At 51.9% G+C, this 141,976-nt stretch overlaps 3 protein-coding genes across 9 annotated transcripts; 1 reads left to right on the top strand and 2 right to left on the bottom strand.

Moving 5' to 3' along the window:
• Window positions 1-23,591: 23,591 nt before the first annotated feature.
• LOC125415218 (maestro heat-like repeat family member 5) lies at window positions 23,592-106,016 on the top strand. 5 transcript variants are annotated; one of them, XM_048457414.3, is made up of 30 exons: window positions 23,592-24,080; window positions 43,863-44,044; window positions 44,937-45,082; window positions 46,037-46,165; window positions 63,204-63,363; window positions 64,531-64,583; window positions 70,614-70,721; window positions 71,010-71,126; window positions 72,304-72,423; window positions 73,298-73,444; window positions 73,908-74,030; window positions 74,664-74,743; window positions 76,055-76,190; window positions 78,127-78,222; window positions 79,307-79,411; window positions 80,763-80,898; window positions 81,159-81,331; window positions 83,640-83,789; window positions 84,481-84,635; window positions 92,615-92,774; window positions 93,760-93,941; window positions 100,186-100,323; window positions 100,755-100,869; window positions 101,630-101,773; window positions 102,874-103,050; window positions 103,558-103,713; window positions 104,191-104,313; window positions 104,448-104,550; window positions 104,703-104,777; window positions 105,024-106,016. In XM_048457414.3, the coding sequence occupies exons 2-30, from the start codon at window positions 43,963-43,965 to the stop codon at window positions 105,122-105,124; spliced, it is 3,690 nt and encodes a 1,229-aa protein (XP_048313371.3). In that variant the 5' UTR covers window positions 23,592-24,080; window positions 43,863-43,962; the 3' UTR covers window positions 105,125-106,016. The 5 variants fall into 5 exon arrangements, with proteins under 5 accessions (XP_048313371.3, XP_048313372.3, XP_048313370.3 ...); XM_048457415.3 differs by lacking the exon at window positions 23,592-24,080 and adding an exon at window positions 24,818-24,901; XM_048457413.3 differs by lacking the exon at window positions 23,592-24,080 and adding an exon at window positions 32,720-33,159 and having other exon boundaries at window positions 104,194-104,313.
• On the bottom strand, window positions 24,075-28,034 carry C19H8orf90 (chromosome 19 C8orf90 homolog). The gene is made up of 2 exons (XM_085678892.2): window positions 27,887-28,034; window positions 24,075-24,786 (listed from the first exon to the last, which is right to left on the bottom strand). Exons 1-2 carry the CDS (start codon window positions 28,032-28,034, stop codon window positions 24,326-24,328), a joined length of 609 nt encoding a protein of 202 aa, XP_085535018.2. The 3' UTR covers window positions 24,075-24,325.
• Window positions 106,017-106,920: 904 nt separating the features above from the next.
• Ptp4a3 (protein tyrosine phosphatase 4A3) lies at window positions 106,921-139,752 on the bottom strand. 3 transcript variants are annotated; one of them, XM_085678891.2, is made up of 6 exons: window positions 139,666-139,752; window positions 112,463-113,361; window positions 110,274-110,366; window positions 108,680-108,810; window positions 108,045-108,119; window positions 106,921-107,359 (listed from the first exon to the last, which is right to left on the bottom strand). In XM_085678891.2, the coding sequence occupies exons 2-6, from the start codon at window positions 112,565-112,567 to the stop codon at window positions 107,242-107,244; spliced, it is 522 nt and encodes a 173-aa protein (XP_085535017.1). In that variant the 5' UTR covers window positions 112,568-113,361; window positions 139,666-139,752; the 3' UTR covers window positions 106,921-107,241. The 3 variants fall into 3 exon arrangements, with proteins under 3 accessions (XP_085535017.1, XP_048313374.2, XP_048313375.2); XM_048457417.3 differs by lacking the exon at window positions 139,666-139,752 and adding an exon at window positions 115,856-115,941; XM_048457418.3 differs by lacking the exon at window positions 139,666-139,752 and adding an exon at window positions 115,206-115,646.
• Window positions 139,753-141,976: the final 2,224 nt, after the last annotated feature.

The raw sequence follows: 141,976 nt of genomic DNA, 5'->3' as shown, positions 1-141,976 counted from the left end.
GAGGACGTGGAGTGGAAGGATGCCTTGTTAGCCGTGCTCTTTGCCTCCCGCCGTCCATTTGTTCTGAGTAATTGTGTGCAAGGTTGGCCTGGAGCAAAGCAAACACATGAAGCAATTCTGTGTCCTGATCAAAATGAGATGAGGTTAAGTAGGAGACCAAGTCCATGGGAAATTCAACTCGGCAACCCACTTAGTCCACTTTGGCATTGAGAAGGAATGGGTATGGAAACAGAGACAGAGGGAGTCCAGCCCGAGTGGGCAGAACAGGACTCCAATTCCAGGGGAGCAGGAGGCTGCAGTGGGGAAGGACTGTGTTAAGACAGAAGGGGTGCAGGGTGGATGCTGTTCAGTATCCCCATGGACTGGATGTGCCTAGCACACGGAGAGGACATAGATGCCATACATATGTATGCATTGCACACCAACTGCATGTGGACTTGCTCAGACCCTGGCAGAGACTAGCGGTCCCCAGAGTTCCCAGCATCAGCTGTGCAATTTCCCAGTTCAGAGTGCTTGACCTCACCCTTGCTCTCCCTTGCTCACCAGTGGAGACATTCCTGGTCAGGTACGTCCTGTTCCAGGCCATGCGCCCCATTTCCCTCCCACTGATTCATCTGGCTCATCTTGCTGACCACGGTGTTCCCCCACAGAACGTAGCACTAAGCCATACAGATTTTGTTATAAGACAGTTGACCTCCATAGAGAGCCAGGAAGGATGGGATGCCCATGGGATACCCAGCTTCATGACACTACTCAATGCCTGAACAAAGGACAGAGACACCATAGAGCATACACACACACCCTCACACTGAATAACAGAAGCCCGTGGGTACCAGGAACTAGGTCTTGCCTATTCAGATGAGCCAAGATGAGATGAGAGAAGGCATAATGAAGCAACCACAGGCACCCACAGAAAAAGGTGACTTCTTCATGGCATCCCTGGTTCTATGACCTGTGTTTTATGACTAGGGCTGCAAGAACCAGAAGAGACCAGCAGTCAGCTGAGGACCCAAACAAGGAGGCTTCCCAGGGAATCACACCCCAGCCTGACCTCAGAAAGGCGTGTAGGACATGTAGCATAGGAAGTGAAGGTGGGATCTGTCCCCGACTTGCCTGAACTCAGCCCAGGAAGAAATGGAGCCTGGACGGTTCTGCCTCCAATCTCAACTGCATCTACTAGGAGAAAAGAGGCCGGGGGAGGGGGATATTTGGCTCCTTCCTCGGCCTATTCCTCTGAGGATGGCCTGCAGGGTTCTTCCTAAGGCCCAGGAAGATTTAAATTTTTCCACACTGACCCTTGCTTTTCACCATATACAGTTCCAGTAGAAAGGAATCCCAAGGTTAAGGATGCACCCACCACATGGCCATACGTAGGCCTCTGCCCTTGCTTGGTGTGATGGTTAATTTGGGACTTGACTGAACTGAGAAGAGTCAGGAGGTTAGGAAGCTCACCTCTGACGTATCCGTGAGTACTTAAGAAGGCTCCGGTTTAATCTGTTGATGGGCAGAAGTATGAATGGACCATTTAGGGTGGTGATAGAATTGTATATGGCAGACCCTGACTGGAGAATGAGTCACCGGGGCACATCTTTAAAGAGTATTACTTGACCCTGGACAATTCCTCCTGTTTCTTCTCTTCTCTCTGCCTGCTGCAAGCTGGCAGCCTTTACCACTGTCATATTCTCCTTGTTGTGGTCCAGAAGTGACAGAGCCGAAAAGTCACAAACTGAAACCATTAGCTACATTAACTGAACCCTTCCTCCCTTAATCTGTTATGGTCCCGACAGAGCTGCAGACGTGCCAGGAAAAGGAGAGTGTGGACTTTCCCCACTCTGTTCCTTTGGAGACTCAGTGTGGTCCGCTCCTACAGACTCCAAAGGATGTAGAGCAGGATACACGGTCCTGCTGATCATCACATGAAACAATCCCTTAGAGAGTCACATCGGACTGGGGGATACTGCCAGGGTAAGGAGTTAGAGCCAGAATCTGCAGACTTTGCTTCAGGGCACTATGAGGGAGGGAGGGCCAGACTCCCCACACTCCCACCCTCCTCCCCTTACTCTCTACCTCATCCCTCATCCCCCTGCATCCCCAGTGGGGCCTCTGTTTAGGAAGAGAGGACAGAACCTTATCATTGTTAACTCAGCAGCTGTATTTAGCTCTGAAATCCTGCCTGCAGGTCCCACGCCAACCTGAGCCAGGTGGCACGTAGCTGCAAATGCATCTGCTGCCCCTGGGAACACTCAGTGTGACACTCGGATGCTAAGTGAGCTCCTGGCTGCCTCCTTCAAATGTCACTTACTGAAGAGGATGGTGGAGCCCTCACCCACCACCATTCTCACCGTTCCCTAACCTGGGGCACAGGAGGCAGCAGAACTTGCCCCAGTTCTCCCAGAACATTGCGATGGAGACGTTCAGTCGAGGCCACTGAGATCCCAAAGGGCAGATAGCTGAATCTGCCTCCCCTCTTCATTTTCTGAGGCTCAGCAGTATCCCAGAATTGGGATCCCTATTGTTCATTGTTCCCAAGTCAAGTGACTCTGCAAAGCAGAGCTCCTGCCTCTCCGTGTCCCTACCTGTAGCATCCGGCATGAGAAAGAAGCAAATGCTGACTGCCCACACCGGTATGAGGACTGGCAATGCAGCATTGCGTAACTCTCTGCCAACGATTGGTTGAAGTTGGGTCAGAACAGGCTCTGAAGCCCCAGATGATTCACAGGGTCCCACAAGAAAGAGTCCGACTATAAGGCCCATTTCTTGGTTCTTTCCTGCTCACCTATCCTCAGGAGCATATGGTCCCACGGTGGGCCACTGACACCGCATAACACAAGATGGAGCAGAAGGCCTGTCCCAAAGCTGTAAACTCCTAGAAGGCATTTTTGGCACCTAAAATCCCATATCTTGCATGAAGACACTTCACACCCTTTCATGGGTCATGGTATCATCCAAGGACCAAAAAGTAACCATCAACAGAGCTTGCTTGAACTTCTAGACTTCAATACAGGGGGGCAAATGTCTGTTATTGGAACTCTCAGTCTGTAGCATTTTGTCAAAAAATGCCAGATGGACCAAGATACCAACTTGTAACACACTTTCCTTGAGATTTGTGACATGATGTCCCTAGGGTTGGGTATGTTTGTTCCTGCACCCTGACCTCATCTTGCTGACTGATACACCTGTAACTCAGGCTGGGTATAGAGCAGCAGCCAATAACAACCCAGCTAGGAGTCTAGGGGAGAGACAGGTCCACTTGGGACTTCTACTGGGGTTTCACTTTTCCCATTTTTTAGAGGGGCCTCATCCATGGCACAGAGCCACATTTGAAGGACCAGACACTGCAGCCCAACTTCATCCATGCCCCAAAGCCACTCAATCCATAAGGATTCCACAACCCTTTCACTTCCACGCAGTGGAAAAGGCTTTCCTGGGCTCCGAGACCGGCATCCAGCCCACTAGTCACTGTCAAACAAATGTTGGTTGCTCCAGGCCCTGTCCCAGATGAATACATGGGCCTCCAAAGACTAGAAGGTCTCAACAAAAACCATGGTGAGTCCTAGCCTGAAAACCCTATCCACCCACAGATGTCATAAACCCAGGGTTTTACATTTCATACCTATTACATAGATGACTGAGGTTGAAAGGAGGGAGCCCTGTCTCCATTTAACCACCTCATGGCTTTGTAGATTTGAGTGACAGGTCAAAGTAATGGTCTTCCTCGGGGAGACAGAGAGGAGGGCACAGCTGGGGCCAGAGGCAGGACACAGAACACTTTGGAAGGCCAGGCAAACCCCTCGCCTCCCTCTGCTTAAAGCAGCTATCTCAATGCAAGTCCAGCCCCACTGACATCTGTCTGCTTAGTCTGTAGGTGAAGACACTGTCTATGAGCAAAACCTTTTCTTTGCCCACATACAAAAAAGCAGACAGGGTAGGGGATGAGAAATGGGTTGCGCTCTGGAGTCTGTGTTAGATGTCTGTCCTGTGTAACAAACACGTAAACACAAACCCCAGGCCTTCAAACATCTACACGTAGGCTAGTCTTCAGTGTTCCCTGCAATGGCAGCAGCTAGGCGGTAAAGATGTAAGGGCTTCAAATTCAAGACCAGTCTGGGCTACATAGTAAGATCCTGTATAGATGGATGAATAAAGAGATAGATAGGTAGGTAGATAGATAGATCTCTGTTTGTGAATCTCAGGTTCCTTCAGATAGATAGATAGATAGATAGATAGATAGATAGATAGATAGATAGATAGATAGATCTCTGTTTGTGAATCTCAGGTTCCTTCAGAGGCCTATATAGCCTGACTGACCCTTAACTCAGTCACACATGCCAAAGCCTGGTTGTTGTGTGTCAGCTTCCAACACCCCTTAGGCTGTGGAAAGAATTTGGGACCGAGGCTGCAGGACCTCAATTTGCTGTTGTGTGATCCAGGGCTCCTGTTGGCAGCCCTGCCTCACACAGTAGAATTATGGGCAGTTTTATGTTATGAGGACCTTGTTCTGGGCTCCCCTCAGCTCCCCAGTCCTTGTGACCTCCATCATGAGACACACTGAGTGTGGTAAGGAAGACGGACAGACTTCATTCCAAGGTAAAGTGGAACATTCTCAAGGGTGAGAGTGAGCAGTGGCCAAAAGGACCGCTCAGAGAGAAAGACTCTCACAGACAGAGTGGGCAGTCCCAGAAGGACCCCTGGGCCAGTTTATGTGTTTACAAAGGTTTTACACTATTTTCTCCAAGTCTCTAGGCTTTAAGGCAGCTGCTGGAGAGACACATTTTCCCACCCATGTGATTGACAGGCCCATTTGGATTAACTCTGAAGGGAGGGGGCAATGGTCTTTATCAGAAAGCCTCTGCTGGATGGCAATCTTAGCATCTTTAGGACAGTTTAAAATATCCTGTCTCCGCACAAGGCCAGAGATTCAACTCAGATCCTAGTAATCAACATTCTGCAGCTCCTGGTTTTAGATGTCGCAGATTGTGAGAGAGGGGTTTGTCCTCAATGACCTTCAGGCCTGCTGATGTCCACAAAAGCCCGACTCTGACAGCTCCACAGGTTAAGCTCAGCCACCAATCCAATAATGTCAATGAAAGAGATGTGGGATGTTAAAAAGTCACGGAGTCTGATGCTGGTCAGATGCTGGGGAGCAGAATGAAGGAGTCCAGGGAACACAAGCCTGTCTTCAAGGTGCTGACATGAGGTTTAGGTTTAAAGAAAGGAAGGACTGGAGAGGTGGGTGAGACTAGAGGTCTGAGCAATTAAGCAGTCCGGGCCAAAGTATGGTCCTTCATCACTGAGTTCTGATTCTACAGGATGATTGGAAGATCTTCTTGTTTGAGGGACCAGTTGGTTCCTACTAGATGATCTACCCAAGGAGGAACCTCTCCATCATCAATAAATGGCCCCATCCTACAACTCTGATGTTCTGGAATCCGGAACATAGAAGGTCACCCAACACAAGTACAGCACCTACGGCCATTAGTGTACCTGGTCCACAGGGGAGAGAAGACTTTAGTAACACAAGGCACAGGCAAACCTGCATAGGAAGGTCCCCCGTATACAGAAACACATGACCATCTTGTTAGGCCCAAGAGTTAGGATTCAGAGCTTGGGTCTCTGGTCTCCCCTAGGCTCCCACAGCACAGTGAGCTGTGTGGAAAGGCAGCTTCAGAGGTCTGTGGCCATGGGCTTGGGTTCCTAGTTTGCTTTCTCTGTTTCTGTGATAAAAATCATGACCAAAAGCAACCTGATGAGAAAAGGCTTTATTTAGTTTTTACTTATTTCATCTTACATGTTACAGTCCATCTTGGAGGGAAGCCATGGCAGGAACTCAGCAAGTCAGAAAGAAATTTAGAGACAGGAACTGGAGCGGAGACCGCATAAGTACTGGCTTGCTCCCATGGCTTGCTCAGCTCCCTCTCTTAAAAGATCCAGGCCCACCTGTCCAGGGATGGTATTGCCCACAGCGGGGTTGGTCGGTCCTATCACATCAATCAGCAATCAAGAAAATGTCCTACGGATGTGCCCACAAGCTAATCTGATGAAGGAGTTACTCAATGGAGAGTCCCTCTTCCCAGGTGTATCTAGATTTGTGTCAAGGTGATGATAATTAACTGTGATGGGTTAATTCTGTGTAACCTAACATTGACCCTTTCCCTCCTGTCTCTCAGATAGAATTCTGCCACATGCTTCCAGGGGTAGGTGAGGTTGGGTGTGGCATGAGTATGGCTGGGTGCTAATCAAAGCATCGCCTTCTGTTCAGGGCTGGACCAAAGGGCACAGCGGGCGTGCAGCCATCCTGTAGACACAAGTGCCACAGTGGCGCTGCCACCTAGAAAGAAAAGACCTGGCGGGGAAGGAAGCCCATGCCCAGTGCCTTCCACCCACAGAAGAGTCAGCCTTCCCACTCCCAACTCCTGTAGCTTTGAAAAGGAAAGACAGCACACAGCCCAAGACTTTGAGGGATTTCCACACAGTGTGCTCTGTGGGCTAAGAGGCTTGGGATTCCACAGACCCTGGGGCAGAGGGGCCAAGGGATGTGGTTGCCCCTGAGCAGGTCAGCTTGGCTGCATTCCTCAGATCCAGTCATCCAGCACTGACACTGGGTGCCAAGGAAGGTACCCTTGGCTGGGCAGAAAAGCTCCCGCACAGGCTGGGGCCAGGAGACAAGCACTTCCTGCCTGATCCTCATTTCTCTCCCTTTCATGGCAGATTTCCGCCTCAATTGCAGTAATTACTCTCTACTCAGCCTCATTCTTCCCTTCATTCAAGAAGGGGAAAAGCACACCAGAGTCTCTTTGGAGGAGGGAACTCTTTGAGACAGTGCATCTGTTCCCTTCACGGGGGCGGCGGGGTGGGGGCAGCGCCTCGGAGTTCCACTCTTCTGTCCTTGTCCCCTCTCCATGTGGCTTCTAGTCGACCATCCAGGCATCCTTAGAACCCCCTCCCAGGGCTATGCAATCCAAAGTTGGCATGGTGTGGCAGTTGCAGGCTGGCAGGTGAGACGGGGCATCTCTTCAGTCCGAAGACGAAGAGATTAGGGTCAGATAAGCCACAAAGCACCCTCACCCAGCTCTGAGGCACCAGAATTGACCATGGGTGTTGGGAACTAAAGCCTGAGAGCTGCATTCATCGCTCAGACAACCTGGGGTTGCACAGCAAGGCAGATCAGATCATCCGTTCACAAGTCTGGCCAACATTTACCAGGCACTTAGGTATGCTGCATGGGGAGCAAACTGGGGACACTGTGTCCCCAAGACTCCCAAGGCATGTACAGTCCAGCGGGGAAAGAAAACAGAACTCACAGCCACACCCCCCAGGAAGAGATGGCATCACAGAGCAGGGTGCTAAAGGACCCAGGCACACAGCTAGTAGAAGATCTCCGGGGTAGATGGCATTTAAACAGGCCGGCACAGGCCAACCAAGGTAGCCCCTGAAGGCATCGCACGCCTCACCTCCCACAGAGACCCAGACCTCTGAACGCGCTGCTAAATCCCAGAGCACTTATTATGATTGATTAATCTGCCAGGAGACTTCCGGGATCTTAGTGTGGTGTTTGGAATCTATTTAGCTGGACCACAGAAACCCCCAGCACCAGGCAAAAGAAGATCACGAGCACTGGGCTTCGCAGGCCCTGGCTGCCACTCCCCTCTGTAGGCTCCATGGCCCTCATTTGGAGCAAGCGTCCACTGCATCAAAGAAGGCACCACTGTGGGCCGGGGGTGTCATAATGGACCCCTGTACATATGTGGTTAGAATGCAAGAGGGACGGTCAAGGTAATAAATTGTTTTTAACTTAGAAAAAAAATTAGTTTCCCATCAGCTCCCACACGCCTGCGTGAATCCTATCTGCTTATGTAAATAATGCTAACAATGATAACATTAATTAGCAGAATAAGACTCGTGCTCACCCGGCTGCAGATAGCAGGTAGTTGGGGAGAGGATTAATTTCTGTTTTAATTAGAAATGTATGTTTTTGGCAGCTTGGCCTCCAGCACCAAACAGTGTCTCATGTCCTGGGACAAACCCTGCCTCCTTCCAAATGTGGTGACTTCCTAAAGGACACTGGGGGACATTTGCTTCCAAATAGCATCCCTTTCCAGCATAGAGCTGGCTAATGACAAAGGAAGGGACGGGATAAAGACAGTCCAGTCCAAGGGGCCACAAGGCCTGTGCAGGGCCAGCTCCTCGACAGGCCCACCTACTCTGTTTCATCTGCAGCAATTGTCCCAGGTTGTTCGGAGGGCTGAGGCTCAGCCAGCCCTGTGATGCCATGATGGCAGAGCTGCAAGGATGTGGAAGGGTAGCAACCGTGGGAGGGGCATTTGCTTCTGATGCACCCAAGGCAGGAAGGAGCCATGACGCCAAGACTGCAGAGAACCCCTATCCAAAAGGGTAGAGGGCCACACCTGCTCTACTGTGCTCCTTGTGCTGTGCTCACATAAAGAAGGGATCAAGACTCCTACACACTGTGTGTCTGCAGCACTGCACTGGCATAAGTGCTGGACTGTGACTTTGTATTGGTATGACAGGAATGGCGGCGGGCCTGGAGTTCCTGGGTGCCTGGGAGGGGTGGGGTTTGTTTCTGTTTGATACTGAATACAGAAGGCTAAAGGGCACTACCCAATGGACAGTGATGGTCAGGGAGAGAATGGCTCTCCCCTGCCCACCTCCTAAGGGAAGGTGGAGCAAGCAGGTCCCCATACTTAGAGAGGGGAACTGCAAACTAAACTGTGTGTCTCGGATTCCCACGCTGAACCCCAAAGAGCTGTCTCCCCGGGCTGAAGCTGGACTTTGAAACTAACCTTTAAGGTGGGGGCAGAGACAGCGTGAGGCTATTGTCCCGTCTGTGACATTTGCCACACAACCTGGCAAACCACACTGGGATGGGAATCTTCCATTCACAGACCAAAGAAAACTAAGGTGCCATGTGACAGGAAGTAGATCCCACCGTGGGCTTGCCACTCCACCCCAAAGCATAACAGAGGCAGGCTGGCCAGCAAGACAGAGGCTGACCTTGGAATACGACTGGTTGCCAAGATCTAGGTGTCCACGGGAACACCCATGCTCAGTCGGCCCTGGAGCTTGCTACTGTCCCTCTGAAGCAATGTGTGTCCACCTGTGCTGGGGACCATGGAGCCAATGAGAAGCACTTCAGTGAGTTCCTGGGCCTAGTCAGACCCTTTGTTCGTTGTCCCCCACAAGGTGGGTAGCCAGGGACAAGACTTCCTGGGTCTACTGATTGATACACTTATCCCCTCAAGTATTCACGTAGGCGTGTGCACCCATGTTTGTGTGGTATGTGTACACGTGTCTGAGTGAGTGTGTGAGGTGAGTCTGTGTGTTTGTGTTGGTGTGTGTTCGTTTTATGCATGTGTCACTGTGGGGGGGGGCATCTTCATGAGTTGCTGTCCATGTGGTAGGTGTAAACTTTCGGTCCAGACTGCCTAAGGGCACACCTCTCTCTCCACTCCACCCAGAATTCGATGACTTTGGTCAGGTCTCACAGTCCTTGACCCTCTCCTTCCTGTACAGAGCACAAGTCAGGGTACCTAAAACTGGGTGACTGATCAAGACAACTCTTATCTGCGCCTGCCTGGCTGCTGGGCAGTCAACCCATTGGAGATCCACAGCCTCGTTGCCCAAGGCTCTCTCACATACTCTTCCCTTAGACAAAGGGATAGCCTTGACCACTTCTGCTGGGCATCATCCCAGACTAGCCACCTCGGCAAGTTGCCGTCTGCTAGCTCTCCCTGATGACCCCTCTCAACTCTTGCAAACTTCACGTGAACCTCAACACCTACCTGGAACCAGAACACACCCAGTATTCCCAGAGAGCTACATCCCACCCTGATCTAACACCTTCCATAGCTCCTCAGCACCCCAGATGTGTGAAAGAGCTTCCTTCAGAGAGGAAGCCTGGCACTGGTAGGGAGTAACCGGCCCCCCACATTGGTCTGTGAGAGGCAGTGCTACGCTTGATTAGCAGCGTATGACACCCTTACGAACCAGTCCGACAAAACCCCAAATTCTCAGCTGTAAGCTGAGGCCCTCGTGCATCTCCATGGGCAACCACTCACTCAGTGACCATCCATGGACTGCCTACCCTGCACCAGGTGCCAGGGTGTGAGGCAAGCAAGAAGCCTTTCCTAAGAATCTGGCATGGGGTAGGGAATGTCTGTGGATTTGGGGACTGGGCTATGATGGATCCATGAGCCACGGGCAAAGAAGCTTAGGCCTGGCCAAGGAACTGAGACCTGCACGGCCCCTCCCTGAGGTTCCTGGGCACACCCCACCCAGAGAAACACAGTGACTGAGCTATAACCTAGATACACTGCCTTGCCGCTCCTGGCCTCAGTTTCCCCATTTGTGAAATGCACTTTGGTGCCTCTGTGTCACCGATACCCTACTGCAGTGTTGTGGAGTGTGCTGGACTCCTCTAGGCCCATAGCTGCTCTGAGTAGGGAGGTCAGGCCCCTCACCTACACTACCTCCAATGACTCCTAAACCCCCAAAGTTTCCCAAATCCAACCTCCAGTTCTCAAGTGACCTCCAGAGTCCGAGAAAGCCCTCAGGAGCTGTCTAAGAGGGAGTCACCCAAGTTTCTGAGGGCAGCATAGACCTAGGACAACAGATGAGCACCACAGCTGAGGACAAGGAATCTGGGGGTGCCTAGGGGTGTCTGGATGCCACCAATTTCCTCTCACGGAGCTTCAAGACGCCAAGGAAGGGGATGATGCCCTCTGTCCCCACCTCACTCTAGAGGAGGAAGCCAAGCTTGAGGAGGAAAGCCTTACTCTGGCTTGCTATTTCTCCCACCTCAAGGCTGCTCCCAGCAGCAGGCAAGAACACTGGCCCTCCAAGTGAGTGACTGAGTGGAAGCCCCTCCTACAGCCCTCTCAACCAATCAGGTTCTAGAAGGTGGCTGATAGATACCACAGCATAGAATTCAGGACTAATGAGAAAAAGGACTTCCCAGTCCCTAGAAGGGGCCCTAGAAGCGGGAAGGGGTGAATGATTAGAGCCTAATATGGGCCCCAGACTCTTCTCAGGTCACACAGACATTGATCATCCCAGCCCTGAACCCCTAGACTAACCAAGACGCTGGCCTCACACCATTAGGCCTGCGGGTCAAAAGATGAACCCCCTGGCTCCCTGGGTCTCCCAACAGGAGAGTCTGACCACAATAAAAAGCCCATCCCTGGAAACTATCATATGACAGGCCCTTCCGTCTCCAGAGCTTCTGTCCCCATGGCCTTCTCTCATAGAACCCTGTGTTGATGTGGGGCCTATTAGTCTCCCACTTAACAGATGAGGAAACTGAGTTGCTGAGAGACTGGTTTGTTGGAGTGAGTGAAGAAGCTGTCTGAGTTTCCTGGCTCCATGTCTGGTCACCTGTGCTGGGGGTGGACAGGGATAGAGGGGAGCAAAGAAGGGGAAGGGGAGAGCCTCACTGGTCTCTGTCCCAAGCAGCCCAAGATGTGACAGATATCCAGACTGAGGAGCTGGGCAACCACATGTGTGAGCCAGTTAGGCTAAAAAGGGTCTTTGGGGGTCCCACTGCTGCAGTTCTTCTATTTCCCCCATGAATCAATTGAGTCCCTAAGATGGACTCAGCATAGCCCTCAGGACTTAATGAGCCAGGCCAAGTACAGGTGAGAACTCAGTCCCAGCAAGGGAACCAATGAACAAACGAATGTCTGCTCCCCACCTTGACTTCAGGCAGTCCAGTCCTGGTCTGCCTCACCTTCTGTGGGACCTGGTGAATTCTTGATCTCACTCCTCAGATTTCCTTACCTAAAGAAGGGAGCACACACCTGCCAGGTAAATCCTTTGGGATGCCCTAGGGACAGAGGTGGAGCAGCTGGCACGGGTTTGGGCCTCCCAGACTCAGGCCCTGCCCTTCTCCCCACCTTCTGAGTCAGTGACAGCAGTAACCAGGCCCAGAGCGCTCAGGCTGGCAGCTTGAGAGCTCCAGCGAACAGCCCAGCCCCTCCTGCTGCTGGCTGCCTGCCGCCCCCTTGAGGCAGCATCTGTTCCCGGCAGGGGTGAAGCTAGCACCCAGCTGCTATTTTTGTGCATGTTGGGAGTCTGAGAGCTTTGTCTAGACAGCTTCAGGCACACAGGGAGAACCCTGCCCTGCCCTTCCCTGCCCTACCCTGCCCTGCTGTATCCCATCCTAGCAGGAAAGGAAGGAGCCCTCAAAGTCAGATTTAGCTCCAGAGCCATTCTGAATCCCCGGGCAGTAAGAAGGAAACAAGGTTACAAGCTTGCCCTCTGTGGGTCACAGGAAGAGCTGGGACAAGAACCCAGCAAGCACCAGGTTCTCTCATGCTACCCCCAGCTACAACCTTCCTACCCAGCCAGCCAGTCCTCCCTCCACCACCATGCAGCGGTGAGAAAGCAGGCCACATGATAATGGTCAGGCTGCCAGTCCCAGATGGGTGGCGCTCAACATGATGCTCTGCAGAGGCCTGAGCTGCAAGAAAGGGGGTCAGTCACTCACTACGTGGCCCTGGAAGAATCAGGCCTTTCAGAGCCTCGGATTCCCCTGCAACACAGAGGGAGACCTCTTTCTTAGGGTCCTCAGGAAAACTGTCGCTCCCAGTAGGCACTGGTATACAGCCAGCACTCTACATACACCCAGGCCCAGAGGAAACTTTCTAGAATTATGGCAATCAAGCCCCAGCACCACGGGCAGGGTTGCTATGGGTGTGATGTCTCTTGAACACAGTGTTACCCGGCTCCAGTCCATCACTTTAGGTCCATCATTCTCACGGAAGTGGCAGAGTCGTGGAAGAGGCCGTGTGTAAGACATTCCCCCGCCCTCCCAGGAAAAGACCATCACTACTTGTGCTTGTCACTCAAACAAGGATACAAGAGCTCTCTGAGGACTTCTGCCCTCATGGGGTGAAGCAGAGTGTCCTTGTGCTTCAGAAAGCTAGAGACAGAGCTGGAATGTGTCTACCTACTTGGTTTGAGCCAATAGGGGAGGGCCCCAGGCTGTGGAATGGCTGGGACCTGCCTTGAGACAGAAAACTGCCCACAGATCTAGGCTCAAGGTCAAGATTTTGTAAAATAGATTTTTTCCCACGCATCTTTAAAAGCGGCCGTAAGTAAAATGGACTGCTTTTGTTTTGTTGGATGTTTGCAGGTCTGTGTGCTGAGGGTGTGCTGCCTGCCTGAGGCACCACTCCTGGCCATCACTTTGATCTCTCTCCTGCCTCGAGAACTTCACTTGCCCTTGCTCCTTCTCAGGCCAGGGGGCAGGCGGCACCCAGCGTGGACACGGAGGAGGGCAGGTGCAGAGGGGCCCGGGGCATGTGCACAGAACCTGCCAAGATAGCGGGGCTGGCACTCAGACTGTGCTGTGGGTGCACACGCCAGAGAGAAACGGCTCACAAGGGCCCTGGAAGGCATAGTGTGAGTGTCACATGCCAGAACTAACCAGACCTTGGGGCGGGAAGACTTTGGCGGTGCTGTTCCCATAGACACTATGTAGGAGGGGCAGCTGTTCCCAGGGTTTAAAGATAGAATGATGCGGTACCGTGTCTGCTCTGGGACCCGAAAGCCACCAGGAACCTTCAGGTGAAGACAGGAGAGGGTATCCCTGGCAGAGGGGACAGTAAAATTGAAACTCCTGAAGTAGGAAAGGGTGAGATGGACGGAGATCTCCCCAACTCTCCATGGAAAAGTAGGAAGGTCGTGGAAGATGGAGTGAGCCCTTTCCAGCCATTGCATGACCCCCAGGTTCTTCAGGAATCTTCAGGCTGACAGAATCTAATATCAGCATACTAGAAGACTGGCCAAGGAAGCCACCATTTGCTCGTGACCTCATCCAACAAATACCAAACACTCCCTCAGAAGGAGACCCCTGAAGGAAGGAGACACATGGACATTAAGGAGGCTAGAGGAAGAATTCGGAAACTCAGATGATGGCACCGGTAGCTTCCTCCTCTGAACCGTGGGAGCCTCTGAAGGTTCATGGGTAAAGAAGAACCATAGCAACTTCACCATGCAGCAGCATCTTTGGGCTGTGAAGTCAGAAGGCTTGCTGACACGCCAGCACCATAGGGGACATGGTCTGCCATGGCCTGCTGGCTCTGTTGCCTCAGGGGAACAAGCTCAGGGAAACCCTTGGGATTCAGCTGAGCCCCTGCTCAGAAAGGTGTCATTTTTTTTGAAAAATGTGAAAAGGGAGACTTGTTAAAGAGTCAATTGCACCAATTAAAGCGGCTTTTCTTTGGGCGAAAACTCATAAATATGACACTAAAATATGCAATTTGCATAATGTTTCCATTAATTTGATATTTTCATTATTGCCACAAAATAAAAATGACAGATCCCAACAGTAGAGACCTTCTGCCAGCACCCAGCTGGGTAGAGTCCCTGCAGTGACCGTCTACCAGCACCCACCAGGCTCAGAGCCTGCAGCCATCACCTGCAAGCACCAGGCCAGACAAGGTCCCTGCAGTAAGGCCATCCCCCCAGGAGACTGGGTGACAGATATTTCCATGCTTCTCCCTGGCAGGTAACCCTCTAGGTAAGGCAGCAACCCATTGGGCTACCAATCACGGCTGCCGGTTAGACTAACAGCAGCTGATTGGTCCAGGCTGTGAGCACACCACCCAATGGGACCAGTCAGGGACCTTCCCTGGGAGCCTTTTAACCTGGACCTCAGAAGCTTTCAGTTTTTCTCAAAGGGCTGCAATGGGTAGCTTTTCTCCCTTCCCTGCCAGAACACAGCAGGGAGCTGGAAGCTTTCCCAAAGCAGAGATTGGGCTCAGTGCAGGGCTCCAACCCTCCACAGACCCCCTCCACAGTGCTTCCCCAACACTTGTACAGCCTCCAGGGGTTCACTGAGCACCTGAATATCCATCCTGCTGTCCATCTTGGGAGGCTGGAATAAGACAGTCTACTGGTTCCAGCAGTCATCCTAAACAAGACACTCCATCTCCCAGAACCAGTATGATCTGTAAAGAGAAGAGAACAGAATCTTCCTGCAGAAGATTGGGGAGGTCAGAAGCAGGCTTGTCAAATCTGGCTTGGTTGTGCAGACCTCTAATTCTGGCTGTTTAGGATGCTGGGACAAGAGGATCACATGTTCAAGACCAGCCTGTGCATTTCGTGAGAGCCTGTTTTCAAAGGTAAAAGAGAGGATGGGGCTATAACTAAAAAGGGCGGACACCCAGGACTCTTGGAAGAACTGGATGTCAATAGTAACTCCCTCTCCTTCCCAGCATCCCCATGACACCTCCAGGGCATTAAAGGGACCTGCACTGAATAAAAGGTGGGAGACTGTGGGTTGAGAGGAGGGGGCATCAATACATCAATACATCTCACATAGTGGCTTAAAGGACACCCACTGGGGATGTCAGCCCACCCCAATCATCTTCCCTAAGACCCACATTATCATTCCAGAGACTGTAGGTCTTCCCTGAATGCCACACCTACCGTGTTTACCTGAATGAGAGGCACTAGCAGAGGGCACCGAGGCCTTGGTACATATCTGATGTGACCAAAGTTCTGCTCCACTGAGGTCAGAGCTCAGACCATGACCAGCAACTGGACTATAACTGTAACCAAGACTGAGGTTCAGACAGTGCCCAAGATCAGCTCTCAACCTATGGCTGACATCATGGCTCAGCCTAAGGTCAGGGTCAGGGCTCAACAGGATGCTGGCATCAAGCCTCAAGCCTGTAAGCATGGATTAGGGCTCAGTGCATGGTCAAGATCAGGTTTAACATGCATCCAAGATGAGGGCTCAGCCAGTAGTAACAAGAGAAAGCCACCTCCCCACAACCCCAACACTCAGCTCCAGGGTCTGTGTTTGGGTCCATCTGAGGAGACCCAAATGAACTGACTATCATGCCTAATGACCAACCATACTGCTGTCTGGTTCTCTCTCTCCCTTCCCACTCCCAGCCCAGCCAGTCAGCAGGAGAAGGTGTAATTAAAAATCAGGTTGGTTAACACGAGCACAACGTACATAATATTTAAAACATCCGAGCGCCTTTAACTCGCTACCAACGTGCGCTCGCTCATTAAGCAGGCATTTTTTTTTTTTACGGCAGCAACCCTGCAAATAGCTCTTTATTAAAATGCTCAAAACACCATCTGGTCCTTCACTGAGACTCCAAAGCTGGTGGAGGTAGACCAGCGTGCTTGGAGACACAGAGATTCCTGACTTTATCTGCTCCTGACCCCAACCCGCGTTCTGGGTTCTCATCTGCCACGTCGTCACCCTGCCACCCACCTCATCCTCACAGCCTCCTGCTTTACAGGGTGACGCAAGGCTAGGCAGGGAGATGTTTGCCCCAGTCAGTAGTGGGAAGAGGATGTGCAGATCTGAGCCAGGGTGCTTCTGACTTTCATCCGGGCTCTCTCCAGAAGTACATGAGGTAGCAAAGAGGAAGCGAAGAATTGGAAGCCTCACCAGTCTACGCAGCCAGAAGGGAAGATGGCACTGTTTGCTCAGAATGTCCACCACCATCACCGTGGCTTGGTGATGTGGCTTAGAAGCCCACAGGTCAGTCAGAAGGCCAAGCAGGCACATGCGGAAGTAATTTTGCAAACTGTACAATGAACACAGGGGCTCCAGATAAGGTCAAAGGGGCTCTGGAGCTGTCCCTGGAAATGGGGCCATAACTGGTGGGATGTGGGAGGGTCTTGGGTCTGGCCACAGTTGCTGACCTTCTGGTGCTAGACCTCAGCAGTGGGAGGAACAGGTATGGTGACTCTGGAGAGGGAATGACGAGAAGGAGAAAGAGACCTGACAGGACCCAAGGGCTCATAAGGCTAGAGCGAGCCTCAAAGCGATGTGTCCCACCTGTCGGATGTTCAGCAGCCTGCCAGCTCTGTACCTCTGAGTGAGATGTTGGTCAAGACTAAAATCCAGGGATCCCAGGCCACATCCTTCTGGGCTGGTTCTTTATATGAAGACCGGTCCAGTCCTCTACCCTCTGCCTCAGTCTCTCCTCAACATGAAATTCACAGAGCTACAGTGACCGAGTGTGAGACTGCATGGGGAATCCAGAGCCACAAAAGCCTTCCTGTTACTGACATGGAAAATAGCTTTCATGGGAGTCCAGAAACACACGCTCACATGCACTTATCACACTGACTTCTGTGCACTCATGTGTACACAAGCAAGAACATGTGTTTACGCACAGGTACACACATGCACACACGCAGGTTAATGATATGGCACAGTATATGCACATCAGCAAAGACACTTGCATACATACAGGCGCACATGTGTCACAGACACACATGGAGCAGCATTATCCATACACATGGGTGCAGAGTGCTTGGGTTCCATGTCTGTGTTATACTTATATCCTGTGCTTCCCCATGTATATGGCTTCATTCAGCGGTGAGTTACATCAGGCATGACACTCTGGTTAAAAATTAACAGCCAAAATTTCAGTTTTAAAAAGTGATTTAAGACATGTTCCAAAGAAACAAAAGTATAGAGAGGTCTTAAAAAGGACAGCGTGCAGAAACACCCACACACCTATTTTCTGGGTCCTTCGAGGGGTACTGATTTCAAATTCCACAGGATAACAACACATGTAAACCCAGCCCTATGCCCCTGTGCACCACTCCACTGTCCCTACCGATCACTTAGAAAGCCTAGGGCCCTGGTCACCCAGCTCTCGAAGCCCAAAGACAGAGTCGAACTTGGCTAGAGGAGGGGGATCTGGGACCACGGGCTGGCAAGCGCAGGCCCTCTTTCCCTGCACTAGTCCCCAGCAATAAGTGGAAAGTGTCAACTTATTCCCAGCTGTTGTTGCCAAAAAAAGAAAAGAAAAAAAAAAAGCCCTCGGGGTTTCAAGGAAACTCACAACAACTTTAGAAAATGTGAGAACAAGATGGATGTTCTGTTTCTCTGCACATTCAGCCAAAGCCAGGAGCCTGCGTTTGTCACATGCATTTTTGGAAACCCCTGGAAGTGGACCGGGTCAGGGGACCTCCTTCAGGTCTGCCATTGTTTCTCCTCAGGCCAAGCTGCCTCCCTGAAAGGAGATGTCTTTCATTTCTCTTTATTCCCAGGAATAATGATTCTTGACAAGAACGACTCCCACTAGCAATTAGCAATGATTAATGGAGAAGTCCACTACAGCCCCGAGGAAGCTCAACAGGAGGGGTGGGCAGTGCTGGCATATTCATGGCCTTGGCACAGGTGCTGAGCCCCAGCAGGGGCGGTGTGGAGACTCCCAGACTCTGGCCAGTGTTCTGGGATTGGGACTGGACAAAGGGCAATAGTGGAGTGGCAGACTGGGTATCAGAGGCCGCCATGGCTCCTCCGCTCACTTACACACACACACACACACACACACACACACACACACACACACTGAACATGCAGACAGATCCAAGCTCTGAATGTCTGGGAAGTCTTTCAGTCTTTGAGATACATCAGGCAGAGTCCTTCTAATCTACACAATGGTCATTTTACTTCCCAGGGAGAACAGGATTGAGACCCATTTGCCCATGGACTTTGGACCCCAGAGTTGGTACCAGACATTCTTCTTGTTCTTGTTGTGGGTCTCTGATTTCACAACTGGGACAATCGGAGCCACCATGAGGCCTAGGGCTGGGGAGTTATTTGGCATCCAATCTCCACTGTTACTCTGGGTAACATCCCTGTCTCCTGGGGCCCACAACTGCACACACCTGAACTCCAAATGCCTGGTAACCCACGCAGATCCCCGCTCCTAGCAGCTGTGAGGCACCTCATCTGCCCCACCCTCCTGAGCTTCTTGTTCCTCTACCCAAAGCACAGAGAGAAGGGACACAGGGTTGTCAGCTCCTTCTCTTAATTGAATTTTAGGGCTCATTAGTGCTCAGTAATTAGGGGGCCAGGGAGCACTCACCACCCCAGTGACAGCCCAACTATTTGGGCTTGAATTTAGTCTCAGCAGACTGCCAGGAACAGCCCTGAAGAGAAGACCGCTAGAGAGAGACTAGTGTTTGCCAGTCCATTTCCCTGATGAGAAGCTCAGGGCCTGCCTGCTGGGAGGAGGATTCGAGGACAGTTATCCTGGGGCCTCTCAGTACTCAGCCACCTGTGCAGCCCTCCCTCACGGGGCTCAGCTCCTCGGCATATCCTTGAAGGCCTTCAAAGCCAAGCCTCAGCTGCTCCCCCAGCCTTTGCCTCCCCACCCCCATCCCGATCGTGGTAATGACCTCAACAGGTCATTTGGGCATCAGGACGGACACCACCCCTGAGCCAAGGATCCTTGCCTTCAGGTAGCCGCTGCTGGCTCCAGATCCCTCCTCCACCTGCCTTGCCAGCCCACTAGCACTACCAACAGATACCCTTCAATCTCCCACTTATCCCCCAAACCTGGTTTCGGAGGAACATCCTGGGGTCCTGTTCTGAGTGGTTACATACTGCCTGCTCACACGCCCATGTCCATATTTACAGGTGAGGAAACTGAGGCACAGAGAAAGAAAGTCATAAAAAAAAAAACTTCCCAAATAAACCTAGGTGTGTGGTGGGAGCAAAATCCGCTGCTTGTAGGAGTTGGGTTATCACACAGAGTCACAACCCGGAAGGACCCAAGCCGTTTTCATAAGTCCTGTAGCCAGAGTGCCCTCGCTCCATAGGCCATGCTACCAGGACACAGCCTCACATCTCAGAGGTTTAGTTCCTATCCTCACGACAGGACCCTAATCCCAGTTAGCCCCAGGACTTGAACTATGGAAAACCTAGGCATAGTTGCCATCAATCACCAAGACAGACAAGAAAGGGGTTTCCATGTGCTCACTCTGACCATGACACTTTGGCTCACAAGTGGCAAGGGCGTGGTGCCTGCATTTCAGTGGCTATCAGGGGTCGCCTACTGACCCCACATGCTCATAACCCAGGGGGAACAACCACACCCAGAAATGCCAGCAGACTTAAATAGGCCACTCAGCAGCCTGTTGAGGTGACCACATGGAGCCCACCTGACCGTTCACACTAGATCTGCCCACCATCAGTCTCAACCTTGGCCTTGAGGTCTTTATCCAGGCATTAGTGTCTGCCCCTACCCCGCTCCCCTTGCCCTCCTGCCTCCCCTGCCTTGGCTGAACACAGGCTTTACCTACAGGGGAGGGACGTAAACTAGATCCTCACAGCGACTCAATTACGCCTCCATCGGAAAGTCTAACACAATCAATTCAGGGAGCCGGCCGACATCATAACACAGTAATTAGGAACAACTTCCAACCCAGGGCTTCCTTTGAAGATTGTAATTGCAATTAATTAAACATCCTCACGGCTCCTCAGAATCTGCTCCTGAGGAAACCTGGGGAGGTGGGTCCCATTTCTATTCCTAGCAGCCTGGGAATCAAAGCATGAATCAGTCTCCTTTTAATATAGCAAGGCATGGAGTCACCTAGAGCCGCTGTGAGGTGGACAAGACCCGGACGGCTTCTTGATTCTGCTTGTGTACTCTGGACTCCTCCCTCCCTCCCTATTCTGCCATTCCCAGAATGGGAAGGGCCCCAGGATGCCCTGCCTTGGCTCTGAAAGGTGATTATCCCAGATCATAGGGCTGCTCAAGGCACCTGCTGTGTGCAGCCACACGCAGCGGTCGGATCCCCCATTAGGTGGATGCATCCTGAGGTTAAGACAGATAAACCGTAGGCAACTAAGATTCCCACAAGGGTGGGGGGCCCTGGGAAACACTGCTACACTTGGGGCAGAGGACTGACTAGCTCTTAAGATAGGAGAACATACAAGGAACAGCTTAGAAACGCCAGTGTGGGTGTTCCCTCAGCACCCTAGCTCCTTGTAAGGGGGAAGTGAAATGCCACCATTTAAGGCCAAGCTCTGTGACCCTAGAAGAGACACTTCCCCAACTTCTGAAGATAATTTTAAGGCTTGTTTGATTTGGGGAGGTGTTTGATTGCTTGCTTGCTTGCTTGCTCGTTTGCTTGCTGGAGACAGGGTATCACTATGCAGTTCTGCCTGGCCTGGAGCTCACTATGTAAACCAGGCTAACCTTGTACTCACAGATTTCAGCCACCTCTGTCTTAAAAAGCACTGGAGTTTAAGGCATGTGCACTATACCTGACCTTGTTTGAGGCCTTATAATGGTTAGCTTTGCCAACTTGGCATAGCCTAGAACCACTCGGGCTGAAAGAGACAGATTGCCTACATTGGATTGCCCTGTGGCTTGTCTGCTATGTGGGAGGGTTGCCTGAATTTAATTCACTGATGTGGGAAGATCCAGCCTGCTGTAGGCAGCTCCACTCCCTAGGCAGGGGACCTGACTATATAAGAGCGGAGGACGGAGCTGAGCACAAGCAAGCAGTCTTTCTGCCCTTGGCTGTGGCTAAGATGTGACTGGTTATTTCAAGTTCCCGCCTTGACTCCCCCACAATGATGGACTGCAACCCAGAACTGTTCATTGAATAAATCCTTTCTCCCCTAAGTTGCTTTCTGTCAGAATGTCACCACAGCAGCAGAGATGAAACTAGGACATGTCTTATATATTTATGATGCAGACGTCAGGAGACTTGGAAGGCAGACAGCTGGAGGCAGCATCGGTGCTAGAGAGGAGGGGCCAAGAGTCCCAGGAGATGAAGCCCAAGGAAAGTCACACCAGTGACCATAGCAAAAACAGGACTGTGGGTGCTGCGCCTGGCAGCTGACAGCATTGTGAGTGTTCCCTGTGTAATGAGGACCACAGGGGAAGCAGAGGCCAGGAAGGACTGCCCAGGATTTCCTACATCCGTCTGAGAGCTCCTCGAGGCTGAAGCTACTTTCACAGCCTCAACACCACCTAGCACACATAGGTGAGTGGCCAGGCTTTCCACAAACTGCAGAGACCCCAGTCCGTAGCTCTTTAAGACAGCATGCTCCCTGGGGGTACAGTGAAACGTGGGAGATCTAGCAGGAGCTGACCACAGAGTCACACCCTTGAACTTCTTGCCTGTGGCTCAGCTCTCTTCACCCTTTCCAATCTTTCCCACTGTGGAGGCCTCTAGAGAGGCAGGGATTAAGTGCTTGACTTCCTGTCCCTGGGACCATAGCTCTGTGGCATACCCAGTATTCCCCTGTCTTCCTGACTCAGGTAGCAGAGACTAGAGTCAACTGAAGTGTGGCACTTCCTGGGACATGGGACCACATTCACCATGGGCCACATTTGAGCCCCTGGGTCTTCTAAACGTCTGTTATTTTTGTAACAGCTCGTGGAAGCCTGTGGCCCGCGGCCAGGGTGACGGTGAAGGTGGATGGTGTTCAGTTAGCTAGCCCAGCGATGAAGCAATCTGAGGGTACAACCAGCAAACTGGAAGACGGGGCTTCTATGACAACTCTGAGTTCAGGGAGCAAACCTTTCCTGAAGCCGATGTTACCGGCCATTTCAGTTACCTGATCACCCCAATCCCTCCTATGGTTGAAGCCCACCTGAGATCAGTCTCTAGCCTGACAGAACTCCTGGGGGAGGGGCCTTGATCCTTGCTGCCACTCCCTGGGACTGTCCGGCCTTTGCCTACACTGTCCCCTCTGCCTTAGGCACCCTTTCCCTACCCACAGGGCAGCTTCCTCCTCACCCTGTCATTCTTAGCTAAAGCGCCACCCCCTCCCAGTGACTTTCACATCCTACTGGGAATAGTTCGTACCATTATTGCTCACGTCACTCCTGCATCTCCTTGTGATGTTTAATTTCCTGTTTGATAACTCGCTGGGGGGGTCTTGGTGCCCTATATTCTCGGATTGGCTCAAGGCTCTGTCTCTGAGCTCTCAACCACATGCCTTTGAAAACTATTTTGAAAATCAATTTCCAGAAAAGCGAGGTTAAAAACATAAAAAGCCCAACCCCCACATTTTTGTTATTAGAGTAGAGTCATAAAATGACTTCACAGATGCTATGAGAGAGGAGGCGTGTGCTCCATCCCCCACGGGGCAAGCTGACCTGCAGGACTTACTGGCCTAGAGGACTCCTCACTAGGACAGGGAGGCAGTGATTAAGTGCTTGTCTTCCTGTCCCTGGGAGCATGGCTCTGTGTGGGAGCCAAAGGGCACTAGCCTCCAGTTGCCCACAGTATGAGCTGCTTTATATCTGGCCCCCTTTCCCTACCCAGTTGGCTTCCTAGATGCCCTGCCTGTGTTCGGAGGGTGACCTCCAAATCTAGATGCTGTCTTTAAAGAGCCTAAACAGCTCATATACCATATGGACAGACAGAGACTAGTGCAGAGTCAAGACGGGTAGGGCCCGATTAGGAACCAAATGCTGGGTAGTGTTACAATGACGCCATCAGACGTCTCTATAGTGTTGAAGAGATGCCCAAGTGGAGAAGGAGCCTAGAGCAGAGACTGCAGTTGAGGCCAGTGCAGTGGAGAGGAGGAAGGGAAAGACTGCCTCCTCCATTGCCCCAAGCTGTCTCTGGTACTGTGCCTCCTCCTCCCCCTTCTCCTCCTGCTGCCCCTGCTTCTCCTCCTCTTCCCCCAAAGTGAACATTCCGTCTAAGTTGTTCTGCCAGCACTTGGGAATTTTTTTTTCTCCTCAGCGCTGGGAAATTATAAATAACTCCTGGATTAGAAGAAACAAACAAAAGCAGAACCAAAGTCTGAGTCCAGATGCTCTTGCGTGGGAACGGGCCTGCAGCCCACCAGAAACCCACAGTCTTCCAGGCAGGAGAGGGACTGGTCATTTCACTAAAGGCCACTCGGCCTTGCTGTTCGATGTCCCACGATTTAGAGAAGTCTCCGGGGCTAGGCAATCCTTCCCTGCAGCCCACTAACTATTGACACAGACTCCTCCCTGGAATTTGCAACCTAGAAAGGGACAAGTTGGAAGCCCTGGTCACATGTGCCACATTCCAGGAAAGTCTCTCAGATTTTTCAAGGGAGCCATTGACAGCACGCTCTGGAAGGGAACCGAGAAGAAGACAGGCTGGAGACTGTCAGAACTCCTTCCTGACACTGCCTCTCACATGCTCTCCACGCATACACTCTATCCCTGTGCATCTCTAGCGGCTGTCATGGAAACCAGCAACGCTGTGGCACTTGGAGTGAGGTAAAGGGCAGTCAACATCCAGCTACTTCTTGGAGGCCAGGCTGTCCTCACCTTCCTTTCTGTCAGGTGAGATCATAACTTCCCATCCTGGTGCTGAGTGAGAGAGCCAACACTGGGGTGGAGGGACTGACTTCCCACCTTCCCCGACCCTTCTCCTTCTCGCAGCCTGCCTGGATCTCCTTTTCCATCAGGCTCACAGACTCGCTAGGTGGTGGAGTTCGTGCAGGCATTGTGTCCCGCGCCCCTTCCAGGGCTTCCCTGGCGCACGGGGCAGGGCGATGCAGGACGAGGGGACAGGAGAGACAAAGGCTTTATTCGCTGTCGCGACCCAAAGTGCGCCAAGCAGGACGGCCCGCTTCGGGCGGGAAAGCAGCGGTCGCAGGTGCCAGCAGCACCAAGCCATGAGGCCGACCCGCACCCGCATAGCTCAGCGCCAGGCGCTCCAGGCGTCGCTTGCGCTCGGCCGCCTGCGCCGTGGCGTGCAGGGGTTGCAGCAGCGCGGGGGGTGGCGCGCCAGGGCCGCGCAGCAGAAAATCGAAGCCCACGCGGTCCCGCGGATCGTAGAAGAGCGGCCCGGTGGCCGGGTCGGGCCCCGGTGGCCAGGCGAACGGAAAGGGCAGCGTGAAGTCCTCTGTGAGCACGCGGATGGCGAAGTCGTCCTCCTTGCCCAGCGCGCGGTAGGCGCGCCCGATGCCGCGGAAATGCGCCTCCCAGAGCTGCGCGTCGCCGCCATAGATGTCGGGGAAGCGCGGTGCGGGGGGCACAGCGGGACCTGCGACGGGCGCAACAGTCAGCGGGGGTCCCCACGCGCTCGTCTCTGCGCGGGGAGGCTAGGGGCGCAAAGGGCCAGGAAACGGAAGGAAAGGCCACCAGGACAGAAGAACAAGGTGAGGGCCACTCGGGAGTGAGAAATGGGGGCCCCCCTCAACTCCGAGGACAATGCCTGCGAGGTTGAGAGGCTCTCAACCCTAGATGGGACCAAGGTGGCCTGCCTCTATCCCTGACCCTTTTCCTGCCTCCTTCGTCACCTCTCCCTCCAAAAGGAAAGTTGTCCACTTTGCTGAGGGACTGCATCAACAGATTTTGGAGGCCAGCAAGGTTCCAAGAGTATGAAAAAAATCAGGCTCCTGGGCAGAAAGTTCAAGATGGGAAGGGGGTTAATTTGGCCAGAAAGCTCAAGATGGTAGGATTCACCCAGCAGGTGGTGGGCAGGCAGTAGTAGGGGCAGAAGGTGACTGAGTAACTCAGTAGAAACCACCCTGGCTGCTCTGGATACAGCAGACTATGGGCCTGGCCTGGGGTCTTAAACTTGGTTCCCATGAGGAAGAAATACGAATAAGGATAATGGAGCACTCAGCCAGAGAGATGGGATAGAGAAGCCTGGCATGACAGCAGATGCTGGGACCCCAGGATGGGGACCAGTCCTAGGAGTTGGAGGATTCCAGCTTGCAGGTATGTGGGCTCCCACAACGCAATGGGGGTCAACATTGCATCTTGGCTATGGGCGAAGGTCTAAGAACAGGAAAATCATGCAGGAGGGCTGCGGTAAACCTACTAGTGCCACACCCATGCCCTGGAGCCTCTTGGTTATAATTCTTACACAGTGCACTTACTGAGCACCTGCTGTATACAGTCAGGTTCTATACTAGACACTCTCTGCAGCCAAGAGCCAGACCTGTTCTTCCACCTTCAGATAAGCAAACGCCTTCTTGAGTATGAACCCTGGGCAATACTAGTAGTGTTGTGACAGGCGGGGAGAGATGAAGCAGGTGTGACCTGCCTAGCCCAGTGGGCTAGGCCAGGCCTGCAGATGGCTGTACCCTTGGTATACAGCTCAGAGGGCCAATGAGATCCCGTCTCCCTGGCTGTCTTCTGAGGTCCCTGCCTTACTGCTCAGTGCCAGGGTGTGGGGGGCAGCCACAGAGGGGCTGTAGAAATTTCTCTGAGGTGCTGGTGCAGAAAAGAGGGACTGCAGGTGGGAGAGGAGACCCCATCACAGCCCCGGCATGGATGCGGTGGTTTTATCCGACTGGCCTTGTTCCGGGTAAGTCTAGCTTATAGAGGTGGGGGTAGGAGGGCAGTGGCAGGGAGACCAGTAAGGCAGCAGCCTCTGGTCCAGGTGAAGGCATCCAGAGCCAGGGCAGCAGTGAGGAGAGCCCTGCTTCTGAAGATGTCTTGAAGGCAGTTAGAGTGGACCTGTGGAACGGGAGCATTGTGGGCGAGGGGAACTCCAAGGCCAGCCAAAGAGAAGCTGCTGGGGCCAGGGAATGGAGAGCTTGATTTGGGGCAGGTTGAAGCCTTCAGGTGGACCAGCGGGGAGCAGTGTCTCTGACTGGAGATAGACTGGGGATGGAGTAGTTAGAGCTGAAAGAGTAGATGAAATCACCAAGGGAGGGAGGGGAGGAGGGATGGAGGAAGGGAGGGAAAAAGAAAAGAGGAGGAGAGGGGAGAATAAAGGGGAGGGGAGAAGAGAGGAGAAGAGAGGAGAGAGGAAATGTGAGGGGAGGGGAGGGGAGGGGAAGGGAGGGGAGAGGAGGGGAGGAGATCCAGAACCAAGCCTGAGGCCGGCCATCTGTCCTTGACAGGTCAGGGAGAGGAGAAGCTAGGGAGGGGACCAAGGAGGAACAGTGATGTGGGAACAGAGAGGGGCTGAGCCACTTGCTGTCCGTGGGTCACAATCAAATGAGGCCTGAGACTGGCCTCAGATTTAGCACCATGGAGGCCATCAGTGACCTTGACCTGAGTTGCTGCAGGGAAGTACAGAAACTAAGCCTGATTAGAGTGGGTTCAAGAGCAAATGCGAGAGAGAGATTTGGAGGCAACGCGGATGAGCGACCTTCTGGCAGAGTTTTGCTATAAATGATGAGCAGAGAAGTGGGGCAGTCACTGCCAGGGACATGAGGTTGCGAGCGGAAATACAGAGCCACCCACCTCTGCGGTGATGGCTGAGAAAAACCTGAGGTGGGAGGGAGGCTTGGCCACCTACCTCTGAGGAAAGACTGACGGGGAGGGAGCGCAGCTTGGGGTGTGGCTCGGTTAAGGGAGAAGGGCGGGCAGCTGACCTTGGCTGGGAGTGGAGAAGGTAACTGGAATAAGTACTATCAGTACCAGAGTCCTCCTGTAATGGCTGCGGATTCATGGAGAAAGGGATTCACAGCCGGAAGCTGCGCTTAGGAGGGGCACAGAGCAAGAAGGCCCCTGGCTGTTGCTTAGGACAGAAGTCAGGCAACCAAGAAAGTAGCCACCCGGCCTGCTGGAGCACCCTGCAGGCAGCTGTTAAGAGGGTGAAGACCTGGTTCTGCCTGCCAGCTTAGTGGACACAGGCAAGGGTGGGGTGGCATTGGGGAGGGGCATTTGCCCAAGTAAGGACAGGAAAAGGAGAAGGCCGGGGTGGGGTGAGTGAGACAAAGCTGGGAGGGCTGGCAGATGGTTTAAAAACAGAGAGTGTGGTTCCGCCAAGTAGGACAGGAGCTTCCTCAAGAGAGCAGAACCGAGACGAATCCTGAGGTCGATATAGAGGAACCATAGTCTACCTGCTGACCAGGTCTTGCCCATGCTGGGGAAACAGGCTCCTAGGAGCAGAGGAATCCAGAGGCATGGGCCACTCGGTGGGATGACAGGAAAATGGTGACCAGAGAGGGTGGTGTCACCATAGGGGTGGAGGGCTGAGGTCCTGGGGTCCTAGAGGTGTGACCAGAACAAAGGAGGCTGTGTGTCTGTTCCCACCCCCAGGAGGGCCAGGGAGAGAAGCAGCAGGAAGGAGCTCGGAGGAAGAGCCCTCAGCTGACTGCCCCCCCCCACTTTCTGGACCACTGCTCCCAGTTCTCACACATCCTTGGCCCCACTTCCTCACTCATCCTCTCGTGTCTCACCTGGAGTGGCCACAGCAGGCGGGGGCAGACCGGTGGGGCTAAGGTGCCCAGAGCAAGGGGAAGCCATGTCAGAAGATAGGGTCTCACCTTTGTTTACCTGGCTGCCCAGGAGACTGGGAGGAGCCTTTTGGAAGACAGAACCTTGCATTTAAAGGGGCCTCATCTGGGAGGGGGGGCTGGGGCCCAAGGGTGGGATTCATAGGAGTCAAAAGGTGACTGTGTGTCCTTTCTTGTCTCAGCTCGATCTGATATTCACATCCCAGCCTGTGCCCACAGGGCTGCTGAGAAATTGATTCCCCTCAGATTCTCCTGCCATGGGCACCCCAGGATTGTCCCCAGAACCCAGAATTCCAATCATCAGCTCACATCCCAACTCTAGATTTGGACCAGACTAGGTCTCCTATCTCAGGAAGCCTCTGTGGATTGTGTCCATCCCATACCCCCTGCCCTAGACGACATAGCACCAGTAGAAGGATCAGAGATGTGGGGCTGCGAAGGTAATAAACTCTAGTGGGAACTACTGTGGGCAGCAGGGCTTCCTGCCGTCAGGAACACTGAGCACTGTGGTATATATAGCCTGTCTGTGGTGCCACCCGAAATATTCATGGTCCAGCAAAGTCATAATCCCTGAACGAGGCTGGGCTGTGTCGCTCCCCTCCATCCATGCCTGCAGGCTGTAAGAAGACCCAGAAGCTAAGGTAACTTCAAAAGAAATAAATGTCCATGCATGTAACTGGGCCTGGGTCCTGGGGAAGAGAAGACCCAACCTCCAGCAATCATGAGCAAGCTCACTGACAGGGGCTGTTTGTTACACAGCCGCACTGACTGATACAGCAGCACCACAGAAGGAGAATGGTCCCACCTTCGTGGAAGAGTCACCTATCCATCATTCACACACACACACACACACACACACACACACACACACACACACACACACCTCCTGCGGGGCTTTGCCATCCTCCACAGGGCAAGCACACTCTTGCCCTTCAGTACCACTCTCTGTCCCCTTCCAAGAAGCCCTCCTGATCTGCACTGCACCTCCAAGTCCACAGAGTCTTCATGGGCAGTCACCAATCTGAACTGGTCCCTCCTTGACTTGTGTGACTTCATAAGAAATATGTCTTGCCCTAGGCAACCCATACCAAGACCATTCCCTTTTCTCTGCTCTGTCACGGCGGGAGAGCTGAAGTTCAGGTCCCCAAACAGCCACAGCCCTCCTTCCCCCATCTTCACCCAGATTTGGCACAAAAGAGCCCCACAGAGGCTGGGCTCAGAGTGAGACTCGCACTCACTGTGGTCTAGGTCATTGAGTCTCTTCCAGAGCCTCTGTTTTCCTGTCTGTAAAATGTCCCTAGAAACAGTCTATCTACGACTAACCACGAAGACAGGCAGACTTCTGAGAAAGGGTGGAATGCACCTTGCTCCCATGACTTCCTGGCTCCCCATGTCACTCCACCTCAGCAGAGCTTGGGGTCTATGTCCCGTGATCTCCACATATAAGCATACACCCTCCATATGTCAATGCGCCTTTGTTCATCTTCCAGAGCCGTGGGCCAGCAGCCCCCATCCTTCCCCAGCCCTAGCATCTCCTACCTGCTCCCCACTGTTGGGAGTCTACCGGCTTCATATGTTGTAGCCATGTTGTCTGGGAGTCTACCGGCTTCGTATGTTGTAGCCATGTTGTCTGGGAGTCTACCGGCTTCGTATGTTGTAGCCATGTTGTCTGGGAGTCTACCGGCTTCATATGTTGTAGCCATGTTGTCTGGGAGTCTACCGGCTTCGTATGTTGTAGCCATGTTGTCTGGGAGTCTACCGGCTTCGTATGTTGTAGCCATGTTGTCTGGGAGTCTACCGGCTTCATATGTTGTAGCCATGTTGTCTGGGAGTCTACCGGCTTCATATGTTGTAGCCATGTTGTCTGGGAGTCTACCGGCTTCGTATGTTGTAGCCATGTTGTCTGGGAGTCTACCGGTTTCGTATGTTGCAGCCATGCTGTCCGCTGCAGCAGCTCTTTTCACTTACACAGGGTCTTCGGGAGCAGCCCCACACCTGAGGCGTCCACGTTCCTCCCCATTAAAAGCAGGATGGTATTCCCCTGGGTGCCTCGTCATGCGCCCCCATCCACCCAGCCGCAGATGGACGCAAGTCGCTCCCACGCCCTGTCCTTGTGGCTGCCTCGGCAAACAAGGACTGACACCTCCTGAGATCCTAATCTTGATGCTTTTGGATGTGTGCCCAGAAGGGCGATTACTAAATCATATGGCAGTGCTATTTTTAATTTTCTGAGGAACCTCCATACTGTTTTCTTGACTGGCTGCACCATGTCACACTTCACCCACAGGGCAGGAGCATTCCCCTCCTCCACACCCTCAGTCTTGTTTTCTGACAGTCCGTCCTGATAGGTGAAAACTGACAGCTCACGGAGGCTCTGGTGGCCCTGCCTGGGTTTCCGGTGATGGAGGCACCTGTTTGTGTACCTGCTAGCCAGGTGTCTGTCCACTCTGGAGGATGTCGCCCTGTCCCGCCCTGCCCTTTTGTTGGGGGTTATCTGTCTGTTGATGAGTTGAGTGTTTTCTTTCACTGTTTGGCTATAATCCCTTACCAGACAGACAGCCGCCAGTACCTTCCCTTGGCTGTGGGGAGCTGCCTTTGCATTTTGTTGATTCCTGTGCTTTGCTAGGTTTTTTGCTCAGATACTGTCACCCCCACATCCCTCTCCACCCTTTCCATCAGGGAGACCAATGTCCACCAGCTCCCCCCGCCCTGAGTTTTCTTCTAAAAGTCTTCGGAGCCTGAAGCCGATGTCTCCAGAGGGTGTGGGTTGGTCAGAGGACCGCACTGTCTTGCTGTAAAGAGGGGTGCAGGTGCGTACATGGCTCCTCCATCAACATCAACAACACAGCTCCCCAATCCCTCTCCCACTATACCCAACACTCTTCAAGGATCTACAGCCCTAGAACTCAGACAAACCAGGACTAGGCTTTCCAGAGACCAGGACTGGGCCATCCAGGAAGAGATAGGAAGGTGTACTGTGTTTCCTTAGGAAGAGGGCAAATTCCAGGGACCCCGTGTTGCAGGGAAAACAAAATAAAAACCTGCACCGCTGGAACACTGAGGCTGGGGAAAGGTAGAGGGTGGCCTGGAAGCAACCAGGGGCTACCCTATGTGGGTCAGAGGGTCATACTGCTAGGGGAGCCAGTATGCAGGGGTTGGTACTGGGGTCCAAGACAAAACCACCCCAAGACAAGTCCCCCCTAAGGCGGTAAGACACTGGCCTCCCAGCCCGTAAGTCCCCCACTGCTGGTTTTCAGTTGGAGGAGGGTGATATAAGGGAGCAGCTCACTACAGAGGCTCCAGGGCTCCAGGCCGACTTCCGCCGAGTCCCAGCCTTCACATCCCCTCCTCAAACTTCCCCCACCGCAGCCCTCTGACCACCGTCCTGTCTGTGACCACAGCACCACCTACTGGCCATATGAGGGAGCTGGGAGGCCCAGCAGGTGAGACACTGAGGCAGGATGAGGAAGCTAAGACCCAGGAAAACTGGCTCCAGATGGCCATGGGGCCTCATCCCCACACTGGACTGGTTTAGTGTCCTGAGTTTGTGCCCTGCTTCTGCTATTGGCAGCTGTGCGGCCTTAATCAATTTATGGCCATCTCTGAATTTCATCCCAGATCAGGACAGTGGGCACATCTGACCTTTGGGTAACAAGAGGAAGCAATGGCCCCTACAGGACAGGGAGCCTACATCTGGCAGAAGATGCTGATACTTACAGGCAGACTAACACAAGCATAGCACAACCTGGAGTTTGGCTGAATTCAGATGCTCATGAGCACCGTGGATGCTTGTGGCACCCACGAAGTCACTCACCGGTACATAGTTTGGCAGCCACACAGGTGTTGTGTACAGTAATGATCTTAGCAGCACAGAGGACAGTAACATGACCACAAAACCGGGAAGAGAGAGTTTGGGGAATCAAAATAATGTTTAAGCTTTCTGTGGCTTTATTTAGCAACCAACACCCAAAATTGCTGAAAATTCAGGAATCCCTCACGAAGCGCGTTTGGCTGGCTCCTGTACACCTTAGGCCAAGGGTCCCAGACAAAAATCTTTACGGGGCCCTTGAGGCCACCACACACTTGTAGAAGCCACAGAACCAGCTGTGCTGTGACCTCCCTCGTGGGTGGGTAGATGTGAGCCTCCTTACGATGGGAGGGGGTTTCAGGACCTCCAACAAACCTGGGTCCCAACTCTGCTGCTGAGACAGAACATAAGGCCTAGGGACTTGTGAGCATCAGGAAGTCTGGACCATTGAAGATTGGTTTCCTGCTTTGTGTCCCACACTCTGGGGAGTGAGAGTGAATCTCAGAAACCCCCAATGCTAAGCACTGTGATGCCATCAGCCAGGACTGGCATTGTTACCAACTCTGGCAGACTATTGTTGGACTGGAATGGTGGCTACCACTTAGAACCAGAACTAAGATGCCACTAGCCTACCCAGGCACTGTACTGAAGTACTCCGTCCTCTCAATAAGCCTCAAAACATCTCAGTGGGGAAACTGAGGCAGGGAGAGGCTGAATAGCTGACACTGGGCCTCCGGGTCACTGGGTCTCCAGACCAGTAAAAGGTAGACTGGGCAGATAGTCTATAGAGCAATTTGCCCTGCCCTCTGCTTGGAACCTCAGGCTGGCCTCACTCCAGCTGTGTCTGTGAGGGACAGTCGGCGGGGGAGGGGGGGTTTATGCAATAGCACCCAGATGGGAGAGTACAGCACCATGTGCTCAGCTAGAGTCCTCGGGAGCAGTCCCTGTCCCAGCCTAGGCCCTGCTATTACCACAGGGTCCTGGACCCTCATATAATAGATGAGGGTCCTCATATAATAGATGGTCCACTCATCCACAAGTCATGGAGAATGTCTGAAGTCTGATACGAGGCCTCACTGGGGACACACATCCTCAATGCCTATGTAGACCCAAGCACACATTCCCAACCTGCCATCCTCAGATATCACTGACTCCACACCACTGTCCCTGGAAGGGTGCTGTGGACACTGAAGTCATTGTGACCTCAGGGTGAGGTCAGGGCCAGTCAGGGCACCAAGAGAAAGGGCAATGCCCAAGACAGAGCTAGCCTGTTGGTGAGGATAGGGGCTGTCAATTGGGACCTGTGGGTCTCCTGTTCTAATCTCAACATGGATGGGCAGCAGCCTGACAGGTCACACAGCCGCAACTCAACTGATGGGACCTCCTCAGCCATGTCCTACAACCCCAGGTCAGTTCAGCCCCAGAGGACATGGGAGAGCCAGGGGCCACCCATGCTACAGGCACCTGGCTTTTTCTCCTTCCAGGGCAGCAACACGCCACCCTAGAGCATACATCCTGGGCAGGCTGTGCCAGCACAGTGTCTAGGGGCTCTCACCTCCAAGAGCAGCGCCTGAGGGACTTTGGATGAGTCTTATGATGATGCTGCCCTCAGAGTAATGGGATGAGTGGTATATCTGGACCACAGGCTCTACCCTTACACGGAGGAGAGGGCAGCAACTGCTTTTAAGGACCAGTGACGAAGATGGACAAGGGTCACAGCACAGTGTGAGCCAGGGGATGGACAGAAGGACAGACAGGGACAGACTGCAGCCTACTTCTGTGTCAGCTTCTTCAGGGTGGAGTGCGAGAAACACAGCAGCTTGTGTTCTTACAGACCTGACTATGAGGAGAGAAAAGAGATACTGTTCACTCATTACATGTACGTGTACAAACTCCTATACACACACATACACACACTCATACACATATACACACATATATGCAGACTTCTGTATGTGTATATAGATACACACATACACATGCATATGCACACATACATACATGCATACACAGGTATACACATACACATGTATATACACACATATGCACATAGGTATACAGGAGTACACATAGGTATACACACATACATACATGTGTGCACACATGTATATACACACAGGTACATATGCACACAGATGAGGCACCTGCAGGGTGGCTTTGCCTTGGCCTAGCCTTCCAGGCCTGCTGTGAGTTGACTCCTTCCTCTGCTTCATGGTCCCCGGTATCTTGCCCAGCAAACACTGTCCTTATCTCCCCTGTCTAATCACTTGGCTCTGTATTCCACCCCATTGCGATGTCAGCCCCATGGACTGACATCCAAGGAGGGGACATTGAGCCACAGCTGCTGACAAACTTTGCCCCCAGATGTCAACTCTACCTCAGCCCCGTGAGTCTCAGTGAGGACTCAGGCCACTCTATGCAGTGACAGGGCACCCAGGACTGGACATCTTCCACCAGACTTGTCTCCCACTGTTTCAGAGCAGAAGTAGACAATGGAATGGCTTCTGACGAGTGCCAGTTCCTAGCTCAATGACAGTCACCCTCCAGCTGCGTGCCCACATGGCGGAAAGAGACAGCCTCCTATGGAGACACTAACCTTGTGCCTGGGCCCCATCCTCAGGACTGTTTGACCCCAACCCTTCATATGGTCCAACCTCCAAGGATACAGTGAGACTTCCACCTGAGCCCTGGAGCAGGGGCAGAAGTCAGTCCATAGCAGGGCTACAGCCCGCTCCACAGCCGGGGTATCACCGCTAGCCAATCACCTGCTCTCTTCTCTGCCCAACCTTGGGATAGTTCCTCTCCAGCTTGATCTCAGGACCAGGGAGGCAGTCTCTCCCAAGAACAGCCTGCCAGGTTCAGAGGGGAAAATGGAAGGCATAGAAGTTCAGGTGTCCCTTGGAGTGCCCTTGGGCAGTGTACTACCTGAACAAAGATTCTGAAGGCTATTACAGGGCTCTCTATGCAAAGATCCAGAGAGGCTGAGTTGCCTTGCAGTTGAGAATTGGTAAGGTCCTGATGGTTATGCCACCTGACAAGCTAAAACGGGGGTGAGCGTCAAGCTGAGGTTTCCAACAACTAAGTGAGACTTGAAAGAAGTGAGCAGCTGGGAGCTAGAAAGATGGCTCAGCAGTTAGAGGGTGTGTACTGCTCTGCGAAGGACCTATGTCTGGTTCCCAAGCATCCACATCAAGGAACTCACATCCTGTGACTCCAGCTCCAGGCCCTCTGACACCCTCTTCTGGCCTCTGCAGACACATGTACACATACATATATATTAAGCAATTAACTTAGTTTTTAAAAAAAAAAATGAAGTGGTGGACCAGGAGAGAAGTGGGAGAGGGTGGGATGGGGCAGGGGAGGGGGTTGTAGTGATCTCCAGTTCGATCGATCCTGGGGTTGCAGCTTACCTGGTAGTTTAGAGCCAGCCTGAGCTTGCCGGACTGGGATGAAGTGAGCAGGAGGCAGGAGGAAAGAGACCCATCAGCACAGGCTCCTTTCTACTCTCTTTTGTGTGTTCATTTTTTTCCTTTTCCTGCACAATCTTACTTAGGCATGAGAGAATTCACTGGTTTGAGTGTGTCCGGGACCACAGGTTAGACAACAGCTCTGCCTCCAAACACAGCCCCACACAGCCTGACAGTGACTGAGTCCAGCTACGCTCGACCCAGGAGTCCCCGACCATTGTTACCTTTTCCATTATGTCAGAAAAATAACACGAAGTGTAGCCTTGGGTCTGGTTTCTTTCACATGTCATACTTTGTTTCTGATGTCCTGTGTGTCATTAATCTGTTTCCCCTGGATTCCTGGAATGTGCTATGGCTTGTTGAGAAAGCACATCTGTATGGTTTGCATTTTTAGCTGTTGTAGATCAGAGCACTATTAAATATCTGTGCGGGGACTTGTATGTGACTGTAACTCACTTGAGTCAGTGCACAGGACTGGGCTGAGTCACCCTCTGCCCTCTGTGTGTTCAACTTCACCCAACTCTTAAGTGTGGCGAGGAGCGGGGTGACAGTTCCACCCAGGCTCTGCAGGGACTTCCTACTTCCGAACTCCCACGGCTTTTGATGTATTCAGTTTTCCTGATTTTATTATTTTAGGCCTGCACAATGCTTCCCTGCTGTGGCCTTGTTCTTTTTTTTTTTTCCTTCAAGGAGGACAGTATGGCCCTGTTCATCTGCTGCTCGGCCATCTGTCTCTCTCTACAGGTGGCTGTCCCATCAACTTTTGCCTGTGTTTTGTTCAGTTGTCTGTCTGAGGTGGGTTCAGTGTTCTTAGTCTATTTGGGATTCATTCCTGTGTTTCCTGTGTGATCTGCAAGGATTGTTCCAGGTCTGCCGCTCACCTTTCCTTCTGGATATCCTACCTAAGTCTGTTTCTATCAAATTAAATTAAATGTCTGAGAAGACTGTTACTCAAGGTCATGATTTTCTTCTCCTGTTTTCTTCTAGAACTTTCAAGAGTTCAATGGCCTTTCTTTTAACTCCATGTTGTTTTGAGGTTTGTTTTTTTTTTTTTTGCGTGTGTTTGAAATATAGACAGGAATTGTGAGCCTGTGTCAAAGCATTTCAGTGTGATATACTGACAAATCCCGCCTGCCTTTCCTATTGGAATTGCTTTTGTATATCTGTCAAAAATCGGGAGCCCTTACTAGGCGGTGGTGGTGGTGCATACCTTTAATCCCAGCATTCAGGAGGAAGAGATAGGTGGATCTCTGAAGCCAACCTGATCTACATAGTGAGTTCCAGGACAGCCAGGGCTACCAAAAAAAAAAAAAAGGCATTCACTCTGATTTGGGGATGTTGCCCAATGGTTGGAGCACTTGTCTAGCAAGCATAAGGACGAGAATTTGGATCCCTAGAAACCCATGGATATACTGGGTGGTCGTGTCCTGCCTCAGAGGGCAAATAGGGAATCACCTGAGCAAACTGAATAGCAAAACTAACCACATCAGTGAGCTCTGGGTTTGACTGAGAGAGCCTGCCTCCATGAATAAGGTGAACGAGTGAGCAAGGATGATTCCCTACATCAGCCTCAGGCCTCCACATGCATGCGCACACAGGTGCATATGCATCCACACTCACGGGAGCAGCCACACATGTGCAAAAAATGCATACACGCATACATGCATACATGTGTGCAGAAATTCCCATGAATGTCGTATTGTGTTCCATTTATTTGTATTTCTTGGTTATATTGGCTATTTTCTCATTGCTAAGACCAGGACCATGCAAGAAGCCACTTAGGGAAGTGAGAGTTTGTTTTGGCTCCTGGTTGGAGAGGGTACAAGTCCCCTCGTGGTGGGGAGGGCATGGCAGCAAAAGCTGCCTCGGCTGTGGTAACAAGAGCGTGAGGCTGCTCACATTTGAGTGGATCAGAATGCACAGGGCCGACAGGAAACAGGCCAGGCTTTGAAACTGAATAGTCTGGTTCCCGGTGGTCCATCTTCTCCAGCTCCAGCGACACCTGGCCTCCTAAAGGTTCCAAACCTCCCAAAGCAGCACCACCAGCTAGGAACCAAGGTTCCAAACTCATGAGCCTGTGGGGAGCATTTTACATTCAAACCACACCAATTGCTTTTGCTAATTCCACACCCATCTTGATTGGTATAGCTTTATATGTATTGAAGCAAAGAATGATTTGAAAGCCAGTGCCCCAATTTTACCTTCTCCAAAACTGACCACCCGTATAACAGTTAGAAGCAGTTTTGTGTTGGGGGCTGGAGAGATGGCTCAGTGGTTAAGAGCATTGCCTGCTCTTCCAAAGGTCCTGAGTTCAATTCCCGGCAACCACATGGTGGCTCACAACCATCTGTGATGAGGTCTGGTGCCCTCTTCTGGCCTGCAGGCACACACACAGAAAGAATAGTGTATACATAATAAATAAATAATTAAATAATTTTTTTAAAAAAAGAAGCAGTTTTGTATTAGTTAACTTGACATAACCTATAACCACTAAGGAAGAAAGTTTCAACAGAGGAATTATAGATCACGTTGGCCTGTGGCCGTGTCTTTGTTGAGAAATTATCTTGATTGTTAACCAACTCTGCCCACTGTGGGCAGCATCCTTCCCTGAAATCCCTGAAGGGGCCTGGATTGTGTAAGAGTGAAAGTGACTGGCTGAAGCAAGCAGGCACCATGGATGTGCTCGCTTCTCTCAGATTTTGGCTGTGCCTCTGTGGTGGACTGCAACCTGGACGTGTAAGCTAATTAACCCTTTCTTCTCTAAGTTGATGCCACTCAGGGCTTTTGTCACGGCAAGAGAATCGAAGCTGGGACAAACTTGCTTATTATTGGCAAAAACAATCTTTTGGTATTTTAATTGTAATTAGATTGAATATTTTTATAAGTTTAGAGACATTGGCTATCAAGTCTTCAATTCCATGAACATGGTATTTCTCTTATTAACGTCTTCTTGATGTCCTGTAGCGTTTGAGTCTTGGGATTGTGTGCTGCGTTTGTGCTTCAGTGCCTCGTGACAGCACCTCTGTACCTGGCTTCTTTTCCATTTCGGTTCCCAATTATCCATCACCAGAACATAGAAGTATGACTGGTTGTTATACACTGATGAATGTGCAGATGTTCTGAATCCGTTTCTTAGTTCTGCCTTCTCTGTAAATTCTCTGGCACTTTCCACATAGCCAGGCTTCTGCAGACAGGACTGATCTCTTCCTTTCCTCTCCGTAGATTTCATTTCTTTCTCCTGGTTTTTTGCATCATCCAAGCCCATGGTGCAGTGTTAAATGGAGTGACAAGACCAGATACCCTTTCGTCCATCTTAACTGGGAGGGAACAGCCTGTCTTTCATACAATGTGTGTAACTGGAGCTGGGGGCACGCTATAGGTCTCTATGTCAAGTCGAGGGGGCTCCTCTGATTTCCGTTTCTTGTGTGATTAGTTGTCACATGTTCCAACACGTTCTCAGCATCTGTTGATTGTGATTTTTCGTCTTTAGTCTGTTGTTGGGAAGTTACACTGATTTCCTTGCGTCCTCAAGAGAAGTCCCACTTGGTGAGTTCTCTGTATTTTTAAGAAAGCTTGTGTCTATAGATGAAGTATGTGTGCCTGTACTTGTCTTCTTAGCAAGTTCATTGATGGCCAGGTGTGATGGCTCACACCCTTAATCCCAGCACTCAAAGAACAGCAGCAGGTGGATCTTGTGAGTTATAGGCCCCCGGCCAAGCCAGGGCTACACAATGAGACCCTGTCAGGAGGAGGAGAGGAAGAAGAGGTGGAAGAGGCAGAAGAGGCTTGGGTATCTCAGAATGGATTGAACTGTTATTTCCTCTTCTGTTTACTAGATAAGTGTCAGTATTATTTCTCCACAAAAAAAAAAAAAAAAAGCTCTGTAAAAAGTCGGGAGCTGGCCGGTCAGAAGTGTCCACCGTAGGAAGTGTATCCTATACGACCTTTCCTTGTTATCTGCCTCTTAAACGAGTGTTGGCCTTTCATGACCTTAAGGGATGTGCTCAGTCTCTTGTCACTCTAGCCTGAGTAAAGTCATGCACGGTGTTCCCTGAGCATCCTACAGACACCTGTAGGCTCTGTAGTTGTGCGCCTCTCTGTTTTAAATTAATGATTCGTGTTGTCTCCTCTTTGCTTCTTCACTCTGAAAATCCCACAAGGAGTTTGTCAATGAACTTGGTTCTTCAAAGAACCAGTATCAGGATTCTTTGGTTTTCTTTATTTTGTGGGGGAGAGGGAAGGAGTGGTTCACTTTTTATTTTGAATTTTTTATCCAGCGTATTTTGATCATATTCTTTCCCCTCCTCCCAGGTCCTCCCTACCTTGGTTCGCTGCTACTGCTTTCCTTTCCGTTGATCCAATCTCTTCTTCCATCATGTGGGCCTCGGGGATCGATCTCAGGGCTGATGGACAATGCCCTCATTGCTCGGCCATCTCAACATCCGTCTAGCTCTCACCATTTCCTTTCCTTGGTTTTGATATGTTCTGGTTTAGTTTTGCAGGTAGATACTAGTCACGGGAGATTTGTCTATTATGTGTATGGGTGTTCTGTCTGTGCACGGAAGCATGCCTGGTGCCCACAGAGTTCAGAAGAGGGTGTCAGACATCCCTGACACTGGAGTTACAGACAGTGTAACAGTAGCGAGTCACCGTGTCAATGCTGGGAATCGAACCTGGCTCTTCTGCAAGAATGACAAGTGCTCTCAGCTGTCTTCACAGCACCTGCTTTGTTTATATTTAGACAGGATCTCACTGTGTAACCCAGGCTACATGTGAGCTCATAATTCCCCTTCCTCTGCCTTGGGAGTACAGATTACATCTGCACATTGACACTCACAGCACACATAGAGTTCCTACAGGAAGCATGCTTGAGTCTCACTGCCTTCCTTCCCTTTGACAGTCTCTGCTGCCAGACCGCAATGTTTGAATCATTTGTGTTGAATGTGACTGTTGGGATGACTTGGCCATCTTCACCTACGTTCTTTATTGTCCTTTTGCAGCTTTGATTTTGTGTTGATGCTCTCCTGAGTCATTGCTTAGGTATTTGGAGTACACAGTACAGCCTGAGTGCCGCCTCCCTTTGAGCTGTATCACACCATGCATCGTGCCAGAACTGCCAACACATCACTCTAACTTCCCCTGATCTTACCCTGCTATCTATCTTTTAATTCTACATTTGTTATAGATTCACAGTGCATTATTTCACATGAAATTTTAAAAGCAAGCAAAGACCTTTCCTACTTGGCTGCGTATTTAGCCTCCCTGGTGTTCCTTATTCAGCTAGTTCACATGGTGATCTCAGTCTCCGGCCTCAGAGGACACCTCTAGTGCTGTCTGTGGTCTGAGACTTCAGAATCTCATCTGAAGGTCTCAAAGATATTTTCTTGGGTAGCACCTTCTAATAGCTGGGATGTCCCCCCGTTTTCTGGTCATCTGGCTTGTGTTCTAACAATAACACTGATGTCATCATTTTCTTTCATGTGTCTTTTTTCCCCTTTCTGGGGTTTTTGTTGTTGTTATTGTCGTTGTTGTTGTTGTCTTCTTGCCTTCCGTTTTAGGTGGCATTTTCTCGATGTCACTTGGTGTGTTCTTTGTGTTTCTTTGCTTGAGGCTCATTGAGCATCCAGGATGTGTGGATCTGCAGTCTTCATCAAACTTGAAAAAAATGTTGAACTATGATAAGTTGTCCCACCCAACATTCTATCCCATCTTTTCCTCTCTGCATCTGCTGGTGCAGTAGAATTGTCTGTATTCTGTCAATCAGGTTTTAAATAAACGCTGATTGGCCAGGGAGGAGGTGTAGGTAGGAAAACCAGACAGGAAGTGGAAATGATGCAAGGAGAGCAGGAGAATTCTGGGGAGGAGGAAGTTGATTCCCCCCCACTCTTGCCCAGATCACCAAAGCAGCAGGATGTGAGCTGCCCCACTGAAAAAGGTACTGAGCCACATGGCTAAAATAGATCAGAAAAATGGGTTAATCATGATGTAAGAGTTAGCTAACAAGTAGCCTTACCTAATGGGCCAATCAGCATTATAAATTATAGAGATCTCAGTGTAATTTTTCTCTGGGACTAAACAGCTGGGGAAACAGGGCAGGACAAAAACCCCAACAAGCAGGCCCGGCCTTTTAATGTTATAATCTGTGTTTCATTTTTCAGATCTTTTCCGTTTGTCAGTTTCTCCTTCCAAAGTATCTAGTCTGCGGTTCAAGTCACCCACTGGAGTCTTAATCTGAAACGTGATTTCCATCCTTTTTTATTTCTTCCACCTCTCCTTGGCATCCTTTTGTCTCACTCTTCCATGTTGGACATACTTGTAATGTTTTAATGTCCTTACCTATTGATTCTGTGATCCCTGCATTAGTATGTATCTGTTTGCTTGTGACAGGATTTCACACTGTAGCCTTGGCTAACCCAAAACTTGCCCAGAATAGCCCCAAACTTTCAGTGATTTCCCCCACCTCAGCCTCCCTAATTCTGAATGTACCTCACACTTGGCTCTTTGTATGGATTCTGGTCTGTTAATTTTCTTCTTTTTATGGTTTGTTTTCCTGCAAGTTGCATGCCTGGTAAGTTTTGAGTGACTGCCAGATACCATGGACTAGACCTTGTTGAGTATGGTGCTGTTCCTGCACATATAAATATTCTTCACCTCTGCCTGGAATCTTAACCGTCAAAAGACCTGGTCTCTGTGAGCCTTGCTTTTTAGAGCTTCGACAGGGAGAGCAAGAGCATCCTTGTTTGGGTAGAATTTTCCCTGTGGCTGATGTGACTTCTTAAAGACTTTATTGTGGAGGTGGGATAAGTGTGCTTCCTAATGTCTCCTTAATTTCAAAGTGTATTTCTTCTGCTCCTACCCCCGCATGCAGCAAGTGCAGATGTAGATGTTACTGGAAGGATTCTGTAGACCTTTAGAGTTCCTCCTAGGCCTCCTCCACTCAAACACTGGCCACTGTGGTCTCCCTACACTATCACTACTGTATCAGCAGCTCACCAAGGTCACAGGATTTCTTGGTCCCCACCGGAAACTGGGTTGTGGTCCATCAACCAGCTTTCATAGTCAAAGGCTCACCCTGTAGGTTTCCCATCTCTTGGGGACCGTTATCCTGCACCAATGTTGTCCACTGTCTGATGACAATGATCTTGTTTGTCTGTGGCCATTTCTGATTTGCATAAGACAAGAAGGAAGCCTGGTCTTGGTTGCTCCATCATGGATACACAGATGGCAGGAATCAGACATGGCATGACAAGTGTCACAATATGAGACAATGGATAAATAAACATTATAGACTGCTACCTTCTAGGATAACCATGATGACTTTCAATACACACAGATGACTGCCTTCTAGTACACCCCATGATGGCTGCTTTATAATATGTTTCATGATCTTCTTGTTTAGTCTACAGATGTGTTTATCCTCCTCATTTGTGGACCGAAGGAGCGTCTAGAATAGACCTTCCCCATAGGCACGTACAGAACTAGAATTACACATTAACAAGCAGATGGGGTCTTCTTGAAGCAGGGAACAGAAGCCAAGATGGAGTCATGGGAGAACTAGATTTGAGCAGCATCCAAAACAAGAGTATCTTTCTTCCGGCCCTTTGTGGCAACTGCCAGTCTGGGGGAATCCTTCCTCGCTTTTGCAAAACTGAAGGACCTCCATCTTCTGTGCTCCTACCCCTACTGCTCCTGCAGATCTACCCACAGAGAGATCCCTCAGGGGACATCTGGTTAGTCAGGGTATTCCCTATGCCACTCTGAAAACCCTACAAGTCAGTAAGATAGAGCTGGGGTCAGACTTTGAGCCCTTCTGGGTCCTTAGCCTGTCTGTCTGCCACCCCTGCTGGGCCAGGTTGTCTTCTCCAGACCTTCAACTTCTCCACTCAGGAGAATCTGTTGTGCAAGAAACTTTTATAAGACCCCAGGGATGCAGATGTATACAATAGGGATACAAGCCAAACATGCCCACGGATAGGTACGTACAACAGGCATACAAGTCAAACACTGGCTGATCATAAAACCGTGAAATAATTTATCTTAATTCAATTATCTGGTATTAGGATCTTACAGTTATCAAAGATGAAAGCAAATTAGTTACTAATTAGATGGATAGGCTTGTTTTCCACCACAATACAATTCAAAGTTGTGCTGAGTTGATACTTACGTGCTGCATAAGACTGGCAGGGGACTATCTGAAGCCTTTATTCTCTATGGCACTGCATAGGGTGCAGAGTATGTGGGTGGTGTGCTCAGGATGTAGTCTGCGGTGGAGTCACACGCCGCAGCGCAGGCAAACACCTCCAATGCATAGCGTGTTTGATTTTGAATTTGTTTTTGGTATCGTATGTTCAGAAATCTTTCACGCTAACAAGGTTCTTGGAACTCCGACATGTGGTTTTCATGGCCCTGTGCGGGTCAGACCCGGTTTAAGAAGCTTCGGCTTATTCAGCGGCATCCTGGAGCCTCGAGGCATGCGCACTCCAGGCTCGCCAGACCACTAAACAGAAGAACAGAGGCGTGGAAGGACAGACGGCGTGGACGGACACTGCAGAGCTTGGCCCAGAGCAAACTGTGCCAACGCTCCCTGCACTTGAACACGCGTAAGCACACGCGATGTTTACACGCGGAACTTACTCCATTTCAGAATCTTCTCCCACGTTTCTGTTTCTGCGAAGGAGTCACTGTGCACCAAGGAATCTCAAGATTATGCCTCCTGGGACCGACAGTCCCATCCTGCCACCATCATGCTATGCAGATCCAAGACCAGCCAGGCTTCCCTGGTACCCAAGGAACAGCAGATGTTTATGGAGGAGGCCTACAATTCAGGTGAGGACGCCCTGGAAGATAGTCAGGCAGTAGGTCCCATCAAGTCCCCGCACCAGAAGCAGTTCTGAGGGTGTGTACAAGAAGGAGGCCCTCTCCAGGACTTTATGTATCACAAAAAGTTGTGAGCAGCTGTCTTTGAGACCCCTACCTTGTTCTTGCCTCCTGGGGCACCAACAAAAGAAATCAAAAATTGGCCCCTCCTCCTTTTAACCACACTTCCTCCCATCCATACCATTTTACGCCTCAGAGCTTCAGCTTAGACCTGCAACCCCTCTTTCTGGAATGCCCTCCTCTTCATCCCAATGCCAAGGGCTGTCAGATGACTGGATAGACAGTGGGGGGGGGGAATCAAAGAACTGATGTATAGAATGATAAGGAATTGAGGTGTAGAAGGATAAAGGGATGATTTTTGAGTAAATTTATGACTATATGTGTGGATATATTGTTAAATTGATCAAAATATATATGGATAGATAGTAGTTAGCTAGGTGGGTGAGTGGACTGGTCAGTGGGCGAATTTATGAGCGCGTGAGTGAATGGGTGGTTAAAGAACTGTGAGGTGGACAGGCAGGTAAACGGAGAGCTGGATCACTGGCTATGCAGAAACAGGGATGAGTGGATGGGTGGGTGTGTCGACAGATGGGATATGAACACAGGGAACTATGAATTGAGAGAACAGGGATATGCCAATGAGCATGCATTTCTGCTCTCCCCCCACCAAAAAAAAAAGCCCATGAGGGACTAAGTAAAAAGTGAGAACATCAGACTCCTTACCGATATGTCCAGCTCTCGTTTTCACTGCACGCCCGTCCCTCTTTCCCCACCCAACCCTCTGACACAATGTGACCTCTGCACCTCACTTGTCAACTCACACCTCTCTTGTCAACTTCAGCCATCTGTTTCAAGATGCTGCGGGACATAGGCACCTCAGACCCTCTGCAACTAAAGTACATCATCAAGAAGATGAAGAAGATGGCTCAGAGGTCCCCCAGCTTGGTGATGGAAAGCATCCAAGACTACTTCAAAGACAACCCAGAGGTGCTGCTTCTTGGGACCCTGGAGCAGGCGTGGGAGCATAGGGGATGGTTGGATCCCAAGTGGGGCTCAAACCCTGAATCCTACATAGGACAGTTGTACCATTCGGGTAAAAAAATGGTGCAACTCAACCTCCTTGGGTGCCAAGAGACTAAATAGGGAGGGAGGAAAGTGTACTCACATGGTCTCAACATGCTCAGAGCACTCTTGTGAGGTAGAGGTTATGACTCTCGAAGATAAGAAACTATGGCTTAGGGAAGAGAGGACTTACCTAAGAACGCAGAACCAGTAAATGGTAGAAACTGATGGATAGGGGTTGGAGAGATGGCTCAGAGGTTAAGGGCATTGCCTGCTCTTCCAAAGATCCTGAGTTCAATTCCCAGCAACCACATGGTGGCTCTCAACCATCTGTAATGGGGTCTGGTGCCCTCTTCTGGCCTTCAGGCATACACGCAGACAGAATTATGTATACATAATAAATAAATATTTTTAAAAAACTGATGAATAAATACGTGGGGGCAGGCAGTGGACAAATGGATGGATGATGGATTGGTGGGCAGATGGATATAGTGATTGTTAGGGAGATGAGTTGATATAGGGAGGAGAGGAGGGAGGTGTGGGTAATGAGTAAACATGGGGATGGATACATTCATTTATGAATGCTTGGATGCATGAAAGAATTAATGAGGATGAGGAGAAACCAGTCTAAGTGTTGATAAAGAGATGGACTCCCTTTTGGAGGTGAAGTTTTTAAATCCCGCAGCAGTTTCCTGAGGACAGAAACAAGCTTTCCTTCCCCTCAGGTCTGTAGGCCAAGCTCAAGGTCAGCACAAGGCAGGTGTCCCCTAAGAATTGCCAAATGAATGTGTCCGCGTGTCTCCCTCCCACCCGTGTTCTCCTTAGCATCCCCTGTACCATCAGACACCATCGTCCCAACATAACCCCTGTCCTCCACAGATCTCCAACCGGCACAGGTTCCGACTCTTCCAGGCCCTGCAGGCCGTCATTGGAGCCCGCGATGTCTTGGAAGAGGCCTGGCAGAAGTACTTCATGCAGTTAGCCCTGGAGCACATGACCAAGTCCACGGTAGGCCTCCCTCCCCTAGCACACTGACTAGCCCAAGGACTTTGAGGTTGAGTCATTTGCCTGGAGGTTCAACTCATGTGGGTGCATAGGATGTCTGAACGCTCCCCGGCGTTTTCTGTGTGTTCATGTCCTTGAAATGCCTCTCTGTACAGTCTCCTGCTAGATAGGGCCCTAGGGTTCATATGTAAAAACCAGTAATCTGGCTGTAGCCTCACTCTCTCTCAGAATGTCTCCTCTTCACCATCCCTTTCCTGATGCCCACACACCAGCACCTGCCCTGATGCCCACACACCAGCACCTGTCCTCGTGCCCACACACCAGCACCTGCCCTCGTGCCCACACACCAGCACCTGCCCTGATGCCCACACACCAACACTTGCCCTGATGCCCACACACCATCCCTTCACTGATGCCCACACACCAGCACCTGTCCTCGTGCCCACACACCAGCACCTGCCCTAATGCCCACACACCAGCACCTGAAAGGCCTATTGCAAGTCTCAACTACTCTTCCAGCCCTAACCCAGCTTCAGCTCCTTCCTGCTTGATGGAGACATGCAAGCTTGGGACTCAGCTGCCCCAGCCCACCAAACCGGTTGTGAGCCGGAGATCTCAGTGACCCTCCTCCGTTAGCCAGTACGCCATAATTGTCTCCAGGGGCCCGGGACAGGTTGTTTTCTCCAGATCCACTGGGTCTGGGAAGCCCTGTGGTGAACTGCTCTGCACACATGGCATAAATGGTGTTCAGGGAACGGTGGCTGTCACCAAGGTCTACCGCAGTCCACGCTCTAGCCTTCTGTATGTGAGAGCAGGCTTATGGCTCTGTCTGCATCACACTGACGAGCTCAGAAGGCTAATGTCACGTGGAGAATGTTTTTAATACCATACCCACTGCCACATTTAAACTACAGCCCAGCACAATGCCACACAGGGCTGTGGAAACCATTCCCACACAAGGGCAGGAGACCAACAGAGGGAGGTTCTGACTGAGAGACTATGGGGATGGTGAGTAACTGGGTGGAGATGGCCTCTGGGCCATTGATGAGACATGGGTTGGCCAGGGTCCTTGGTGACAACGTTATAACATAACTGCAATACGATTCTCACAAGCCCATCAGGATGTGGAGAACCTTGGTTCCTTGGGTCTTTTGTGCAGCCCTGCGCTCAGCCAGCTTACCAAGTGATTATTATTACAGAAATAGGTGCTTCTGTCCTCACCAAGAGGTTCCTTATGCCCCAACTTTACAGAAAGAGCGATGGGGGAGCTCACAGAGTTGGGGGACTTGCTAGCCCAGGTGATGGGGAGCAGACTTGATGAGCCTCCTGGTACCCAGGGAAGTCTGAACAGCGTCGATATGCAGAGGGAAATGGGGAGCAAAGACTGTGTCTGCCTCATTCTCTTTTTTCAAGTGTTTCCTGTTATTTCATCATTGTGAAGTGTATTGGGCACACCAAAGAACTGCACAGAAAAACCAAGACTGACAGCAAGTGCCTGTCATACCAGCCTATGACAGGCTGAGGCAGGAGGATCACCATGAGTTTGAGGCCAACCTGGACCACACAGTGTGTTTCAGGCCAGCCTAAGCTATGAAATAAGGCCCTGTATCAAGAAATTGAAAGAGAAACAAACAAGCAAACAAAAATAGCGTACACACGCAGGTACAGGCCTGTTGTAGTCGCGCTCATTGGGCAGGGACCATAGCTAGAGGTCAGGGCTGTCGGTCAGCTTGGGGCGTGATCTGGCTTCTATCTCCCTGGAGTGGACAAGGTCCCTGAGGCTTTCTGACATGAGACTGGGGTTTGGCAAGCTAAGTGTGGGCATGGTGAGGGGGGCAGAGCTACTCTGCGTGTTCCGTCTCTGCACGTGCCCAGATGTGCCTCTACCTCTGCACCACCCAGTTGTCACGGACAGTCACGGTTTCTGGATTTGTCATGGGCTCATACTATCCAAACAGAGATCGTCTTCAGGCATTCCAAAGGCCAGGCTGGTGTCCTGGGGTTGCCCTGGCTCTCGGGGTTCCTATTCCTTCCTCACTGACGCCTGCTCCCTATAGCCCAAGCCGCCGCCTTCTCTGTCTGCTCCTAAGTTGGACATTACCTGGCAGCTTCCTCACAAAGAACATTTGGAAAGTACAATTTTGAGTTCTCTGTTTGTAGGAATCTCTCCATTCTCTTGTACCAGGAACTGAGAATCACTGCCCCCTGATCTTTATGCCCTCGGTGTGGTTGTTAAAATCCAGGGCCATCTGAACCCAGGTCCTTCATGTGTATGCTCTGCTCTTCCTCCAAAAAAAAAGCCTAGCATGACTTTTTGCCTTGCAGGCTCCAGACTTCCCCATAGTACACTGAGTCTAATCACTGAACTACAGTCGTGGCCACACCTACTCCAACAAGGCCACACCTTCTAATAGTGCCACTCTCTGAGGGCCTATGGGGGCCATTTGCATTCAAACCACCACACCGTGCCTCAGTCTGGCACCAGCATCCTTTGATTCTAGAAAACTGCTCAGCATCTATACTGATGACACTATCCCTCTGCCCTATGTCGGTGCCAAAACAGAACTCCCTCTCCATGCTTCTCATCATCTCCCCTTCCCTCCTCTCCCCTCCCCTCCCCTCCCCTCCTCTCCCCTCCCCTCCCCTCTCCTCTCCTCCCCTCCTCTCCCCTCCCCTCCTCTCCCCTCCTCTCCCCTCCCCTCCCCTCCCCTCTCCTCCCCTCCTCTCCCCTCCCCTCCTCTCCCCTCCTCTCCCCTCCCCTCCTCTCCCCTCCTCTCCCCTCCCCTCCTCTCCCCTCCTCTCCCCTCCCCTCCTCTCCCCTCCCTTCCTCTCCCCTCCCCTCCTCTCCCCTCCCCTCCTCTCCTTTCCTTTCCTATTTCATCTTTCTGTACTTGGAGTTCACAACATTCCAACCTTTTCACCAAGTATTGTGGTGTTGCATCTAGAACTTTTGGGAGAAAACCATTCTATTTTTATTAGTGTCTATTCATTGTACCAAACGGCAGGCTTTGCTATGACACATGGAAATGTATGCATCATACATTTTGCTTTTATTCCTCCTTGTTACTCTTTCTGCCCAGCTCCCACTGATCATCTCTCTCTCCCCCAAGTAGTCTTCTGTCTGTTTTCAAGTATTTTTGATGTATTTTTTTTTCAGTCTTGATTCCACATATGAGACAGGCAATAGACATTTCTCCATCTGGCTTATTTTGCTTGATCTTCTGTTCCATCCATTTCCCTGCAAAAATAAAAAAGGGAAAATTTCATCCTCTGCATATCTGAATAAAGCTCCATTGTGTGCCTGTGCCATGTCTTCTTTATCTATCCATCTTCTGATGGAGAACGAGGCTGAGCTGGCTGTTGCAAACAGTACCGTGTAAACAGAGATGGGCACTTGTCTCTGTAGTATGCTGACGTAAGACCCAGGAATGGCAATGGTAAATGGTCATGCGGTACACCTAACTTTTGGATCTTGGAGGAATCGTCACACTGATCTCCACAGGTGCTGCACACGCACAGGTTTGCACTCCCAACAGCAGTGTGTAAGCCCCACCCCCAACGCCACCCACACAAGGACTTGTTTCCTTGATGATACCTTGTACTGGTTAGGTTTTGTTGCCAACTTGACATAAGCTGGAATGGATTGGAAAAATGGCCTGAGAGCATGTTTGTGGGGCGTTGACTTGATTGTTAATTGATGTAGGAGGGCCCAGCCCACTGTGGGTGGTGCCATCCCGAAGCAGAAAGCCAGTTGAGCAGAAAGCAGTGGGTGAAGCAGCAGGCAGGGCTCCTCCAGGGTAACTGCTTCTATGCCTGCCCTGACTTCCATCAGTAATGTATTGCGACCTAGGAGAAGAAGCCAAATAAACCCTACTCTACATTGATTCTGTCGCTGAGTGGCTCACCACAGCCACAAAAAAAGAAAAAGAAAAAAAAAAAGCAAGCTAGAACACAGCCATTCCTCATGGGGTGATAGGGAATCTCAACATAATTCTGACTTGGATTTCCCAGACGACTAAAGATGTTAAACTTTTTTTTTCATACACTAATCGACCATTTGTAAGTACTGCTTTTGAAAACTGCCTGCTCAATTCATTACTGGGATATTTGGATGATTTGTCTTTTGGTGTTTAATTTTCCTAGTTCCTTAGATGCTCTTGATATTAATCCCCTGTCAGATGAATAGCTACCAATGATTTCCCCCCACCCTGTGGGCTGACTTTTCACCCTGGTAATTGTTTCTTGGACTGTGCCAAAGCTTTTTAATTTCATGCAATCCCATTTGTCAGTTTTCGCAGTTGTTTCCTGAGCTGTTAGAGTCCATTTCAGAAAGTCCTTGCGTCTGCTGTGTGAACGCGGATTCCTGGAAAGAGGCTGTGTCTACAAAGGCTGATTAATTGGCTAGAACTTCAGCCACGTGGAGAGGATGGAATGTTAGGGACCCATAGCCTAATTACACTTTATCTTGGGCTATCTTTAGCCTATGGGATAGCTGTGCCTTGCCCCCTCTGTGTCAGAACAAATATCCCATCACTAACAGATAAAGACAAATCAAATATCCTAACAGATTTAAGAAAAACGTTAGGAATGTGTTAACTTACCAAAACCCTAGTTTTCCACCAATCAATGGGATGGGTGTTATCGGATAGCATCTAAGGCCTAAAGCAGAGCTCGGTCTTGCTTTAGTCCACCTGCAGGCTGTCCCCACCAACCTATTTGGGTTTTACTTTGTTCTGTCGCTATAAAAAGTTCATGAAAATGTCACCTTATTGGGACACGAAATTTTGAATAACCTAAATGTATGTTCCAGAGCCGTGGTCAATCATACTTGGCTCTAGAATAAACTATCTCTTATCCCCTTTGAGATGAGATCTCTGGTTTTTATGTCAATACCCATATCCTCTATTGTTTTTTCTTCAAGCAGTTGCAGATTTTCAGGTCTTCCATGAAGGTCTTTGACCCACCATGAATTGATTTTTTTATACACAGTGAGAGACAGTGATCTAGTTTAAGATTTCCTCGTGTGGACGACTTGCTTTGCCCAACGCCACCGTGGAAAAGCCATCACGTCCTCAGCATAGGTTCTTGGCATGTTTGTTGTAGATCAGAAAGCTATAGATCACGGTGTGGGTTTATTTCCGGAGCCTGTCTTCTATTCCTTTGGTTTGTTTGTCTGGTTTTGTATCGGTACCACACTAGTATTGTTACTGAGACCCTGTAGTAGAATTTGGGATAAGGTATGATAGTCCAGCATTGCTGACACTGCTTAGGGTGGCCCTGGTATTCAGCATCTTTTGTGATTCCGTATGAATCTCAGGATTCCTCTTTCTCTAAAGAGCATCTGTAGAATTTTGATAGGGGCTGTATTGAATCTGTAATCTGCTTTTGGTAATATAACCGTTTTCATAATATTAGTCCCACCAATCCATTAACAGTGAAATGTTGGGGACTGCGGACCACCAGACCCTGAATTTCTTGTAAACAACTTGTTTTCCTCTGCTCTGAGCAGCCTGCAGCTGCTCTGAGCACGAGACTCTGGTGGGTCTGCAGTTGAAAGATCCCAAGAGCTGGGGCATAGCCAGGGCCCTATATAAGCTGCCCTGAGCACAATAAAGTGGGCATTCCTGGCATTCTTGTCTCAAGGATGTCCCTGTGGCCCCATCTGCCTTGCCTGTCTCTGTCTGTGTATGTATGTTTTTAAATTTTCAGCCTAGTTCCCATAGCACGTAGCGAGTAGAGCATGGAATGGAACCGGCGTGGTTTTACAGTGAAAGGTCTGCCTTCTAGTGCCTTCTTTAAACTCTTTATTCTGCATTGTTTCGGTTTCCATGGTCTAAGTCTCTCACGTCCCTTGTTGGGTTTATCCTTGGTTTTGTTAGCTGTTTTTGAGGCTATTATAGTGAATAAGATTTGTTTCCTTGCTTTCTTCGCGTGTGCATTATCACTAGAAGGGCATTACTGACAGGAGGCGACTGGGTTTCATATGTTGATTTCTGTATCCTGCTATTTTGTCAAGTGTTTGTCAGACCTCGGGGTTTTCTAGTGGAGTCTTTAGGGTCTGTCGTGTAGAGAATCCTGTCGTCTGCAAACAGGATGGAGATAATTTTGAGTTCTTCTTTTCCTCTTTTTTGTCACTTCTGTTTCTTTATCTTGTCTTTGTACACTAACAAGTAATTCAGCTCTATATCGGATACAAGTGTAAAGAACAGACATGTTTATCTTGCTCCTGGTTTTAGTGGAAATGCTCTCGGTCGTCTTCATTATTGACTGTTAGCTGTAGGCTTTGCCCGCATGGCCTGGATCACGTTGAGCGATGTTCCTTTTAGTCCTCTCTTCTTCGGAACTTTTATTATGGAGGGATGTGAATGTATTCAATTGCCTTTCTGCGTCTATTCTTGTGATTTCCGTCCCCGATTCTATTTATATCCTATAGACACTTAATTGATTTCCATATATTAAACTATCCTTCCATCCCTGAAATCAAAGCAACTTGATTATGGTATATGATTGTCTTGGTTACTGCTATATTGATGTGAAGAGACACCATGACCAGGCAACTCATTTTTTTAAAGCATTTAATTAGGGGCTTGCTTATAGTTTCAGAGGGTTTGTCTGTAACCATCAGGGAACATGGTGGCAGGAAGGAAGGCATGATGCCGGAGAAGTAGCTAAGCACAATGCATCCTGATCCACAGGCAGCAGACAGAGACTGGACTTAGAAAGGACTTTTGAAATCTCAAAACCTCCCTCCTCCAACAAGGCCACACCTCCTCCAACAAGGCCACACCTTCTAATCCTTCCCAATAGTCCACCAACTGAAAGCCAACTGTGCAAATATATGAACCTATGAGGGCCAATCTCATTCAAACCACCACATTCCACTCCCTGGCCCCCCAAAGGCTTAGAGCCCTATCATAATGCAAGATGCATTCAGTCCAACTTCAAACGTTCACAGAGTCTTTCACGGTCTCAAGACTGCTTCTAAGACCAAAGTCTCTTCTGAGACTCAAGGCAACTTCTCGCCTGTAATCCTCTGTAAAATAAAATAATAATAATAATAAAAAGAAAGCAAATCGCATACTCCCAACAAACAATGGCACGGAATATACATTACCATCCTGAAAGGAAGGAAAGGGTGCACGGTGAGGAAGTGCTGTACCAAAGCAAGATCAAAGCCAACGTCAAAGCACTCTTCAGAACTCCAACTCCTCCCAGCATTGTTGACGGCAACACACTTCTCTCTCTTGGCCTGGTTCCAAGCCCAGCCTGCGGCTCTCCCTGGCAGGTGCACCACAGCTCTGTCATCCCCAATGCCTTGAGGTCTCCAGTACAATCCAGGGGTCACCTTCACACAACCGGCCTCTCCAGGTGTCCGTGCAGGGCCTCCCCTGGCCTGTGCCTGGCTTCAGAGGCAAATTTCACACCCATTTCCTGTATTCTTTACTCTAAGGCCAGAACCACGAGGCCAAAGTTGCCAAGTTCTTCCAATGGCTGGGGCAGGAACCTGAACCCCTCCTTGAATTACATTTACCTCAGCTTTGCTTCGTTGACGGGTTTCCTTTGCTGTGTAGGCTTTCCTCTAATTCCTTCTCACCTGCTGGAAGCTTACCCAGGGGCGATACTGCCCTGAGATCACCACACTTTTTATTCCATTTGGCACTGGGCTTTTTCTTTTTTAAAAAATATTTATTTATTTATTTATTTATTTATTTATTATGTATACAGTGTTCTGTCTGTGTGTATGCCTGCAGGCCAGAAGAGGGCTCCAGAACCCATTACAGATGGTTGTGAGCCACCATGTGGTTGCTGGGAATTGAACTCAGGAACTTTGGAAGAGCAAGCAATGCTCTTAACCTCTGAGCCATCTCTCCAACCTCCAGGCTTTTCTTTAAACATGGTGCTCCCTGGAGCACAGGACTCCACTCCAACATGACTTTCCTTGTGATCCTTTTCTCCTCAAACTGTGCATTTTCTGTTTCTTTCTGCCCTGTTTACCCTTTTTCACTACAGATCTGCCTGGGTAATCACTAGTAACCATGTGACACAACCTATCCTTGTGTCTTGATATCTCCTCTGCCAATGATAGTAACCCAAAACTCTTCAATTTAGCCTCCGGCAGATTTTTAGGACAAAGGCAAAAAGCAGCCACGTTCTTTCCTGAAATATCACAAGAATGGTCTCTAATGTTTTTATCTGAAACCTCCTGAGCTGGGCCCCAATGCTCCACATCACCCTCATCCCTTCTGTCTTCCATGTTGGTACTAGGATGACCCAGTAAGTGCCACTTAACACTGTAGGGTAAAGGGGGCAGCCAAAGAAACCCACTCTGGCTTTGAATCCAGAGCCAGTGACAGAGACACAGGCAGGATCTGAAATCAGAGCCATCTCTGTCCCTAACCAACTGGCCAATGAAACTAACTAATCCCTGAGCATCTTGACCCTGAGCCTTGAACCAGTGAAAGAAACACACCCTGGATCTGAGACCCGAGCCAGGGAAAGAACCACTTTATCCCCAAACTTAGGACCAAAGAAACACGTTCTGACTCTGAAACCAGTGCCAAAGAAACGCACTGTCCCTAGAGAGCCAGTGAAAGAAACATACTTTATCCCTGAAATCAGAGCCATCTCTGCCCCTGACCAATTGACCAATCCCTGAGTGGGGAAAACTAACCAATCCCTGAACAGAAAAATTTCTCCCTGGGAAAACTCTGCCCCTAAGAAACTCCCTATATAAGCCCCACTGCCTATTAAGTTCCCGGCTGTCCTTCACCACCCTGGTAGAGGCAGCTACATCCTGGACTACTCTTTCCCAAGATGCTCAAAAGAGTCTTGGGTGAAGATGTTATTTAGCCAGAATAGAAGAACTTGACTGGGATGTGCCTTAGGGGACTGAGCCAAAAATCCTTGCTGAGATGCTCCCTTATGGGGGTGGGCTGAGTAAGGCTGAACAGAAGAACCTTGCTGGAACCTTCTCTTGGGGGGATTGAGCAAAACCAAGCAGAAAAGTAACAACTTTTCGCCAAATAACAACGTGATCAGGCCCATCACAGCAATGTTCCACTCTCTGGCACCAGCTTCTGTCTAACTCACTGTCTATGGCTTTGAGGAAACACCATGACCAAGGTAACGCTTAAAAAAGAAAGCATTTAATTAGAGACTTGCTTACAGTTTCAGATTAGCCCATTGTCGTCATGGGGTGGGGGAATTGTGGCAGGAAGGCAGGCATGGAGAAGTAGCTGAGAGTTCTATATCCCAATCAACAGGTATCAGGCCGAGAGAAAAAGAGATACTGGGCCTGGTGTGGGCTTTGGAAGATCAAAGCCCATCCCCAAAGGCACACATTCAGAAAGGCCCACTCCTACTCCAACAAGGCCACACCTCCTATTCCTTCCCAAGAGTCCACCATCCAGAAACCAAGCATTCATATATCTAAATCTGTGGGGGCTAATCTCATTCAAGCAATATAATAATCTTTATGTCTTCTTGAATTTGATCTGATAGTATTTTATTGAGAGTTTTTCTATATTCACTTGGGAAATTGGTCTGTCTCTCTCTCTCTCTCTCTCTCTCTCTCTCTCTGTGGTGTGTGTGTGTGTGTGTGTGTGTGTGTGTGTGTGTGTGTGGTGTGTGTGTGTGTGTGTGTGTATCTTTATTTGATTTAAGCATTGTTATGTTTGAGTCTGAAATGTTCCTCATGCGTTGAGCACTTAGTCCCTAGATGGTGCTTCTGTTTTAAGAGGCTATGGGGCCTTTATGAGGTGGGACCTTGTTTTAGAAAAGGGGTCATTGTTGAGCAGGCTTTGGAGGTGATAGAATTGTCCTACACAAGCTCAAGTTCTCTCCGTTTCTAATACACCCTGGATGTGAGGAATCCCACCCACATGTTCTGCCATGCTTCCCCCACCACAAGGGACTATACCCTCTCAACCTGAGCCAAAGTCAACTCATCGCACCTTGAGCTGGTTACTTTTGCCGGATATTGTGTTACGGCAATGTGAAAAGTAACTAATTCAGGTACCAGGATAATAATGGTTTTGTAGAATGAGGCTGGGGTATTCTCTCCCTTTCTGTGGAATGGCATAATTTGAGGAGCCCTGGTGTTAATTCTTTAAAGGTCCATCCAGCTCTGATACTCCTTTGTTGGGAGACTCCTCACTACTGTCTCGCCCTCACTGCTCCTATACCTCTGTTTAGGTTGTTTCTGGACACTTGACTTATTTTGTCAGGTCATATGTTTCTAGAAATGTGTCCACTTCTTCTGAAGTATTCCCCAGTGATCTTCTGGATTGCGTTGGTTTCTGTTATAATGTCTTTCCATCCCCCATCCCCCACTTTTCATCTGTGATTTTTAATTGTGTCTTATTTTCTTCTTTTGGTTAGTTTTGCTGAAACACAGGGGTCTCAGCAACCTTCAATGCAGTAGAGTATGAATCCTTGGGAGGCAAGAAGGCAGTTCATCTCAAAACAACTCAGTATCCAGGCTGGTTTAAACCTCAGGAATCTGACCCCCAAGTGGTTTATCTTAGGCTTATTTCAGCACAGCACAAGCTGATGTAGACTATTCTTGTAATGATTAACTGAATCCCAAGTGAACAGCATGGCATACCCAAATCTCTGAGAGGAAGAAAGTAAGCGAAATACAGATCAGCTGTGACTGCATGGAAACTCTTTGTAAAGCGCATGTGACATCTTCCATAAAGATGAGTTCTAGTGGGCTGGAGAGATGGCTCAGTGGTTAAGAGCATTGACTGTCCTTGCAGAGGACCTGAGTTCAAATCCCAGCAACCACATGGTGGCTCTCAACCATATGGAATGAGATCTGGCGCCCTCTTCTGGCCTGCAGGCATACATGGAGGCAGAATGTTGTATACATAATAAATAAATCTTAAAAAAAAAAAAAGATGAGTTCTAGCGATTGAGAAAAACAAGTCTATGAGAAGGGTCTGGACGAGGGTCTGGGGCCAAGACAGTCTCTTGCCACACAGATTGCGCAAAGGTCGCCAGGCTAAAAAGCACATCTGCCCCAGATTTCTGGGCAGAAAACACGTTTCATTCTTTCCCTTGAAGGAACAGTACCGTGTGGTTAACATTCCAGGTCCACTAGTGCATGTCTGCGAGCACAGAGACCTCTGTGTCCCTTACGGAGAGTTTGTAATACTGTCTACCTTTAAAGAACCAAGTCATCACTGCGCTAATTATTTTTGTTGTTTTTATACACCCGTCACATTTATTTCCTCCCCAATCTTTACCCCATCTCTTCGCTGTGTGGCCGACTTGTTCTTGTTCTCTCAGAGCTGGAGGTCCATCCTTGAATTTTTTCATTTGAGTTATTTCTCTTCCTGTTGTTGTTGTTTTTAATGTCCGCAGACACAAACCTCCCTTTTAGAGTCACCTTTGCTGCATTCTGGGAAGCCATGTTTTTATTTTCATTTGAGTTTTAGGAATATTTTTAATTTCCTTCACAATTTCTTCAGCAACTCCTTCAAGGGTGTACCATGTTAACCACTGTATGTTTGCTTAGTTTCTACAGCTTTTCTTCGTGTTTATTTCTAGTTTTGGTCTGTTACGGTCTGGTAAGGTGCAATACATTTATTTTGTGTTCTTCTGCACGTCCTGCCTTGCTTTATGAACTAAAAATGGGATCTGTTTGGGAGAAAGCTCCATGGTGGTTGAGTAGCTTCTCGTGCTCGCTTTGGGTTTCTGCTGCTTGGCATATTAACCTCTGCCCGTTCACTTTTAGTCTGTGTATATCTTGGCCAGTGAGTGTGTTTCTTTTTCCTTTTTTCCAACAGGACTACTCTCCTTATTAGATTGCTTGCGTAGGCTTTAAATATCTCAGACTTACATTTTTAAGTTTAACTTTCGAAAACATCATAAGTTAATTTGTCGGGAATGATTCAATCATAAAATGTTGCCATTGTTTGTAGAATTGTTTCTTGTGCCCATATTTCACATACACGTAGCTTCTAGAGAAAACATACCAGCTCTCTTATAAGTCAGCCGACACCATGGCGCTGTATTATATACTTGCCTTCTCTTTTTCCTCACTGATTATAACTTTAAGTCTTTTGAACTTTTTAACTGTGAATCGCTTTAAAACTGGATGGAACCAGGCAGTAGTGGTGCACGCCCTTAATCCCAGCACTTGGGAGGCAGGGGCAGGTGGATCCTTGGGGTCAAGGCCAGCTTGGTTTCTCAGGTGGATTTCTGAGAGCAAGTTCCAGGACAGGCAGGGTTACACAGAGAAATCCTGTCTCAAAAAACAAAAGCAAAAAAAAGGAAGGGAACAGTTCTTCTCATTGTGGCCATGTTGAATATAATATCTCCTCAACCTCGTGTTAGATTCCTAATAGATTTTCTACTACTTACCCTAATCTATTGCTAATTCTTCCTTTGCAGTGTGATCTATTTGAAACACTGCGTTTTCATTTCCAGCATTTCTATTCAACTGTTGTTTTGTTTGTCCCAGCTTTCTTGTTGAACTTCTCAGTGTTCTTGGCTTCCTTGACCAGGTTCTAAGGTGCCTTCTTACTTCTTGATCTGCTTGTTTGGGTCCACTTTGATGACACTTTGTATTTTTTATTAATACTTTGGCATATCAACTATTTCCATATCTTTGATTTAGTAGTTGAAGAAGCATGGTCTTTTAAAGGAGTTACAACGCTTTGCTTTTTCATGTTTTTTTGTGTTTCTGAGCTGTGATTTGCTCATCTATTGGGATAGTTGTCTCTTCCAATTTTATTCTGCAGTCTCCCTCTCTCTTTGAGGGTTTAGCCCCAAGTACCACTCAGAGAAGAGAAAACAAACTGCTATAACAGCAACAGCACCAAACCAAACCAGATAAGGAAACATAACTAAAAATCAGTTAAAGCTAACTGCCATGCCACCAATAACCCTAGAAAATAAAATGGATAAAAATTATATAGAGCCCTGTGAAAGTAAAATGATTGTGGTAAACAAGAAAGTATGTATATGATAACAATGAAGAATGAAATAAAGGACGGGGACAGAAAAGGGAGAAAGAAAGCTTAAATATGGGGCTGGAGAGATGGCTCAGAGGTTAAGAGCACTGACTGCTCTTCCAGAGGTCCTGTGTTCAATTCCCCACCAACCACATGGTGGCTCTCAACCATCTGTAATGAGATCTGGTGCCCTCTTCTGGCAAGCAGGCAGGCAGACAGAACACTGTATACATAATAAATAAATAAATCTTTAAAAAAAAAACGCTTAAATAGAGAAAATAAGAAAAAGGCAAAGAAAGTAAGGAAGAAGGAGGGAGCAAGAGATGAAAATCTGAACAAGAAAGAACAATTTTTAAACAACATTAGATAAAGATAAAAGGGGGATGGAAATACAAATGCTTTTAAAAAGTAAAATAAAATAAACAAACCAGGACTGGTGAAGTGGCTTAATCTAAACCTCGAGATCTGAGCTTTATTCCTGGAACCTCCACGTTAGTGGAATAGAAAACCAGCTCCACAGACCTGTCCTCTGACTTCTACACGCATATCTTAGTACATGTGCCCACACACACACACTAATAATTTTTAAAGACTTATTTCAATTTTTTAATATGTATACGTGTATGTGAGTGCAGGTGCCCAAAGAGGCCAGAAGAGGGCACTGGACCACTGACGCTAGAGTTCTAGGTGGCTGTGAGCTGCCCAACATAACTGCTGAGACCTGAACGTGGGTCCTCTGCAAGAGTGGTGTGTGATTTTAACTGCAGAGCCATCTCTACAGCCTCCAATCCCCGTGACCTTTTTTCCAAGTTTTGTAACAAACACACGGGAGGTTTTGCAGCACCCTCTGGGGGAGGAGGGGGGGTGAGGGGCCGGGGCGGGGCTAAGGCTCTTTCCTGTTTCTCTGTGCAGCTTCTTTCTCTCCTGCCTCTCAGGAGCCCTGCTGCTCCTCTCACTTGCTCTTTGGAATAAAATCCGCCTTCTGTTACCGCGACACCTCTCATTCACAGTCACACACAGGCAGCTTCTAACATGTCACCTTCCTCAGAAGTCTCATTTTCAAGAGATCTTGATTTTTTTTTCACAAAATTTCTCCCTGGGTGCTGGGAAATGCCGACATCTTGTCTACACTTTCCCACTTCAGGAGCCTGTGACCTTGGAGAGGCGTGGGTGGCTCCCACATCAAGCAGTTCTGTGGCTGTAGCCTGCAGCGGGGCATCCCCCAAACCAAGGAGGTTCCGACACTCTCTACCTGGAGGTGGCCTCCATTTCCCCGGGCTAGGGCTCAGTCCCCAGGCTGCCTGCCCCCTTTAGATACTGTCACAACCCCAACTGTCATGCCCATTCCCCTGGCCAACAGTCACTGATGGGGACTCCCGCATTCACCTCCTCATCTTCACTTCATCTCCTCAAGCAGCTAAGGGAACTCGGGGGAGACACTCTCGAGCATATTCATTTGTTACAAAAGATATTACAAAGCATACTGATGAAAGTGTGTAGAGAGAGGTGTGGGGAAGGAAATAAGCATCTCTGCCCTTTCCAGGTGCTGACAATCTCCAGAAGCTTCTCTGTGTTGAGCTATCAAGGAAGCTCTGTGAACTCTGACCTTTCTAGTTCCTGTGCAGACTCTATTTCCTGTGCAATGGTCTGGCAGGGGGAGCAATCAAGGACCGTGTGCTCAGGTGCTTCCTGTTGCGTGTGTGTGTGTGTGTGTGTGTGTGTGTGTGTGTGTGTGTGTGTGTGCGTGCAACATTCCTCCCTCCGGGCATTGGGCAGGAACTGTCTATAATAAGGAGAGTCAGCCGGCCAGGCGGGCGGTGATGCATACATACACCTTTAATCCCAGAACTCGAGGGCAGAGGCAGGCGGGTCTCTGTGAGTTGAAGGCCAGCCTGGTCTACAAGAGTTAGTTCCAGGACAGGACAGGCTCCAAAGCTACAGAGAAACCCTGTCTCGAAAAACCAAAATAATAATGAGGAGGAGGAGAGGAGAAGAGTCATACGACCCAGACCAAAAAGCAAGGAAAAATGAGGATTTCTGCAGCCTGCCCTTTGGGAATGTGATGGTTGTTCCTTGCTTGTTAACTTGATACACCTGGGAACAGGGACCCTCTGCTGTGTGTGTGTCTGATTTTCTTGATTGCCAGTTGATGTGGGAGGGCCTAGCCCACTATGGGCAGCACCATACCTAGGCAGGCGGGCCCGGGCTACGTAAGTAGGTAGCTGACGGTGAACCTAGAAGAAGGCCAACAAGCAGTATTTTTCCATGGTCTCCATCTCAAGCTCCTGCCTTGAGTTCCTGTTTTGGCTTCCCTCACATGGCAGACAGTGACCTACAAGGTGAAATAAACCCTTTCCTCCCCAAGTGCTGCGGTCGTGGTGTTTACCGCAGCAAGAGAAAGCTAACCAGGACGTGGAAGATAATTCTAGTCTGTGAACAAGGAGCAGGGGATAGAAGCAAAGGGTGTCTGCTGTCACACCACACACTGCGTCGCACTCAGGGATGCCACGTTCTCTCCAGGTTCTGATTCCATTAGTCTTCTGTTTTTGCTTACCATGCGTACATGTTCATGTGTCTGCAGGTGCCCGTGTGTGCATGTGTGCACCCATGCACATGGAGGCCACAGGTCAACATTCTTCAGGAGGCTCAGTCTCTCACTGAGACCTGGAGCTCACTGATTAGGAATGGCTGGCTGACCAGCCAATAGTAAGGATCCGCCCCTCCCTACCTCCCTAGCACTGGGATGACAAGCATCACCATGCCCTGCTTTTTCTATGATTACTAGGACTTGAACTCAGATCCTTGCGCTTTCCACAGTACTTTACCAACTGAATTGGATCCCTGGCCCTCAGAGTTCACCTAATGTTTTCAACTAACCGCGTTCAGTCTCTACTCCTCCACAGCTGTTTCTCGGGTGTCCTGGGTGGCAGGTTGAGTGGTTTCATCCCTGTCACATCCAGAGCTCTGCCCAGGGTGACTTGTCTCCCAGGCTCTTCACCACTACCCTAGTTCCAAAGGTTAGGGAGCCAGGATCAGCCTTCCCTCCAAATGGAAGGGATGGGGCTGAGAGGAGCCGGACCTGTGTGCTCCCTGCTGCCGGCAAAGCTCTGTTTTCGGTTCCCTCATCCTTCAGCTCCTGGCTTTCAGAACATGATTGCTGTTGCTCCCTCTTTATAATCTCCTAAATATAGTTTTAGATGAGGGACTTCTTTTTTTTTTTTTTAAATTGCAAAATCAGTTTCAATCCAGTGTGTTAACAAGAGGCTCTCGGAGCCGTGCCTATAATAAGCTGTAAGTGGTATATTGATTTCATAGGACAATTTCCTGCATCACAGGAAGAGTAGGCGGGGGGGGGGGGGGGGCCCTCAGACATCTATCCCTACAGATGCTGCCCAGCCATCAAATGCATGCAGCCAGCTGTGCCCTGCTGCACCGGCCTCTCTCGAGTCCCACCCAACAGCACCCTGAGTGGGTGGGAGCAGGTTTGGCAAATCACAGCACACATGCTGAGGAGAGAGTTGGGTAGCACCCAGCCAGGCTGCAGACACTGGCTCCTGGCTATCTGGGAGTGACCCCCATGTTGCAGACGGGGAGCTGGTTGGCTAGACTCTGCTGTGGAGCCTTGCACACACAATGGCTGTCCAGGCTGAGGTTTTCAGGTGGAAACATGGCCTCTGGTCAAAGCTCATGGTGACAGAGAATTAGAGGGGGTGACATCCTAAGCTGCCTGGATTCCATGGGAAAGGTGACTTTAGCCCGAGGCCCTGTGAATGATGTCCTGAGCACAGGCCTGGGAGTGGGCTTTAAAAATGGACTAAGATTTGGATTGGGATTGGAGCTCCAGGCAGGGTCAAAGCAGTAGCAAAGGCTGGGGAGAAAAAAAAAAAAAACAAAAAACAGTGCTTGTGTTCTGAGATTCTAGCCCAGCATCAGAAGTCAACCCATCTCAGGCTCCATTAGCCAGTGTTCTATCCAAGAGATAGCTTAGTAAAGACAATGCATGTGCCCAGTTTGGTTGGTCCATGCCACCCTCACCCTGTTCGTCTGTCCCCACTCCCCCTGACCCTTGCCCGGCCCAGGAACTGGATGATATATACCAGGATGCAGCCAGCAATGTGTTACTGGCCCTCTGCCGGCATTCGTGGCCAGCAGTGGCCAAGCACTTGGAGACGGAGCTCCTGACGGGTATCTTCCCACACCGCAGCCTGTTGTATGTGATGGGCATCCTGACCTCCCAAGGTACGTGCTGCCATAGGATGGATCGAGGGCCGGGCAATGGAAGGAGACTGGGAAGGGCCTCTGGGACCACTCCTCCATGGCCATGGCTACACATGGGCCATGCAGCCTGCAGCTCTAAGCCCCTGCAGTTCAACCGGCCCTCTCAGCAGCCTTGAGTTCCACGTCCCATGAGCCTTCAGTAGCCTTGGCCATGCAAGGGACCTTCCCACAGAGGCGCAAAGGGCCTCCGCACCACTGTCTGATAGATTCACATGGTTGTTGATTCAGGAGTTGGCCCAGATCCTGTGAAGTTGCCATTCTACCTTGACTGTCCCCTATAGTGGTTGTTTAATTGGTCCCCTCCCTTGGCCACACAAGGAAGATGAGACCTCAAAGAAGTAGTGCTGATGACCAGGGTCACCCAGGCTGCCTCACCTCGGACCCTCAGCTTCTGACTCCTCTCATTCATTCACTCCTTACCCAAGCATGTGCTATCCTTATAAATGCCCAGTTGGAAAAGTGCTGGCCCATGACAGGGAACTAGCTGCCCAGAAAGTCACTGTAGGGCTATGCAGAGGGCTTCCTATAAGCAGCAGCCAATATAAGCCTATCTAAGTCAGACCTTGGGAGCTACAGGTCAGCAGCCAACAAGTTCAGGCAGAGAGGAGACATGAGGGGCTCCAAAGAGTTCTAGAGAGTTTGTGCTCGAGCCTGGACCCAAGCAGGATCTTGTTTATCTCACCCTGCCCTCCTTCAAATTGGTAGGCTGAACGGTGTCCCTTCTAATGTAGAAGGACCCCCAAAGCAAGCCCTCCCTACATGGTAGAATTTCCATATTTCTCAAAAGGCCTTCCAGTCCCACAAAGCATCCCCTCCCAGCCTTATATTCCCACACTTGAAGGGACCACAGCACAGCCCAAAGGGCCGTGCTTCAAAAGGGTCCCTCCACTTTCCTACCAGTGGAAAACAAGGTTCAGTGAAGGCAAACAGCCTGCCTGGGCACAGCATGCATGGAGTGCCAAGATGACAGGCCAGCTCTCTGGACCCTGATCCCCATCCCAGCTCATGTTCTTCCTACTGGAGAGTCTCTACCCTACCCTCTTCCCTGTGGATCCCACCAGGCAGGGGCAGGCTGGTGTCTGAGGGATGCATGAGACCTGGCCTGTAGCCCGCCCCCTTCCCCCACAGAGGAGCTGCTCAGGAAAGAAGACAGAGAGAACTGGAAAGATCTTCTGTCCCAGGTACGGAGGGAGCCTGTCACCCTAGACCTGAGGGACATCAGTGAGGGAGAGACAGTGAGCTCATGTGGAACCCCCTGCTGGGGCCTTGGAGGAAGAGGAAAAAGGGAGAGGTGGGGAGGATGAAGGAGTGGGAAGGAGGAAGGGGGGATGGGGATGGCAGGGGCGTAGACAGAGAATTTCTCTTACAGATAAGCACACAGCACCGAGGCAGGAGGTGGCTTGACTAAGGTCACTGGGGGAGCCAGGATTTAAATCGTGGTCACAAGACACTCAGCACAGAGCAGATGCTCAACACCGACAAACTCTTGCCACTCACACTTGGGGGACTGGAAAGGACACAGGGGCCAGAGTTGAGACCTAGGAAGGACGGAGGAAGGTTGGGGTCCACTATGCGACAAGGCCAGAAGTGGAGTCAGGGCAAGCCTATCTCTGACCCTCTCCCAAGTGAGGGGCTTGTACTGGGTTCGAGTCCAAGGTCAACTGTTCACAACAACAGCCTGGGCTGACTTCCTTTGCCCCTCTGGGGCTTAGTTTGCTCATCTGTGAAATGGGGCTAGAGGTGGTTGTGAAGGGCTCGTCCCTCGGTACTGGTCATCAGCACCGTGGTCGTCAGCAGGCAGAGTAGCTGGAGTGGGCTGGGGAGATGAAACGGAACAGCAAGGACTGGAAGACCAGAGACGACATTAGGCACCAGACATTAGGCACGTTTGTCTGACGGGTGCTCCTCCTCGCTACTATGAATAGGACCTGCCTTTCTCCCCCACATGCTGGCTACGTACCAACGTCCAATAAATTTAAAGGGACCAAAACCAAACAAGACTTTCTATGACCAAAACATGAACTAAAGGTCAGTGTTAAAATGCATCTGAAAACACTCCAAATGCTTGGAGAGTAAACAACTCACTTCTCAGTAAAATGTAGGGGAAATGCATCTGAAGGAAATTAGAAAATATTTTTGAGTGTTAATGAAAACACATTTGAACATCCTGAGGTACAAAAAGCTTTTTATATTAGAAGGGGTATAAAACTTCATGGTTGGAAGCTACTAAGGAGTAGCAAGCTAAACCCAAAATAAACAGAAGGAAGAAAATATGCGGTCAGAATGCAGGGACAGGAGAAACGCCCTAAGCTTGAGGCCAGCCTGGTCTGTGTAGCAAGTACAAAGGAAGAAAAGCAAGATCATCAGAAAGGTCACTAAACTGAGTAATAGGGGGGACATGTCACTTTCAGCAAAGAATAATTAACAACGGTACAAACACATTACATATTAAAGAATTCCCTGAAAAAAAAACATTATCAGAACTGAAACAAGAAGAAACAGAAGGTCTCCGTAGTAATGTGTCTATTGAAGAATTGAGAACAGCTTTGTGGAATCTTCCTGTTCCAAACCAATCCCACTTTGCCAGCCACTGAATGACATGCTTGCAGAAGAATAAAGGACTTGTTCATTGGTTGCCTAGCAAATGGACACAGGAAAGCAGATCTGAACTCCACCAACGGGGCCTGGGGAGAGGTGACTAGGTCATGCTTTATCCCAAGGCCTGTTAGGTACCACCATAGACGGCTGAGAGTAACTAAGCAGGTGACGGGGGAGGTCTGTTCAGGACAGCGGGTGGCTAGTTCAGGTTTTTCCCTGAGTTTTGCTTCCTGTAAGGAAAACTCCCAGTTCTACCTGGAGGACTTCTGTGCAGTTCTGTGGACCCTGCACAAGCCTACAAGAAGAGCACAGCCGCCATCTTGCTCTAGCCTCAAACTGGAGACACCTGGGGCTGGCAGAGTAATGTCTCCAGCTGGAGATCTGAACCCGTGACTCAGTGTTCTTAGGAAGCCAGACAAGGAGAACCCTCCTGAACCCAAATCAACCCAAAACAACCAAATTCTACATTAAAAAAAAAAGTGAAGTTCTGATGCAGGCAGCAGCATGGATGGATCTCAGAAACTCTCACACTTAGTGAAAAAAACATCAGATGCACAGAAACATGCAGTGAAGGACAACAAATACATACAGTTCCAGAAATTCCACTTTCTTATAATGAAATAAATCAGAAAGGGTTGTGCCGGGGGTGAGTCTCGGGAGAGCTCACAGATCCAGTAGCTGGAAAGCACATGAATCTCACAGTTCTAAGGTGTGTTCACATCTCTTGCCCTCTGCACTGTGAATTTCACTGTAACTGAACTACGCCTGAGTGTTTTAAATGAAGAGAACGCCCTGTAGGTAACGGGGTGTGCACCAAACCCAGTGACCTGAGTTCTAGTTCCAGGACTCACATGAAGGAGAACTGACTGCCTTAAGGTTTCATCTGACCACACACATGCCATAGCAAATGTATACGCACACACACACCATCATCATCATCACCATTATAAATTAAATGTACTTTTTAATTTATTTTTATTTTCTGCCTTAATGTGTATTTATATATCATGTGTGTGGTATCTGCAGAGGCCAGAAAAGGGCAATGGATCTCCTGGAACTGGAGTGACAGATGGTTGTGAGTCACTATTTGGATGCTGGGAACTGAACCCAGTTCTTCTGGAAGAGCAGCCAGTGCTCTTAACCACTAAGCAATATCTCTCTCTCTCTCTCTCTCTCTCTCTCTCTCTCTTTCTCTCTCTCTCTCTCACACACACACATACACACACGTGTGTGTGTGTATGTGTGTAATATGTGATATATGCAATATACAATATGTTATATATAATATAGTATTAATATAATGTATTATATATGATGTATTATATATCATATATAATATGTATTGCATATATATGCACATATAATGCATGTTGTACATGTGTGATATATTGATATCATATATGATATGATACATGTAATGTATACTAACATGTTATATAGTAAAATACATGTTATATTATCCATACTGTAATACATGATATGCTACAGATTATACATCATATGTTATAATATCTATGTTATAATATATGGTATATTGTTATATACTAAAAATTATATTATGTATGATATACTATAGTATATATATTATATAGTTCATATATATTAATTGAGGATAGACTTCAACATTTCAAGTATTTAGGTTTTTCTAAGTGTAGTGGTGTCTGCCCTGTGTACCCCCTGGCTGCTCTGAACAGAGTGTGTGTAGCCCACTCACAGACAGAAACACTAACCACCTCTGCTGCAGGGAGTCAGGTATGCACAAATCCCATAATCTATGTCACATCAGCTTGGGTCAGGCTGGGCCACACTGAGGACACTGTAGAGCTATAGGGAGGAAAATGTTTAGTTTTCTGAGTTTTGAAATTTGCATTGCAGACAAGAGGCTCTGGTACTAGCACAGTGAGCAGACAGAAGGGAGTGGGAGAGAAGACAAGAGCCCCCACACACACACACACCTGTTTCTGGGTAACCTGGAGGCTTCCCAGCACCCACATTGCTCTGGGATTAAGATGGCATCTGTTCTATATCCTAGAATGCAGGGAGAGAACCAAAAACAGGGCCCAGGCCGGACAAGCACACTTTAATCAGGTTCTGCCATCTGTGGAGACCAATTGCCATCTCAGGGATGAGAGGACTAAGGCTGGGGATGATACAAGCATCCCTACCTACAGGGGGCGCTCTAAATCGTCTGTCCTGCAAGACAGTGAACGACACAAACATTCCTACCTACAGGGGGCGCTCTAAGTTAGTCGTCTGTCCTGCAAGACAGTCCCCCTTGGGATCACTTTTTAGTGATTTAGGACTTCTTTAGTATAAATTTCTAAAAGTTTAGCTGCTTAGACAAATGTATTTTAGGTTTTTATTGATGTCAATTTTTTTTTTAATTGCTATTGCCAAAACCTTCACACATACACACACACACAAAGCTGCAAACTCTCTCGCTCTGCCACCAAACAACGCTTCCTTTCACTTACAGATCTGTTGGGCATTTTCAGTGCCACGCACACAGGGCCTTGATGAAAGCAAGAGACAGTCCTCACAAGCTGTATGGGGCTGCTGCCTGCTGACACTGTTGTACAATGACTTCTCTTATAAGCAGGAAGTATACTCAAATAATGATCAAAGGAGTGGCTGCATAAGCCAGCAACAGAGCCATTTATCATGATCAGGGACTACACACCTCACAGTAATTGTGTGTGTCAGGCTTGACAGGTCTGGTGGCGCAAAGCCTGTTCCCGCCAGCATCACCACATTACCACAAAACACACACACACCATATGAGCAAAGACACTATGACAGCTGTAATAGAGATCTCCCAGATCATTTTAACTTTATGGGACCATATTGTCTATGGTCCCCAGTTGATGGAAATGACCGTGCGCATCCAGCCTTTATGCAGTCTTGTCCTCAAGTTATGTAATTACTTTCATTTCCATTTTTTAAATATTCATTATCTATTTATTTTGGGGAAATGTGTGGAGAGTTACATGAATGTGTCCATGTGCACACCCATCTGGACCTCAGGTGTCTTTCTCTACTGCTTTCTGCCTCGGTGCCTTGAGGGTCTCTAACTGAACCTGAAACTCACCATTTTGGCAAGGCTGGCTAACTAGCAAGCTCCCAGAATTTATCTGGTTTCACTTCCACCCCTCTCACCTCCCCCACCCTAGTGCTAGGATTACAGATACTTGTAGCAATGCCTGGTTTGTTGGTTTGGTTGGTTGGTTGGTTGGTTGGAGTTTTTTTTGTTTGTTTGTTTTTGTTTTTTAATGTAGGTGCTGAGGATTCAAACTCAGGTCCTCAAGCTTGCCCAGCAAGCTCCCTTAGCCACTGAGCCACGGCCTCAGCCTCCAATGTCCACTTCTTAAATATCTGACAGGCTGAGCTTATACCATCTTCATCATACGTCCCCTTTTGCCATTTCCAAATGAATTATCAGAGATATCTTTCTATTGCTGTGAAGAGACACTATGACCAAGGCAACTTACAAAGGAAACCATGTAATTGGGGGCCTGCTTGCCATTTTAGAGGGTCCATAATCATCATGGCGGAGCACATAGCAGCAGGCAGGCAGGCACTGGAGCAATAACTGAAAGACTGTGTCTGGTCTACAAACAGGAGACAGAGAGAGCGCAAACTGGAAATGGTGTGGGCTGTTGAAATGCAGAGAGACACACCTCCTCCAACAAGGCCACACCTTCTAATCCTTCCTAAATAGTTCCACCATCGGGAGGCCAAGCATTCCAATACATGAGCCTATGGGGACCATTCTCATTCAAACTACCACATTCTACTCCCTGGTCCCCACAGGCTTGGAGGTATATCGTAATATCCAACTCAAAAAAAAAAAAAAAACACATAGCTTTTCATAGTCTCAACACTATTGAAAAGTCCAATGAGAAAGTCTTCTGAGACTCAAAGCCATCTCTTAATTGTAGCCCTTGTAAAATCAAAAAGCAAATTATATGCTTCCAACATGCAATGGCACAGAATATACATTATCATTCCAAAGGAGAGGAAAGGGACACCTCAATATTTTCTAAGATTTGGGGATTCAGAGGATGTCCCTAACTCCAGAAGAATGCTGAGGACAAAACCTCAGACTTGTTGACTTGTAGAATCTGAGAACACTGGAAACGAAGATCTCATAGTCATCACGACAAATTTCCTATTGAGCGAGGGTGTGGGCTTCCAGAATCCTGTATCTAGAAATACAGGATTGCCATTGCATTCATTCACTTGATCGCTCATTTCCCTAGGAAATAGCAGAGTGTGCAGGCTCCCACCCTGCCAGGCACTGGGAGCACACTTCAGAGGAAACAGACTGAGTCCTGCCTAAGGTCCTCGCCCTGTCTCGGGGCCACTTTCACTGACACATCTGGTCTGAGCCCTCGGCGCATGTTGGGAATGCAGCTTCCCAGACTTGTGGATATCCTAAACACATCTGGGGGTACCTTGAGGAATGTGTTCCCCATCTCTGAGATCCATCCAACAAGCCAAAGAGCTGAGTTCAAGAAACCCGGGGGGGGATAAGGGAGTAGGGGATGATGGAGTTAGGGCTCTCAGGCTAGGGGGGAATGCCTCCAGCCCTGCCCCACCCCACCTGCTCACAGATGGCCAGAAAGTCGGTGCCATTCCTGAACACAGATGTGTGGTCCAAGGAATTGCTGTGGACCCTTACCAAGTCTGACCAGACGCAGCAAGCACACACCCCAGAGAAGGTAAGCCCACTGCCCCCAGGGACCCCAGCCATGCACCACACAGGCCCATGGGCTCTGTCATAGGACACATAGGGTCCTTGCAAGAAACTAGAGGAGCCAAAGGCAACAGGATCCAGGCCTGGGCAGCTGGACTAGAAGGGTCTCCCTCCCTCACCACAGGCGGGGTTTTAAGGCCACCCTGGGGCAAGATGGGAAGGGTGGCCATAGGGTCAGGGAAGCCAGGGAGGTTGGTCATAGGAACTCAGGCCAGGCAGGTCCCACTCAGGACAGGATGTTGAACCCCACCAGGACTTCCTGTTCGCCTACTATGGGCTAATCCTTCAAGCTGAGGAGAACAGCACCACCGTCAGGACACACCTCAAAACCCTCTTGGAAACATCTCACCAGTGGCCCAAGCAGCGGGAGGTAAGGGCCCAAGGAGGGGGAGATGAGGACCCAAAGAGGGGGAAGTGAGGGCCCAAGGAGGGGAAGGGAAGGGCCCAAGCAGAAGGAGGTAAGGGCCTAGTCTCCTTTGATCCTCTAACTTCCTGACCCAAACCACAGATTTGGCCATGTTCACCACTGAACCCTGTTTCTGGTCATAAAGTGACTTGTACCTGGTCACTTACTGATCCCTAATTTCCATCATACACTGAGCCCTGATCCTGGTCACACACTGAACCTTGATCCTGTCATACTGCGCCCTGACTCTGGTCATACTCAGCCTTGTTCCTAGTCACAGAATGAACCCTCTGCTTGGTTTCACACTGAACCCTGATCATCATAAGCCTCATTGTTAGTCCTGCCCACACACTGAGCTCCTCTCCTCAGAACACGCTGAACCTTGGTCCTCTCATAGACAGAGCCCTGATCCTCGTCACACACCGAACCTTAATCCTGTCACATATTAAGTACTGACCCTGGTCACACACTGAGTCCCCATCCTAGGGGGTTCTCATCCCAGTCACACTCTGAGTGCTGATGCTGGTCACAACCTAAGCCCTCATCCTGGCTACATGCTGAGCCCTGATCCTAATCATGGGCTCCAGTCTTAATCCTACTGTCCGAGCCCTGATCCTGGTCACACACTGAGCCCCAGTGCTGCTTACAATCTGAGACCCGACCATGAACACTCACTGAGGCCTGATCCTTGTCTTATACTAAGCCCTGATCATGGTCATGGACTCTAATCCTGGCTACATTCTGAGCTTTCTGCTTGGTCACATCCTGATCTCATCACACAACTAGGCCCTGATCCTGCTCCCACCCCAAGTCCTGAGCCCTGAGGCCTGCACCCTGATCACAGTATGAACTCTAGCTCAGTCACAAGCTAAACCATTACCTCATCCCTTTCTTCTCATATATATCTTCCTCCCTACTCCTGAGCATGTCTGCTCAGAGCCAGCATGAGGGACAACCAACCAAAGGTTTCCTCTCCACCTCTTTTCTCCCCAACGCGACCCACCAGACTCCACAAGAGACACCTCATGGGTATCTCACCTCTGAGCTGCGGGCCCTAAAGCGTGTGTGAGTCCCTGCACCCTGCCGGTGGGCTGGGGAGGCACTGAGTCCAGTTCACAGTCTCAGGGGACTCTGCCCACAGGGCATTGCTCTCACGGTGGGACTGACTGCGGTACGCCACTTGGACGATGCCTGGGCCATCCTAGAACAGTTTGGACGGAGCACGTCCGTCAAGTGGAGCCTGCAGAACTTCTCCCTGAAGGTATCAGCGCAGGGCTCCTGGGGCTGCAGGGCCAGGGGCGGGAGGGACGTCAAACCCCACACTGCCTGAAGGAAAGCAGAACAACTACTGTGGGATTTTGGTTGTCATTGAGGCGAGGATTTATTTGAAAAGTAAGACACTTGGCCTGAGAACTCCTTGCGAACACCGGAGGAGGCTCCACGCTTGTGCTACCTTACTGCACCTTACATGATTCCCCCTGGAAGACACAGTGCCTGGGGACCTCTCCCCTGGGAGTCCTTGGTGGGGGAGGCCTCTTGCTGCTTTCGCAGTTCTGTTCATGGTTAACCCTGCAACCTGAAGGCCAGGAGCCTCTGATGGGTCTTTGTATCTGGCAAGTGGCAGAACTGGGGTACATGCCTCAGACTCTCAGAGGGCACCTGGCACTGAAAAATAATACCACCATGCTAGTACTCAGTGGCATCTGAGAGGAGAGGTGACGCTGGACCACACCCAAGCAGGAAATTCCACTTGGCCCATTACTGTCTGTCTGGATAGGAGCATGATCTTTCCAGGCCCCCAGAGGCCCACTAGGGTACGGTGCACCAGACTCGTCTCAGGCAGTAAGGAAAGGGGTGCTGGGCTACGGGGAAAGGGCTATCACAGGAGGCACCCCAACTCTTCCAGTTCCAACAGAACCAAGTGCCTTACACATAGCCCTGGGTGTCCCAGCACAAATCAGTCCAACCTCCTAAAAGCCAGTTCCACGTCTGCTGTTCTCATTTGGTGAACAAAGACCCTTTAGACGACCCCTCTCCCACCTTAATGGGATCAGGGTGCGCCCCCCACCAACTCCTCAAGTAGACTGTGGGCAAAGCCTGACACCAAATCCACCCCTACCCGGCCCCACGCCCAGAGCCTCGAGGACCTTCGGTGGAAATGGGCTGGCAGCACCATCCTCCTCTCCTACGGCCAGATGGCAGCCAAGGCCAAGAGCCACATCCTGCCATGGGTGGACAATATCTTGTCCAGGATGATCTTCTACTTCCGCTTCAGCTCCTGGGTACAGGTTGCCTTGTTCGCCCTCACCCCCGTCCTGCACCTCCTCCCCCCTCCCACGGGGAGTCAGAGAGGCCCAGGGCCACCTTTGACCTATGCCCACCTCCACACTGCCCCAAACTCCTTGAATCAAATGGGGGGGGGGCTCTTACAAAGCAAATGCTGGATTTTCACTTGGGGAGGGCATGGTGCCCATCTCTAAGGAGTACCATAGCTCAGGTTGTTGCAAGAGCCAGCGGCAAGCCTTACCCATCACGCTGTAGCCACCTCAGCCCAGAAAGCCTCACAGGTGCCCCTTCCTAAAGAAAACCCCACCCACAAGCTCCCAGCCCAGCCGTCTCTGCCACATCCCTCTCACCCTGACCCAACTGCACCTGGAGATGGTGTCCTTGGCCTCCCCTCTTGTTCTCTCCTGTAAGCTCCTGGGCTCTCAGCCTGATCTGTGCCCTGGGGCCTGACCTACACAGGATGAGACCCTGAAACAAAGCTTCCTAACGGCCATCACGATGCTTATGGGAGCCATCAGCCGGAGTGAGGGCGCCCACAGCTATGAGTTCTCCCAGACTAGCGAGCTCCTGGAATGTCTGATGGTATGTACCAGGCCCTGGGCACGGGCAGCGCCCCCTCCCTCGGTGCAAGAAGCCCCTCCCCCAGCCCATCTGAAATACTCCGTGTCCTTCAGGTGACCTGGGTCTTGCTGGGACCCTGTATGCCCACATTACAGCCAGTGCCACTGAGACACAGGAAGGCCAGCACACTCTATTCTATATGCTTTCTTGACTCAGGTCCCAGGTCAATCACTTAGGATTCTGGCTCCCTAGACAGATCTGCTGGGACAATGGGAAATGCACAAGAGACTGGGCAGTAGTATCAGAAGCAAAGGGCATTGATAAGGCAGGGTGGCTCCTGTCTCCTGCCTGGGACCCAACAGCAAAGTGAAATAATTTCTAAGGAAGCAAGAGTCAGAGCAAGCTGGAGCTAGTCCGGGGAGGAGCAGGCAGCTTGAACTCAGTATCCAGGACTCAGACCTGGCTTGTCTAATTCCAGAGGCCACGCTGGCTCTCTAAGGGGGAGCCAGGTCTCACTACCAGGTGGATAAAGACAGACGGCATCAGCGCCTGAGTTGCGTAGCGTCCTGAAATTCTGAGGTAGGGCTAAGATTTGGCGTCAGGGGCCGAGTCAGCTAGGCCTGAGCCTCTGCACCTTCTCCCGTGGCTTTACAGATACTGATGGAGAAAGAGCCACAAGACACACTGTTCACCAGCATCCGCCAGCAGGTCATCCACATTGTCTCCAGCCTCTGGTAGGTTACAGCCTATGGGGGCTGCCTTGGCCCAAAAAGGCAGCTCCCTGGCCAGGATGCTAGCTGGACAAGGTGGAGGGAAGTCAGACACCAAGGCCCTGCAGGGGAGAGCTTGGAGCTGAGCCACTACAGGTCACGGGGGTGGGGGGAGAGGAAGGGGGCTAGAACATTTATCCTGAGTACAGCCACTCGACACAGTGAGCTGAGTCTCCACTCCTAGTACTCAAGTAGGGAAGAATCTAGAAGGAGGCCAAAGGAAAGCTGCATCTAACCCCAGTCAAGCCCCAGGGCATGAATCTAGAGAGCTTGGGAGCCCCAGACCCCAGGGATACAGGTCCCAGTTTATCTCTCCACCCACAGATCAGGGAGGAGGTGAGACAGGGGAGATCAGAGTTGCCTGCTCTCAGACTATAGCAGGCAATTCACATGGTGCTTGGCAGGGTGGCAAATGGAACTGAGCAGACATCCATGCCGACTGCATTCCCGGGGGCTTCGCCTCTGCAAACCCGCACTTCGTTTTCTGCCAATGCACAGAGATCACTCTGGGTGCTTGGGGACTGTCTGGTTTCTTAGGACCCAGCTGAAACCAACAGCAAACACCCCTGTTCTCCAAAGACGCCCCTGGAAATGGGAAGCATACCACACATAGGGCTGGGAAAGTTACCCAAAGAGACCAAAGCAGGAAGTAAGATAGGGAGGAACATCCTCACGAGGCAAAGAAGGGTAGGAGCGCCAACACTGCGTCAAAGAGGCTGATTGGGGCTGGAGAGATGGCTCAGTGGTTAAGAGCTTTGCCTGCTCTTCCAAAGATCCTGAGTTCAATTCCCAGCAACCACATGTGCTCACAACCATCTGTAATAAGATTTGGTGCCCTCTTCTGACCTACAGGGATACATGCAGGCAGAACGCTGAATATATAATAAATAAACAAATCTTTTTAAAAAAAAGGGGGGGGGGCTGATTGACAGCTGGTAGAGTATCGATTCATAGACTAGTCCTATAAGCCTGGTGTTCTGCCAGAGTCCAGGACAAGACCTAAGGCTGGCTTAAGTTGGCTGAAACAGGACTGTTAAGCAAAGTCCTGCACGGATGAGTCAGTGAGCCCTGCAAGTACTTAGCTACAGGAGCGGCACCTTCAAAGGCCCTCACAGGGCACGTGGTTGGGTTGACAGACCAGTAGGAGACTGGGGAGGTGAATGTGTGCACGCACGAATCCCTGTGAGAAGCAAAGGCTGTGGGTTCGGTGAGGTCTGTGCCCTGACCGCTGCCCTCCCGGTCCCAGGCCCTCAGGATCCTTCACCTTCCCAACAGCCCACTGAGACCACCCATGGATGTGGACAGGAAGTCCCGGCTCCTCTCCATCTGCTTCCGCAGCATCTTTGCCCTGCCACTGCTGGATGCCCTGGAGAAGCACACCTGCCTCTTCCTGGAACCACCCAACATCCAGGTACAGCCTGCGCTTAAGCCCAGGGGATTCTCAGGTAGGAGGTCAGGCTCAGTCTTCTGTGTATGGCAGGGTGGGGAGCATGGCCTGGCCACTCCACAGGCAGGTTGAAGGTCCTGCATAGTTGCCTAAAGGCTCTGGGTCCCCATTTGCCCTCCTGGAACATGGCCCATTATTATCTTTTGGGCTGTGCTAAGGTAGGTGGCTTACCTGGTGTGTGCCTGTTCAGGAGCTCTGTATATAATGAAATGCATGGTCTCCTTGCTGACCGAAAATCCGTGCAGAATAAGCAGAGTCACCACTGTGTTTCTCTCCCTCCAAGTCCCAGGGCCACCCAAGGAATTCACAGAAGAGAGGAGATGGCTCTTTCAAAGGGATGAGTTCCCTGATATTACAGGGATTGGTCCTGTCGCACTAAGATGGTTTACAGAGTCACTGTCCTTGCGGGTTGGGTTGCATTAACCACGCCTGCCTGCCTGCCTACCTGGGTCACTCACTAGATCAGGCCTCTCCTGTTTAATTCTAAGCAGACCCTGCAGGAAAGATGCTTGCCATGTCTCATGGCTACCACCAGAGGGCGCATGAGATTGTCAGGCGTAGTCCCAGCCCCACGTGACTGGTAAAAGGCAGGACGGCTTTGTAAAGTGAATTTCACAGGCACCGGTTGTCTGTGGACCCTCCCCACCTTCCCACAGCGACTGGGGTTGGGGGGGGGCAAGGAGTACACATCTCAGAAGAATAAAGTCAGCAGTGGGAAGGCCAATATCTGAACCCTACTTTAGGGTCCCTACTTATATTACACATCTGTGAGGCTGGGCCCAAGCTGCGTGAGGACAGACAAGAGCTGTGGGACAGGTGGTGACAGGGGAGGAGGAGTATCGGCCTCAACATCTTTCAAAGCCCCTGGTGACTAGAAGACTCCTTGACCCTGCAGAAAATGCCGCCAAGGACTGACTGTCAGTCCTGGGAGCCAGTAGCATTGATCCAGGCTCCCTCTGTCTCCTGCCCTGTCACATGGGACCGGCTGCCTGTCACCCCTGTGGAGGAACACTGACCTCAGAAATGAAGCCATCCAGGTCACCAAATAGCAAATGGCCAGAGCTCCTAATGGCCTCATGAGAGTCTGTCAGGGCATTTCTGTGACACACACACACACACACACACACACACACACACCCATGAACATGCCAGCAACATTGTTGAGGGCCCTTACATGAGCCTCAGAAATCCCATCAGCTTTATAGCTTGCAGGACTAGGAAAAGGTAGATATCCATGCCAAAAAAAAAAAAAAAACTTTTGAAAGGGCTGGAAAGACAGGCAGATCTCAGTGAGTTCAAGGCCAGCCTGGTCTTCCAGGACAGCCAGGACTGCTACACAGAGAAACCCTGTTTTGGGGGAGGGGAACTTTTAAGAGGACCAATGAGACGTTGATGTGCAAAAGCACTTGCCACTCAAGTCCAAGGACCTGGGTTGGATCCTAGAATCCATAGTAAAGAGAGGACACGTGACTGAAAGTTATCCTCTGCTCTCCACACACATGCTGCAGTATGCATGCATGCACACACGCAAAATAAATAGTGAAATTAAAATTTACTAAGATTTTCAGGAAGAAAAATACAGTGTGTTACTTCCAGTAACTGTTTCCCTTTTTCCCTGGGGTCCTGGGACAAGGCAGGCCTGGTCACGTGTCTACATGTCTATGGAGGCAGCCCTGCTGGGACTGAGTTTTCCCTTGGGTAAATTCACTTGGGTTGGTTCCCAAGGCCTCCCTGGCCTGTCTCCATGCCTGTGTGGCAAGTCCTCTCGCAGATACGGTAATGAACTCTGTCATCTGCGGGAATCTGGTCTTTGGACATGCAGAAAGTGGGTGCCGCTGGATATTGCAGTGGCCTTGGCCCTCATCCCTACGGGACCTAGCTGACCTCCTCCCTTCCACAGGGACTGTACAACCAGACCATGGAGGCGATGGACCACATGCTACGGTGCTTCATGATGCAGAACCCCACAGCCAATGAGCTGTACTTCCTGTTGTCGGTGAGGGCTGCTGACAGCTGGGGGGTGGGCAGGGCAGGGATGCTCAGCTCTGGCCTGAGAGTCCCAGAGAGGGCCCTCCACAGGATGCAAGACCTGGCCAGCAGGCTTCCTATGCCTAGAGGTTTAGAGCATCTGGAGGGGACAAGGAAGCATCAGTCAGCCTAGGCTGAAAAGGATCTGTTGAAGTGGCTTCTCCTACCACCTGTGCCCATACCACAGTGTCCCCCAAGGGCATGGATCCCACAAACCCTCTCATCTGCCCCCTAGGTGTCCTTGGGAGGGAGACCACTCAGCAGATAGTGAAGGCCTAGTAGCAGGTCCTAGATCCAGTGGATAGGCCAGGTCCATCAGGCCAGAGGTCAGGGCCAACGGGAGTTCCTAAGGAGCCCTGAATAAAAAAACTTTAGCCATCCATGAGAGGAGAAGGACCCACAAGAGGAGCCTGGAGCCAAGGAGAGGCAGGAGCCAGCTCAGTAGGTCAGAGTAGAGGTAACTCTGCCCGCTAGAGCCTGGAGGGTGAGGGGTTATGGTGAGGCTCAGCCACGCAAGAAGCTAAGAGCAAAAGCAGGATCACCAAGCCCTGTGGTGAACAGGTGGAAGTCAGGAGGGAGAACACAGGTGAAGGAACCCCCGAGAGAGCATGACAATCTAGGAATGTGCCTAAGCAGCCAAGGCTTCTACCAGCGGAAGCCACCATGGTTTCCTCACCCATTCCTGGGTCGCTCTATCTCCAAACATCCTGCGTCTAGATCAGCTGACCACACAGCCCCTCAGCCATGCAGGAGTCTGAAATCAGTACCCACCCTCTGCCAGAGGCAACTGCATCCCTGCTTATGCCACACAGCAGAAGGTTCTAGGAAGGGGCATCCGTAACACAGCAGGCTGAGAGCTTCCAGGGGAGGGAATGTTTCCGCTGCCCAGGAAGTGGCCAGTCGTGAAGGGCAGCTCTAGAGACAGGGACTGACAAGAGAACAAGAAAAGTTGGGCCTGAAAGTGGTGAAAGCCAAGGAGCCTTGCTGAGGAGTGGGCATGGAGGGCCGTCTCTGGGCGTCTGGCACGACGCTTGACTACACCCACCCTGCAGCACCTGTATGTCTGGCTGGCGTCAGAGAAGGCTCACGAGCGACAACGGGCTGTGCACAGATGCACAATCCTCTTCAAATTCCTGAACTATAAACGCTGCCTAGACGTAAGCGCCATCTCCCCAGCTCCTCTCTTCCCAGCTCCTCTCTCCCCAGCTCCCCGCCTCCCCAGCTCCTCTCTCCCCAGCTCCTCTCTCCCCAACTCCTCGCCTCCCCAGCTCCTCTCTCCCCAGCTCCTCGCCTTCTCCACTCCTTAATCATACACCTTCAAGGGTGGGGCCTCCTGTCCAAAGGAACACCTCCGTCCCTGCCACCAGGCCAGGGTGGCCCCTGAACTTCCTGCTATCTGACTGAGCTCCATGACGAGGGAGTCTAAAAGATATCCCTTTTTGTGGTGGTTCTTTTATTTTTAATGACGTAAATAACTTTTTTAAAAAATAATTTTCGGGCTGGAGAGATGGCTCAGAGGTTAAGAGCACCGGCTGCTCTTCCAGAGGTCCTGAGTTCAATTCCCAGCAACCACATGGTGTCTCACAACCATCTGTAACAAGATCTGGTGCCCTCTTCTGGCCTGCAGGCATACATGGAGGCAGAATGTTGTATACATAATAAATAAACAAATCTTTTAAAAAATTAATTTTCTGGGATTGAGCCAAAAAAACTCCACTCCATAATGAAGATAAATCACATTTTAATGTGGTCAGGTCTGGGGAAAGGGCTCAGCAGTCAAAAACAGAGTTCCCGGCATCCACTGGTGACTTGCAGTCCTCCACAACTCCAGTTCCCTGGGGTCACCCTCTTCTGACCTCTGCCAGTGCCATACACAGCAGGCAAAACACTCATGCACATAAAACATGCAAGGAAGATAAATCTTTTTTAAAAATGTAACTATGGTCCACAGGGTGTCTATGTGTATTGTAAATAGTTTTATTGACTCCAGAATTGAGATCAGGATAAGAGAAGCCAGAGAGCCAGGCGGTGTTGGCACACACATTTAATCCCAGCACTCAGAAGGAAGAGGCAGGCAGAGCTCTGTGAGTTCGAGGCCAGCCTGGTCTACAGAGAGAGCTCCAGGACAGCCAGGGCTACACAAGAAACCCTGTCTGGATAAACCAAGAGAGAGCTGGCAGGAAGAGAGCCAGATAGTGTCCCACGAGGTCACAGCTGGATCCTTTCCTAAGACCTCAACACTCTGTTCCTCCAGGAGTTTTCTGGGGTTTTTGTTGTTGTTGCTGTTTGTTTGTTTGTGAGGGTTTGTTTTCGTTTTTCATTGTTTTTTATTATATAACCCCCATTCTTTTTTCTTGATTACCAAGTTTTGGAATCAAGTCCTTATATTTTTCCTAACCCCGGTCCTGCTACGCAATTCAAGGGATCCTCTGGTGGGGGCCATTCTGGATGCATGAGTAGCCATAGGATGCTGTAGGTAGGCACCATCAAACTGTGCTCCCTACGTAGATCAAGGAACCCTTCAGAAGGCTGGGGCAGCTGGTGGCCATGCTGGGGATCCTGTGCCAGGACGCAGACAAAACCATCCAGTGCTTCAGTTTAGAAGCCATGGGCCATCTCTATCAGCTTCTGATATACCACAAAGGTGAGTGTTCTCAGCGCCACCTAGCCCCTCCCTACCTCAGCCTGGGTGGGCCTATTCCAGCTCTCCTGAACGCCACCTTTCCCCAAGTCCACCCTCAGTCCAACCTTGACTTCAGCCATAACCTTCTAGTAACAAACCCCCAAACACAAATACACGTGGGCCTGCCGCCAGTCACTAATGCACCCAACCTGATTCCTGTTCTGTCCCACATAAACCCCAACCCACTCTACCATGCCCTCCTCCCTGCCTGCCCTGACCAGCAGGAGAAGTTCCAGAGATGGAGAGGGAGACCCCTCTAGAACTCTCTCAGCCTGATGCCATTGGAGCTGCCCTCTGGAGCAGTGGAGACCAGAAGGACACTCTTCTGATCCCCCAGGATATGGCATCCAAAAATGACAGCATCTTCTTCATGGGCAGCAACCAAGTTATAAAGGTCAAAGCCTTTTAATCTTTCTGGATGGATGACAGATGGATGGATGGATGGATGGATGGATGGATGGATGGATGGATGGATGATGGGTGGGTGGGTGGATGGATGGATGGATGGATGGATGGATGGATGGATGGATGATGGGTGGGTGGGTGGGTAGATGGATGGATGGATGGATGGATGGATGGATGGATGGATGGGTGGGTGGATGGATGATGGGTGGGTGGGTGGGTAGATGGATGGATGGATGGATGGATGGATGGGTGGATGGATGGGTGGGTGGATGGATGAGTGGGTGGATGAATGCATAGCCAGAGAAGACTGCCACATCTGTGAGTGGTGATAAACACATTCTTTTCTAAGTTGTTGAGGGGGGGACCAGGCAGGGTGGACGGACACCAGGACATACTAGGCCATGTGTACCTTAGACAGGAGCCTTCGTAGGTTTTCTCAAGCCCCCTTTCTCAAGTTTTTCCAACCTTCTCTAGGTTGTTTTCCCATTTACCACTCTCCCACCCTGTCACACCAAGGTTTGAACTGTGTAATCCTCAGAAGCCACTACCTGAGGCTGTGAGCTAGGTACCTCCATTAGCTGGGTGACCCACACTAAAGTGGCATCGAGCTGGGAGTTCAGGAAGTCTGTGAGGTGTGAGCTCTTGCTTGCTCAGGTTGGGTTGAACTTTGGCTAAGAATGACCCCTGTGATTGACATACTTGCCGGTCCTTGTGAGACCTAGCCTTCCACTTCTCAACAGGGTCCATGTGGGGCCTGGTAGTTGAACCAACCTTTAGTAAGCAGCCATGACATCCTACATAACAGATGATGGAAAAGTGGAGTACATGGCTAGTGAGTGCCCCAGCAAGACTTTGTCTGATCCCATGGACTCCAGAACACAGCAGCTACAGTGAGCTGTCTGAGTATTAGGCCCCTTAGAAGTTTAATACAGACTCTCTCAGTCCTTGGCACCAGTACCTCCATGGGCCTGCCTAAAATGAATAAAATCTCAGTTAGCTGTAGTTTGCATCAGAGAACCTGGGGAGGGGGCAGAAGTAAGACAAGGAGGGATGAGCTCCACAGAAAGTTTCAGAAGAAAGGGGAGCCACCGGGAAGCTTAGAGTCCAGTGCCTGGAGAGAGGCAACCTGCTCTCCGTCCATGGGGGAGGCACAGATGGATACAAGCAGAAGAGTAGGAATGGGAGGATCTGCTGACTTCGAGATGGAGCCCTTGGAAAATTCCAATGGAGAGCAGATATTCTGGGCCTCAATTCCCCTCCCAAGTCTGTACAGGACTCCTCATGTGGTCCTGGTGTGTACTGTACATTTATCACCTTCCTCTTCATCTTTACCACCGGGTATCACCATCATCACTAATACCCTCGTCACCACCGCCATCATCATCCTGCCATCACCCCACCCCTAACCTCACCACCGTCATCACTAATACCTCCAACTTCACCATCCCCACCAACATTCGCTATCACCGCTCCCATTATTATCACTAATACTCCATCATCACCATCATTCCCATCATCATCACCACCATGGTCACCACCCCCACCATCACTATCATTGCCACCTCCATCACCCCCTCCCACACCTGCCGTAATCACCATCACCGTTATCCTCACCCTCACCATCACCACAGTCAACCCACCATCTCAACACTTACTCGTGGCCTTGATTAACGCTCAACTTCACAGGAGTCTCTCTCTCCTGTAGTACTCTGGGCTCTGAGTATCTCATCACTATTCTAATTTGAACTTTCTGTGAGGTTGAGTGCAGTCTACATCTGTGCAGATCAAAGAAGCCGCTGGCCCCATGTAGCTGTTGAGCTCCTGGCATGATCCTAAGGCTGCTGAAGAACTGAAGTTTTAGTTTTACTAGATTAAATATTGATAGATTTAAGTATATCGTGGATCTAAACTAATGAGTGGCAGGGATATTATAGTGAACAGCCAGTCTTTCCAGAAGGTTCTGTCTGTGTGTGATCTAGCCCAGCTTTATCCTCCAGGGCACTAAGGAGGGGAAAAACATAGAAACTTATACTCACCACCTGAATCTAAGAACAAGCCAATGTTTGCTGGCAACAAAGAGTCCTATACCTGCCCAGTGCTAGACACCAAACCCTTCCTTCCTGTCCCCAGGCATTGACTAGGGCAGAGAGATGTGGAAGAGATTGTATACTGGGCCCACATAGAGAGCCTAGAGGAGTGGGTGCCTAGAGATTTGGGGAGTCTGACAAAGGAGAAGGGTTAAAGGGGACAGGCACAGGGTTTGGTCTGATAAGCTAACAGGCTCTCCACTCTCACAGGAGATCACGGGTCATCTTGAAATGGCAGAGCTGACTGACCTCATCTGGACAACCATCGATGGTTTGGGCTCTACCAGCTCTTCCTGGGTGCAGGCATCTGCCAATATGCTTTTCCTTGTCGTCCAGGAGCATGGGGACAACCTGGCAACTGTGAGGGGTTGGGGCCTCACCCAGGGCCAGGGAGGAGAGGGGAAGAGTTGAGGACTAGGCCACAGGCAGCATCTAGGAACCTTCTCTAAAATAGGATGAAGAAGACTGGGATCCCACGCAGGCAACAAACAACCCAATTAGTGGATGGATGGATGGATGGATGGATGGATGGATGGATGGGTGGATGGGTGGGTGGATGGATGGATGGATGGATAGATTGGATGGATGGATGGATGGATGATGGATGATGAATGGATAGATAGATGGCTAGGTGAGTGGATGGGTGGATGGATGGATGGATGGATGAATAAATATATGGACAGGTGGACACAGAGGTAACCTAAGGGAGCCTTTGTGGTCCTGGTGACAATTGCAGGGTCATGGGGTAAATATACATTGATCAAATATAGCTACGGACCATAGAGGAATGGGGTGACATGGAGGAAAAACGTACCAGAACTTGTAGAGCTTGTGATCTGATGAATGACAATATACAGACAGAGGTGGGCAGAATGACCCAGTAGAGAGAGAGTGATGAACCCTACAGAGTGAGAACAGTGCCCCAGCAGGAGACAGCTGATGCCAACGTCTCCAGACGCCTCAGACAGCCCTACTGGGACCTCCCTTCAGGCCAGGTGTGCAGAGCAGGTGGGCTCTCCCCATCAGACCCCTCCTACTACTCCCCGAACAGGTGGGTAAAATGGGCCAGGCCATCCACCACCACCTCTGTGCCATCCAACTGCCCCAAGCCAAGAACAATGCCCTGCGTGTCATCACCCTCCTGGCCCGGAACCACATCCCAGAGCTGGTGGCTGCCTTCCTGGACTTGTCCACTCCCCTGGACAGGTACCTAGCCCTACCCTCCTCATTGACTCCATTACCTACCCTTCATTCTTTCTCAAGCCGGGGTCACAGCTTCGGCCCTCCTGTCTGTCCATCACAGTCCACGGGAACCCAGAGTACTTGGTGTAGGGAGGGGGTCGGCACCCCTGTTCATTTAGGTTTGTCTCCCATAAGCGTTCCACAGAAATGTCTGTCCCACCCTCCACTACCCATGCTAAGGGGTCCCTAACTCCCCAGTGCTCCTGGCAGGACCCCTGCCGATCACAAAGCTTCCCTGCTCTTCATTCTCGTCGTCCTGCTGAGCCCCCTGCCCTCTCAGGTGGACCTGCCTCTTCTCCCATACCCCTGAACCCCCAGGTCTGGGGATAGACCAGGGTTCTTGGTACTTTTTATGTCCCTCCTCTCCCCAAAATCCCATATCCTCAGTCTACAGCACCCACCATTCATTCGTGACCTGGCACAAGTCACCCCGCACTTTTCAATAGTATAGCATCTGCTCAAAGATAGACTCTGCTTTCTCCCCTTTCCAGACTAGAAATCCCCTCTGCCCCTCTTCTGCTTGAATCTCTTACTCCCTCCAAGATCCAGCAAGCCTTTAACTGATGGGGTCCTGCCTACCTTCTCCACCTCTGCCCCTGTGCATATCCTCCCCAACTCCCTGTCCTCACCCAGTTCCCAGGTCAGGTTCCACCAATCAGTCCCACCTGGCAAACCCAGCTCCTTCCCCTAGGTGCTGTCTTTGCCTCACACTGCTCTGGGAACTCTGGAAATCTGGGAGAGAGCTCTTCCAGAGCCTAGAGTCTTCTCAGAGGAGAATTCTCACCTTAGCGGAGAGGTGTCCTGTTTGCATTAGTTATTCCTATTTCCCTTGTGTTCACATACAAATGCTGCGCTCTCAGCTCTGGACTTTATGGTTCCTTTAAGATGTTGTTTTGAGCAGGAGGTGGTGGTGCAAGCCTTTTATCCCAGCACTCTGAGAGGCAGAGGTGGATCTCTGTGACTTCAAGGCCAGCCTGGTCTATAGGACGAGTTCCAGGACAGGCTCCAAAGCTACAGAGAAACCCTGTCTTGCAAAAGGTTACACTTGATTCTGTGAAAGTCAGAGGACAACTTGTTCTCTCCTTGACTGTCTGAGTCCTGGAGTTAGAACACAGCATCTGGTTGTTGGTCAGTGCCTTTACCTGCTGAGCCATACAGATGACCCAAGTTTCACCTTCTTTGCAAGTTACATGGTCATGTGGCCTAGATGATATTCTCTCTCTCTCTCTCTCTCACTCTCTCTTTCTCTCTCTCTCTCTCTCTCTCTCTCTCTCTCTCTCTCTCTCTCTTTGAAATCTAGGTCTTTTACTAGGTAAGGTATTCTAGCCTAACTTTCCTATGCAAATGGTGCATTTTTGACCGTGTAAGCAAGTCTTTTAGTTCTTATTTCTGGGACGTTTACTTGACTGTGTTTAAATGTGGTCTCTGCCCAGGTCGTGGTCTCTGCCCAGGTCGTGGTCTCTGGTCTGATGCTACTTTCCTCCCGCCTCCCCCTTCGTGGTCACACCTGCTGATGTTCCTGGCTTTCCCCTAAACTCACTGCCCTCTTCATTATCCCTCTTTTGCCTTGCCCAAATGTCCCTTATTAAATGTTCATCTGAGTCATACCTCTCGTGGCCACCCTTTGATTTTTTTCCCCATTTCCAAGATTTTTTTATGTATGTAATACACACATATGTATATTATGTACATGTAGAGACCAGGAGCTGACACTGAGCCTTCACTGAGGCAGGGTTTCACAGTTTACACCAGAGTTCACAGATGTGGCTAGTCTCTGCCTTCCAAGGGCTGGAATTGCAGGTGGATTGCCACGCCCACCTGGCATTTATGTGAGTCTTGGAGGTTTGAACTCTGGTCCTTATACTTGCAAAGTAGGCTCCTTAAACCACCACCTCCCAAGCTTGAAAATCTAGTTTGTTTGTTTGTTTGCTTGCTTGCTTGCTTGCTTGCTTGTTTTTAAGACAAGTCTTGCTAGCCTGGTCTTGAACTCCTCCTCCTCTGTCTCAGTCCTTGAGTTCTAGGATAACCTAGCTGAAGTCATTGCTTTTTTTCTTTCTTTCCTTCTTTCTTCCTTCCTTCCTTCCTTCCTTCCTTTCTTTCTTTCTTTCTTTCTATTTCTTCCCTGGTTTCAGTCAATTATTTTGAGGTTATACTGAAGATTTGTCCTTTCTTGAACATATTCAAGGTGGTTGGGTCTCTAAGCACTTGCTGCTGTGGGGTGAGGAGTCCAGGTTTCCTCTGTAGAACCAGCACTCTGAAGCCATCTTCACTTTGTTGACCTGTAGATTCTAGTTTCTGCAAATAATCTGTAGAGCTGTTTGTCATGGTGTTCTACTGCTGTGAAGAGATGCCACGGCCAAGGCAACTCTTAAAAAAGAAAGCATTTAAGTGGGAGGCTTGCTTACAGTTTCAGAGGGTTCGTCCATTATCATCATGGTGACATCATGGGAGCAGGTGGCAGGCAATGTGGAACTGGAGAAGTAGCTGAGAGCTACATCCTGATCCATAGGTCAAGAGGGAGTCTTTGAGATGTCAAAGCCCACCCCCAGTGACACACTTCCTCCAACACTGACACACCTCCCAATCCTTCCCAAATAGTGTCACTCCCTGATGATCAAGCATTCAAATATGTGAGCCTATAGGGGCCATTCTTATTCAAATTGCCACACTGTTCATTTTGGAGCTGTTGGAATGTTTCATGGGCTTTCAAGTCCAATGGCTCCATCTTCTGTCGTTACAGCTAAGAGCCGGGCCATCTCAAAGACTTTGGGCGTGGTGGTAGGCCCGCACATATGCCCTCTAGTTCTTTGGACTTCTTCTTCTCTTCTTTGACAGGAATGTTTCCCTCTTTCCCTTTCACCACCAAGTCTCCTCCCCTCTTACTCCTCCTCCCCTTTAACATTTCCTCTTCCTCTTCCTTTTGCTTCCATCTGACTCCTCTTCCTCCTCCCTAGTCCTCTCCGCTCCCTTTTTCTCCCAATGCTGTACATTTGATGATGGCAAAGTGTTTAACTCCTTCCCTGTGTCCTCTGAGGTTGGGCAATTAGTGATAGCCAGCAATGAGGAGTAAGGACGAATAGACAATGATAAGACATGCAGACAGACACTCCTAAGCACTGCTGGAGAAGCAAGGTGCTCTGACCTCCCAGAGTTCTCTCTCCTAGGTGTATTTCAAGACTTCAAGGGGATTAATCTTCCTGAAGGTGACTTTGGCCCACTCTGAGCTTTTATTTGCCCTGTGTCCTCTTCCCAAAGGTTTCTCCTACCTGCTTCTGTCTCTCGCAGAGCCTTGCAGTGGAGGGGTGGAACTTGCCCACCAGAGCTGGTGTGTTTTTTCTTTACTCCCAGTGAAGCGACCATGGTTGCACGCTCCCTCCCGACTCTGTGCTATCTTTCAAAGAATCTGGGAAAGTGCGGATCTCCGCAAGCAGCACTTTTTCTGCTGCCTAGAAGTTTATGGTTCCATCTCACTGCCAGAGTTTATACCTTCCTCGGTCCCAAGCACCGTCCCCATGATAGCATTTACAGAGCCTGAGTGTGCCACACACCAATGGAGCCTCTCATGACTAGATTTCTCTGGATTGATATTGGCTTCTACCAGTCACTCGGGCACCGCCATTTGTGATGGTTTTAAACATAAAAGTCCAGCTGGACAATTTGGGGGCTGCATTGGTGGTGGGAATTTAAATATCAAAATAGGCTTATGGTTCAGATTCCCAGGACAGCATCTGTCTTCTACCCAGGGAAAGGAGAGGGGCTCCTCTTTTTTGGCACAGGGCAGAGATCTGTTTGCATACTGCTTCCTTTTTTCTCTTCCCTAAACTATGCACATAACTCTATGGAGAGATCACCTATTAGGTGCCCCTCATGGACAACCTTCATTTAAAAAAAAAGAAAAAAGAAAGAAAAGAAAGAAAGAAAGAAAGAAAGAAAGAAAGAAAGAAAGAAAGAAAAGAAAGAAAGAAACTGCATCCTAGCTAGATGTGGTGGTGGACGCCTAGAATCCCAGCACTCAAAAGGCTGAGACAGGAGGATTACAACTCTAAGGAGAGTCCGTGTACAGACTCTGTCTCTGAAGGAAAAAAACAAATTGCCACCTTGCCTCAGGAAAAGAAAAAAAAAGTCAGGAGTGGTAAGGCAGGCACTCCCTCCTCCTCCAAGTTCAAAGGCAGCCAGATCTACGTAGCAAGTTCCAGACCAGCCAGGGAGAAAAGAAAACCCCTGCTTCAGAAAACGTACCCATCCCAACAGTGCAATGTGTGCTGAAAGCTTAAATAGAACCGTGCAGTCTGGACTCTTCCAGTGTCTTTCTTCTTGCCTGGCTTTGTTTCCCTCCGGCTTCATGTTTAATTTTTATGGTGTCCCCCTGTAGCTCCCTCCTCGCTGTTGCTCTGTGGCACTAACACTGTGATGCCAAGGGTCCTCTTCACTGTAGGAGAACATTTAATTGGTTCCCACTAGAGACCTTGACAAACAGTGCATCTGTGAACTTGCTTGTGTGTGTCCTAACATACTCGAGGACTGGATTTCCCATGTTGTGGGGAGTGTGTGTGTGCGTGTGCGTTATCAGGGACAGCACACCTAGAAGAGGAAGCTGTGTTGTGTCCCACCTCCATGGAGGGTGTGAGGCATTTTCCAATGTGCTCCTGCCGAGTCCCACCCCCAGGACAGACTGCTATTCTCTGAGTGTCCCTCTCGCTTCACAGTTTCACCTATGCTCAGCACCTGCATTTTAATCGATCATCCATGGTTTAGCCAATTTGGTAGGTGCTGGTTGCCTTATATTCATTGTTACTTTCATGATTGAGCCTGACACTTTCCTGTTTCATTTTTCTTTCGTGTATGCTCACCCCTCTCCCTGCTCAGCATCCCTCACAAATCAAGCACTTCCTGTCCTCAAGGGGCTCTACTTCTCCATCCCCCAGGCCAACACTCACAGTTCTAATTGTGAGAGCTTTGCGACGATTGTCCTCTACAGAGCGGCCTCCCCTCTGACTTTCCAAGAATGTCTTCTCTACTCTTGGCCCTTTGCACGCCCACAAAACACTTGAGTCAAGCGCCCAAAAGGCCTTTCTTCTTTTCCACTTTTGATGGCTGTTTTTACTTGAGTGGTCAGAAGCACTCAGCACGATGTGAGGGGCTGGAGAGATGTCTCAGGGCTTACGAGCATTTGCTGCCCTTTTGGAGGACCACTTGGCTCCCAGCACCAGTGTTAGAATGGCTCACAACCACCTATAACCCCAGCCCCAGAAGACCTGACACCTTCTTCTGGCCCTCCTTGAGTACTCAGTGGCATGTGCGTAGACACAGATAGATACACTCACACACATGCATGCTGGTACAGAATTTGAGTTCACACTGCCCGGTATTTAGACTGTCCAAACCCTAGCCTAACCACACCAATTCCTTTGGTTGGTATAGTAGCTTTGACTTCTAATATCTTCACATTTTTGTTTCAGACTTGTCTTTTTCTTTATTTTACTTTATTTTTCAACATGTGTGTGTGTGTGTGTGTGTGTGTGTGTGTGCGCGCGTGCACATGCAAGCGCCTGTTGAGTTCAGAAGAAGGCATCTCATCACCTGACTCTGGAGTTATGAGTGGTTGTGAGAGGCCCCGTGTGGGTGCTGGGAATGCAGCTTAGGTCATCTGTAAGAGCAAGGACTCTTGACCATGGAGTCATCTCTCCAGCACCCAGACACGTCCATTGTAGCCAGAATTTTATCAAGTTTGTCATAGCCAGTCTTTGTTGGAGTACATGTTCTATTTGTGTGTGCTGTAACTGTCAATGTGTTTGAGATTGACTTTTCTGCCCTTACTCTTTCCATCAATGTGTTCGGGATTGACTTTTCTGCCCTTACTCTTTCCATCAATGTGTTCGGGATTGACTTTGCTATCCTTACTCTTTCCAGAAAAGTAAAGGCGCTTCAGAGTCCTAGCGTGAACTGCTACAGCCCTGGATTAATGCCTAGACTCCCCCCTGGGTATTGCACTTTCCAGGTTCCTCTATGCTAAAACACATGTCATAACTTCATTCCTATGGCTGGGCAGTGTTCCCCTGTGTGTACTCTATGATGGGTGTGTGTACATCACTGTGTGTCCATCCCCATTTGCCTCATCAGTTCATCTGCTAATAGACACCTAGGTGGTCTACACCCTTTTTCTGTATGAGTAATTTGCTGTCAACACTGACAAACAAGAACTCCCCCTCTGCATCCACAGCTCCCACATCCATGGAGTCAGAATATTTCTCCAGAAAGAATACGCCTATGCTGACCCCACACAGGTTCATCATTACTCCCCAAGTGATGCAGTTAAATGACTGCTTGCACAGACTCTGCCTCCTATTATGTCCATATAATGGCAGTGAAGGTTAAAGACTACCTAAAAAGGGGTGCGTGTAGGATATATGCAAAGAGCTCACCACGTTATACAAGGGACTTGTGCCGCGTTTATTTTTGATTTGGATTGGATTTTTGAGACAGGGTCTCACTGTAGCCTAGACTGGTCTAGAACTCACTGTGTATCCCAGACTACACTCACACTCTTGCAATCCTCCTGTTTCAGCCTCCCGAGTTCTGGAATGACAGACATAGGCCACCATGCCCAGCTAGAGCATCCCCAGATTTTCATACCCAAGGGAGGCCCTGAAATCAACCCCTTGCTGCCACTGTGGGACAAGTGTGTATGTTTGATCTGTTCTCTGATTTTGGAGGTGCCTGCATTTAGTGAAAGCACAAGGCTGTGTAGCTCCATCGCATCTAACCCCCTGAGGAACTGCTCCAGCTTTCCAGAGTGGTTCTGCCTCTTTACAGTCCCCGCAGCAGCACACGGAGTCCAGTTTCTCCACATCCTCATCCAGGCTTGTGCTCTTCACTCCTTGGACCACACGATCACAGTGGGGGGCGAAGTAAAATGAACTGGTCCCCACTGGTGTCCGCGTCTTCCATGTGCTTTTTCCTTAGCCGTGCATCTCTCGTTTTTGAGAAGGTCTGTTGGTTTGTGGATTCTGGCTGTGTTTTCTTTCTCTCTTACTCCCTGCCCCCACTCCTCCCAAGCCTGCTTAGCTCTAGCGCACCCATGGCAGCTGAGAGGAAGCCGCTCTTCCCAACAGCTTCATCGAGCTGGGGCCATGCCCACCTTGGTTAGCTGTCGGCCTTCAGGTTTTCATCTTGCATGTGTGTGTACCTTTGCTTCCTAGGTTTTCCTCCCTCCTTTTCCCACCCCACTTCGGTCTTGCCCTCAGCATCCTCCGCACTTAGCTTCTGACATATCCGCATTCACCACTAGGCTGTCACCCCTAAGATGTCAAGGGTTTTTGTCAATTCTGCATGTCTTGCTCTCTTGAATGTTGCTTCAAGGTGCTTGGCACAAGGGTGCAGGTGGGGAAGCAGCAGCCCAGGGAGCAGATGGGAAGACTCGCCCGCCCTCCAGGCTCTCAGGGACTCAGGCAGGGCTCTCTCTCCCTCTAGCTCTTGATGCCGCCATCCTGTGGCCACGCTGTAGAACACTCCCTAAGATCTGTGTCCACTAGCTGGGACTGGCATGTTGTCCTTAAGGGTGGTCCCCTCGGGTCTGCCTTGCCACTTAGGAGACCACTCAACTAAGTCCTTCCTGGTCTTGCCCCAAAGAGCCCTTTCCACCCAACACTAAAGCTCCGAGGACACTAGGGCAAGACTCAGAAAACATCATAGTTCCCTGTCAGGACAGCTCTTACTTGCGCTCCCTGCCCCGGGCCTCAGATGGCTGCAGGGCCAGTGCCCAGGTACCAGACAGGGCAGTGATCTGAGTCAGCCTTTCTCTGCAGGCCTCAGCATCCAACTCCCTGCAAAGTAAATACAAGGCCACCCTGCCCTTCACTAGAGCCCTAGACACAGGACCTACTAGCCAAGTCCAGCAGGCATGGGCCACAGCATGGCGCTCACAGCACCCTCTCTGCCCACAGCCATGCCTTTTGCCTGTGGAAGGCCCTGGGAGCTGAAGAGCCTGCAAGTTATTTGGTTCTGACTGTGCTGATGGCTTGGCTGCAGAAGAGGCCTCTGCCCTCTGGTGCCAGCGACAGCAGTTCCTGTCCCGAAGAGAAGCCTTACTTGCGTTCACTGGCCGTGAGTCTCTCGCCCCATCCCTGGTGGGCAGCTGTGTGAGCACGTGAATTAGTATGCCAGGTTCCAGGGAGGAGAGCTGAGACACGGTCCACTCCCTATCTGGAAGAGAAGGTGTGGGACAGCCCAGCCCATAGACAGACTCCACACTCTGTGGCCCCAGGCTCAGTTCCCAATGACCAGACTCAGAACTCTGAGCCCTTAGCAAGTAAGTCAGGAGTGTCAGCCTATAGGACTGCTAAAGAGACGTAGAGAGGCAGCCTTGGAGGGGAGGGGCCTCTGGCAATGCACAAACGGAAGCCTAGCATTTGGGGCTCAAAGCCATGCCCCATATTGGGATCACAGACTCTGGCCAAGCCATAGGATTGGCAGCAACGCTGTCCCTGGAGGACCCTCCCTCCAGTTTTCTCCATTAGCCTACACCGTATCTGCATACCCTGGGACAGGACACCTGCCTGCTAAGGTGGCCACGTCCACACCTGGCAAGGCAGCAGCTGTGTCAAACTCTATGTAACACTTTCTTAGATAGAGTCCTGACCTCCAAGCCTCCCAAGTTATAGCCCAGATAGCTGCTTCCCCACACCCAAATCCTCCCTAGATAGATAATGACTTACAGACACAGTTCTGAGAATATAGGAAGTGCTTAGGTTGGGGTGCACTGGTTAGGGAGCATGGGTTGGGGAGCATAGGCTGGAACGCACCAACTGTTGATGCACCCGCTGATGGCTCTAGAGCATCAGATAAAGAGCGCAGGCTAGGGCAGACCGTCTGGGGAGCACCAGCGAGACTGGAGCAGCCGGTCCAGAGGCTCTAACGGAGGGTGCACAGGTGACATAAGCCAGCACAGGTCAAATGACATTGCCTGGACACGTATGGTCTTGAGCCATCAGAACAGGCGGGGAGAGGTGCGTTTGAGTGTGGGTTTTGACTGAACACCCCTGGCCGGGAATCCCAACACTTCAGATCCAAACCCGCTCCACTCCCACAGGCCATGTACACAATTCACGAGCTACAGTTCGCCAGAGAGTTCAAGAAAGCCGTGCGGGATGCCTTTCCCCAGCTGTTCCTGGCCCTTCTGGCACAAATGCATTATATCCTGGAGCTGGACCAACCCACAGAGCCTGAGCAAGAGCAGAAAGCCCAAGAAGCAACCATGCCAAGTCCTCAGAGGTGAGCCCAAGGCCTCATGGACAGCTAACTGCAGGCCTTACACACACCTATAGGAACCCCCAGGACAAAGTTAGCTTCCTGTCCAGGTAACAACACATACACACACACACACACACACACACACACAGTGTGGGGATTGCTTAGATAGCAGGATCTGATCATTCAATTCAGAGGTCAGATTCTCTGGTAGATCAGAAATTTAAATTCAGAGGGTCTGCAGCCTTACCCCTGATTACTTCCCTAGCTTCAGCTGTTCCCAGGATATGTCTGTAGCTTGAAGCTGCATGACCTTAATCTCTGTTTCCAACATCCCATAATACTGTCTTCTGCCTGTGTCTAAAGACCCACTTCATATAAAGACATCAACCACTGAGTCTGGGCCACCCTAATAAGTGCATGTCGACCTGATGGCATCCACATGGTTGGTGGGAGGGTAGTGGGGATTAGCTCCAATATATCCTTCCTAAAGGGACAATTATAATAGTCATGATCCCAAATGCCATTCATGACCAGGATAACAACCAGAACAAATGATCCCCAAAACAGGTATGTGCCTGCTTTCTTTGTCCCCCTAGGGTACCTGGCTCCACAGACACTTATCAAAAGGGGATCTCTGAAAACAGCTACCTAGTTACGACACAGGGTACATTTTTTTTAGGGGGATTTTCAAGACAGGGTTTCTCTATGTAGTCCTGGCTGTCCTGGAACTCTCTCTGTAGACCAGGCTGGCCCTGAACTCAGAGATCCACCTACATCTGCCTCCCGAGTGCTAGGATTAAAGGTGTATGCCACCACCGCCCAGCAGGGGACCTCTTCTTGATCCACGTATTCCTTGCAATGGACATAGGACATAGCCATTCCCCACATCATACACATGGGACAGTAGTGGTTCATGGCAGCTCATGGATACTAATGCCCCACCCACCAACCCGCCTGGCCAGGATGTGAGGGACATTCCATCCTGCCACAGTAGGGGCTGACTGCCTTGGGCTTCCCTTTGCACCTGGTCACATGTCCCAAAATCCAATAAGTGTGTCTTTAAAAGCCACCGGGGCTCACTCTTTTCATTTGTTTGTGTGATGGCGTGCTTCAGCCATTTGTCAGGCTTAACAGCTCTCCCCAAGGCACATCACAGGGAAAGAAATGTCACTTCTCAGATTGCTTCTGAATTCCAATATGCACGAAATCTCTCTTTTATTCACATCAACCATGCAAAATGCATGAATCTTCCCTAATAAGCTAATAAAACATTCTCCTCCCAGAGCTCAGCAAGGTGGGGAAGAATGCAGAGATGACTGCCTCCTCCCTTCTGCTTCTCTGCCCTCCCCACTCTTCCCCAGAGCCTCTGCCCTCAGGGCTCTGCTCACCTGAGAGTCCCTGTTAAGGCCTCCATGGCCACACCCATAAACAGCAACCCCTCCTTCAGCCCCTACCCTATCCTGGACCCTCAACATCTAACAACATCTTCCCTTGTTTGTGGCCTCCGCCCCATGGGTGGAAGGTTCTAGAAGGCAGGGATGTCCGTTTCCACATCCAAGGGAGGTCTCACATTCCTGGACTCATGGGTAGCTTTCCCCGTGGGAGGAAAGCCAAAGATGTATACCTCTCCACCTCAGCTCCCCCTTCTTCACTGGCCAGCCTGTAGACAGGTCCTAAGTGTGGCCCCAGCAGCCAAAGGCCCCCCGAAACATACCCTGGATGGAATACATGAGCTCTGATTGGCCCAGATTCAGTCATCTACCCAACCAATGAAAACGTCCAATGCTCTGATTGACTAGGTGAGGCTCCTATACCCACCTGGAGCTTGAACAAGGCTTAGTTCTCCCTCCCCAGAGGAAAGCAGCCTGGCTGGGACCAATCAAAGGGGTCCATGCATGGGCAGGCCACCCAGTAGGCCCATGAACAGGAGTGACAGTAGGGCATCAGGGAAGTTGGCTGGTGCTCTTTAGGCCTCAGAGGGTAGGTGGCATCAGTGAGATCTATCACAGTCTAGGGCCTTGTGCCAGGTTGGCTGGCACTATGGGGAGAAAAAGAGGTGCTGAAGAGTGGATATAGGAACCCACTGCTGTTACTGTCTGCTGTTGGTCCCCTCAGGGTGAATGGCACAGAACGCTAGATGGCAGGGCGAGTGAGCCTTGACACTGGAGGTTCCTGTCATCCTGCTCAACGAGGCTGGGCCCCATACCCAGGAGCAGGGCTTTGGGTGGAGTATGCCTTTGACAGGCAAGGGACCTCCCTGAGTCACAAATGTGCTTGCTCTAGAGATTTCAACCACCCAGGTCACTTCTCAGTTGTGTCCCTTGTCAGCCCTTAGAGGACTTCTCACTTAGTCAAACCACTAGAGTGGCTGACTGGCCCACTCATGACACATCTCTATTCCAACTCACTCTCATCCTGGCCTCAGTATTGACCTTTGCCCTTCTGGGCCAAGGGACCAAGCCTAGTAATAGAAGAAGAGAAGCAAGTGTGTGGGCACACTAGGCTCAGCACTCAGCTCCACACCTGAACCAGGAGGATCCTGAGTTCAAAGCCAGCCTCAGAAAGAGTTTGAGGCCAGCCTGAGCTACATAGTAAGATTTTATCTTTAAAAAATAAAACTAAATGGGGGAGAAAGAATCTCACATTCATCAGGGTGGGTACAGTCACAAACAAAACCAGAGTGCTTGGTAAAGATGTGGATGGAAAAACAGTCGGGCAGTGGTGGCACATGCCTTTAGTTTTGGCACTCGGGAAGCAGAGGTAGGCAGATCTCGGAGTTTGAGGCCAGCCTGGTCTACAGAGCAAGTTCCAGGACATCCAGGGCTACATAGATAAACCTTATCTTGAATAGAAACAAACAAGCGAAAAACAGAGGAATGACGTGGAGAAAGAAAGAGCCTTGCCCAGGAACAGTGAGATGGGGCAGCTCAGAAAGAACAACTATGGCATGAGCTGTCGTGGCATGTGCTTGGCATGCCAGTACTTAGGGAGCCGAGGCAGAAGGATCACAAGTAACAGGGCCATATACAGATATACTCTGAATATAGAGAGAGTGGATCTCCAGGGAAGAAGCGGAGAAAGTCCATGTGGCCCAGCAATCCCACTTCTGCTCTGAATTTATACCTGAAAAAAAGAAAAAAAAACTGAAAGCCAACACTCAGAAGAGTCTGGAAAACTTGCTGAAGGACACTATTCACAGTGGCCAAAATTGCAAATGTGCCAAGAGTCAGGGATGCATGGATGGATGGACAGATGGACAGATGGACGGACGGACGGACGGACGGACGGACGGACAGAATGTGATCCATCAGGCAATGGGATAATGTATTAGTTACTTTTCTTTCTCCTATGATCAAATACCTGGAAAGCAACTTAAAAGAAGGAATTCTTTACTTTAGGCCATGGCTTCAGAGGGTTCAGTTCATGGCCGCTGTGACCCATGCACTCGGGCAGAATATCACGGCAGCAGGAATGTGTGGCTGGGGGCTGTTTTTCATTTCTTGGTGGACAGGAAGCAGAGAGAGGTGTAAACCAGAAGGAACCACAGCAGCTAGGGGCATGTATTAATCTTCTAAGATCTTATGATGACCCATCGCAGACAACACTCAGGATTAAAGGGACATCCTGACACACGGAACATCACACATGAGCCTGGAGGACATTATGCTGAGTGACATGGACCAGTCATCACACAGAAAACAGCAGAGTTAGATGACACATGGCTGTGATCCCAGCACTTGGTGGCAGAGGCAAGATGATCAGGAGTCCATCCTCAGCTACAGAGCAAACTCAAAGGTAGCCTGGGATGCATGAGACTGTCCCAAAAAAACAAGACAAAACAAAGAAAAAAGACAAGTGTTGTAGGATTCTACTCACATGAGGTCCTTAGAGGAGTCAAAGACAGAAAACAGAGTGATGAGGTCGGGGCTGGAGTGGGATGGGGGATGGGGGCCAGGGGCAGGAGTCAATGTTTAAGGGGAATTTCCATCTGGGAAGATGGGAGATAGTAAAGGTTACACAGTATTATGGCTACTGCCACCGATTCATCTGCTTAAAATGAACTATAACAGCAAACTCTAATGTGAGCTGCACCTGACCTCAGTTAAAAATAAAAATAGGGAGCTAGGGAAAAAAATTGCTCATTGGGTAAAGCACTTGCCAAACAAGCATAAGGCCCTCAGTTCGAATCCCCACTGCTGGACACGGTGGCACAGATCTGTAATCGCAACACTCCTACAGCGAGATGAGAGCCTGAAAGAGGAGAATTCCTCAGCACTCACAGGCCCGCTAGCCTGACACACACAGCCGTGAACCTGTCTCGAGGTCGAAGAGGAGGACTGGTACCCTATGGTTGTCTGAGTTCACATATACACGGTAGCATGCTCACACCCCCATTCCCACAGACACACTGTTCCTTGAGGGCCACAGACAGTAAAAAGAACGGCACTCCATGTGGGTATCCCTGGGATGCTGGAGTGTGGAGAATCTGAAGACAAGACAGTGTGACCTTCTGGGAGGTCATGGCGGCTGTCCTAGGGCAGGTGGCACCTCTAAGGACTCTTCTTCACTGGTTTCAAGGATGCATGTTAACTTCAGATGGCACATAGGTGTTGGGGAGTTCTGGACTAGGAAGCAAGAGCTGTCAGGGTCCCCAGAGACTGGGGCTTTCTCCTGGAATCAGGCAGAGATACCCAACAGTGAGCATTTCATCCGATGGTCATCTCTCTGAAGCCCTGGCTGTGGCCATGAGGACAAATCAACCATGAAGAAAAAGCTGTCACCATGGGCCCAAGATGCCCCAAGACTAGAAGATTCCAAAATATCTGAACAAAATGACTTCCCACCCCTTCCCCTTCGGAAAGTCATCATCTCTCTGTGGCTGTGAGCAGTGACTTGGAAGATGTTGCCTCTTTTTAATGCCAGCTTGGGAGTGGGGGGAGTGATGGGGTGAGAGCTCAGCCATCGTGGCAAGTCAAGCCCAATACGTCAGGTTCGTGCACCCCAGGCAAATAACGGCAAGGAACAGCCAGATGATCAAGGAGCCAGGCCACTCTGAGCTCCATGGACCTGCATTCCCAGCTTTCTGCCTGTATTCAGTATCACTGAATACACTGGACTGAGGCTCCTCACAGGTACCCCGCACCTAGCAAACATCAGGTCATTTTTCATGGACACAGGACAGAGGAGCCGATATGGAAATGAACCCTCTGAACATCCACAACGCCACACACCCTAGCTCACCTCCCTCCCAAGTGCTCCTTGCTCGTGTTTCTTTGCTCATATTTAAACATCTGCGTCCTTCAAGGACACATCTAGGACCCTTCCCCCTACCCTAGGTCATGGGAGACCCTAGAGCCCAAGACTTCCCAGAGCTCTCTCCAGCCCCGTCTCCTGTGCTCTGCCCCCAAACAGCTGCTGAGCAACTAAGAACTCCACCTACTGCGAAGGCATGATTGCCTTCCGCTCTGGTGGTTTGGATGAGAATGGTCCCCGTAGCACTCAGACATTTGAAAGCTTGGTCCCCAGTTGGCAGAACTGTTTGGGAAGGATTAGGAGGTGCAACCTTGTTGGAGGAAGTGTGTCATAGGGGGTGGGTGGGCTTTGAGGTTTCAAAATCCCCAGCCCTTCCCAGTTCTCTCTCTCTCTCTCTCTCTCTCCCTCCCTCCTGTTTGTGGATCAGCTGTAAGTGTTCAGTTACTACTCCAGCACCATGCCTGCCTGCTGCCATGCCCCTGGCCATGATAGCCATGGAATCTATTAACACACTGGGACCATGAGTTCCCTAATTAAATGTTTTTTGGTTTGTTTTGGTTTGTTTGGGAGGGGGTGTTTTGGTTTGGTTTGGTTTGGTTTTGGTTTTTTCAAGACAGGGTTTCTCTGTAGCTTTGGAGCCTGTCCTGGAGCTAGCTCTTGTAGACCAGGCTGGCTTTGAACTCACAGAGATCCACCTGCCTCTGCCTCCCGAGTGCTGGGATTAAAGGCGTGCGCCACCACCGCCCGGCTTAAATGCTTTCTTTTATAAGTTACCTTGGTCACGGTGTTTTGTCATGGCACTAGAAAAGTAACTAAGATACTCACCCCAACAGGACCTAGTGGTGGGTGTGTTTTGCTGTGTCCTTGTGCCTTGCACACTCAGCCTCACCCTGGCCCTTAGCAGGAGGCAGGCTCCAGAGCTAAGACAGCCTGGGACCCCATCCAAAAACAGGAGAAGGCTCGGGTGGCATCTGCCACTCTGGATAGACCCTGCCTTTCTGCTTGGCTGCAGCACATCACTAGAGGCCCTGAAGAGTCTGCTGTCCACCACGGGACACTGGCATGACTTTGCTCACCTGGAACTGCAGAGTGCCTGGGGGCACTTCACATCCATCAACACCTACCCCCAGGCCGTGGGCCTCCTTGCCAGGTACTAATGGGGCAAGGGAGGGGAGGCTGGGCCAATGAAACCACAGTGGGCAGGTCCTGAGCACCGTGGCTCACTTGAGGCCACCCAGGGCAGCCTAAAGGCAGCACCTCTTAGGTCTACATATGCTTACGGTACCCTGGAGCACAAGAGGCATGGGCTACACTCCCAGGTACATGAACTCAGAGTGTGCAGGTGCAGAATCCTCCCCCAGTCCCACCCTGCCCTGGGACCTCAGGAACAACGGCTATCTGTTCCTCCTCTGCCTTCCCCACCCATAGCCCAGGCCTGGCACGTGGGAGAAGAACACACAGAGACACAACATGCCTGCTCCATCACATTGGGCTGTACCTAGCTGCCCAACCTGGCCAGCCTGGGAGGTGGTAGTAGGTATACCCATGGGCAGTGACCACAAAACCAGGCCCCGCCCCCAGGGCCATGGTGCAGAATCACTGCAAACAGATCAAGGCAGTTCTCAGCTACTTATTGCCCGGCCTGCAGAGCCAGCAGGAGCGAGAAAGGAAGACAGCCATCCTGGTCCTCATTGAGGTAAGGTGAGGGGGGTGGGGTGGAGGGAGCAGTGGGCTCCAGGTAGTCTGTGTCCCATCCTCCGGCTTCCTCAACCCAAGACAAGATGCCCACCTGACTCACCCTGTGGGGACAGCTGCCCAGACTGACCCCTTCCAGCTCTGCAGGGGCCTCCTCTCAGGACCTTCGGCCTACAGCCTTGGGGACCTGTCTTTTCACGCTATCTGGCCCACGATGACCCAAGTAGAGTTGAGGATCCCTGGGTATGGACTCGGCAGATCATACTCAAACATAGCCTTGTTCTGCTCACATGTAACCCTTGGTCCGCACCCACTCCCACCCTAGAACCTTGAGCTACATACAGGGTAACGGTTTGACAAGGGCTGGGATGCGGCCACTTCACCATGGGCTCTGGCAGAAGCAGAGCTTTGAAGGAAGGGTCACTTCCATAACTGGCATCAGCTACTAGGTCTCTAAGCCAAGAGGGGGCCTATGTCTCTTCCCAATCCACTGGAAGGATTTGTGAGCTGCCCTTCCTGGAGTCTGGTTTCCCATGTGCTTCCATGGGTGCACATTGGCTCCAGGCTGGCTAACTAACCTCTCTAGGCCTCAGCTTCATCAGTCATACATAGAAGGATTTGGCCTCTGAAGTTTTAAATGCTTGCTAACCCTGGTACCCTGGGCATGCTAGTCAGCCATCCTCCCCTAAGCCTACAACAAAGACACAGGCTGCCCAGGAGAGAGTGCCAAGCCTGAGCCGCCTATTCTCTGGGGCTCCCAGTTCCTCTATAGCCCTGCCCTGTTGGAGGTGATTTCTAAACAGACTGCCCTGACTGTACTGGCCCAAAGCCTCCAGGACACCAGCCCTGAGATCCGTGTGGCCAGCCTGCAGGGCCTTGGAAACATACTCTTCCACGAGGAGAAGGTGAGGGCCAGAGTGCTATGTAGCCACAAGCATCAGGTGGGCAAGGTCCAGTGGGTTGAAACCCTGGCTCTGTCACCTGGGACATACTTTAGGAGAGGACACCCATGTTGCCCAGGAACATGTCTCCTCACCCTGAGAAGGAATGGGCCCTCCTGCACAACCCAGAGGCCCACTGAGAAACCAGGCAGACAGAACACTTCACCTGGCACAGAGAGAACACCCCTTGAGAGTGATGTGCCCCTTCTCCCCCAATTCTCCATTTCCAACAAAGTCCCCTATGCCACCACCATCACAAGCCACATCCCACATGGACAGCCTGCGCTGAGGAAGACTGCAAGGCTGCGTCTAGGGGCCTGCCCTTCCCTGGTCTCCTCCGCCCCAGTTCAGACCCTGGGGTTCTGGGCAACATCCTCACTGCTGGGACCATGTAATGAGCAACAACTGAGGCCCTCCTTCCCAGACTCCTTCCCAGACTCCAGCGAGAAAGTCCGTTCAGTCCTCAGCAGCCCAAAAGACAGGCTGGGTGTGCCCGTTTCTCCCTTAGCTCTTCTATCAGAACCCCATCCTACCAGGCTAGACCACAGGTGCCCGCGTCTGCACGGCCCTCCAACCACTCTGTGAAGGTGAACTTAGTATTTCAAACCAAACAGAACTTAGGAGACAAGATTGTTTATAAAGAGGAAAGCCACCTTGATAAAAGATCCAAAGGTGGGAATATCCTGTTGACTTTTGACCACTCCCTGAGAGTTCAGGACACACAGTCAACAAGTGGAGCTGGCACAACAAGCAGCAAGTGTGTAAAAATGGCCCACAACAGCCCCTTGCAACACAAAAGTTCAGGAGGCCCACCTCAGTAAATGCAACCTGACCAGCCTTTCGTAGTCCAGCTGACCCCATCTGACCTGAAGGGAGCCAGACATGGGAGTGAAGCCCCTGTGGGGCTCAGAGGAAGGAAAAAGCTGCCCCGGGCCCGGAAGGGATAAGGACCTGGGACTCAAGGGCAAGGCCTCAGCAGAAACTCAGGTCGGGTACCCCAACTGAAGCCAGGTGAAGGGGCCAGACCTGAGCCTGTCCCCCACCGTCCCCTGCCTTCCCCATAGGAAGCCCTGCTCAGAGGTCAACTGCCAGCTTTCCTCAATGGCTTCTTCCAGAACAACGAGGCGGCGGTGGTGGGCATTATGGGCGTGGTATCAGACGTACTGCACCGCCTGGGCACAGAGGGCGCAGGTGCCCAGAGTCTCTGCATCTCCATCAACACCCGCTACTTCTTTGATGACGTAAGAATAAAGACAGATGCAGCTGGGCTCGCCCCCTGGGCCCTCCCAACAACTCCCTGTGCTTCAGGACCCCTTCTGCCCTCCCACTGCACCTGACTCTGAACCCAGGGGAACTGAACCCGTGGGCCGAGCTGTGAGGCCACAGTGCACCAGATCTGGCCAGATGTCCACCAGCAAGTGCTCCACGCCTCCTCATGGCTGAAGTGCCAAGTCTTACTTGTCCAACCCTTCTATGTCCTGGCCTACTACAAACCACACGGGCAGGTCCCAGTCACCTAGCTGCCTTCATGGTCCTGGTTGTCAGGGTAACAGTGGGCACCAGAGGACAGGGCAATTCTATGGGAGGATGTCCTGAGACCTTATCTGAGAGAAATTCTGACCCTCCTCTAAATCTACGGGAGGAGTACCGACCTTACCCTGGGGCTCTGAGCCTGACTGAGGAAGTCCAAGGAAGTAGGGGCTCCAAGCTGGGGATCACTGGCTCCTCGCTAAGCCCCTGCCTCATAGGAGCGGGACAATGTCCGAGCAGCAGCAATGGCACTGTTTGGGGACCTGGTGGCAACGATAGCAGACAAGGAGCTGAGTGGCCTGCGGCCCCAGGTGTGCCTAAGTATGGTACCTCTGCTTCTACACCTGAAGGACCAATGCCCAGCCGTTGTCACGGTCAGTGCCCACCTGCAAGCCTTTCATCTTGGTCAAAGGACAAGGGCGGCCAGATCGGGTTGCCTGAGGGTGGGGCAGAGGGCAGCGGCAGAAGGTCTGACCATCTGCAGGGCTTTCCCGATCACTGTCCCCTCCCATGTGGGTCTACCGGCTAGAGCAGAGCATGCTGGGACACAGGCACACAGTGCACCTGCTGACACACAGACAGAGCCCTCTTTATTGTGCCCCGCTCCCTGGACTCCCTATCATCTGAAGAGGAGACAATAGCAGCCAGCTCCCCAACAAGCCCAGACAGAGCTGAGTCCCTACCTACCTTCCACAGGGCACCATGACCCTAGGGTAGGAGCAGCTTCCCAGACATCAGCACAGCGGGCTGCTGAGGTGCCCGCCCGTTGCAGCTGTGGTCTCAGGGAGTGGGAAGCCCAGGCTCAGCCACACACGGGCAGTGGGTGACCCCTCCCATGGCTTTCCCCACAGCAGGCCAAGTTCACTTTCTACCGCTGTGCCGTACTGCTCCGCTGGCAGCCACGGCACACCCTGTTCTGCACACTGGCCTGGGAGAGTGGCCTCAGCGCCCGCCACTTCCTCTGGACCTGTCTGGTGAGGGGCGAGGGTGCAGGGTCAGTAATGAGGACCTGAGGTAGCTGCCCACCTACGGACTCTTCTCCCCAGGGAGGCGAGGCTGGCAGGGGTCGAGGCGCTTGGCAGTGACGGGTGGGCTCTCCTCTGGCCAGATGACACACAGCCAGGAGGAGTTTAGCATCCACTTGTCGCAGGCCATCAACTATCTGCACAGCCATCACCGCCACATCAAGACCTGGGCAGCTCTGTTTATAGGTGGGCAGCATGGGCCAGGCTCACTCACCTTGCCCACCCATCACCATAGCAGAGGAAGGGGTGGGGTTAGGGAGTTGGGGGCTTCTGGAAGCTCTTTGGGGCCGGGCCAGAACAGCCTGCATCCAGCAGCCGTGGCTCTCTGTCTTGCACAGGATACACCACCTGCTACCAACCCCAGGCCGTGTCACAGATGGTAAACGACATGGACACCAGGCTGCTATTCTCCAGTGAGCAGCCCCTACCCTGGGCCCGTCTCCACTCCTCCCAGCTTCCTGCAGCATCCCTATCTCAGATGGTGGCAAAGACAAGGCCCCAGGCCTCCTGAGCAGACCCCACCCCACCAGGGCACTCCATGCTGGCCAGTGGACGGAAAGAACCCTCTTATCCCCCTACCCAGACGGAACGGGCGTTGTGGGGGTGGAAGGTTGCTCCCAGGCCAGCATCCCTTTTGACTTATCCTTTTTCTCTTGAAGCTTTTAAAGAACTCAAAAAAGACCCGGAACCTGGCATCCGGGAATTTGCCACCAGACAGCTCGCGTTCCTTCGGGAGGTGTCAGTCGAATCCAAGAAGTGACTTTGAGCCATTCTTCCTGCACATCTACCCCGGGACAGCCCTGCCCCAACCCTGTCCATAGAGCTGGGTTGTGTAACATTTTTCCATTTGAAAGAAAAATCTAGATTTAACAACAACAACAAAAAAAGCGTAGTAGCTGCCGGCTTCCTGCCTGCCACAAGGACCCTCTGCGGTGGCCAAGCCAAGTCCTTAGAGGATACTAGCAAGATTCAGAGGCACAGACAGGGACAGACAAGGAGGGGCGGGGCAGACCAACTCGAAGGTCTGTGATAGACTCTACTAATGACTGCTCAGGGGTGGAATCAACTCCACGTGACCAGAGCCGAGGCCATAGTGCCCACAGCTGAGCGTGGTCATTCTCTGGGAGTGGGGCCTGAGAGGAAAGTCTCCAGTGTCCCCAGCTGAGAGCTCCACAGGGCATGTGGAGCAGGTGGAAGGGAAGGGTACCCCAGCAGGCTTCCCTATCCCAAGGCAGCGTCTTCCTCCAGCAAGGCAGTCAGCCTCAGCTGTAGGCCCCCCAAATTTGCAACTGTCTAAAAGAGGTTGCCTGACTCCCTGAGAGTACCCCCGAATCCCTTCTCAGGCAGAGCTCAGGAGACCCACGACGGCCTGTCATTCCCATTAGATCAGCCAGCTACAGCAAGAGACCCTCTGTCTAGCCCTCCAAGTTCGGGCTCTGTGCCCACCACCCAAAGGCCTCCGTGCTCCAGGCTACATCCCCCAGGTCTTATGGAACCTGTCAGGTAGACCCTGCACACACACCCTCACCTGAGGGGATCCCCGTGGCCCGTATCTCCCAGCTCCTGGACTATGTCCCCCCTGGGGCAGGGACATCATGTGGAAAACTTGGATGGCAGACTGAAAAAAAAAAAAAACAGTGACTTTGTGCAAACATGCCACAGGTGTCGTGAGTTTCCAGCACACACAAGGCCACCACGACTGAGTTTGGGAAAGGAACACCCCCAAATGGCTGCACCTCGCCACAAGGCCTGCCTGACTGGGACAGGCAGAAACAGTGATTGCTGGGGCTCCAGGCAGGCCCTTGAGGTTTCTGGGACCTAGTCCAGAGCTAGGTAGAGCGGGAGGCCATGGGGCAGGTATGAGGGGCTTGAATAGGGAAGGGTTCAAGGCGGGTGATAAGTGCAGGTGAGAGGGGCCCTGGATCTGTTAGAGGCACAGAAAGGACAGGTTTGTAAAGGCCTGAGGATTATATCCATACACGGTATCAATGCCAAAGGACAGACAGCACATCCACAATGACATGTGTAGCCAGCCCTGTCCCTCCTTGTCCCCGTTCCTCAGCTAAGAGCCAGATCACTGCTCAGAACTCGAGAGCAGGAAGATCAGGCCCTACACAGGCCCCCAGTCTTCCCACACTCTCAGATCTAACGTACTCCACACCACTCTGCTGCCCTGCCCTCCTCCTCCTCCTCTGAGCCGTGGAAGTCATTTCCCAGGCTGGCGGCCACTGTGGTCTAATCTCACAGGTGGCATGGGGCAGGGGAGTGGAGGCCACTGAAAGTTCCAAGTGAACCCTACTCTGTCCTACAGAGGTGACTCAGCCTCACACCTTCTAAAGTTCCAACCCCCAAACTGTCACCAACCGGAGCTGGGGATCCAGGCTGAAATGTCAAGAACTTCTCGAGACAAGGCAGGATGCAGAGCATCTCATGGCCACCAGAGGGTGCTAGGGAGGCACACAGCAGCAACACTACCCAGGACCGCAGAGGAGGGGACCATGGCCTCCCAAGATTCAAACCCCATTCCTGGGCTCTGCACCACTCCTCACACACATCCACAGCTCCTGATTTATTGCCTTGAGAGTCCAGAGCACCTGAAGGCCCAGGATCTGGTAACAAAAGGTGCTGAAAACAGGTTAGGGTGAGGGCAGCGCCGTTGAAGCCCTGGGCCCAGTGGTTAAAAACACCCACCTGTGGTCCACAGGCCAGGGAAAGGCCTGGGCAGGGGGTGGAGGGGCTGGACGAAACTGGCAGGAGGTCCAGGGACAGCCGTGGGCACAGACGGGGACAGAGCAGGAACACACACAGCCACTGGGCTCCTTAGACACAGACACACTGAGGCACGGGAGTAACGGGTGGACAGGGCCAGGGCCTGAGCTACATGACACAGCATCTAGTCTTGTGCGTGTGTGGGTCTTTGAACCGCAGTCTCTGCTTAGGCCGGTACTTCTCCAGGTAGGTGAGCTGCTTGCTGTTGATGGCCCCACGGCGCTTCCTGCAGACAGGGACAGAGGGTCAGTAAGCCTGGCTTGGACACCTTGCTTTCCCTCAGGGAACTTCAGACCCTGTGGGACTCTGGGGGAACTGGAGTGGATAGTCCCACAGGAAGTAGGCTAAGCTGGGGCTCTGGGAGAGGCTGGGGGGCGCATCTCACCCTAGCTAGCCGGCACCTCCGCAGGGCTGTACCAAGGTACAGAGCTATGTGCCTGTGTTAAGCGTAGCTCTTTAGGTTGCGTACCCATCTGTATAGTCCAGGCTCCCCTAAGGATGCCTGCAGGCTAGTAGGCCCATACTGCTACAGTCTTACAGGGCCTGCCCAGGGAGAAGAGATGGCTGTGCCTATTTCAGGCAGCACAAAACCGTACACATATCCACAGTGGATATGGCACACACACACATACACACACACACACACACACACACACACACACGCACAGGCTAGGGCTGCAGCATCAACTGTTCAGTCCTTGCCTGGAAGATCGGAAAGATGGGTCCTCCAGGAAGACTACCATACCACAAGGAGGTACCGGCTTGGGAGCAGCCAGGAGGGGCAGAGAGGAGGGACCTAGCTACAGAAGTAAGAGGTGAGGGGCAAGGAGAGGCCAACAGCCTAAGCCCCGCCCAGCTGCCGAGATCCACCATAGAGCCCTGCGTGCCATCCCCACCCACTGGCTACTCACTGTCGGATGAACTGGATGGCATCCTCATACTTCATCCCGCTCTCGATAAGGGCAAGAGCCACGAGCACCGGAGCCCTGCGGGAACAAGCAGAGCTGAGGTTATCTGAGACCCCATACCCCATCGCGCCCCTGCCTCGGGCCACCTGACAAAGGTCCCTCCGCTTGCCCATGGAGGATGCAGACTCCAGACAGCTCAACTAGCTGCTCTAGTCTGGTTCCCCTGGCCCCTCCTGTGCAACCTGAGGCCGTGTGAACAACCTCTCTGTGCCTAAACTAGAAAAAGAACGATGAGCGTACTGGCCACTGAGCCTGCCCTCCAGTCCTCCTGCAGTAGGCGCATCGGGGATGCTCCCTCGCCTGGCTCCTTTCCAGCTAGTGTGGGCAGCTGTTTCTCCTCAAACAGGGGTCAGGCCTGGGTGACCAATATGTCTTTGCTGCATGAGCTACAGTGACTGGATCCGAGCGGGAAGCCCTCCCTGCCAGGCTGGGAAAGGACTTGCTTGGGAACCCGGGGCCTCAAAAAGGTCAAGTGGATGTGGTCCACATCCAAACTCACAAAACAATGAAGGCAGACCACAGAAGCACAAGCTGAGCTCCCAGCAGCAACGGGGCCAGGAGCGCCACCCACCACTCACCTTCCCAGACCCGCCACACAGTGCACAGCCACGCAGCTGCCCGGGTCATTGTAGAACTTGGCCTTCAGCAGGCTCAGCCAGTCCTCCACCACCTTGCCAGGAGGGGGCGCCCCATCGTCAAAGGGCCAATCCTATGGAGGAAGATGCTTAAGGACTTCCCCTGTGGGTGTTAGCTCTCCTTCCCCTGTCCCTCAGGGCTCTAGGAGGGAGAGGGAGGCGGGCCCACATGGAGAAGGCTCCAGCCCCAGGGTATGCTGGGGCATAGTGTGGAGAAGACAGAGAGGTGAGACCCATCGCATATCAGTCCAGACTTAGACCCACTGGTTCCAGGGAGAACCAGCATGGGTCTGCAGGAGCTAGTTGATGGAGGGTCGCTCCTGGGGTCTCTCTGCCTCTCGGCAGCTTCTGGAGGTCACCAGCTTACGTGGCTGAGTAAGACTGAGTCCTGAGTCTAACCCAAGTCTCTCCTGAGGAACGGAGGTCGGCTAGGGAACCTCGTACTGAGATGCTGACAGGCCTTTGTCTCACATTCCCCTGAACACCCACACTGTGAGAGGCCCCTGAGGGTCAAAACAGCCTGCAGGATCTCACAGCAGGAAAGGATCCACAGCAGGAGTCCTCCCAGGCCTGGGCGACCCAACCTCCTCCCTCCTCTACCAGCTGCCATGCAGAGGATGTGAGACCCCGTCAACACACGGTCCTCACGGAGGAGTAGCCCAGGGTCACTCTGGTGTCGAGGACAGGACCCCAGGGCCTCGGCACAGTCAGTCTGGGTCTGTTGCACGAGGCCTGACTCATTCAGACTCCACGCTGAGAAGAGAGGCCTTATGCCCAGGAACTAACTCTGCTCTGACCCTCCAAGCACCAGGACCAGTTCTACAAGGCTGCCCCTCCTCCTCTCAGCCCCCAGGGTCAAGACGCCAAGGAAACAGCAGCTAGGATCCCTACCCATGGCCTCAGCACAGGGTCTCCTGGGACTCACTGCTGCCAGGAGACAGGCTCCCACACGGCAGGCGATGAGAGGCTGAATAGAGGGCCCTGGAAGCGGCGGGGGAGCCAGGCAGGCACCTGCTGAGCCCTACCTCATCTGAACAAGAGGGTCTCCATCTTCACCAGCCAGAGCCAGCAAGGCTCAACCCCAATCCACAGTGCCAAATATACCCAGCAGGTGGGGAGGCAGCACCATTAGGGAAGGCCACTCCTCATGTGTACCCTCCTACTTCTAGCTGTGGTCTCAGAGAATATCTGACTCCAAGCCTCAACTGCTCCATAAAGGAACCACACAGAGGCTACAGGCTGCCAATGGACTCGGAGCACCCACCTAATAGGACCTACAGGCTCCAACACAGACAAGCCAGGTGTTTAGAAACTACAGTCAAGAGCACTGAGCATGTGCAACCTGACCTCGGGGGGGCTAGTCTGGGAAGGTGGGTGCCATGGAGACGACTCTGTCAGAGTCATCTGCCTCAAACACCAGCTCAGGCACAGAGAGCCCAGGACGCATCAGATGGCAGCAGAGGACCTAGCCTCACAGTGAAGAGCCCCAAATCTACTGTCCAGACAGTCACAGTGCCCAGAGCTACAGGTCCCTCACCACAACGGTGATGCCGTCCTTCTCCAGAGGGGTCTTATCGTAGGTCACTTCGCACACACGCACCACGGTGGTAGCCCCATACTTCTTCAGGTCCTGGGGTAGGAAGAGGGAAAGACCAGGTGGTTCAGATTTCAGCCTAAAGCTTCTGCCCATGCTGAGTTCCCAAAAGGTCTGCCCCTCTGGAGCTCCTAAGCAGAGGTGTCCCCTCAAACTGCCTCCTCTGAGACGAGCAGACTTCATAAACCAGCAGGTGGGCCTGAAGGCTTAGTGACTGGCAGAGTAACTTCTGCTGGTGCTTCTGGGTCACCTGCCCCTGTCCGATCTGGAGACGCTAAGGAGCCCACCTGTGTTCACTAAAATGTTCAAGCACCGTGTTTTCAGCCCCATCTTGTCCCCCACGCCACTGCAGCATCCAGGATAAAAGGTCTCAGCAGTAAGGCCTCGCTCTCCAATAAAGTCACTCAGTCCTCAGAAGGGTGGCCCAGGCCTGAGGTAGCCCCCTTGCATCTGCACGGCCCTCCCTTCCTGGGCTGCATGAGTGTGTTCCGCTAAGGCCCTTTGGAGTCTCCAGCAAGCAAACCTCAAGGGTTGGAGACTCAGAGTCAGCAGGGTGGCACCACACACCACTGGGGAAGCCCCATCCCTTCAGAGGAAAGTTCACACAGCTCACAGCCAACATGGGGTATTTATACCCACAGCCACAAGCAGGGCCAACCCCCACCTACCTGCTCCCAGTGGGTATTTTGGGAATGGTGAGGTATGACTGGGTCTTGCTGGCCAAGAGATGGGAACACCAGACACAGCAAGGCCAGGACCCTACTATTCTGAGAGTGCAAGGAAAACGGGGGAGTGTCGACCTCAGAGACCATGGGAGCCTCAGAGACCACGGGGACCTCAGAGTCCATGAAAGAGAAAGCTACCACCCAGCTCAGGACTCAGTCCCAACCCTACTCACACCTTGAACCCTCATCATGCTTACACTCTGACCCCTGACCTTAGTATATACTGAGCCTCGATTCTACTCACTTGCTGGTCTCACCCTGGTCACACGCTGAGCCCCCATCCTAGTCACTCAGTACTTTTTTTTCTAGTCTCTCCTTGGGTCCTGCTAGTAACTCAGCTATCAACTCAACACCTCAGCTGCAAGAGGGGTAGGCTCTGAAAGTAGAACCTCATCCTGGTCACACGCTGAGTCCTCTTCCTGCTTCCAGTCTGACCCCTGACCCTAGTCAGACACTGAGCCTTTATCCTGGTCAGGAAGCCCTCGTGCTGGTCACAAACTGAGCTCTCATCCTGGTCACACATCAAACCCTCCCTCATCCCGGTCACACACTGAGCCCTGATCCTCCTCATACTCCAACCCCTTTTCTTCACTCTGGTCACTAAGCCTTCATCCTCATCACACCCAGAACTTCATCCTGGTCACACACTGAGCCCTTGGTCCTGGCCTCTCATGGGGCTTTTTTCCCCCAATCCCTCATCAGCTCTGCTGTTATCTCAAGGTTCTCAACAGTAAGAGGAGCCATCTTCCCTGGCACAGCACCCAACTATGTGTCCAGGGCCTACGTTCCCTGACATAGGGTGTCCATTGCCATCCTCTATGCATTCTATCCTGTTTTGATGCCCACAAGCCCATGCCACAGCAGAGGACTACGAACCTAAAACCACAAAAGTCCTTTCCACAAACTACCCAGCACTCAGCGTCAGACTCTCCGCAAGCAATTCCAGGTCTGCAGCAGGAGCCCTGCTCAGGGTCCCCTGTGAGGCCATGCTGACGGTCTGACTCTGAAAACAATACCTGAGGTGGAGTGAGGGTGGCTACAGACAACAGACATGGGTAGACGCTCCACATGTCACCTCTCAGCTGCAGAGGTCATTGTCCTTTCCCCAGGATTCCCTGGAGCCTGAGCTTGTGGGCTGGACTAGCCATGAGGTAGCCCTTCCAGCCCATCTTCCATCTGCCTGTCTCCAGGCCATTTCCCCATCAGCCCTCATCCCATCAAACCTCTTTTTTGCTCAGTTTCTAAAGAGGCCAAGGTCACCCAGGGTCCGGACAACCACAGCCTAGCCAATGCCCAGAGCCCACAAGCCTGAATACGGCCAGACCTCCAGGAAACCCAGCAGATCACCAGCACCCATCACACCGTAAGCCACCCAGGACACCCACCCAGCCCCGGTAGCCCACTCACCTCGATGAAAGTGCTGAGGGTGGCATTGCTGGGGTTGTGCGTGATGAGGAAGCGCATGTTTCGGTAGCTCACCTCCACAGGCGCGGGCCGGTTCATGCGAGCCATGCCTCCTCCGGGAACCCAGAGAGGACCAGCCAGCAAGGGCTGCACGGGGGGTCCCCCAACCCCCCACACCAAGTCCAGTGAGATCCCCGTGCTTGTCCAAAAAAAGAAAAGACCTTCTTAAAACCTCGTCCCCACACCCCGCACAAATATTGTGCAAATACTTGGGAGGAGGAGAGGAAAGCTGCCTGGTGCTTGATAATTCCAAGACAAAACCCAATTCTAAAAAAGAAAAGGAAAAGAAAGAAAACCCCCTCCCCCAGTAAAATGGGCAGCTTCAAAGTCCTGTCTCTCAGAGTGGAGTAGTTACAAGGAGGCAAAAATAAAAATAACAACAACCAAAAAAACTGAGCAAAGAGAACTTCAAGTTGGTAACTCTGGCCGCAGAACACTGTCCTCTATGGGGCCGTCGCTGGGGACACCCTCTCTGCATGGGTGGGTAGAGGAGAGTTCCCTCTGGTCTGGACCCAGCACTCAGGACCAAACAGAAAATGAACTTGAACTTAACCAACTCTGGCGGCCCTGGGCTGTGGTGGGCAGGCAGCCTGTGATCCGGGGCGTCTGTCACGTTACCCCATCAGGGAACGGCAAGTCCTGGAGAGGGGCAGCGGGCTCAGGCAGCAGTGCTGGCCTCTGGCCTGGCAGCAGAGGCCATTGGGAGGCAAGGGCAATGGTGAGGGCCACAGAGGCACGGGCCTCCTCAGCAGCAGCACCCACGATGTTGGGAACGGCAGTAGTTAGAGCTGCCTTCCTGGAGTCCCTCCATCAATCACACACTGGTCTTCAGAAGGCACAGTCTATGGGAGGGGAGAAAGAAATGGGAGGTTCCTGTTGGGTCTCAGATTCTCCATGTGAAAACACAGAACAGACAGCTTCTACCAGGGCTGCCTAGGCCCCTGGGGTGAGAACCACACACAGACACCGAGACAGGGTGAAGAGGGTATCAGGGCTCACCCCAGGAGCAATGAGAACCCCACAAGCGTACACCCACAGCAACAGAAACCAGGCCACCAAGCCTGGTCCCCCATCTCACAGCCCATGAGGACAGGGCCCTTCTCTTGGGACTGCAAGCCACAGCACAATGTACAAGTTCAGATCGTTCTGCAAGGGTAGGTCTCGGGGACAATGGGTACTGCCAGAGGAACAGGGGATGAGTGGCCTCAATTGTTGCCCCTTAGGCTTCCTGTAATCTCCACCCACAGCCACCCCTTTCTGGGACTTGCCAGGCACTAGAGGTAAACAAGATATTCTGCCATGCAAGATACCACAGTCCACAAGGCCAGCTGCCAGGCTCATGCCAAGGAAATGACAAAATAGGTAGCCAGGAAGGGGGTCACACTGTAGCAGGGACCGGGGGAAGGACGCAATTGGAGGGCATCAGCCCTTCCATCCCATCCTTTCCCTCTCCAAATGTACTAGCTACAAGGGCCCAAAAGAGCAGCTAGGCCCCTGTCACTCTCTGGAGGGCCTGGGAGACCCTGGGCACATCACAGGCATCTCAGGACATGGTTCCCACCTACACAGTGAGGGGCTGAACAAGATGGCACCACAATCCCTTGGGCTATGACCCAGTGTGGAGCCTGAGTCCCCGGGTCCAGCTCACACCCCACCCATCATTCTTCTACCCCTCCAGGACCCCCACCTGGAAGAATTCTGCCCATACCTCTTCCCTCTGCCCCGGCACCCACTTCTCCAGCTGCCCACCAGGCAAAGCAGGCCCTGGAATGTTCAGCCTGGCTGCAGGAAGGGCCTAGCCTAGGCCCCTAGACTCTTGCCTCAAGCCGTGAGCACAGGCCCCACCGTCCAAGGCTCAGCTGTTCCAGGCAGCACAGGCTCCTCACTCACCACCTTCTATATCTGGTAACAGCTCAGCACTCCAGGCCAGGTCAGTGCCTCAACTCGCAGCTCATCCTTGCCATACGTTTGGCAGCACGCCTTGTGGGGGGCCCCTTGTGGGGGGCACCTTGTGGGGCCTGCTTTGGCCAGCCCTACGCATGCAGAGCCACGACTAGGCCGAGTAGAAGCAAGGAGAGTTACATGCTATGACACAAACACCTGGGCCTCCTGGGAGGGGCATCCCATGTGTGCACACTGCAATGCCCTCGTGTGTACAGAAGAAAAGAGAAGGCCCCCAGGAAGCCAGAGAACACTGGCAGGCTCTTGTAGAGCTGACTGCACCTATCCACTGCAGTAGAGGGGAGGGGCTGTGAAGCCCTAAGAGCAACAGTCATGGTCTACTTCTGCTACCCATGGTTACAAGCTGGTCTTCTGGGCCAAGAAAGCCTGAACCACCTACAATGCTCACCCCAGGCCTGAGGGGATGAAGGTCAGGGATCCAGGCAGCGGTGTCTCCAGGCTGGACTGCATCTTACAATTCGCTGTACAGTCCACTGCAATCTGGGCCACACTCCCAAGTGAGGGCAAAGGAACATGCACACAGCATGCTCAACCACATGGTGGCTGCCCCCCCCCCCAAAAGGAGCCCTTCCCTTGACATCACTTCATGAGACTGAGAGGTCCAGAGAACAAGGAGGGGGCTTCTCCAGAACTCTAGCAGACCTGACCCAAGGCTCATGGACTCCCCAGCCACCTACATCCCCTAGCCCAGCAGCTCCCAGTAAAAGCAGATGACAGAGCTCACCTTGCCTCACCACCGTGGGTCCAGGCACTCAGTCAAGCCACCACATCCTCATGCTTATGGACCCGACTAAGGTCTGGACAGTTCTCTGACAGGCCCTCCTCTCCCAGCCTCCTCTAGCAGTATCCTAAGCATTCTGCTGCTCCCAGAACTGGCCTGTTTTTCAAGACCCATTTTTGTCCCTGTTTGCCAGACGAGGACATGGGCCAGAAGGGCGTGGAACCTTCTGGACCCTGGCCAGCACCCACCCTCCAGTAACACAGGTTTTTCTCAACTAATAATTGGGAACACTTGAACCCCAGGGGAAAAAAGAAGGCACAGAGAGGTTCACAGAGGCTCCACCCTCGAGTGATGGAGGGGGAGTGCATCTGGCTTCAGAAGAGACCTAAATGGGACCCTGTGTGACACTAGGAGTCAGGGGTCGCAGTTTAGGGCTTTGCGCTGTCACAACAGGTAAGGTTGCTCGTGGATGGGCTGGGGACCCCAGGAACCCGTGGTAGGGTGTGGTGAGGGCGCACAGCTCCCGGACCTCAGCGGGGCTTCCCACCCAGCCCGCCAAGGAGCCACCATCCCATATAGAGCCCATCCTAGTAAGGGGTAGGGTCCGGGAGTGTCCTCGAGGCCGGGTCCCCGCCGCCCACAGCCCGGCTCACCCGCGCCCACAGGAGTGCGGCCGCGTCCATGCGCCGGCCGCCGGGCCGGGACCCGCGCGCGCCCTCCGCAGCGGCGCCGGCTCCGGGCGGATGCTGGGCGCCCGCGGCCCAGCTATTTATAGCGCCCGGCGTCACGTGGGGGGCGGTGACCGGCGGGCGACCCGACTCGCAGCGGCTCCCGCACCTGCTGCCTAAAGATAGCGCGCCGGCCGGGCAAACAAAGGCGCGGCCAGCAGAGGAAGAGGAAGGAGGAAGGGTAGGACCACCGCGGATCCGCCTGCCTTCCCCTCTCTGCATCCTGCTAGGCAGATGCAGAAGGGCCACTGGCCTGGAGGACCCCTCCCAGATCTCCAGCTTCGCATGGATTTACTGAGCAGCTACTGTGTGCCCGGCATTAGTCCTCACTTCACCTTAGGAGCCACTCCCCCCAGCCTACAGCTGAGGAAACTGAGGAACTAAACCTAGGCACACTCCAGAGTCACACAACAGACAGGAGCCAACTCTACATGAGTTCATCTCCAAGGCAACTGCAGCCTTCCAGGGCACTCCCCAGCAGGATCCTCTCCTAGGCTTCACCGCCTCCACCCACAGGACAGAGTCCTGGTTTTGTCCTGGGGCATCCCAGGCAGGAACCCTGTACTCTCCAGCACATGAATGGAGACAGATGTCAGTCCACACCTACCCGCAGCGGTTGCATCGCCCTGGAAGCCTTCTGGAGCAGAATTTGTTGAACTCCTGTTCTCAGAATCCCTAGAGGCCTTGCCTTGCTGGGAACCCAGCTCCAAGCCTGGCTCCCAGACAGAGGCCTGGCCCTTCAATCAGTAGTTGGTGCTAGGGAGAGGAATGGGCCCTGGAAGCCTGGACCTGGGCCAAGAGAGGCATGCCCTACCCCATACTACCAGAGAGCAGTCACATTAGCCAGCCTGGCCCAGCAGAATCTGCCATCCCCCGCTCTTGACTGACCCAGGTAAATAGGGCTGATCGTGTCCAGGTTGAAAGGTACTCATCCAGCTAGCCCCAGAAAGCCAGGCAGCCATATGAGATTCCCAGAAAATACCATGCTAATAGACCCAGTACACAAACAATTATCATGATCTCAGCTGCCCCACCAATTCCCAGCCTCACCACAGATCCTGTACCCACCACAAGGCACCCTCATCCAGCAGAGGAATTGAGTAAACCATCCAAGTCACTCAGCCAGGAAGTTGGACCATGCCTGAGGAATTGCCCACCCACAGAGATCCTGCTGGTCCCCAGCCCAGGTGACTGGGAGAAAGACGGCGCAGATAAACCACCTCTGGTGGCTCATCAGTTTCTATGGCTGGAAAAGGGTTTGTCAGTAGCAGGCCCAACAATTTCTGAGATTCTGTACCAGCCAGGACTGCAAACAGGGCCCCAAGTGCTCCCCCCTCCCCTGCAGCTAGGGCCTCTAGCTAGGCCTGGGGGCACCTGCTACAGCTGGCAGGGCCCCAAGCCTTTCGGAGAAGTCTATATATACACCACAGCCAGAGCCTTCTTGGAGTCCTCCCAGAGTGCCCATCTCAGGGGCCAAGAGGAGAGACCCTAGCAGGCTCCACCCACACCAGTCCCTAGGAAGTCACCCAAAGTACTTGCATCCCTGTGCCCTACAGCTCTAAGGGTGGAACCCCTTACAAAACATTCACTCTAACCTCATGTCATTCCCACCCCCCCCCCCTGGGCCATGTGCCCAGCCCCGGGGAAGGCATCTCTAATGGGAGGAGGGACCTAGCACTCAACCCCACCCCCACCCCACCTCCCACCCAGCCCTGGCACCAAGAAGCTCCCATTTGTTTATGGAAGGAACAAATGACCCAGCGTTCTAGGCAGAGGTCCAGATGGGGGAACCGTCCAGAACCTATCACGAGACCTCAGCCCTCGAGGTCTGGGGGAACCTTAGAGGAGAGGATACCTATGTCACCTAACGGCAGCTGCATGCCTTCCCAGAGGAAACTACCATGACAGCTGCCCCGTTACCACCTACCTGCCTTGGAGGCAGGGCTTCCCCAGCTTACTCCCTCAAGGGCTACTTGAAACCATGCACAGCATGGTGGGGGGGGGGCATGGGAGAGCCTCAAGTGGCAGGTGCTCTGTAGGGCAAGGTGGACAGAGAAGGGTCCACGGGGCAGCTGACCCGAGAGGGAGATGGACACACTCCTGGTGCCTCCACTGATCATCTGCCCCGATGCCCTGTGCCACCTGAGGCCAGTGCTAGCCCCTGCTGAGCCTAAGGCCAACTCTATAAATGGACACAATGCCAGAGAGGGAAGCCACCTTCTAAGGTGGTGCCAGCACCCTGCATGTCATGGAGCCCTCGGGCTGTGACCTGGAAACAACTGTGAGGAAACAGACCTGAGTTTCCAGTGGGCAGGCAGCTGCTGTCCCCACCAAGGCTCAGACTGAATGCCTGTGGGGCATAGTGGTGATCCGCTGACCCAGGTTCCCGCTCTCCGTGGGCACCCTCATATTGTGTTTCCAGTGGGCAGGCAGCTGCTGTCCCCACCAAGGCTCAGATTGAATAGAACCCTGTGGGGCATAGCGGTGATCCGCTGACCCAGGCTCCCGCTCTCCGTGGGCACCCTCATATTGTCAGGCACTGGCTCTGCCTGCACCACTGCAGACCAGAGGCTGGAACTGTCACCCCTGAGGGCTGGCAGCACCCAATGGGCCCAGGAAATCATTCATGAAGTCCACCAGGCAACCATAGGTCTCAAAACTTGGGACCTCTGACCCCCTACAATTAACCCTCAGCTCTATGCTCTCTGAGGACAACAGGTGGACCTGCCTCCCAGGAGGTGCCTCAGACACCTGGCTGACAGGGTACTCCTTTCCTTCCCTTACCCTGTCCTTCACCTCCCAAGAGCTCAGCCCATGTGAGCCTCATGTCTTTGGCCTTTTACAGCCCATGACCTCCCCTACACTAAAACAGACCTTGGGTCTCTTTCCCAGGAGCAAGGGGAACTGGGAAGGCATTTATTCATTGATTCATCCATCCAATCATTCATTCACTCACTCAATCAGTGTGACAAGCATGCTGAGCACCCCCCGGTGCCAGTCACAGGGCTGAGCAGGATGGCGACAGGGAAGACGGGGAGAAGACACCTGAGTTGCATCATGGGCAGGCATCATTACCGACTCAGGGTGCCTCCATTTCCCAGGCTGCCACATAAGAGTTGGGTGGTGCTTTCCCAGTACTGTCTTACACTAGGACGCATGATCAGAGCTGAAGCACCCTGGGCCAGCTCACCCCACCTTCCCCTCTGTAGTTCTCCACTGATGCCCACCCCCAAGCCCCCTGCCCTGGAGCCATGGCTCCTGGCTCTTCCTGCTCCTGTCAGCAGGTTACTCTCCTACAGAGTAACCCCTAGCGGGAACTCTGTGCCTCAGTTTCCTCACCTATAGAGCAGAATGAAGACAGCAACTCAATTCCCTTACCGAGTCACCAGAAACAAGAAACCTCCAAGTTGCAGTCATACCCAGAGCACAGCACGGCCTCCGCTCCCACTTCTGCCTACATCCGGTAAGTAGAGGACCAGCTGGACCTGGATGTCCCCCAAGGCCACATGCCCTCAACCTTGTCATCTGGTCCCTACCTCACAACATCCAAGAACCGCCAGGAGGCTCAGGGCTCTGCCTAGAGACCCATCTGCATCAAAGGACAACAGTCACGGATTCTGCCCCTGCCAATCGAGGGGACTTGAGGGACCCCCAGGTGTCCACAGGACTCCCGACTCCATCAAGGATGCCTCTGCAACATGGAAGGTGTTGGTAACAGACATGCACGTCCAAACGGAAGGGCAGCTTGGTGTTTCACGTACAGCACGTATTAGCACCAGGGCTCAGAACCTGTACATCTGCTGAACAAGCCACCACAGCTGTCCCCAAAGTTTGACTTAAACTGTCTGATCAAATGGTGGCTCCCACATGCCACGGCTCACACGTCACCCATGACTCCCACAGCCTACAAAACTCACTGGCCTTCGGTGATAGGACCAGACAGTATGGGATTCACACCTCCAGGTACCCTATTCTCTCCCCCTGAATGCCTCAGACACTCCCAGAGCCAGGGCCTCGTTCTTCAGGAAGCCACCAATCACCCTTGGTGTCCCAAGCTCCCAGGCACATGTGCACCTACAAAGCACTTCTGGTCTCCAGGCCCCTGGTTGTACTGGGTTATGGGGAAGCAAATGCCATAATCGACGCCCAAAGATCACAGGGATGGAGTCTGCAGAAAGAAGCATGAGATACCAGGCAGGGAGCTACAGCACAGACAAACATGGGCCGGACCGAGTCACCATAAAAAGAAGAATTGGAAAGGCAGCGTTCAGGCAAACTCGCTGCCCAGGGTAGGGATGTAGGGACCACATGCTCCAAAAGCAGCAGGCACCAGGTCTACCTGACTGGCAGCTCACAGTCTGCCCCCTATCTTTCCCCCAATGCACACACAAACCCCACCTGAGATCCAAGACGAAGGATTCCGATTTTACATGTGGCCAGATAGACAGACAAAGAGGAACGGGGCTGCCTGCATCCTGCTTGCTTTGTCCTAGCCCAGGCTTCCTTCCTATCTCCCATTGTGTGAATTCCAGACTCGGAAGCTTCACACCCAGAAAGCCTACTGGGCAACCAACGGAAGTGGCAGGGGGCCCGGCCCATTCCACTCTAATCTGCCATGCCCCTCCAGACACCCCTCAGAGCTTCTCCAGCCACTCCCTGGAGTCCAGAGACTATCACTCTGTGCATAGCTGTGACCAGCGTAAGAAGTGACTTCAGAACCTCACAGGGCCTTCAGGGTCCAAATAATAACAGATGACAAACCAAGCTACCACGTGTTAGCAGTGGAAATCAAGAGTGACATCTGCCACTGAGAGGACCCACCGTCATATGATATAGACAGACAGATCCTATGGCTGACTGGGGGTCGGGGGGGGGGAGTGTCTGGACCTCACTGGTCCTTCTGTGCTGCAGGTTTAGCAGGGTTGCCCATGGCTGTGCTTCACCAGGGCTACACCACCACATGGCCACCTACCGTAGTCCTGACCCACTTTCTGATGGTGGGGCTGACATGGAAGTAACGGGACACAGGGATCGGCCTACAGTGAAGCTGTCGTACCACAGTGGGAAGGGTCAGGTACCTCACAGTAGACAGAACTTGAATCCTACAGGAAGAAGATGCCACCCTGGCCACAAGGGTGACACCCTTCCGCACTCGCCCTAAGTGTGATAACAGCCTTCCCTCTGGGGTCCTCCGCCAAGGACCCACCCACACAGAGCCAGTAACACTCACCACCCTGGTCCTCAGCTTAGCCTCCACTGGCATCTACTTTTATCTCATCGCTGCCATACGTGTCAGGGGTGGAGGCAGGGGCCCTGATATGGCAGCACCAGGATCCAGCTCAGGGACAGCTCAAACAGGGTAGGGACTTGGGTCACAGGCTGGTACAGTTCTCACTACTGAGCAGGGGTGAGGGGGCAGGCAGTCTTCTGGGGGGGGGGGGGCTGTGATAGCAGAGACATTGGAGAGTAGATGGCAGGTCATCATGGCCCAATGGGGTGGGCAGCCTGACTGGTGCAGGCCAGAAATAGAGTCTCTGTCCACTCTCCAAGTGAGCAACCCCATACCCAAACCACTGGCCAGATATCCCCAGCAGGCTGGGTTTGGCCTTGGGCCCTGTGTCTCATCAGTTCCTCCTGGGGTCTACATTTCCTCTAGTAGGAAGTGGAAGGGGACAGTGGACCAGGCTGAACACCCAACCTACCCAGGGCCAGCCCAGGGGCTCATCCGTGCTCCCTCCTGCTCAGCACTAACCCCCACTCCTCATTCATTCCCAGGAAGTGGAAACTCCATAAACAAGGGAGGGGCTATTCCTGCCTCTCAAGGACACTTTCCCCTCCCCAACAGGACGCTGTTCCAACCATGGTAATGTAAGGAAAGCTGTATACACACTTAACACACATGGACATGCACACACAGAGAGACATGCTCCATGTGGGGATGTACTACACGCCTGCATACACAGACACATGTACACAAAGGTATATACATACATGCCTCTCTACACAGAGATGTGCACACTCAAAGACATACACACAAGACATGCACAGTCATATTTCTGGGAAAAAAAGTGATAATCAACCAGATGTCTGTGCCAGGGAAGTAAACCCAGTATCCTGCAGTAGCGGGACCCACCAGAGTCTCCAGGGCTGTGCAGAACCTTCCAAGTTTTCCTGTCCTCAGCCAACAGCCCCTCTTCCACTATGCCTGCCCCCACATGGCCAGGAGCCTCACACCGAGACATAATATCATCCTTACTGCAGTCCAGGTCCACTGGTAGAGTCCACTGAAGGCCTGGACCCCTCCCTCCCTGAGACAGCCTGGCTCAGTTCTTCAGAGAACACTGGACTCAGAGCTTTCTATTGTGCCATCTATATACACAGCCTCCCAGTTCACGCACACGTGAGGATTACCTGCATTCACACTTGTGACAGGCAAGTGGGAACTCAACCCAGTTCTGCAGCCCTGGAACCCCAACACTGCTCTATGTGGAAATCCTGAGACTCCTTTAATGGGGCACTGGCTGCCATATATGTCTGTGTGAGGGTATCAGATCCCCTGGAACTGGAGTTACAAGCAAGTGTGAGCTGCCATGCGGGTGCTGGAAATTGAATCCAGGTCCTCTGGAAGAGCAACCAATGCTCTTAATTGCTGAGCCCTCTCTCCAGCCCAAGTCCAGTGGATTTCAATAGGCACAATCCCTAGGAGGGAACAAGAGCTGAGTGGGTCCCTGACCCAAGGATACCCTTTTTTAGTCTTATTGGCTACCAGGTAAGTCCCACCTATTGATTCAGAGGTGCCAAGCAGTCCCGGAGACCCACACTAAGTGTCCAACATAGCCCCTGCGTGATGCCCACCAGGCACTGAGTCCTCCTGCACAGTCAGGATGCCTATGGAATCGGGCCACCTCCAACCTGTACTTTGGAGAGTTGTCACAGTGATGAAAGAAAGGCACATGAGACAAGAATGTGTGAGGGACGCCAATGCTGCAGAAGTTACCTGCCTGCAAGGCGCCTAGCCACAGGTCACAGTTCCTCTCCACAAGGAACAAGCTACAACTCCTTCTTGGGACCCTCCTCCAGGAGTCAAAAATCCCAGGACCATCAGCAGACAGCCAACAGAAAGCTGGCCGTGCGGCCCTTCCCTCATGGCCGACCCCAACCCTGAAAACAGTTTCTATAACCTGTTCACATGCCCACAGACAGATGGAGAGCTTTGCTCTTGGGTGGGGATTCAATCTCTACCCTCCCACACCTCCACCCAATCCCCTGGGAAGTAGGAACCTAAGCTAGCCTGGCCTTCTAAAGCAGGACCAATCAGTAGGCTACCCAAGAAGCTGTGGTCCTCCACAGGATGTCAGGATGAAGTTCACACGCGGGAAGCGTATCAGAAGTCTCTGGCAGGCAACAGATACGTATACCCAGGCCACAGAGTAAGAGACTGTGGCCCAGTGGGAACTCAGACATCTGAGTGGTTCATAGTCCAGAGCAGGATTAATCAACCAGGGACCGACTCAGAAGCCATATCCACCCCCTGCTGACTTCTCTCCGGGCCCACTATCCAGACCCATAAGTTGAAAGAACCACAAAGCCTCTCTGTGTGGTAATCATATACACCACATCAAATCTCAGAAGAGGTCTAGAAGACGCTCATCACTACCTTTTCTGAATGAGGAATCTGAGGCACACACAGAGCCAGCCCAGCATATTACTTCCTATGTGTTTTCTCCTTACAGTGTCCAAATCCACTAACGCATGGCAGGCTCAGACAGTCCATCCCTCATCCACGGTCTGCTACATGCGATTCCTCCTCAGTCCCACCCAGAGCTCAGGGCTCAGGGTCAGACGGGCACAGGGGGGGAAGGGGGTTGAAGATCACGTCGGGAGTCAGGGCCACATGCCAAGGCCCTGGGATGCACGTCAGAGGGGCCCAAGGAGCCGCGGGAAAGAGCTCTGACCTGGCCTCAAGAGGCCATGTCCAAAATAGCTGGCCTTCACGGTGAGCCGACTTGGCCTGGCGCACGTAGGCCTCTGGGCTCCAGCTTTGCCAGGCTGCCCACAGAGGTCACAGCTATTTCTGGGCTAGCCTGGTGGTAAGACATGGCCCTGACACCCCCAAAGGGTTAGTGTGTAAGGGACAGCAGAGGCCCAGCTAAACGAGAGCCCCAGGACACAGGTGGAAGACCTGGTCATCACAGATCCTTGACATGCCAAGAGAGTGTTGGGGCCTCACTCCCTCAGGCCGCCCTGTCCACAAGACCTTGGAACATCAGTTTACTGGTCTCCCGTCCACCCACTGGCTTCACGGGCCACCACAGAAGTCAAGCCTATGCCAGGCACATGGGCGTCAAAGCAGCAGGCCTCCTCCCCGAGACAATGAAGTGACCACATCAATGGGCTGCTGTTGGCTGTCCCCAGCTGCTGTGAATCTGAGACCACAGGAGGAGATTGGTGCCACTAGGCACATGCATTACCCAACACAAGCACACAGCAGCCCCACTCCTGGAGGCCACGCCGGCAGAGCCAGTGCTGGTCCAAGTGTACAGCCTCTGCTGAGCCCTACCTATCCCCAAATCATTTCCCTCTCTTTAGCCTGGCCAGCCCCTGTGACATCATATGACAGTTGGAGAAACTGAGGCAACTCAGAAAGACTTGGCTTATCCTTTAGTTCCACCTTAAAGCTTTAGTTCCTGGGGTTGCAGATAGGGGACTGAACTCTGCCAGCTGCCACGCAGCCTTGCCTAGCCTCTGACGTCGGGCTGCAGAACCTACTCCTCACAGAGAATCACCAGCTTGGACCTCCAGTTGGCTCCCTGCTGCCTATCCCGAGTATGAGCTGTGTGACATTGAGTGGCCTCCTCTATCTTTCTGTGTTCTGTCTGCTCATCTGCAAGATGGATGCTCTAGAAGCCTGGTTCTGATGGAGATGCCTTCAGTGTCCAGGATCTAGCAGAACCCCTCCCCCCTCTCCCAGAGCCCTGAGAGCTGAATCCCCGGAGCTTTGACTCTAGGGCAGGTCCCCCCTAGGACTGAAGACCCACACTCAGGTTGGTAATCCTCCTGAGTTCTTCAGGAAACAGTCTAAGTAACTTTCTTCCTGCAGGACCCCTAAGAAACCTCATTCTGGACATGGAAACCTCAGGGGAGAGACAGCCAACAGGCTTTCCAGCATGTGTCTGACACCAATTTAAGTACAGTGAAATGATCTAGGGGCCCAATGCAGCAACATCAGACTAGGTCACTCTAGGCCCCACCTTTGACACGCAGAAAGAGGGAACCAGCCATGACTTACTGGTGCCCATGCCACTGCCTGGTCACCTTGCCCAAGCCAGTAGGACCAACTTCCCATATGCATAGAAGGAGTAGGTCATTCAGCAAGCCCTGGGAGGTGGACATGAATACTGAACATACCCAACCCAGACAGCCTATGTGGCCCTACATAAACACCTTCCCAGCTCCCAGGACTGAAAGGAAATTCCTCCCGGCATCTGGGGACCAAGTGCAGGCTGGGCTTGCTGGGAGGAACCTGGGGACACTTGGTGAAACACACACATCCTGGGACTGCCCTCCTTCCTGTGGGTCCCAGCAGGAGTGGGTGAGAGGCACCAACACCAACCAAGTTTGAGGCAGATAGGGAGTTATGCACTGTGGGGGTTCCCAACCCATGATTATAGAGCAGGAAGGGCCTGGTGCCCCGATCATGACTCTCGGGGTAAGCTGGGATTTTTGCTCCCAGCCCAGGGCCATAGAGCAGGACCTGGTGCCCTAATAATGGCTCTCACGGTAAGCTGGGACTTTTGCTCCCGGCCCAGGATCATAAAGCAGGAAGGACCCGGTTCCCCGGTAATGGCTCTCAGGGTAAACTGGGACTTTTGTTCTATTTGGCATCACTGTGGCTGGGCCACTCACACGTCAGCCAGACTCTGCCGAGGCTCCCAGGGATGCAGGGCAAAGCCAGGCAAAGACTTGTAGAGGCAACATTGTTGACATCTTGGGGACCAGGAGCTAGGGACACAAGCCCTAGCTGCTCTTGTCATGGCTAGACTCTGGGGACCCACAGGGTAGACAAACAGAAGCAAGTACCTGCACTGGTCACAAGGACCAAGTACAGGACCCCACATGGTTCCAGGCTCCCCACTGTGTTCATTCCAAGGTTCTCAGGCAGAAGGACAGCAGCACCCCTGTTCCTAGCACCAAACCTTTGTTATCTGAGTCCTATCACAACCACTTGGCAAAGCCAAGGACACCTCAGTCCTTTCCCAAACCCCTGAACATGAGTCCCTAGGCGAGGTGAGGCTGTTTTCAATGTCTCCTTTCCCATAAAATCCAACAACATGGAATTCACCACCGTATTTTACTAGTTTTGTTTGTCTGCTTGAGGCAAGTCTTGCTAGCACAGGCTGTCCTGCAGCTCCCTAGCTGAGGGAGGCCTTGAATTCCTCCTACCTCCAGCTCACAAGTGCTGGGATTCCAGGCATGCGCCACCACACCTGACACATGCTGACCATGTGGATAGCCTCCCTCCAGGTACAGTATGCTCATCTGTAACCTCAGCAGTTGGGAAGCCGAGGCAAGAGGATTCTCATGAGTGTGAGGCAAATCTGAGCTACATAGTTAGTTTCAAATCAACCCAATCCAAGATGCTGTCCAAGACAGCAAGATGCTATCAATGATGATAATGATGATGATGGCCTGGAAGATGGTTCGATCAGAAATGTGCTTGCCACGCAAGCATGAAGATCTGAGTTCAGTCTCCAGCATCCAGTGAGAAGTACGGCAGCATGTGTTTGGTTTCCTAGCAAGAGGAAGACAGGGACAGGCAGATCCCGGGGTCACAGGTCAACCAGCCTAGCCTAATTGATGAGCTCCAGGCCAGGGAGAGACTCTGCCTCAGAAAACAAGGTGGATGACTCCTGAAAGACACTACACTCAAGGTTGATCCCTCTGGCCTACACATATACCATACATGCACACACGCACACACAACGTGCATACCTACACACATACAATACAAAAGTGTTCGGTGCCATGGTTGTTAGTACATTCACAGTGTTAGGCCATCATCGCCATTTTCCCAATTCCAGAACAGCTTCATCACTACAAAAACTCTGCAGCTAAGTATGGTGGACACACCTGCAATGCCAGCACTCAGGGGGCCAGCGAGATGGCTCAGCAGACAAAGACGCTTGCTGCAAAACCTGATGACCTAAGTTCAATCCCTAGGATCTATGGTAGAAGGAGGAGAACAACTCCTGCAAGTTTTAATCAATAAATCGATCAATTAGTCAATCGATGATTGAGTAAATAAATTTAACTAAAAATTGAAGGGGAATTTTGCTTTTAATCCTAGCGCTCAGGCTGGTGAGGCTAGAGAACTGCTGTCAGTCTAAGGTCAGTCTCCCATACACAAGACTTTAAAAACTTAGGAGGGTTGGGTCTGTAGCTCAGAGGCAAAGTACTGGTAGAGAATGTGTGAGGCTCTCTGGGTACCACCGCTCAGCACAGAGAGCAGCCATAAGCGCTCATTCACTTCTTCCCTCCATCTGTGGCCTCCATCTGTGGTTCCCTGTCCCGGGCTTCTCAGTAGAAAAGGATCTCACATGAAACCACCAGGCTATCTTTTCTTCTGAGATCTCTTTTCTACCGTGCCAGATCTTTATTCTTTCCATTAGTTGAGTAACAGTCCACTGGAGCAACACACCATGTTTTATCTAGTCCTCAGCTGAAGAACATTTCCATCATTTTGAGCCCAAGACCGGGACAGTGCTGAACATTGCAAAGGTAGGGGAGGTGGAACATGCCTCCATTTGTTCTGTGAGATACTGGGATCCGGGAGCCCTGTGACAGACACACTGGGAGGGACCATGAAGCCTAGGACTAAGTCTGAGCAGGGAAGTGGGTCATGGTAACAGGGGCAAGATGACAGAAACCAGCCCATACCTAGGGGGCACCTGGTCAGCCCCTTTCCTAGGTCTGGTGGAATCGTGGCAGCATGCAAGGGAAGGTGCAGGCTGCTGCCACTAAAGAGACACAAGGTAAACTAAGGGTAGGAGAGGTAGGAACTCTGGTTGTCCACTGAGCAATGGGGACCTCAGGAGAGTCCAGCTCTCTCCCCTGAGGACAGGAAATGTTTGTCTAAGCATGGAAAAGCTGCAACACACTTGGACAAGTAAAGCAAACCCCAGGGCTGGTTAATGAGCTCATTTGGACAGAACCAGTAGCAGACAGTGCTGGTTCTTGGTGGAGTCTGGCAGCTGACTGTCTCCGGCTGAAGGATCCTGAACACTGGGTTACGAGGGAACAGGGGAGACTTGGTCAGTCACCACCACACGTGCCGGTCACTGTCTGCTCACATAGGCCTTCATGGAGTCTACCCAACTGTGCAGTGGGGTGGGCATCCCCAGGATCAGCTCACTGTGGGACTGTTAAACACACTCCAACAAGACAATGAGAGACAGGCCATCCACACTTTTGTTAATGGAAGAGTGAAGGGTGGGTGTCCATGGGGGGACCCAGAAGGAGCAAAGGCAGCAATGAAGGGCCACTGTGAGAGAAGAGTCAGCTTGGGCCAGCACTTGGCTCTCAGAGTCACCATGGGCACCAACAGTCTTCTGGTCTTTATCCAGGACGGTCCCAGCGTCCAACACAAGATGATGCCACAGCTCCAGAGAGCAGCCAGGAAGGGGGACAGGTGAGATGCGAAGTCAACCGCCCTCTGGAGGGCAAACTGAAGTCTGGCAGCTCCCTCTGGGTATCCTAGGTCTTCCATCTTCTCCAGCACACTGCAATCAGCCCCTGACCTCCTCTGCTTAGTCCTCCAGCTGCCCTCACAACCCGGAAGGAAGGCCCCAGAGCCTGCGACTGTCCTCTGGCCTTGGCCTTCCTCCCATCATGCAGCTCTCCTCCTTTGCACCTGCCTCCCCAGATGGGTCTGCAAACTGCCAAACATGGTGCAGCCTCTGGGCCTTTGCACTGACCTCGCTGCTCAGTGGCCCTCTCTGCTTCTCCACGTCTTAACCTCAGGTCTGTGGACTCTTGGGCTAATGCCCATCCATCACCATTGGCTGACCTGTGATCACCACTCTTGCCTGTCATTCTGTCTCTCCACTGAACGAGAGCCCCACTGAGGTGTTATGCTTGTCTACCTGATTCTGAGCATCGCACCCAGTAGGTGTTCACTAGATATACAAATGCAGGAAGTGCCCAGTGAGATCTAGGCAGGATGGGACTACCCGGTATACCAGGCCTGGCCAGGACCTTGTGGCCAGTGAAGTAGAAAAGGGACGCTGGCAGGCTTGTCCCTTCCCACTAAACCTCCCAACCCCAGAGCCTGAAACAAAATAGGGACAACCTAGTCACCACTCAGGACCCCTAGAGAGGGAAGGCTCCAACCCCAGGATGCCCTCACCAAGACTACCCATGGTCCCCCCAGAAGACAGTGCATGCCAATAAAGAACCAGAATCACCTATGTATGGGAACACAAAGCAAGGAAGCTGAGTACACAGGACCAAGCGAACCAAGGTAAGAATGCAGCTGGCAGAACCAAGGTGCCAACACAAGACTGCCCCATCAGACTTGGGCAGCAACGGGGACCATACAGGTTCCCCAGGCACTCCCCATTCCCTAAATGCTGGGGGCCTGTTCTTCCCTAAATGGGCTGTGAGCAACAGCTGGTGCTAGCCCCTAAAGCTTAGACAAGAAGGTCCCTGGCATTTTCTGTGACTACCCGGTGACTCTTCAGCAGTCTCTAGTTAGTGCTAGGTGGGGGTGGGCATTGGTGGGGAGCAAGCATTAACCAGTACTTCTAAACGCGGTGTTTCCAACACGACAAAGGGACGGTGAAGGGCATGGGGCAGGCAGACTTCTTATGCATCTCTATCCTGGCTGCCTCCCTCTGGAGGCCCACCAGGGTCCCTAAGGATGCAGCCTCACCCTGGCAAAGACTTCCTGAGCGATGTCTCTGGACTCTTTAGGAAGCACACTGGTCACGGACCTGCTGAGATGCTGCGAAGGGACAGGAAGCACACACCCTCTGCAGACCTCCCTGGCCTGTACAGCCTGCTGTACTAATTGCTGTCCCCTAAACCTTTGAGGACCAGGACCCATCCGTCTACTGCCATGTTCATAAGGATGGAACGGTAGATCCTGCGGATCTTCTGAGTGTTGCCTTCTAGCCTTGCACACATGCCTAGGACCCCACACCGGCCTAACTCTGCCCACCCAAATGCCCGCTTCTTGGTAGTCCAATGGAGAAGTGGAGGGAAGATTCCCTTAGCTGTGTATCAGTGAGGTATACCAGGAAAGCGTCGTAGTTAGGGTCGCTCCATACCAGTCAGGCTGGCACTAGGTGGGGTTAGCCTTACCCTGGGCTTCAGACTCTAACATCCCAGAGTGTTAACCTCTTCCACTGTGCTTGATGCCCATGCTTCTTGGCCACGCTTGGGGTTGGCTGTGGTTTAAACACTCCCGCCCATTCCGCTGGGACTTCCAGTCCATCTCAGATTCACTCAGTATCTCGTGGGAAGGCAAGATTAATGGGCTGAGCCAGCGTTGACCCCACTCTGTCCCTCTGGCCTCGCGGAGACAGACGATCCTTTTCCAGTCTTGCCACAGTCTCTGAGGTGGGGTACCCTCAGCCCAGCCAGGGTTGCATGAGGCTGGATCACAGGATGGGGTGTCCCCAGTGTACACAGTAGATGCTTTGAACCTGCCAGTGGCCCTCCTGGGACAGTCAATGGCCACTACTGTGCCCAGGGACAGCTTCTATTCCCACCCAGACAGGCCCAGTCTCCCTCCAAGTTCTCATGTTCATTTCCTTCAGCACGGGTCAGAGTCTGGGAGGGTACTTGTCTGGGAAATCCCAGCACATCTAGGTCTTTGGACAGGGTCTTCAGCCACAGCCTCCCCAACTGGCAAGGGAGGAAGGGGAAGGGAGAAACTGAGGATGAGGAGGCTGTACCTTGACCTCCCCATAGCTGGCTGGGGCAGGGATGGGTGACCCCAGGGCCCACCCAACTCCCCAGGGCAGGAGGGAAGCCAGGGCAGGCACAAGACTGCCAAGAACCCAGGCCACAGGTCCCACAGGGTTCAAGGTCCCTCCTGGGGCAGGGCAGGCCTAGCTGGCAGTGTCCGTGGGAACCGTCCCCAGGCCCTGTCAGTCACACTGAGGCCAGCTACTAGACAGTGGAGCTGCCACAGATGCCAGGGCTTCTGGACGTGCATGGCCTGTAAGGCAGAAGCTCACGCCCCTAGGCCTAACCAGCCAGGCGAATGACCAGATAGGAATTCTGTTAAGACTGAGAAAGGAGCGAAGAAGGATCTGCAGGGCCCAAACCACAAGGACTGGTGCCATCTGTGCCTCCAGATTTGTCTGCTTCTCTTTCCTCTACCCCCCCGGGCCAGTGTCTGAGAAGTCAACTTTTCACTCCCAGGGGCCCTTTCCCTCCCAAGGCCACATCCTCTTCCTGTAAGATCTCTACAGTGCCTAAATCACTCCTCCCCCACGCAGCCTCCACCTGGTGGTCTACACAAAGCAAAGAGTCCCCACCAGTTCTCAAGACCCCACACACATCACAGACCACCCCGGGCTAGAGTCCAAGGACCTTTCGCCTGTATCCTGTTAAGTCTCAGGAGCAGGGGCTACTGGGCCTCCTCTGAGCGGGGGAGGGGCAGATGGGGAGGGGACAGATAGACAGATTGGCCCTGGATGACTGGCTCAACCCCACTCCAGCCCAAATACCCAGCTCCCAGCCCTGCCTAGCTCTGTTCTCCTGGCTCCCTGCCCCCCTCGCTCTACCAGGGGACTCCATAACACAGACCCTAAGCCACTGGCTGTCCTCACAGGCCTGCAGGGGCCCCTGGGGACAGCCCTTCCGGTGACTTCCTGCCAGGGAGTCTGGGGGAGGGTAAATAAGCCCTCCAGATGGCTTCCTGCACTGGGTAGTCGTGGGAACTGTGACTAGTGGGAGGAGACAGAGGCAGGGAAGCAAGAAGGCCTGCCTCGCATTAGCAGTGGCCGCCCAGTGTCCCCAAACAGAGGCTTCACACCTACTGACAGGGAAGGAAACTGAGGGCCTGACAGTCAAATGACAGCAGAGACCAGCAGCAGGATCTCCTATGAGCTAATCATATCCTCCATCAGTAAAAGAACAGGAGCCACAGCTGTGCTGGGCTCCTCCCACACGCACCTGGAGGCTCCCCTCTCTGGCTCAGCATAAACAAAGAGCCTGAGAGCTAGGTCAGACCACTCTGGAAGGGTATATACCAACAATGTGCCTTCCGCCTTCCGCTTTGCACGACCACTTCCCAACTGTGCCACCTGCAGGAAGCCAGCCCCAGACGGCGGATTCCCACCTCAGAAAACTGGCTGGGGTGGAGCGGAGTGGTAAGAGTAGCCACTCCCTGGTTACCGTGAGGACTAAAGAGGTACCCCCCGAACTAGTATCCACCACCAACCCAAAAAAGCTTAGCAAAGACCTGTCCGGGTAATGTGGGCTGCACCCCACTAGCCCCTCTCCCTCCACACCATGATACCACCACTGCCCAGAGCCCACCTGACTACCTGGCAACGGGGGTGGGGAGCGGGGGTGGGAGTACCCATCCTGCCACAAAACCTCTAGGTCATAGAGCCATATGTATCAGGAAGGTGATTGCTACCCCCTGTAATCCTGCTCAGTTTGTGTGGGTCCCTCTAGGATAGGGCCACCCCTCTCTACTTTTCTATGAAAAATGCAGTTTCCAGGAGACCCGGGAAGGCAGAGCAAGGCCAAGGCCTGTAGCCTCATCCTCCATACAACAGTCAGGACAGTGGCAATGGTGCAATGTGGGCTCAGGGCCAGCAGATGGGACTAAAAGATTCACACAGTGCCCAAATGCACGTCTCTAAGCTATCCAGAACGTTCGTTATAAATGGGGAGGGGAGGAGGGGAAGCAGACAATAAACAACAATCCTTCTAGACCCAGGGACCAGAGGCCCACGGTCAAGGCCATGGGAAAGTCCAAGCTCAATGCTGGCATCCTGTTCCTGTAGGGCTGAGCATTAAATGGAAGGCCAGCATTCAAGGAAGCTCTTCCCTACGCTGTTTACAACAAACGTGCCCAAATCTACAACCTGACCAATGATGGGGTTTAACCGTTGTCCTCCTGTGTGTGAGCTCTAGAACCATTGTAGGTCTACACCAGCCCCAAGAACATCACCTGACAGAAAGGGAAAATGAGGCACCAACAGACAGCACTTCTACAGGTCACAGGCCCGAGAGAGAGCAGGCACGTGCCTGCCTGATAACATTCAGTTCATTGGAGCAGCCCAGCGCAGGGAGCCAGGAAAGAGCCACCTAGGACAGCTTTGTACCTACATGCCACCATGAGTCTACTACGGGGCCTGTGCTCCACTCCAAAGTCCTATCTGCAAGTCTGAAAACTGAAGCCAGGAAGGGCAGGGCAGGCCAAGATCCATCCAAGGTCAGTATATTCAGAGCCCTGCCTATGTTCCCCAAGGCCAGTGGAGGGGGCAGAGACGTCACTGGGGAGGGACAACCGGGAGTCCTGGGCACCCCTAAGCTCTGCGCAGCAATTCCCAGCACATGTTGGACCTCTGGGCAGCCAGCCAGAGGGAAACTGACCCTGGAGGAGGGGCCACAGTGCTGCACTGACTGGGAGATTAGAGGGAACTGCTTGCCTTGGCAGAGTTTCAGGGCCAGTGGGCATTGCCAGAGAGGGCTGCCAGAAAGTAGAAGCATCCTCTCTGGGGCACAGGCAGCAGGGACCAGCAAGTGACACTGGGAGCCACTGTAGAAGCCATGATGGATGGGGTAGGAGGGCTTGATCCCGGGTGGGACAGGGGATCCTCCAAACACAGCTGAACTTCTTCCGGGAATCCTAAATCACAGGAAGGTTCAGGCAGAGAGCAGTGGGAGCCCTGGTCCCATGGGAAGGGGACAGGACAGGCCGGCCTGCCTGCTGTAGTTGGCCCACCTCCTCTTCTGGGCCAGCCCTGGCTTTGAGTGTGTCTGGTAAATCCAAGGCCTTGGGAACAGGCTCCCACAGATCCCAGGAGGGGAAAGAGATAAAGAAGCTGGGGAAAGAAGGTTCACAAGCACTGCAGAGGGGAAACTGAGGCCCAACAGAAGCCTTCTAGCTAAGTGGTCGTCTCTCACGTCACTCAGAACTAAAGACCAGGAGACTGGGGCAGCCTGCTCAGCTAGATCCTGACCCCGATTTCTCTTTGTTTTTTTTTTGTTTGTTTGTTTTTGTTTTTTTTGGTGGTGGTGTTTTTGTTGTTTGGGGATAGGGGGTTTCAAGGCAGGGTTTCTCTGTAGCTTTGGAGCCTGTCCTGGAACTTGCTCTGTAGACCTGGCTGGCCTTGAACTCACAGAGATCCACCTGCCTCTGCCTCCCAAGGACTGGGATTGAAGGCATGCACCACGACCGCCCGGCCTGACCCTGATTTCCTAAGTCAGACCTGTGCCTGTTTATCAGTTTTCAATTCATTTAAACTTTCCTCCAGATGCTTCACTCCCATGGGCCTACAGAAATCCACCACCCACAGGTCAGGTTACAGCCCACCAGCACTGCTCTAGAGCACTCTGCAGCTCTCTCTTGCTGTCCACCACTGATTCTACGGAGAAATTGAGGGACGGAAACACAGTCCTCTGAGGTCAAGGGAAGCCAACCTCCCAGCAGACGCCACCTGTGGGAGGATGTTAGGCCCCTGGGGGTATGTACCTCAAACCGTACAATCAATCAGAGATGTGTCTGATACACAGCCAGTCATGGGTCTGGTCCAGCCTTGGATCTTCAGGGCAAGAACAGCGGGATCCTTACCTGAAGGCCACCCACTAGGGAACTTGGACCCTAATCCCACCTTCCAGACCTTGATCACTGGCCCATTCAGCCCCTTGAACCTGCTAGGACCCAGTAGCTTCTGCCTGTGCCTCAACCTGGTTCTGTCCAGGGGCTCCAGTCCAGCACGTCCACATAGGCCTCCTCCTTCCCTCCCTAGTCTGCACGGACTACACAGGCCCCGGAAGAGCAAGCAGCAAAGGTGGGAACTGAGCAGAGTTGGGATAAAGGGCAGGGCAGCAGGAGGGGCCACATCTAACTCGGGGCTGATTTCTGGAATATATTTTTCTAGACTCCTTCTGGTCCCAGTGCCAGAGGTTAGCAATGCCTTGCTGTAGTAGCCCAAAGGTCACTTCCTTTAGAAGGGCAAATGGCAATCTGGAGAGACTGGGAGAGTTACCCCACTGTGGTGCTCAACCTGGAGGTAGGATCCCCTTTCGAAACACTCACCTGAGCCTCACATCGCCCACACCAACAAGCCCCACCCCAGTTCTATCCCCCCAGAGATCCAGGTCATGGGACCCAAAAGTCCCATGTGATCTACCGGGAGCCATTTAACCTCAGGCTGTGACAGTCTTGCTGAACCACACCTCGGGTTCTGCAGCAGGTGAAGGATGGTTCCTATTGTGGCAGACATCGCCCACGACAGTATCAAGAAGAGCCCAACACCCTGTAGGCATTCCATACACTCTGGCTAACATAACCCCAGAACCTGTTTCCCACCACTTTGTAAAACATGCTATAATGTCTGCTTCCCCAGATGACAGTGGTCCAAGACATTAATGCTGGCCCTGAGGTAGGGGGATGAGGGCGGGAATATACACAGTGGCTCCCTAGAGTGGGAAAGGCAGAGCTCAGAGGCAACCTACTGCTGGGCACCAGCCTCAGCCAGTAAACAGCCGTCCCCCTAGCTGTGTCCGGTAGATCCTCAGTGGTCTCAAAACAAGGGTCAGGCCCCTGGCTCAACTCAGCTAAACAGTGGCTGTAACATGTGACTCTTCATTAAAGTTCATTTCCAAACTGGTCCAGCCCAGTTGGGGTCACCTGCCCCACCACCTCGGACCCAACCCTGAAAGTATGACCTTTACCCTCCACATAGACACACCAGCACATCACGGACAGCTACACTGTGGGCACTCACACTCTTCATGGACAAGGAGAACCAAGCTGCCGGCTGCGAGTTCAACTATACACACCCAGTAACCTTGGAGCTGCCTGTTCCTGAGGTCCCCAACCAGACAGTGAGAACCCATGGCCTTCCACTAACCCATCCCCAGAAAGCACACACAGTACCACAGCGGTAGCTCTGGTCTCTAGCCCTAGCTGGCAACATGCAAATCCCTGCTCAACCAGCAGAGTGCCCCAGGCACATTCCTATACCTCTAAATCCTACAGAGCTGTAGGACAGGATAACCCCATAACCTGGGTGAAGCCATGGAGAAAGATGTCGGAAGGGCCCTGTGGTCACCACTAACGTCACTAGTAAAGAGTCCCCTCCTGTCCTGGCACCTTCCCCAGCACCTGGCCATGCAGTGATCGGAACCTGAGCTTCTACACCAGGCTAGTCGGCTTGCTCTGGGCAGGGCAGTAGGGATCTACTGCAGCTGAGCCAGGGTGGTGTGTGGTCTGCAGTAAAGACCACACAGCTTCATTCCAACTCCTCCGGGCAGACTCCACATCTGGGACAGACATCTGTGAGGCACCAGGGCCTCTTGTGGGAGGGAGACAGGCAGGTGGGCACCAGGGGCCCCATGTGCTCTGAACTTCAGGGAAGAGTGGAGCTTTTCAGGGAGGGTGACTATGTACACACACTGTCACCCCAGGGTCCCTTTCAAGGGTTCTGGGGGAAAAGACCTGAGTACTAATGCTCCCAGGTTGAGAGCTCCATGCCGCATGAACACCAGGTGGCCAACAGAGCGCCTGAGTCTCAGTTCCGTCATTACAGTGACAGCAGAGACCCCTCCAGGCCGCCATCTTCACGAGGCTAGCAGCCTGTTCCTTGTCTGAACTATCCCTGGCCTAACAGCCTTGACCCAGCTCAAAATGACTATAATGAGGTTTTGGTGTGTCGGCCTGAGGCACCCCTTGATAGGAGACACACACCCTCGGCCAGGTAAACAAACGCCTCTGGAGCCTTCAGAACCCCACAGCCCCATTCTCTCCCTCAGACCCTCAACTTTGCTTTATTACCCTGTTCACTGTGATATAACACAGCTTGGGGCTGCACTGTTGGTGGCCCCAGGACCATTAGGAGTCCCCTCTGTGTCCGTCCCCCGCCCGACTACAGGGCCAGCCTGTCCAATTGGCGGATACAAGGGAGGCTTTTTACATGTACACTGCCAACCTAAGACCAGCCCAGTTCACTGCACTCCAGATGGGTAAAAGTCCACTGGTAACACACCACACCACAGCCCTCTCCCGAATACAAGACCTCCTCTTGATCCCAGAGGAAGTGCTGGGTGGCCCCTATTGACTGAGCCTTATACCCGTCTTCCCAGCACATATCTATTGCCGCCCCAATCTTACAGGACTAGATCGGTCAGAAACTAAGAAGCCAAGCCAAGCAGTGGTGGCACATGCCTTTAATCCCCAGCACTAGGGAGGCAGAGGCAGGCAGATCTCTGTGAGTTCAAGGTCAGCCTGGTCTACAGAGTAAGTTCCAGAACAGCCAGAGCTACACAAAGAAACCTTGTCTTGAAGAGAAGAAAAGAAAGAAAGAAATGAGGAAGCCAGTTCTTGGATAGGCCCAGCCTCACATAGGTACACACATATGAATGGTAAAGGGAATATACAGGAACCAAAGGAGCGGAACAGTAGTGGTGGCTAGGGTGGAGTGTGAGGGCTTCTTGTAGGAGGCACCTTCACAAGCAACAGGTGAGAAGGGCAGCCCAGACAAAGGGTCCAGCACAGGCTACCATAGCACACAATCCCATCATAGGTATCAGGGTCCAGCCCGGGCTGCCATAGCAAACAATCCCATCATAGGTATCAGGGTCCAGCCTGGGCTGCCACAGCACACAATGCCATCATAGGTATCAGGGTCCAGCCCGGGCTACCATAGCACACAATGCCATCATAGGTATCCGTGTACAGCATGCGATGCCATAACACACAATCCCATCACTGCTATCGGGTTCAGTTCTTCGGGAGCAAGGCAAGGCCAGAGGTGTGAGGAAATAATCGTTGATCCGCCAGTTCCAGTCCCAGCAATTCCTGGCTCTGTCCCTGGACAGATGCCAGAGGGACACTACTTCACGTTTCTAGTGCCTCACCATCACCACTGAGCATCAGGAGGCTTGTGCCTCCCGGAGGCCAGCTCTGTGTACGGTATCCCGCCGTCACAGCAGTGAGGTCAGGCAGGCCGCTTGGCAGCACGCACACCCCAGGGAACTCGCCAAGAGTCTGAGTCAGTGAGTGCCAGCTTCCCCAGCCAGAGGTCCTCCTGTCATTTCCAGCCCACCACCACGCTAGCTGCCTGCAGGTCTAAGGAAGAGACCCTACTTTGGCTCCCCTTCTGCTACATCAACCACACGGGCTGGGCACTCTCAGCCAAGCCCCGTGATGGCAGGAGACACTGGGGAAAGTCCTCCCCAGTTGGTGAGGAAGAGGTCCTGGCGGGCTCCCGTTTCAATATCTACAATGACCATCTGTCCAGACAGCTTACTTCAACCCTATCCATCAGCCACCAGGGTCCTAAGCACCTCCAAGTCAAGCACCAGGCCTGGCCAAGACAGGGGCCCTAGTAAACATCTTGGGGTGGCCAGCTCCTTCTTGAGGGGACATTTAGGAACATTCCCATGGCATTAGAGCAGCCTCCCATTCATAGTAATAGAGCAGGGACAGGTGGAAGGAGCCCCTAGGCCTGCCTCAGTGCAGGCCACAAGCTCCACGCATTGTTCACACTTCTAGTTGCAGTCCAGGCAGAAGAATAAGGCTCGGATAAGGCCCAGTCTTACAGGTTAGAACTCAGCCCACTTCTCTGGTACCTGGCTCATCTGGGGACTGGAGTTGATAATCTTATGGGAGGATTTGAAACCACAGGCACTGTGTGCATGACTTCTACCTGGTCAAAACCACCCAAGGAGTTCACTACACTGACCTCAGCACCAAAACTCTGTTTCCTCCAGAGCATGCAGCCAAAAGAGGTGCACCACTTACCCATGGGACACAGCACACTGTGACAAGCGGCCTGGAACCCACTCTGCCCCTCAAGGATGGGACCAGAGAGATGGTCACTCTACCTGCCTTGGGGCTAAGCACGCCACCTAGCTCATGAAGCCAGGAGACCCCCTAGCCCATCAGGAATCACCTGCTTAACCCAGCTGCACTGCACCTGGACAAGCTGCAGCAGCACCCCTGCTCCTGCTGCAGCACCCACGGGTAATGAGGTGCTGTCCACCTGGCCTGGCCCAGGATGCCTGAGTCAGGACCTAGGGATCCAAGACTTTGTGCCCAGTTTCCAAGGGTGACCTGCTGACATCCACGCGGGAGACAGCGATGGCTATGGAGTCCTATGCCCCAAGCAATGCAGTGAAGAAACTGAGGGGAGCCCAAAATCCTGGGTAGGGATCTTGGGGAGGATGAAAACCGGGCAGATGTTGGGGGAATTTTCTGCACCCCTAGAAACGGGAGCAGAGTCACCCCTTCCAAATCCATGCAAGTCTGGTCGACACACCGAGGAAACAGCTGGCTACGTCCCCACGCCTGGCCTCCCTGCGGCTCCGGCCCTGCACGTGGCAGCCACCAGCCGGTTCACGCAGGGGCGGCAGCGGGGTGCGGCCCCCGTCGGGAGCAAGCACACAAGCCGGCGCGCGCTCCCGCTGGCGCGGCCCCGAGGCGGCGCCCCCGCCGACGGCCCCCTGCGCGCCCCCGCCCGAGCGGCGCGGTGGAGACTGACCTGGCGGTCCGGGCGCCGGCGCCGGCACGACGCGGAGGGCTCAGCACGCGCGCGCGCACAGGGACGCGGCCTCAGCGCCGTCAGGACGTGCGCGCGCGTGGGCGCGGCCTCGGCGTCGCCGTCTTGGGGCGCGCACCGGGTCACGTGGGGGCACAGCCCAATGGGAGCGCCCCTGTGCAAGCTGTCGCAGGCGCGCACCTCTTCCAGGCCTGGGGGCACCCGCTAGGCACTGACCTGGTCTACTACTCACACCCTGATACCTAAGCATCCCAGACCAGAGAGCTTCCTTGGAACTTCTAGAGCCTTCTGCTTTCCCATAGGTCTCGTAAAGCAAAGTCCCTCGCGCAAGGAAAAATTGGCTGGTGCAGGGGTCAGCAGGCAACAGTCATCAAGTCTGGGGATCTATGATCAGTTCGAGTTTAAGACTCCTTGTGCTAAGCGGATTCTGGGGGTGGACGTCTCAAAGAACGGGCCGAAAGACTAGCTGCCCTGCCCTGATTGTTCCCTGCCTCTGTGCTAAATAGACTGTCCACCCTGTGGAACCTTCAAGATGTGCCCTTCAAAGTGCCTCATCCACCCAGTCCTGTGCTCCTGTACCAATGCCAACACCAATCCAGTCAATCAAACTTCCCGGTTGTTGTCTTCCCTGCTCCAAAGACGACCATCCATCTGCTCTTCCTCAGTGACAGGAAAGACACCAAAAAGCTAACATGAAGACCCTCTGTGCAGCATCGTGCAACGACACCATGATGGATAGTGACCCCATCTTGTCCCCAGGCCACCTAACTGTGTACTTAACTGCTGTCACCTCACCCTCTCCCAAAGCTCTTCCCCAAATAGGTCAGTTGCCTTCACCTCTCAGGACCCTCAATGTGATGTATTTCATCAAAGAACCACTGAGAGGTTAGGGCAAACGGCATATCCAGTCTCAGGTCCTAGGAGAAAGTCCATGGTCCCAGCTCTTCTGTGAATTCAGTACCTGTTTCAGCAGCTCACACACCATCTCATCAAGGGCTGTGTGTCTTTGAGTTGCTGGTTGTTTGGTTTTGTGAGACAGGGTCTCTCTGTGTAGCCTTGGCTCTGTAACTGACTCTGTAAACCAGGCTGGCCTTGAACTCAAAGAGATCCACTTGCTTCTGCCTCCTAAGTGCTGGAATTAAAGACGTGGGCCACCACCGACCAGCAAGTTGCTGATTTTAAAAAACTGTTGTACAGTGCCTTTCTCCTTACTTTCCCTCCTCTGCTACCCAAAATCTCAGGTGTTTTATCCCAGCATTTCTGCTGGGGACAGTGGGTTTGCCCTCCATTTGGCCTCTGGAAGCCACGAGTTCCCAACCACCCAGGCCCTGACAGCCAGTGGCCAGAAAGGAAACACAACTAACCTGGTGGAGTCCAGCCCGTGCTCCAGACACTTGCTGATGCCAGACACGTGTTCAAAGTCAAAGTTCCAAAAGTTCTCCTACTCCTGCGAAGGAAGCTCCGCAACCCTGTTTTACAGATTCCCCGGCAGAAGCTCAGGGGATACAGAGTGGAGAGTCAAATTCAGACCTAGCTAGCCGGTACCTGCCACCTACTATTAGTGGATGGACTGAAAGGTCCTGGGCATGTGGGAGGGGTGGAGAAATCTTGAGGTTTCCTATGGGAAACCTCAGGCTGTCTTATTCTATACAAGGAATGACAAGATGAGGGTTGGGCAAGAGGAAGGCAGAGGCTGAGTCAGATGCTTCCCAAATTCCAGGCGCAGAGCTGTTCGTGTAGGAGCTGGAGATGTGGACGCAACCCCCTGAAATCATCCTGTCTCTCTGCCTTAGACCTGCCTGGAGCAGGAGGACCCAGAGCTGCCTGCCCCCAGGGGCAACAGGCTCAGCAGATTAGCTCAGAGGACAGGGATGAGGTCAATGCTAAGTGGATTTCCAGGAAGCTACCTCCAGCCACCAGGCCTAGTCCCAGGTCAGCAAGTCTATAGAGGAAGGGCCCTGGCTGGGGAAATGCTGAGCTAGCCATAGGATGTAGGCTGATGTAACGGAAGTGACTTTTGAGCCCCCCTCCTTGGGTTGCATGATGTAATCTCTGACTTGACTCATTTCCCCCGTCCATAGAGAGGGTGGTAGTAACAGTTATAATCCTAAGGTCGTGGCTCATATTTGCTTTGTTTTGCCTGTCCAAGACACACCCTTTCAATGTAAATAAGGCTTTTTCCTGAGGACAGTCATGAGCAAAAGGACAAAGAGTTTAGGGTAAAAGGAGGAGAGGAGAGAATGCAGAGAGCATCCAAACAGAAGCCATCATGAGGCCAGGCTCTGGACCACCT

Source organism: Myodes glareolus, chromosome 19 (assembly GCF_982192425.1).
Source record: "Myodes glareolus chromosome 19, mMyoGla1.1, whole genome shotgun sequence".
NCBI lineage: Eukaryota > Metazoa > Chordata > Mammalia > Rodentia > Cricetidae > Myodes > Myodes glareolus.
Note: the sequence above shows the minus strand (reverse complement) of the source record. Positions and strands in the feature narration are given on the sequence as shown.

What these genes read in the sequence shown, in the direction of transcription:
- LOC125415218 (XM_048457411.3), top strand. Translation starts at nt 33,080, where the DNA reads ATGGATGGGCAGCAGCCTGACAGGTCACACAGCCGCAACTCAACTGAT. An exon ending in AGCTGTACTTCCTGTTGTCG is followed by an intron (nt 78,223 to 79,306) that starts GTGAGGGCTGCT and finishes CCCACCCTGCAG; the next exon opens with CACCTGTATGTCTGGCTGGC. An exon ending in CCCGCTACTTCTTTGATGAC is followed by an intron (nt 103,051 to 103,557) that starts GTAAGAATAAAG and finishes CCTGCCTCATAG; the next exon opens with GAGCGGGACAATGTCCGAGC.
- Ptp4a3 (XM_085678891.2), bottom strand. Translation starts at nt 112,567, where the DNA reads ATGGCTCGCATGAACCGGCCCGCGCCTGTGGAGGTGAGCTACCGAAAC. An exon ending in CCCTCAGCACTTTCATCGAG is followed by an intron (nt 110,367 to 112,462) that starts GTGAGTGGGCTA and finishes TTCCTACCCCAG; the next exon opens with GACCTGAAGAAGTATGGGGC. An exon ending in GCCATCCAGTTCATCCGACA is followed by an intron (nt 107,360 to 108,044) that starts GTGAGTAGCCAG and finishes CCCTGTCTGCAG; the next exon opens with GAAGCGCCGTGGGGCCATCA.
- C19H8orf90 (XM_085678892.2), bottom strand. Translation starts at nt 28,034, where the DNA reads ATGCAAGGTTCTGTCTTCCAAAAGGCTCCTCCCAGTCTCCTGGGCAGC. An exon ending in GCCTGCTGTGGCCACTCCAG is followed by an intron (nt 24,787 to 27,886) that starts GTGAGACACGAG and finishes CGCCCGTCGCAG; the next exon opens with GTCCCGCTGTGCCCCCCGCA.